This window comes from Falco biarmicus, chromosome 7 (assembly GCF_023638135.1).
Source record: "Falco biarmicus isolate bFalBia1 chromosome 7, bFalBia1.pri, whole genome shotgun sequence".
Classification (NCBI taxonomy): Eukaryota; Metazoa; Chordata; class Aves; order Falconiformes; family Falconidae; genus Falco; species Falco biarmicus.
The window spans coordinates 42,130,173-42,274,351 of record NC_079294.1 but is presented as its reverse complement, the minus strand read 5'-3'; the positions used below and the strand labels follow the sequence as shown (position 1 = coordinate 42,274,351).

Below are 144,179 nucleotides of genomic sequence, written 5' to 3'. Positions count from 1 at the left end.
AGAAATTAATAGCTTTGTGTACCTAAATAGTTTGAGGAATTGTGCCCAGGCATGTGGGCAAGGCTGGGACACTTCTAGACCAGGACTTATCTGACAATGCAAAGCACACACTGGGCATCTAACAGGATTGTCTTAAGAAGGAGGAGGAGGAGCGCGTAACTGTAAGACAAACAAAAATAATAATGTAATCATTATTGTCAGCATTGTGTTTGACACAGCAAATAATTTCTACGTGCAGGTAAGCAGTTTTCATAGGTCTCCCTCACATGCTTAATATTATGCATACATCTTATTTAAAATAAGGACGTGCATCACTGCCATCACGGAGGGCTTCAGCTGACTTGATGAAGCAATGGCATAGATGAGAAAAGGGTGAAGCAAACCCTTCTGTAGCCCAGAGTGAGCCCTGCCTCAGGAGCTGCTACCTGAAAAGCAAGTCCATTAACACTTCTACACCTGGTAAATCTGCCATCTAAAGTGGATAAACATGCCAAAGTATACAGCTTTATCAGAACATCTGCCCCATGTAAAGAAGGAGAGGTGTGAAGGGGAGAAAATAATGTAGGTCAAGTTTAGTAAGAGATTATTTCATTCAATTGTGAACCATCAAGAGCAGGGTATGACAACTCTGAGTACACAGCCTGCGACAAGCACTGCAGGAATCTTGCAGTCTGTGTGCTAGGATGATGTAGTGACAGCTAATGCTTTACCGTATAAAATTATCATTCATTAAGAAAAAGAAACTGCTGGGGGAAATTAATTCCGTGCACTGCTTGTTGAACAGAACTCTAGGAATGGAAATGAGAAAACAAAAGTATCAATCGCTGCACAGATCCCAGCAAATCAGTGGCCTTTATTTTTCATTCTCATATTAGGATCCCTCGAAGCAGGGAACATGAAAGGGGTCTGCCATCTCAGTCAGCTTATTCCCCGAGCAGTGCCAACCAGCAAATAGCCTCACCTACCAGCCAGCTGAGAACTTCCAGTTTCAGTGGACTTGAGTAGAATTGGTTTCTCACTGAATTGCCTTTTGACAACAGATAGCACAGATAACTGGTTTTCATGCTCAAGCACCTTCTTAAGCACAAGCAATTTTTCTGGCTAAGGCAAGCACCAGGAGAAATTCTAAAATGTGTGGGGTTTCCACAACGTCTGATGTTCTAAATGATGGTGGCTTTGGAGAAAGCCCGAGACAATTCCTAGGTTTGACTGAGAAAACTAGTTAAAAGCAAGTATTGCATGCTTGTCTCTGAACAACTGCCAAGGATTTGTTCATCAAGAAGCTGGTTTCTCCTCTTATTTTCCTTTAACAAGTTCTGCTCTGAAACTTATTTGCTGTTATCCCTTTGCTTCTGACAGTATACAATCTGCTTGAGACTTTTTTTACTGGTAGCATGCTGCACCACAGAGAATTAAATACGTTAACGAATTTTTTTTTCTTTTTCTACATGCAGAAACCCATATTAAATGCTGGGGTTTGCCCCTCTTAATGTCCAAATTCTGCACTCTGTTCCCTTATTTACAATGAGCAGATTCACGCATCTCTGCCGCAGGCTCTAAGGATTCAGACTTTTATGAAAGCTCAGGGTTGCAGTTAACTGTGACTTGCCTAAACTTGAGGTCTGGAATTAAGAAAAAAGTGACATGATTTTTGCTGCACCGTTGGCCCTGATGAGATTTTCAGCTGGACAGCAAATCAGCAAAGCCAAGCAATGTGTGCTGAGCAAGTGTGCAGACTGAACAGAGCACTGGAAAATGAATGTTTTCTAATTAGCTACTTTGCCATTGCAAGGGACATCCAAATGGTCAGGAGATTATTTCATTTATATATCTGGCAAGGGACTAATTATCAAACAGAACTCAACTAGCCTGCAAAAAAAAGCAACTGCCTATCCAGGAACAATTAAAAAACCTTTCTGAGCAAGACTGGAATCCCAAATATTCCCTAAAACTGGAAGATGAGCATGGACAAAAAGACTAACTGGAAAGATAGACTTTGAAGTGAATAGAAGTATACATTTAAAATCAAAATAAAAGTATATTTGTATCTTGTTCTCTATGCAGAACAAAGAACTTTACATTTGTCAGAGAAATCATTTCCTCGTGGTGTCCACGCTGTCTGTTGATGTGAGAACCTCTCATAGCTGGGTCTGGCTGCAAAACCTTCCGTGCATGATGTCTCCCTTGTTGTGTGATTACCTCTCCCACAGTTAATGAAACGCAGACAGTGGTACAAGACAATTTGCCTGGTATCCAGGTGAACATGGAAGATACAATCAGATCCTAATTCATCAAAGCAGAGCTCCAGCCCCAGCACTGCCGTGCCAAGTCTGCGCCTGCCCATGGCCCCGCTGATCCTGCACCCACATCCCCCCCTGGGTTGATGTCCTGTCCTTGGCCCGTCATCCCCATCCCCATCGAGGTGCCCACCAGGCTTGGTATGCCCTTTCCCTGGTGGGGGTGGTGGGACGGGTCCTGGCTGCCATATGCCCTGTCCCACCATCCTGGGCAGCCCCCAGCCCTCGCTGTGCCCTGGCAATTGCGGCATTAAGCTGCAAGTCAGTTCAAACAGCCTGAAGTGTTTTGGTCGAGGTCAAGTCTAAGCTGAAGCTAAGCATTTTGTTTATATTCCCCACCAAAAGAAAAAGAAATAAACCTGCAGCCTTAGAGGCACTTTTCTACTGCTTGATGGCAACTTAGTTTTCCTTTGAAGAAAAAAAAATGCTCACAGAAAATCTTCTGACCAAATTCCTTATAACCCAGCTGAGCTCATATAAATAAGGCCTAAACTGAGTTTCCACATGATTTTTTATACTGGTTTGGATTTTTTTAAAGTCCCTGTTCACAACAGTAACTGCATACAGACCTGCCCCAAGCAACTTCTGCCCCATCAATAATTTAAAATTATTTTTTAAGTACTGAAATTCTATCATTTACAATTATGTTCATTTTAGACTTTCTTTACTTGGACAATAAATGTAAAGTGACCTTTGAGAAGCTGGGAATTTGCCCTACCGCGTCTCATTCTTTGACACTGCATTTTCTGCAGAGATCTGCTACAGAGAAGCCATCCTACAATCTCCCAAGTTACACTTCTGCAAAAGTCAGAGCAAATTATAACAAAAACCTTGGCAACTCTTTCATTTATAAATTGCATCTTTGCCAAGTGCTTCCCTGCTGCGTAAAGCAGATTGTCACTTCTCACTTCAGTTCCTTGTGCTTTGTCCCGCAGCTTGATAAGCATTTTTGCAAGTGTTACAAGATGGAAACTTATCCCTTCAGACAGAAGAGACACCTGTTCCATATGCAGAGCAGGATGTGAAATGGAGAACTCTCCACAGAGGGGACTGCCAGACCAAAAGCAGGTGTTGGGTGAAATCTGGGGTTTCAGATACCACAAAAAACCACAAACACTCTTAGACCCTTGCTCAGCCCACAAAAACAGGGATCAGAGGGAGAAGACACTGAGTTACCCAACCTGATGTTTCTTGCTGCTGCCCCTACCATGGCATCCAAAAGTTTTCTGTGTACTAAGAACCAGACAACCAAACTGCTGCATGGTTTATATGGGTCCCTTGTCTCCTTTTCCTTTATCCCTGGCAAAGCTTTCAGTGTCTAAAAAGGGTGCTTGGTAGCAATACCATTCAAGCACAACAGCTTTAAACCAAGGCTTTGCAATTTCTCTGGTGGTTATTGTAGCACTGCCTCTGCTGCTCTTTTCCTGAAGCTGGTTCCACAGGCAAATCCAGGAACGCTTCCATCCCTTGCTCTTCTGTTCCTCTTTGAATCCCGTCTCAGAAAACACTGTTGTCTCTGCACAGTCCCACTGAAACAGAATCATTCCCCAAAGAGGTCTCACCTTGAACATGCCTGCCCTCCATGCATGATCTCGCTTCTCTCCCACTGTCAGTGCCAGGGATTTTTTTTCCCCTGCGGTGGAACAGTGTTCTTTTTAGTTTTCTGCTTTAAATGGGTAAAGGCGGAAGTGTCGCCTTCTAAAGTACCCAGAGAAAAGTCCTGGGATTTGCTTGGTGATGGGGATGAGATTGGAACAAAAGAGTCGCAGAGTTTTGAATTCTGAAAAGTATTGTTCACAAGCTTACAGAAATGTCATGGGAATTAATGGATTTGCACAACAACAGACAAACTAAGAACAGAAATACTTCAGTGCCTGTCTGCAGGGGCTCAGCCCATCCCACTTCTTGCATTCTCCCCATCTCAGCTTCAACCATTGCTCAAGCTTCAGTGCCAGGAAAAAGAGATGTTAATGCCACGCACAGACTGACACTACAAATTCAGGACTGGACCAACATTATTCCAGCTAAAAAGCAGCTCCCATTGGCACTTTCCAAGACAAAGGGATTTCTGAATCAAGGCTAATGAGTGTGTGTTTTAAAAAGAACCTTCTACTTCAGTATCTGAAAGCCCCTGGCACAGTGTGTCCCCAGGACTGGTTTTGGTACTTTGCTAAAATAAAATAAATAAAATCATCCCATATTGCTTCTAGTCCCTAACAAAGGAATCTACTGACTGTCAGGGAGAAAGAAAAGGAATGCCAGAAAATGAAGTGCAATCCAGCACTTCACTAGTAAAAATTACCATAAGCATCTTCAGCCCAGATTAGCAAGACTGAGTATATTGGCTGACGTATAAACTCTATCAGGTAACAGCTCTGTAGCTCCAGCCCAAGGTGCAGCTGCCTACCTGTGCTTGCTTACAGCCGTGCAAAACCGGCTCTTCTTTCCTGGAAAACTGTTGGTCAGCTCCAATAGTCTGTATGCTAATACCATGGAAGGCAAGGAGGTGAGTGGCACACAGAAAAGAAGTTGCTGAGATAATAACAGTAACTCAGGCACACAAAAAATACCGATGTGAGAAGGTATAAAACCTTAAGGACCACACCGGAAGATGCAAATTCAGTGAGAGGGGAGCTGCCATTTGAAAAAGCAGTACATCCCCAGCTGACTGTCAGACTGGTTGACCAGCAGAGAGGGCACCTGTGTGTGTCTCTAGCACGCTGTGGATATCCTGCCTGCAGGGTAAACAGTACCATTTCATGGCACAGACATGACCAGTGACATTTCTGGAGTGCCCAAGAGCAATCCTGATGAGGAAACAAGTCAGGAAGGGGCTACAAGATCCTGATAGGTAGACTGAAACAATTTCTCTAGAGAAGAGAAGTCAAAAGCTTTAGGACAGCAATAAAGAAAAAGATTCTCGTTTCCTGAGCCTGAAGAGCTATTTTCTCCCCTGCAACAAGCCCAAGCTTCACAAAGACCCTCTTTTGCAGAAGCGCAGACCTGCAACAGCACAAAACTTACTGCAGTGGTGTTGTGTCCCATTCAGGGGATGCTGCTTCCCAAAATTAACCCACACAGCTGCTAATGACACAAACCCACAGCACTTGGTACCAGCACAGTACCGAAATGCCTGGCCAGGTCTCACCAGCGCAGCCCTGCCTCCGAGACACAAAGCCTTGGGCTCAAGTGAGCGCACCCATCTGCATTAGTTCCAGAGTGAGCTCTCTTCTTTTTTTCTGAACTCTTTTAAAAATACATTTTTCTGGATTTCATCTAGAAAGTGTTGTCTGGGAGCTTTTTTTTTTTGTATTTGTATGACAACGGTGATCCCAGATTTTGGCAAAGGAAGATTACTGCCTATCGCAGCTGCACAAAGGTTTCAAGTGTGAATGTCTCCATTATTAGGGGTGGTACGAGAAGAAACAGTCCTCGCCACTAAGAAAGTACAGTCCCTTCTGCACTTTCCACTGAAGGATAAAGGTTACTGTCCTCACCTTGATGTACTAATGCATGTTAGAGTTACCCAAGGTAACACAGGAAGACTGTAGCAGAACCAAGAACAAGATTCCACTCTCCATTCAATGTAAGGTAATTTTTTTTCGTTTCTTATAAGGGAGTGTTTAGACACTGGTTGCCAGAAATCAAAGGAATACTCCCAAATTTACAGTTTTATCCTAAATAAATAAACCCTTTGCTCCACTGGAGGCTATCATTTCAGAGCACAATCCCACCCAAATAGAGATGACTTGAGGAAGTACAAGGTAGCAAGGCTGAATCCCACTCCTGAGGAAGAAAAAACCACACATAAATACTTTGTTGATCCCTTACCAGCCCCCAGCATAAAATAAGGGGGTGGGGGTGGCGATAAGGCGGGAGGGGAATAATCTATCTCTGCAATAATCTAACTCTGCCTGAGCCATCCTCAACTGATTTTGTTTCAAGAATTTAAGGACAAGTTGAATAGCAGAGGCTGTACCTCCTATTCCAGTTTTTTTGCTATTCTTAGAACCAAAATTCTTATGCTAATTTAAACCTCCCTTGTTTTAATTTAAATTCTTTATTACTGATTCTACCCACCATGTACTTGAACAGATTATTCCCACACTCTTTGAAGCCACTTACACACTTAACACAATTGAGGACTCTATTCCTTCTGCTTCGGTTTCCTTGGTTTTCAGGAGACCCAATTCTTTCCATCTTCCCAGGAAAAAAGTCCACTTTCTAGGTCCACCACCAGCACCATTCTTCCCACCTGGACCGCGTCTCACTGGTCACATCCCTCTTGAACTGCATTGCCCTCTGGGTGTGTAGGGTTTCCCTGCTTCTTACCTGCTTTCCCTCTCTTGCATTTAGTGTAGCGGAAGGGTCCTCATCTGAGCCTTCAACGTGGAGCCCGTGCTTGCCACTGCGCCCGCTCTGCTGATGTGCCCCACAGGGCATCAGCACCACGTTTTTAATGCCTGCATTTACCATCATGTCAACACACCTCACTAGTCTGACAGGTCCGTTGTGTTCTTTAATGACCTGCACCCGGGCATCTCCAGTGCTGCTGTGACTCCTCTACACATTAACTGAGAGAGTGACAAGCAAAGTTACATGACCCCTTCGGTCCCCATGCCATCTCGGATGGGTGACATCCATAGGGAAGGAGACATGAACATTTCAGACTCCGGATTGCTACTTTAGGTAAAACTGGTTTTAATTGCAAAACGTTGGCATGCTTAGGGGATGCTGCTAACGCTCTCCAACTGTCAGCGCTTTGGCACGGACACGGCCTGGCTTTGGGTGCCAATCTGTCTTTAGACATCACAGCCTGTAAACCTGCAGATGGAGTTTTCCACAAGCAGAAGATGACATGTCAGAAGCTTGACTGGAGGATCTGCTGGCCATGATCCAATAGCAGCGTCTCTCCCTCTCCGTGGGGATGTGGGCTGAGCAAAGAGGCAGCTAAAGCTACCTTCTCTGAGGGTCTGAGCACACACCCCCTCTGCGGGAAAGCTAAGGGCATAGGGGTGTTCATTGCATACCTTTAATGGTAACACAGGCAAGCAGCTACCAAGATTACGCTCTAGCTTCAAGACTCATTCCAGCCCGTTGCTTCACTATACTAGCTAATAAAAACAAGTTCAGTGGGTTTCTGTTTATTTTAGTGGATTTTTTTCAAATAACTTTGTACAATTTTGGCCTTAATGCCTTCTAAACCAGGCGCTTCACTCTGCTCAGATCAGGAGTGACCACGTCAGGTGCTGCAAACTGGGGGCAGTCAGGTAATGGTGTAAGGGTCTCTCCAGTGATAAAACCAACAACATGGGCAAAGATATGGAGTCTGCTCCATAACCCGGACCTCATACCCAGCACTGCTCAAGCTAGGCATTAAACCTGGTATAGAAAGAAGTATGTACAAGAGTTTGGAATAAAGACAGCCTAGAAAAGCCAAGATCTTGAGACCAAGCCTGAAAACTAGTAACGGGACAGTGACAGAGCAGCAGATTTACCTCTTCTCTCCCGGACTGCCTAGTACTGCAGCCAAACTTAGTACAGACCAAGCTGTAAAAGGGATGACTGAGGGATATATCAATGTTCTTCCAGCTTGCAAGAAAATTAGTTTAGAAAATGTTTAAAAGCACTCCTAGAAGAGTGTCTTATCTATTTGACTTTTGAAAATAATTCAGATACTTTTAGACAACTACATTGCAGCTAACAAATAAAACCACTTAACAAGTATCAATACAATAATAGCATTTTGGGACATTCATTTCTATCTATTCTTTCTAGTTACCAAATATACACTCATGTCTAAATACTCAGCAGATAATTTTATGTTTCTGGGTGTGACATTATGAACCATATCCCTCTCAAAGTGGTGGAAATACATTGTAACTCACACATGACATCTGCCTTAAGCCTAAAAAGTAATTTAAACTGGAGTATTTTATCAGGGGATTATTAATTTTGGAACCTAAAATAATGAGCATTAACCTGAGTGAATATCTAGAAAATATTACGAATGAGCAGGAGGGGAGAAAGCTTACTTGATGACTCAGAACAAATTTTAAAATATCATGTAAGGGGGTATAATGAGTACAGTAACAAAAAAAAGAAATAGTCTGTTCTTGAAAAATTGAGTCTGAGGTAAAAGTCTACCAAAGGTGACAGCAGCACTCTCCTCCCATCACCGCAACAGGCCTTGTGCCAAGTCACCACAAGCAAGAAACAAAAGCATCTATTTTCCTTCGTCCCGAGTTTGTTATGATCTGAACAGGAGATTGCCACAATGCAAAAGTTTTAAGGATGCATAAGCACTGAGTTTCAGAGCTCGAGTCAATAAAAATGATTTCTTAAGCTAGAAGACTTCACTTCCAGCTGTAAAAGACATTTGACTCAGTTGTGCCTCACTGCAGCAAACACTACACAGGGATACACAAATAGGAGCACTGCCTGTAGGGTGCCAAATATTTCTTCCACTCCATTCAGCAGTGACGATGCCAAGCTGGGGGTTTCCCATGTGCAGCTCTCCAGTGCAGGCAGGATGTTGGCTAGATGAAGAGAGGCTGGAGGAGACCAGAAGATGCAGATATCTAGAAAATATGACCTCTGAAGAAACACAGAGGAAGTCTAGCTTAGAAAAGAGAAACCTAAGACCATACAGAATCATGTTCACATATATAAACGCAGCTAAAAAGAAAGAAGAAACACACTTTCCTCCACATCCAGGGTGGGGAGGGCAAGGAGTAGTATGTTTAAACTATAATAGATGACAATTCAGGCTGGCATAGCTTTAACATTTCTTACACCCAGCAAAGCAGCTGGTGGGAGGGGAAGGGGGTGTTGGGGTCCCCCTGAAGAAAGAGTTTAAGCATGGTCAAGCAACTGGTACATCAGGAATGAAAAAAACCAGAATTGATTCTATCTTGGGGGAGAAGGGTGCCCTAGCTAGCTGTTTGCTAATCATTGGGAGAGGAGGACTTTGAGCAGCCATTTCCTATGATTAGCAAATGGGCCGAATTCAGTTCCAACACCATGTCATTTGGCAGCATGAAAGGACCTAAAAGAGGACCTGGGAGCAGAAATCAAACATGCAGCTTGGCAGGTGGTAATAGGTAGCAACCGTTTCCCAGTCTGTAGAGAATGTATGAAGTACACCGTCAGGGGGTGATTGTCTCTCTCACTTATGCAAATATGTCTAATTAGAAACGTTTAACTTTTCCATCTTACAGTGGGAATAGCCCACCCAGGGCTCAGAGCATAGACACCATCTGACAAGCTTTTAACGGGAACCCAGCAAGGCCTCAGTTCTTTGGAAGCATGATTACTAAACTGAATTTCTAAACTATATTCCTTGTCCTTTATGAAAAAATAATGAAGTTTTTGCTCTGTATTTATAGTACTTCATGAATTTGGGATGAGTACTCGCAAATATTTTAAGAGCCAGCTGAAAAATAGTAAATAAATGCATAAAGACTTGGACTTAAACTTTTGACGCAATGGCTTCTCCTCCTTTGACTCTAATTAGCAAGGGGCAACTCACATGCCAAGCGTGGAAATGTGTGGTCTTTTACATGACATCAATTAACTTTTCAGGGACTCAAAGGGAGCTCCTGCTCAGCTTTTTGCCTGCCTTGATATTCACTGACTTGTAAAGAATTATGGCCTAGGCTGGTCATCCCATCTGACCTTCTGCTTAATGCATCTGGCACTAGGAACCCCAAAACACAGAGGCAGTGGGGAGCACTAGTGCTTACAGATCACAAGGGCCATAAGCAAGGGCATAAACTCAAGAGATTTCAGGTTTGTTCAGCCAAGTGAGAACTGTGGTGGGAGCACTCATGAAACCAGCTCACAGCTCCTGGGCTCACATTTAAAACAACCCAAACTCCATCAACAACCTGCACACAACTCTACAGCATTGATTAGGATCATTTTGTCTAAAAAAAAAGTGCAGGATGAGACTAAGTCCATTGAAGGACGACAAGGCCAGTCAGGGGGATGAGAGATTAAATAGACCAGGTGATTTAAGCCTGGAAGAGAGGTAAGTGGACGAGGAAGGAAAATTTATATTGGATCTACAGAAATTTCAATATTACCGCTCCTTTGTGCCAACCTGTGAGTAATTGTTCCCCATCTTTTCTAGCCTGATAGCGGTTACCAAACGCAAGATCTTTAGGCAGCCACTCACACAAATTCATGGAAGGAAATTTCAGTCTCTTGGAGACATATGTTACCTCCTACCTGGAACCTCTGGTGGAAACCTGTTGTGCGGTGCATGTGTAGGGTGTAGGCTTCATTGTCTGCCTGTGGGACACAGAGATGGTACCACTCTGTGCTGTATTTATCAGGAACCGCCAAATACAGTCATAGAGAAAGCCAAGTCAGCTCAGGCCTCTGGCAAAGAAAACTTTGTTTTAATTCCTCCAGTACTTACACATTTCTTTCACTCCTATCAGAAAGGTATGGGGGAAGATGTGTCTTCACCTGACCCGAAAGCACTGATCTTAGTTTCTTGCTTTCTAGAATCCACATCATGATTTTGGCCCAAACATTCAAGAAGAGAAATATATTTCTATACAGTTCCTGGAGCTTTCCTTTGGGAATAAGACAATGAAGGAAGCAAAATGTTTGCTTTGGTTCCCACCTCCCTCCTCCCACACCTCTCCTGGGAAGCAAAATTGCTGTGTATTGTGCGTAAACCTAATGGCTGGAGAGGATAAAGCCTCAGCAGAATTTGCTTTCATTCATGTGCTGCAGAGCAGTAAGCCACTCAGAGCTCATAAGGGACATGTTTTGTGCTCACTAGTGCTCCAGTGTCACCACCTCGGAGATCAGTTCAGCATGAGTCAGCCAGAAAGACAACACTGGCAGGCAGGAGTGGGGGTCATGGCAATTTTCCCCCATACAGAGCTGCAGTGACAGGGAGATGCACTGAGAAAGGAGTTCTCACCATTGTCCAGTCCTTCCTCAGTAGCATCGACTTGAATCCCTCCAGGGAAGGAGGACAGCAGCCCTGAAATACATAGTGTATGAGCCTGATTGGGACAATCCCAGTCCAAATCCTACCCAGATCTCCATGGTACGAAGAACATCACCCACAGGACATCTTTGTATAAACACTTCGAGGAACGGAATTCAGAGCTCCAGCTGCAGTGTGTAAGACACTGGTTTAGACTCCAAACAGCCCATCTCCGGCAGGAGCAGGCACAGGCAGCGCTTGCTGTGCACTGTTCTCCTGAGTGCCTCCTTCATTGGCACAGAAACATCAGCAGGTGGTTTGATTATTATAAACAAGATCTGTTTGCAAGATCAGCAGCGATGCCAACCTTCCACACAGCCTTGTTTCATTTAAGAAAAAATATTGGTTTGATTTTGTTTTATGACAGGTTTTTCCCTGTAAGTCATGTATTTACAGCATGAGCAACAGCAAAGCTTTCTTAAAGTAGGAAGAAGAGAAGCAACTGAAGCATGAGGCTGTGGACTGGAGACAGTGTTGATATGATGTTCTCTTGAACACAATTATGGAGTGGTACCTCTTTTTTTTTTTCCTTTTTTTTTTTTTAGAAAACAAAGCTTAAGGAAATTTATTTTTTGAAAATAATACCCAACCACTTTCATGACAGAAGCAATAAGTGAATGAAGATAAAACATGCACAAACGTTTTTCTCATGCACTCTTGAGTATGTCAGAGCTCCTGGAGGAAATGGCTATTGAACCAGTGACCTTGCTCCAGAAACACCCAAAGTCATTTGCATTATGGCAGTGTGATAATTAAAACTGAGATGAGGTCGGGCTCTTCAAAGCTACCTGTTATGCAAGGCCAACCGCTCAAACCCTTTTGTAGATCAGCTGCCGTAGCTGAGGGGAGGAGGAACGAGCTGCTGCACTGAGCCTTTCTTCAAAGCAGTTAGCAGGAAGCACTGCCTACATGCCTGGGACATCACTGCCTGCCCTCACCCACTGAGCAGTAAAACCCAAGATGGAGAATTTTCCCTTTCAGTACAGCACAAAGTAAATTCAGCCAGGTTAAGTGACAAACAAGTTTGGACAAGAAGTATTCTGCATCCAGCATTGTATTCACAGCTGGCATCCCAAAGGAGAAAAACATAAGTCTGCTACATGACTAGAAGAGATTAGTACTATCCACAGGATCAACTAACAAACATTGCTGGTGTTTCACCAGCCTTGCTAGCTCCTTTCCAACCTGTGGGCATGTTAACAGCTCTGATTTCAAATTGCTGGTGGTGACAGGAAGGACAAGCAACAGAGCTTTTCCTTGGCAAGAAAGGTTGGGTTGGTAAAGCTCTTACTCTCCTCTTTGCCATGGTTGGATGCTTTTATTGGTAGTTTTCAACCGTTCATTAATATTTTAACTAAAAGCTGTACAGCAACCTTTCCTTAGCGTGCAAGCAGGCATTTGACAGTTAGCAAAGTAACAGGTGAATGTGCAAGATGGGCTGAGCACCAAGTGTTGCAGAGAGCTGGCTGGCAGTGCCCTCTACTTCCCTGGCAAGTGCAAGCAACCTGAGCAGCCTTGGGAGGAGTCTATGGCCAGGTCAAGTGCCTTTTCATGGCTTACACACCTAAGAAGACTCTTGCCTCTCCACGTCGACCCAAGAGCAGTCTGTAATTAGCAGGTCATGAATTTAGGGATCTATCATACAGCCTCAGGTCCTGAGAGTCTTGGCAGAAAACACCTGAAGGCTGGACACAAGGGCTCTACTTCGGGCTCAATATGCAGTGTAAGCACACACACCCTCACTAGCTTGTCTAGTCCTGACTCATTCCTGAAAACTGAGAAGTTTAGATAATATGTGTGTGTTTGAAGACTGTTGTAGAAGAGATTCTTCCTCAAACACTGTGCCACCCAGTCTGGTACTTCTGCCACAGCAAAGTCCCATTACCTTAGAAAAGCAGTCAAGGCAAAAAAAGCCAAGCAAAGCCAAGCCAAGCAAAGCAAATGGAGCTGGCAGTGCTGCTGACAGAGTCAGGTGAATCCCAGCACTGTCAGCGCAATGCTGTGCTGCCATCCTTGCTTCAAAAGCAAGCGATAAGCTTGCACTAATTTTTTACACTCTTCATTTTCCTTCCCCCTCCTCGCCTGGCATGATTTGTTAACTAGGATCATGCCCAGAAGGAAAGGGAATTAATGAGGTTTCAGCTTTTCAGGAGTCCTTTTTTGAGACAGTCTAAATTGCAAAGCTCAGCAGATGCCCTCCATCCTACCCACCTCTCCCCTTGCCCTGATGACCCAGCTTAAGAAAGCAGAGCTGCATGCCTTTGGCCATTACGCTGTTAAGAGCCTGGGAATAACACTATAAATATCCAGTATTCAAACACTATAGTGAAGCTCCCAGAGAATTAACTACCTTGATTGAAGAATGGGCTCATTAAAGTAACAAAGTGACAGCTCTGAGCAAGCTCCTTTTGCAGTTTCTAAATGTGTCTGCTCTGATGGGATTAAAGATGGGTTCCCGACTGGGGGGAAAGAATGGCCTTAATGTCAGGTCTGCCTCTGGCTACACCATTAAGCAATAAGACATGACAGGCAGTACACTTCCAGGGGATTTTTTGCATACTTAGGTATGCAGTGAGGTATAATGGTCAGAGAAAAACAATCTTAGCCCCCAGGAGCTGTGCTCATTGCACCGGTAGGTACTATACACACCTCCCAGCCAGCCAAATCCTATGTATTTCCAATGCAATAATACTAGCAACCAATCAGAGAGCACCATTTTTTGCATCTCAAGTCATTTTGGGTGAAATTCATCCCTGCTGTCTAAATCAGGCTTTAGATTAAATACACACAAGTCCCTGTATCTATTAAAAAGGATTTGTGAGCAATCATTGGTTTAGAACTGCTAATAGCAGGCCAAATCCTGGAGAATTCCCTGAGTAAGTGCTGTGCCAAAATATTCACGGATGGACATAGAAAGGCAGCACTAATCCCCCAGGTTTGTGACACGTCTCTGAATGCAACGGCAGCAAACCAAGCTGTATCCCCTTGTGGATGACTCTTTAAAAGGTCCAAAAGAGGGGTACGTACATTGACAGGTGACTCTACATCACCTACTGCCACCTTGACATAGCTTTGCTCTCAGCTAACACCTCTTCTGTGCAACAGTCCCACCCATTCAGTGAAGCAAATAAAGTGGTACTAGAGCTGCTCACCTTCTGCTACCGAATACATGGGGGGAAAATACTATTTGTGACCATGCAGGAGGTACAAGGGTCCTGCCTAGTCACTCCTGGGGACAGTAAGCAACCCCTACAGCCAGGGGAGACTTACACCTGGCACAGCCATGATTGCCAAATAGAGTAAGACAGATCCTGATGTTTGGCTTAAGAGTCATAAACCCATCTTAAAAAGAGTATGGCAGTCTTGCACCTCCCAGATCCCAAATGATGGTGGAGGAATTAACATAGCAGAGTCCATCTATTACTGCTGCCAATGTGCCAGTCCTTCTCCATATGCTGGGTCCTGTAGCTCTCCTTGCCTCTGGCCTCAGAATTGCTGAAGCCACTACATTTGCCTGAATTTACCTATATCCTGTTGCTTACTTAAATAATTTTTTCAGAGCAGAAATTCTTTATCAAGCTCTCAAGCCAGACACCCGAAAATGAAGATGCTGAAAGTACCTTCAGGATGCTTTCCAAAAGCATACGCTCTTTCTTTCGGATTGCTATGAATGCAAAATACAGGCTACATATTTCATATCTTCACAAACCAAAAAGCCAGTCTGCTCTATATGAAGTTTGGCTGTGTGATTTAGACACACTATACAGACAATTTAGGAAAGAGAAACTACACGAAAAGACAGTCAATGTGGAAATTATTCCTTGGCTCACAAAAGGCTAATCATATCAAACACCGCACGCTGAAAGTGGCAGGTGCTCACAACTGCTAATGTAATTTGGCCATAGCAAATGTTCTGCATCAAGCAAGTATCCGTACTTCAAATTGTCAGGGTTTATACCATCCCAGCAAAGCCATCAGCTATATAGGGTTTCTCTTATGAGTCAAGGAATTTGTCCAAGTTGCTTTAATGAATAAATGTGAATGAGCTTAGGGCTGGCCAGCAATTGGCAGCTTTAGACTCACTTAATACAGCGAGAGGCCACCTGCATTATCTGGGGACTTAGGGCTCCATTCCTGAGAGAAGCTTAGCCAGAACACACAGATGATGTTTCCCTAGGGTGTCTGAAATCTGTAACCAAAGCGTTTCCAATCAATAAGTTATCACATAAAAGGGGAAAGGAAAACAAATATGACACATTAACCTCTTTTTTGGATGGAGCGAGAAAAGGACCTCAGACCGTTACCATCATCCCTCACTGCTCTGCTTAAAAAGGAAAAGTTTCACTCCCATGTTTTTGTCAAGAGGTTTCTGTTTCTAGCCTCTTACCTGGAAAGGGCATTTCCAGCCACGCAGCTGATGAACTCCAATTACACCCTAGGAAGTCACCTCCCCTATCCCTCCTGTGTGTTTTTATCAATTATCAAGGCTAGTGTTCCATCTCCCAGCCTAACCCTCCCCTGCGGTGCAGCCACAGCATCACATTAAAGCATGAAAATTTAAACACATCATGTTTTGCAGTATTTACAAATCAATGAAAGTAATGCAACCAAATAGCAGTTGTCTAGGGCTGAGAAAAGCTGCTGAGCAAGGATGCTTTCCACCAGTAAATGTGTTCCCATATTTATTTACAGAAATGTGGGAGAATTCATTAGTTATAGAACAAATCATATTTTAAGACAGGTGAGATTGACACAAGTGTACTATACCCAGTATCTCCCCCCAAAACAGTACGTGCTCCCACCTTTTCGTAGGAAACACAGACACTGGAACTTTTCAGGCTAGAGAATCCCCATGAAGACACCTAGTGGCTAACTCTGCTGCAGAGGGTCCCACCCAGGCTGTGCTATGCAAACCTCTGCCAAGTGGAAGGTGGCCTGGTAAAGAGCCAGGAGCTGGCCCTGCAGAGGAATCTGCTCCTGCACTGCCAGCCTCTGAAAACTTTGACAGTCCCTTCTTGACTGCATATTTCCTACTCGCCTATTCCCAGAGAGAGTACAGCCTGGCAAGGGACCCACCTTGCTGAATTCATCTGTCCAACTTTTTCAAGCATACGCAATGCTGGATTATTTTGCAGCTTTCACTTGTGGATTTTTAAAAAGCTATTTAAATTCTGTGCCACAAAAACTGCTTTTTTTTGCTGCAATGTTCCTAGAAAACAGAAGGGCCACATTGCAAGAATATTCCCTTTTATTTACAGGTAGTTTTGTGTTACAGGTTCCTTTGGCAAGAAATACCCGTAAGATGCTGGGACAGACTGCCTGCCACCAAATGGAAAGGGGATTTCCTCGGTAGCCATCACAACCCATCCCACCATCATCCCTTCTGTACATATGTGCCCTTTAGGAGCCAGGTAACGGAGAGAACCTGACTCGTCCTACAGGCAAACTACTTTCCTGCAAGCTGCCTTACTTCTCTGGATGTCAGTTCGCCATTAGATAGGATGAAATACTCTTTGGGAAGGAGATATTGATGAAGAAAGCCACATAAGAAGCTAGGTAAGTGTGTATTTACCAATAGCGTATGATTATTCTAAGATGAGAACCATCTTGTCAGAGGAGCTTCAACAATATAAAGCTGAGAAATGTTCAGAGCTTCCCAGTCACAGAAATCAAGGGGGTTCATACCATTTGAAATGGATATTTTTAACAAGAACATTTCTAAATGCAGGATATATAGACAGGGCAGATGATGGGAACTCAGGAAACCCCCTTAACTTCAACTGACTTTAGCTTCCTTCCTAGAGTTACTAAGGCTACTCTTTTTCCTTCTTGACTCCTACATCCTTTCTCCCCCTGTCTCGTATCATCCCCCCACCCGGTCTTTCCAGCCCTGAGGGCTCTTCAGAACCATCTGGAGCGCCTAACATGTCTATACAGCACATAGCACAGTGAGCCCTGTTCTTCACTCACCCATAGATGTTACTGGAAGGAAAAAAAAAAATATATAGCATCCTTGATAGCATACAAGTTATTCCTGGAAGACTCAAAGATTTTTCCATCGATCTAGGACTGTTTTCTTTTTAAAGGTTTCAGAAATGTTCTTCTGCCAGCTTTTCCCCAGCCCAGTCATAACTGATTAAATGAGACTGCAAATTTACTTTAATCACTGTTCCTTCCCCTCATCTCCTCCTCTTTATGGGGTTTCAGGAGAATCATAAATTTGCTTTATTCCTGTTTAAAGGCTTAATGCTCTTCTCTCCTTTCCTGACATCGGAAATCCAGGTAAGCAGAGTCAGCCTTCTGCAAACCATTTGAGATGGACACAACTCTCTTGGGTCATCTTGAGTCTGTAAAGCACAGCGCAGGCACATTATCTCCATAGGATAAGAAATGTTCGGTGTATGTCCTTGGCGTGTTGACCTGAATAGATGCCAAGCTCTGCCCTCTGGCTACAACTTTACAAAAATACTACCTGGTTTAACACGGAGATGCCTCGAAGGCCCTGTGATACAGAAACCTTCCCCTCCCCTCAAACAAAAATCAGTCCTGCAACATGGTGTACACAGGCAATAGGTCTGTAGGGAGTCCCATAACGGCGCAAGGAAAACAGTATCTTCCAAGAGGAAACATTGCTCTAAGAATATCCAGTAGTGAATAAGGCAGGAATTCTGAAAGTCTGATAAACTGTGGTCATTGTTGCCTATCTCCATGCTCCTGAAGACTTTCTGCCAAAATGCAATCTAGTTGTTGAATGTGATGTGAGTGGACATCCCAGCACACAGATGCTTGTGACTGTCACTACCATTACATCAGGGAGCCATCAGACCCCAAATCAGGCTGGAAATTTCAGAAGATGGGGCTATTTTGAGGCTTGCAATGTGTCTGGGCTGTGCTAGAAGGCAGCTTTCTCCCTTTGCTCCTGTGTGTGCTGTGGGACCTCCACAGGAAGGTCTCGTTCCATCTTTGGATTTCCTGTGCTCAAGAAAATTCAGGCTTTCTGCAGCTGGAGCTGGGCTGGAGCTCAGCTGGCTCCAGCCAAGCCTGGTAGTCAGAAACCACATAAAGAAGAGTTTTGGACAGTGCTACTGGGCTTGAAAACACACACACAGAGCAAAATTCTGGTGCTCACAAGAGTTTGTAATATGGAGAACCGGACTACATAAATATGTATATATTTATATATATACTATATATATATAGTGTGTATATACATAATACACTATGTATACTATATATATAGTGTGTATATATATATACACTATAGGTATATATATAGTGTGTATATATATAAAAAACTGGACTATATAAATATGCAATGTAGAAAACTAGACTATATAAAAAGTCCAGCGAATCTGGACTTGAAAACACTTGTGGTTAATTAAACATGGAGACATACTCCTGAGCCACATACTGAGGTGGAGAGACATTTCTGTTGGGTGTCATTCCTTCTTTCACACCAATTTTTTTCCACAATATTGGTTGTGAAAGGAAAAAAATCATCTATTTTTTCTCAGTTTACAATTAATTCTTCAATTTCTTTGCAAGGCAGCAAGTGAACAACTCTTTCTATGAGGAGCTAAAATGCTTGCAGATATCTATAAGTACAAAGGATGCATCATGTAAATATATAGGGGAGAAGTACTATTTCTCATCAGTGGGTTAATAGCAGGCAATCCATCTGAAGGTTAGAACACAATATTTGGAAGGAGTTATTGCTTTTACACTTTTTTACAGTCTGACATGAAAATCTGAAACTTCCCCTGCATGTGACTCAAATATGAATAAATCTCATAACAAAACATAACAGAAGAAAACAAAAAATTCCTAGCTTATATAGAAGCACCTGCGCTGTGGCTAAACTATATTCTGATTTTTAGCTCATTTGTTTATTCCTCCAGACAGCTACAGACTGTGTTCTAGAGGACCTTAACTTTGTTGAGGACCGATTGATTTTGCTGACTTTTTAATCATGCATCAGGGAGACTTTAAATAAATTAGGCAGGCCAATAATGGAAAAACAGAAGATAGAAGCAGCATCTACAAACTGCTGTGGGTATATACAAAAAGCTGTATTCCCTGCCCCTGGGGCACGTAATTTATCTGCAAATCTATGAGTTCTACTGCTTAAATAAGTTTGCCAGAAACTCTCACAACTTTATCTGCATGGACGTTCCTGTGGCAACTGAACCAAGAGTGACATGAGCGGATTGTTTTGTCAGTCATCATAACAAAGGTCCACAAACTGAACTTACCTGGGAAGAAGAGTAAGAAAATATTTCTTTCTCACCTTAAGAGTCATGCCTTATCATTCAGGTCTAAAAGTCCTTTGCTGGAATACACTAAAAACAATTCTGGCACCTGAGCTTTGTGTGCTTCCCTTTTCAAGCATGTGTAAGAGGTCTCTTCATCTTAAAGATCAGAGTGGCCTCTTTGCTCAGAGCTGGTATCTGAGTACAGAAGTCCCATTGGAGCTCAATGTGTCTAGGATTCAAAATGCCAAGCCAGAGAGAAAGGCCTAGAAGAGCTGTATTTCACTGTCCTATGCCATGCTAAAGCTGGGGTGGCAAAGAACAGACAATCTTCTCAAGAGATGCTGACCAGGAATTTGGAAATCTCAAGTAATGCATGTCCAACAAGACTGTGTTGGAATAGATTTAAGCAATCTGACATCCTCCCCAGTCTTTACTCTTCAGGATATATTGCTTGTAATTGGTGCAGATTCCTCCTTTCAGCAATTTCTCAACCAAGCCATGCAAATAGAGATATTAACTCCCACCATGTTGTGGGAGCACAGCACAGCACACCCTTGGGCCATAAAAGCTTCACAAGAACAGCCCCTAGCAGATGGTATAAACTCAGTGAACTGTGGGTGGGAAAAGGAAACCCCAAGAGATGCAGGGACAGCAGAGACACTGCAAAGCAGATGTTATTTCTGTGTCCTCACAATCCGTTTCCATATGGCTCTAGACTTTTCTCCCCATCTATTTGGGACCTGATCATCTTTAATGAATCACACTTATCACAGACAGGGGTGAGGAAGGGAGGAATACACAGCACTTCCTAATCTTGCAGAAAGATCACCCGAGACACCAATCCCTAATATGTGGGATGTGAGATGTTAGCTCCAGATCAGGATGTAGATGCACCAGCGTGATTGTATTAGCAGTGGCAAAAAAAATGTCCTAGCAGACTTCTGTTGCCTTCAGGTCTCAGTCGTTTCCTTGCTCAGCTCCAAGCTCTGCAACGTAGTACTGGCTGTCTGAGTTCTCCTGGGGTCTGCACACTGTGCTGCACCAAGGACTGAGACACCTCAAGTAATGGTCATAAAGTACATACTGAGTACATGGCCATAAAGTAGGATCACAGCCATGGAAGAAAAAAGTTTTCAGTGCCCAGGAAACAAACAGCTGGACTACATCAAACAACCTAGCCACATTTAATAGATGTTCGCTGCCCCTTTTCTCGAAGCTGCCTTCCCATAGCTCCATGCACATGGGAACAAAAAGCCCCAGGACATGAGATATTCGGGTCACCTGCTGGACAGCAGAGTTGGGCTGGCTCCAGTGCCTTCTGGGGCTACACAGCTCTGCCCATCTGGGCAACCTGCACAGCCAAACACATACCTGGTGGTCACACAACATACCTGGCCAGATGTGAGAAGGCAGGGGGCAATCTAATAGAAAACAATACAGCGCTCAGGCTCAAGAAAAAGAGTCCCTTTCTCATGTAGAAATGCCTGTGGTTTGGTTAACAGACCAGCTTGGTGAGCCATGTTTTTAAGGTGGTTTTCACTGTAATCAAATGCTTGAGTGTCCCACACCACCAATAACCCCATCCAAAGTGAAACCTGGATAAATGACCAAAAAAAGTGCTGACATTAAAAATGATACGCTGCAGTGAGTCATTCAGCAACCTTGCTGCAATGTTTAGTAGACAGAGAATGGCTGTCCTATCTGGAAAGTGACTCACAACATGAAAGAACATAATACAGTAGGGATCCATCACAGAAGTGAATAAGCAGCAGCAGTTTTGTCCAGAGGCTGAGTAACATGCACAGCTACACATTCATATGATCCATGCTCCTGCTTCTTTACACTTAGTTAAATAAGTGCTACTGAGCCTAAGCTGATTGTATCATGCAGTGTCTTATCCGAAGGGTGGAGATCAAACAGCATCAGAGGGAGAGGTTTTCAGATGCTCCACATAACTTTACTATTGCCAAATCCCTATTGCAATAGTTGTCTGACTCCAGATAACCCTTTAGAAGATCATGGGAAAGGAATTATACAAATTGTACCTGAATAGGGACTTGGATCTACTGGAAAAGCCAATAAAATTTAATTTTAAACCAAGGTAGTAGTTCATACCATCTTCTCTAGAGATAAAGCCTATCCTTTCTCCTACCCCTGGATGCGCAATCCTATCCCTATCCTGAAGTTTATCATTCCCTCAGTTGTGTTGAAATGTGGTTGCAATGTTCACTGTGCAGAAACTTTTTCAGTTCAGGGATCCAGTTAGAGCCCAGCTTCCATCCCTCCCCACCCCAGCTCTGCTGGCAGAGTGACTGTGTGACTGACAGCAGGGCTGAGTCAGTTTGCCACCATAGAAAATCACCGTACTCTGCTGAGAAAGGACTCTGCTTCTACCTGTTTCAAAGTGGATGGGAGATATGCAGTCAAAACTGAAATTACAATAAATAAAACTGTTTGTGGCCATTAGCAGGCACGGCAGGTGAAGCATAGTCAAGACAACACTGATGGACACCCTGCAAAGCAAAGGAACCCATTGCATCCCCACAAGCCATGCTCCTGGCTGCCTTGTCATCCGCTCTGTGGACAGCCTCCTGCCAGCCCCCACATTCCCCATGGGCAAGTAGCAGCAGGCAGAGGCAGGACACAAGAGCAGAAGGTATGTTTCATCATCAGTCTCATGTTTTCCTCACATGCACGAGTCCTTCGGGAACCAGTCTGGCCTCCCACAGCACCCAACCGACCTCCTAGAGACAAGTCCTGGCGATGGCAGAAACTTCTTTCAGGTAAGGCGCAAATCCTTACATTTTTAACAGAGAAGCTGGTTCTGATATGTAATAGCCTGATGAACTTGCCTTGCAGTAGTGCGAGGGGCATACATGGACTTGACAAGTCAGCCTGCTTCTCCCAATACCTGCTCACAGCATCTGAGCAAGGGTCAAGGACCTTTCTCTCTCTTTCACTGCAAATCGCAGCCCACAGATTTACGCAAAGGGCAAAGCAAATGGATTGCTTGGAGCCAATGTTGGGAGAGTGTGGGCCAGGAAATCTGCTGAGAGGGCAAGCACGGGTGAAATAGGGCGGCTACCCCATTACAGGGAGGATGCCAAAAGCAGACAAGCTTACAGGGGATGCACAAAAGGCTTGGGGCTTCTTCTTCTTCCCCCTGGAGCACAGTTCTGAGTCTCCCTGTCTCTCCCATCCAAAAGCGTTGGAAAGTATGAGGGGACAGCTGAGAAGGTAGGGCTCATCTCCTTCCAGCCTTTGCCCAGAGTGAGTGACAACCTGCCCCTGCCAGCCCTCACTGTAACTCCAGTGCTGAGCAGCAACATGAGCTCCAGAGCAGGATAATCAAGGTAAGCAGGGAAGGCGGCAGAGATTTCTCACTTAAAAAGAGAAAGCTGTCACACACCCTCCCACACTGCAGTTTTCTCAGCCGTCTTGAAAGCTGATGGCAGCTGGCGGCTACCTGGGAAGAGCTGGGTCTGCACATCATCAGGTAGGAATTCACTAGGCAGATGGAATGTCCATGCCACCAAGGCACCCTCCAGCTGTGTGAAGCCATGAAGTCATCCTTTTTCCCTCTTTGTGAAAAACAGAAAGACTTTAAGGAACACACAGCATAACTGGAAAGGAGAGAGGTGTCCGGGTAGATGGGCACTGCCTTGACTAGATACAAGTTCCTTTCATGGTGCTTATATTTTACAAGTGTTCAATGGCTCCATGTGACACAGGAAGACTCATCCAGAGAAGAGATAAGGAATCAGTGTAACATTACCCGATCTCTTTGCTGTCTTCTTAAAGGAAAACTCAACATTTCATACCACAGGCAAGCAACATCAAAAAAAAAGAAATGCATAAACCAGAGGACAGTTCTTTAGCCCTGAGAGTTTGACTCATCAACCTTTGTAGCTTTCTTCCCTCCTTTTAAGACATGCAAATACAGATAAAAATACTCTGGTGGTGCTTATAAAACCTTTACAATGCTGTGTCTGGGGTGATCACATTATTCATAGGTTAGCAAGCCTTACATGAATAGTGCAGCTCATTCAGTTGATTTCTTATTCAACTTTTATACTGCAGTACATAATGGCACAGCGTGTCATAAACCCTCTAGAATACTATATTTTAATGTCTTCCCCAAATATTTCTAACTTAGCATTACAACAGTTGCTTACAACTCCAGAGACAAATTCTTCAGAATGCATGAATGTTAACGGACACAACTCAGAAACAGCCTCAAGATAACCTAAGCAGGAAGAAAAAGCCTTTTTCACACTTAAGGATTTGGTATTCACTCAGAGTTTCCAAGGACAATGATGTGCTTTGCCCTTCAACAGAACACAAGGTCCAGATCCATCTGCAGAGATGGTATAAACCAAACGGGCTGACGTTGCAGTGCGATGCTCTGGGGGAGACACCTCGAGGTCTCTTTCCCACTCACCCCTCCTCATTCAGTAAATCCATTCTGGTGTGAAGAGGCAAGATAAGCGCTTACTAAGCTTTTTTGCCAACACTAGAGGCAAGAGAGAGTCTGTAAATCCCACCGTTTTGTTATTAATGCAGAAGAATTTTCACATACAGCAGTATATTACCTTGGAAGTTAGCCCAAGCACTTCAATTCCACGTCAATGCCTTCAACCTGTTAATTAGAGAGGAAAAACCCTAACTACTCTCTTTTGCCCAGACAGGCTCTCGTTTTGATAGATTCCTGAGCTAACTTTAGAGAGTTGCACAAAAGACTGTTCTAAGTGAGGCTTCCTATCTATCTCACGGGCAGTCCCCAGTGCCTGCTCCAGAAAACACCTCAGACAAAGATTCTGGCAAAAGGCTGAATTCCAAAAGAGCTGCCACGACCCAGTTTTACTTCAACTTTCAAGAAATCCCAATGTGTGCATTATTTCTACATTTTTACTGAAGTTGGAGAAATCCATCACTTCCTTTCCATCCCAAGCTTAGAGACCAAGGCAGTTTGGGGTTACAGCCTCACCCTACAGGGTGCTAGGGTATAACCTCCCCAGCAAGCGACGAGCTGAGTTCAAAAGGCATTGGCTTTAAGACAGCTTTTCCTTCTGCTGAGTGCAGAAGAAATCACACCTGTAATGCTACAAATTCTCCTGGGCCTTTTCTTTTCAAACCCAGATTACATTCACCCTTTGGAAAAAATCAAGTTATCGTCTAACTTTTCTGAATGTAATGGAATCAAGACCTGGAGATTTTCAGCAGACCATGCCTGAAAAACACTCGTGTCAGATTAGGATCTTCAGAGTTAAACCATTCCAATCATGTTTTGTCAGTTCTTACGTGATAGAAACATGTCAGCTCTTCTCCATCACAAAACACAAGAGCACTATTCAGTCAATTATTTCAGGATAATAACAGAAAGCAGATCATGCTCAGACAGGAACAGTTGCATTGTATTCAATTTTTGTTGGCAAAATCAACACTCTAGAGTTATGAAGCACCCCCTTGCATTTTTTTTAACTAGAAACAAGATTCTTTTGGGTGCTGTATGCCACTGCTCTGAGTAACAACAATCCCAAAAGAAGTCAAAGGGAGTATAATACTTGTGAAACAGAAGCCAGACCCATAATGCTTTGGTTATGTTAATTCTGCCTTCAAAAGATCATTAAGCTACAAGGAAGAACACAGGGTACTCAGGCATAATGCTGTAGCTTGAAAATTTCATCTCTTATTTAACACAGGCAACATAATGACCAAAATGCAGTGCCACATTACAAAAAAAAAAAAAAAAAAAGTTCCAAAAAAACCTTTCCAGAAAATGTTAGTGACCTCAGCACAAGCATTGGTATTATATTATATGTATATATATGCATATATATATATATACAATTTATAGCAAAAGCTTTCATTAAATAATTTTTGCTTAGCCAGTCCCCAAATATCCCGTTTTCATCCATATCGATAAAACACCCAATTAAGTCCTTATACCTCAGATGTCATAATAAAATTTTGTAATTGCTTTTCCATTTTTAAAGAATTAAATAGAGAAAAGAAGCACCAAAGTCTGAATGTATTTTAGCAGTTAAGCACATACTAAAGGAAGATCAAATACAAAAAGGACCAGGAGTTTGTGCATTTCAAAAATAACCCGGCTGTTTACAAGCCCTCAATGATTACCTTGGCTGCAGATTTCAAAGGAATTGGGGGGTTGTCACCATGTTTTGAATTGTTGCTCTGCCCATGCTCATGAGTTACAAGGAGATCTCTGAATCAGCTAAGAAAGAAAGTAAATGTGGGTTTCAGCTCTCTGCAAATCTAACTGCTGAATGTTTTCAGCTGATTGCATTACCCCCTGGCCTAAGCTGACTAATTGCTTTGACTCAATTGAACAGTAATTGGATTGTTCCCTATAGCTGTGGATCAATGCTACAACATTGTGCTACCGATAATACAGTAAAAGCCTATTAAATTCATGGCCTTGTTGTGGAGAACAGTACCTTTAAAACAGATATTTGCTTCTATTATGAATATTAATGTTAGTTTTCTTCTCTACTTAAATCATTATAAGGGCATTAAAAATATTTAGCAAGCTGCAGCAGAGTGAAAGAGCAGAAACTGGGCAATAGTTTCCTCCCAGGCAACAATTTCAGATGACACTTTTCTAAGTTTTGTCTACTGGAGAGTCTCAAAAGCATATTTTAGATCCTTTGCCTGGAAAACTTGTACTTAAGGAATTGCATCGCAAAATTTTTTCCAGTTTCTTAAGGCAAGTGTCAAAATTACAAAAGACAGAATAGGTCCCCACAGCTTTAACTCCAGCTCTCTCTTTGCTGGATACCAAGAAAACAGGGGCTTCCCTGAGCACTGCAGCATGCGGCCGCATCTGGAGGCTAAACTATGTTCCAGACAGACATTGCTGGTGGAGAGCTTTCTGTGATGAAGGAGGAGATACTGGCCTTCATCAGGGTGTGATGGGCAGGAGTAGAACCTGCTCACAACGGGGTGCAGCACCCACTGAGAAGATGAGCTGTAGCTCAAGTTAAAGAGCCGCAACTCTGGGTGACACTTCCCAGAAGAGAAATCACTCATGGCCTTTCCATCCTTAACCTGCAGGCTGCTTCTCCTTGGCAAGATGCAAAAGTGCTCAAAAATGGGACTGAAGCACATGTTCAGCTTGCAGATGTGCTTGGTCCTGAGAAGGCAGCAGTAATTCTGGCAAAAGAGTTCTCAGATACAGATGACTTGAACCAGGAAGGGGTACAGATATCTGTAAGACCATAGGTGGCCTGCTGTAGCCTTTGTCGTGAAGTTTTGTGTAAGTGAGCCTCAAAAAGGGCTCTAATTTTTTATCATTTTCAGGAGTCATCTCAAGGCAAACGTGTCTGGGTTCATTTCATGATTGAGTAGAGTTTACCTCTGTAATAAATGGGAACTTCAAACCCTCCTGCACCACCTGAGATGAAAACTCCTTTCTGAGCTTCTCTTGACTCCTGTTAGCTTGCTGTGGCAGCTCTGTGCACAGGTAATGGGAAACCAGGATTTATCCCTCCGGGCACTGCCACCCGCTGCACAGGACAGCAACACAAAGCACGGTGAACATGCTTTGTTCCCAGCTCACTCAGGGTGGTCAGGTTTGCATTTCCCAATGCCAGTAAGACGTGGTCTGAGCAGGCACATCTGGAGCTGGCAGTGAACTATATAATGAAACTTTGGCATAGCTTGTTTAAACCTTACACCTGCTCCAAGAGTAGGGACTGAAGGTCTCTAAAATCCCTGCCTGAGGTGATTAATTAGATGATTATTTGTTCAAACATAGAGCTTAATCCCAAACCTGCCGAGACCTGTGGGAGTTTACTGACAAATGACCTGCAAGTTGCTACCCAGAGACTCCCCAAAGATTAATTATGTGCCAGATCTGCTGAGATTATAGGCCTGATTTACAACACCGCTTGGTATTAAGCTTGTCCAACTCTTTCTATTATTCAGTTTAAGTGTTTGTGCTGAAGTGTTCATATAGTTGCTTCAGGGAGCATTTTTGGAGAACATTTAAAGCCAAAGAGGTTAGTGGCTTCCAAGGGAAGAAAAAGAAAAAAAGAAAAAAAAAAAATAAGAGAAAGATATTGGCTTCGTCTTTGGTGTCAGAGCTGGGAGAGAGGAAGGGATTTTTAAGCTTGTGTTTTAAAAACTCTAGCACACGCATGCTGTGGGATGTCAGCAAGCAGAAAGGGGCTAGCATTCACCAACAGCCTGTTCTTTCCTTCACCACATGAAGATTTATATTCATGATTTTTGGTATTTCAACTTCTAAAATACCCAAGGACTCTGTTCTCGGTTCCCATGGAAGGTGAGCCTTTCCCTGCCATTTCAACCCAGCATCCCTGTGGGGAGTTGCAGGTCTGGACGGGAGCAGTGACCCTTTCATTGCTAACATGTCCTCCTGGGCCTTGGTGTGCTGGAGGAAGAGGAAACACCTCGTCCTCTTTCAAATGCAGAAGTGGCAAGAGTGGGAAAAAGCGAGGGATTAATTTGCAAAAAAAGGACAGTTTACAGACAGGGATATAAACTAGTTAGGAAATAGGAAGACAAATCAAGAGGCAGAGGAGATGAGGAATGAACTAGAGAGAGAGGTTAGAGATCCAGTGGCGATATAAGGAACTTATACTTGTCATCTTTAGAGCAAGAACCCAGAAATCCAAATATCTCCCACCATTTTACTGTTTGGTATTACACATGCATGTGTAAAACAGCTTCAATATTTGCCTTGTAGTACCTTGTTCCGATCTCTCTCTTCAGAAGTCGTCTTATTTTGTTAGCTGCTGTCCTCTTCCACCTGCAGAAGAATAGTGAGGATCTTCAACAGAAGACAGATGGTTCACGCTTGCATCCTTGACCCACATCAGTACTGTCCTTCTGCCTGCATGGTGTGGCAGGAAAGGAGTTAAAGTTGCCTGGGAAGGCCAGGTAACCCATCAGGTCAATGCCACCCAGTGTCACACAGACCTGGAAGGAATGAATGTAGGAAGATGACCTGGAGTAGTGAGCCTCCTCTACACAAGTTGGCTTCTGGGTGCATAAACCACTGCAAAAGCCTTCATTAGAGACTCTGAGGGAGTTTTACCTCCTGACTAGCCTTCATTAGGTCAATACACCAGGAACAGGATCAAAGCATCTGCTGGTTTGTAACAGATACGTGGGCATGGCAGAATGGGTCCATGGCCCAGGGCTTTCTGCTTCAGGCTGTGCTTACAAAATACTTGCAGAGGGAGAACAGGCCAAGCTGTTACAGTGGTCCATTAGGCTGAAACTTGTAAGCCGGTGTTGCCATGAGACTATTTGGAAAGGTAAGATAGCATCTCTAGAACAGAGCCTGTTTCACTGATAACGTGGATTACAGACTGCGTTGCAGTCATCTATCACGTAGAAGTTATGAGTCTGCAGTAGGGAGCAGTCTGAAAAGCCAGACATATGCGTCAGGGATTTCCCCAATAATAGGGTTACTCATCAAAACAGCACAAAGGAGCTGAGGTGAATATCTTCTCCCAGACAGGAAGAAAGAAAAAGTGACAAAGAGGCAGTGAGCACGCCTAGGTGCAAAACTGTGGATCCATCACAGCCTCTCCTCCCAGGTTCTGGAAATCTGGATTTCATGAGGCCTCCGCTTGTACTCTAACCACAGCTCCCACCTCTGAAGAGCTAAGGGAGGTGGGGGGAGGACATCCAGGAGACAGACCAGTATTTTATTCCCAAACAGGTCATCATCTAGCTACAGTGCAAGGCAGAGATAATGGTCTTCCTACAGAAGACTACTTGGGCTGTGAACAGGATTCCTTCAGCTTGGTACAACATTCAGGCCGGTTGTACTGAGTTTACATTCTGTCACCAGCCTCAGAAGCCACAAGCCAAAGTACTGATATTAACAAATAGATGTTAGAGCTGTGGTTATTCCTGCAGCCCATGTTGGACAGAGCAGGCAAGTATCAGGGCCCTACATCCCTCTGATTCAGCCTACATTGGTCACAAACTCCTTTGGTGAGGAAAGAATGTTTTCCAGAAATCCACTGCAGCATCGCTCATGTGTTTTACATTTTCAGCCCTCCTCTTTTGCCCCTTGCCCAGGGCAGGTCGCAGGACTGGGCAGACTGTCCCCACCCTGCACCGGGGTCCCGCTCAGGCATCAAGGCAGCAAATTAGAAATCGGACGGGGTGGGAAACGGGCTTTACTGGATTGTCTTGCTGATAATCTCCCTGACTTCAAAGCTCACATCTGTCTCGTGAGGTGGGGGACAGTTTCTAACTTTAGTTGACCCAAATTACTTCCAGCCTTCCTCTGCAGCACACAGCAACACTGACTCTTTGTATCCTGCCTTTGATCATTGCATCTCTGAAATAAACTGGCCTGTGTGCCTCTGCAAAGAGAGCTTTACAGGCAAAGGCATTTTAGATGAAGCCCGTTAGTGATTCAGCTGCCCTCAACACGATTATTATCTGATTTGGAGTGGCAGCAGGGGGGGCCTGAGCACAAACAGGCTTTATCTGCAAGGTGCTAAGTTTTTGTGTACGCTATCACATCTAAGAGCAGTTCCTTACCTAAGAGGAAGAGTCGCGCTCTGGTTCTCCATAGGGTGGTCCTGTAGGTAGCAGAAACAAGCTTTCCCAAAGTCTTTGTTAAGACAAAAATGATGCAAAGACCTGTAGGCTGCCTCAGCCCCTGACTAACCTTTAAATTCATCAGGGATGGGAGACGGGGCCATTCTTCCTCTTTATCCTAAAACCTTTCCCATCCCTCCTTGTCTGATCCCCTCAATAAAGATACACACCCTGTAAGTGCCAAATTAACATAAAATTACATATTAAAAAGATATTTAGAATTACAGGATTTATGTCAGGGTTTTAATGACTCATATTTTTTTCTCAAATTAATTCCTAGTGTATACTGCAGTTGTATTCCTGCTGAGCGGCGTGACTATAGCTCTTGTCCGTTAATACTGGGGTGATTTTTGGTCATCATCTATACTTACAACTCTGCTGACTTGGCTGCAATGGCAGGAAAATAACTGGAAAATTCTCAGTGAGATTTGGGTCTCTCACTTCTGTTATTTCAAAGAAAAATGAAACTCAAGCAAAAAAATACAGCATCCCAGGAAAAGGTAAGGCCATTTTTAAACACTACAAATTAGCAGAATATAGCAAAACTCAGGCTTTTGCCTATGCATAGATATGACCCTTCTAAAAATCCAGAAAGGAGAGGGGCTTTTTTGTTTAAAAAAGATTAAAAACCACTTAAACAGCAGGATATTATGTACCTGCTATTAAACTCCATCTGGCACTAACCCTGCAGGCAAGTAACAAGCCAAGATAACGGTTTGAGGGGGTTTTTTGGGCGTGGGGGGAGAAGACTGAGACTGATTTTAGCAGGAGCTGTAGAAGTAGAATGTTTGAACTGTTTCTGCACATCATTTCATTATGCACTTGCAGTTTTTAAAACTATTTTAAAACAGAGTGGTAAATGTGCTAAATAGGTCACTCCCTGTGTCCAGCACAGAGATAAGAAGCTGTTTATAACTCTGACTGCAGAACTTTGGCTTTTGAGCTCAACTGGTAACTGCTTACATGGCAGGTCCCCAGTGCTTGCCCAGAAGGCAAGTGTTACAGTCAGAGAAAATAAATAAATCTGACTGCTCTCGTGTTTAGCCTTGCTCCAGCGCACCAATACTTCTATATATGGCAGCCCTGGAGCTCTGGCACACAGACACCACAGAGCACACAATGAGCTGGAGCAGCAGCCCAAAAAAGTGAAAGCATTAGACAAGGAGGCAAACTGGATGGTTTTGCAAGAATAAGCTGCGAGGAAGTAGATGACATTTCTGCTGAAGAGGGCTTGGGTCCTGCAGCTGCTTGCAGAAGTGACACACGGTGACACTGTTTGTTTGAATCAAAAAGCAAAAGCAACAGGAGAGGTCTGCAGGAGGAAGACACCCAAGAGATGCCAGAAGCTATTGATCCCGTGCTGCCTAGGCTGGGACAAAACTGAAGACAAGAGCTATGTAACACATAGTTTGGGTGTGCATTTCCACCAAGGACAGTATCTGGGCCTATGCATGTGACGGAGGAACTGGCAGAGTGTGTAAATGTGTTAAATAGGTCACTCTCTGCGTCCAGCATAGAGATAAGGGGCTGTTAATAGCTCCAGCTGCAGAACCTTGGAGCCCAGAGCCACATTTCAGCAGTGTTTACTATCCTGCGTAAGTGCTTTTACATCCTATTGGGACCGTTCCTACCTCTAAGTTGTACTAAAGCCTCAAGAACACTGTAAGACCTGTAAAGAGAGGATTATAAAACAACATCTCTGCTTTCTTTTCCCTTGTGCCTCCGCAGGCACTATTTAAAAGCGGAGCTCTAAGCCCAGGTCTGGCCATGACGTATCTATGTCTCCTAAGGCTTTGCAAACCTCTAAGACTTCAGCATAGTTGGTACCATCTTATAGTAGACCAGTAGTGCGTTAGCCCACCTGCGGACTACACTGCACCTTGTTTGCCATTCAGGAAGTAATTCTTCATGAAGACGCATTGCAGGAGGAGTTTAAACACCTCTCTGACAGCACAGAATTCGGCTAAACCACGGCCGACCTCCTTTGTGGGCCAGTTGCACCCGGAGGAAGGAAGGAGCCTGGGAACCTGTGTTGCACCAAAGCTCTGAAAGTGATGTGGTGCCTGGTCCAGAAACATCTTGTTTTATGGATAAATGCTGCTAGAGATGTGGGAGTCATCAGGGAGCACGGGCAGAAACACTTCAGAGACAGAAACCGAAAAGTTCCAGCTGATGGTTGAAAGAAGCTTGTGAGGCATATTCTGGAGAAGCAGGAGACAAAAGGATACGGTGACTAAGGAACAAGGAATTAGATCAATAAATCCTCTCATCACAAGCAGCCCTGCCCTGCATAAAAATATTACCCAAAACCCAGAAGTAAGGCCTGTGGGTGGTGAATGCTGTTCTGGGTCTTCACATTTCTGCTCTTCCCCTGCCCTTTTGTTCTTGCTTTTGGGCACAGCAAGAGAAGTGTGGAAACAAATCAAGAATCAGTCGTACGCAGGAGGAGCAAAATCTCAGACAGCAGCGAAGGGGAAGCAGAACATATGTTTACTGTCATCTTCCTCCCCACACTGAAAAAGCCATCTTACTTCCAGGGGGGAGAAATATCCTTCTGCAAGTCTCTCAGAAGAGAGGAGAGCACCTCATCAGCCGGGTGCTGGCTCAGCTCTCAGCAGTGGCTCATTTTCCTTCATCTGCCACCCTCCCCAGCACGCTGCTGGAGCCTGTGATTAATTCAGCTCTTTACTGGAGTTTAATGCTGTTCCACAGTCACTTTGCAGAACCCGTCTCTCTCCCGTGGCAGAAAGCATCGCGTGTTGCATGCACATCAGTGGGTTGTTGTTTCAGATGGATGGCCCGTACTCCTGCCACTCACAGAAATGTCCCTTCCACGGTCCCCACTCTGCCGCTGGGCAGGGGATGGCTCAGTCCCCGTCACGCAGGAGGGCCAACAGCCCACCAGAGAGATGGGGCTGGCCCGGGCTGGTGCAGGGCCGAGGGGCAGCAGTGCCCTGAGCCGCCTCAACCAGGTGAACCGGGCATGGCTGGAGAATACAAACCAGCCTGCACACTGCTGCCTGCGGGGAGAGAGGGAACAAAAGGATGAATAAAGCGGAAAAGCAACAAATTTTGCTTCTGACTCTCTCATTTAAGCACAAAGATGGCTATATAGCCTCTCTATGCCACAATGAAGCCTTATCAATAACCCTCAAATTAGCGCACAGAGGTGACTTCTACCCAAATGCAGTTTGTGCATCTAGGCTGTTTGCATACCCAGCTTACTGGGAGACCATAGGGTTGTTCGTGTCTGGAACTGGAGCCAACTGGAATTCGTTACAGGCTGTAGGACAAGAAGGATTAAAACTGGACCATGCACAAACTACGAGCAAGTGACAAATTGCAGTTCTAGGGCTCCTGTGTATAACACAGCACTAGACACACATCCCAAAGCAGGGAGCACTTTTATGCACTTAATTCCTTCACCAAAAATATAATAAACAGACCCTGTAGGTTTCTACCACTTGATTCTCTGTTTTGTTTCATTTTTTCCCCAAAAAGTTCACTTGGCTCCGAGCCTAAGTTATCTGTGGAATTTATTACCTCAGTGGTTCCTCTGGTCTGACAGCAGCACTGAGAAATAGAAGTGTAGAGCCATAACATGTTTGAAAAATAGGCAAGTATTAAATCAATTCAAAAATAAATCAAACGTGTAATATTGCATATTAAGAGGAGGTTCACTCTGCTCACTGTCACACACCAGTCACTTTGAAGAAGAATTTTCTCCCATGAATGAAAGGAGCCAATCTTTCCCAGATGTAGTCCATCTATGTTTTCTCCTGTCTGCTCCAAAGAGGATGAAGGTTTAGCTTTTCAGATGAGTAGTTTTTACTTTGTGTCCTGGATATTGTTGGCTCCTGGACAGTTCCATTCAGCAGCTCCGCAGCACTGCCAGTCATGTCTGTGTGAGATCAAAGCAGAAAGTGCCTGGAGCATTTGGCATCATTAGGACGAAACAAACTTTCACACCTGGAAATTTACCCAGTGACGGTTTCAGCTGGGATATGAGTAACCAGGTTATCTGGTCATCCTTTCACTGCTACAGGAAGATTTCATGGCCCAACTTTCTGACAAAGTTGGGTTTTTTCTACAGACTGAGATTGGACAGGTAGTTAAAAGATTCTCAGAGACAGCAATAATATAAAATTAAAAGAAAATGAAAACATTGAGCTGGCAAATCAATGAGAATGCATGAGAAAGAAAGAAAGATAATATTTAAGAAGTTGTAAGAGACTTTCTGTTTTGCAAAAAAAACCATTCATGACCACGTGCTAAGTGTGACATGTCACAGCCAACACATTTGCTTGTTATAAATGTTTGATTTCAGTTGCGCACCAGGAAGATGCAAGGTACTCTCATTAGAAGGACTGTCGCTAGGAATCAAAGTTTGCTAATTAACATAACTCCCCCAAAGAGACAAGGAGTTCGTAGTGTACAGTGATATTTATCCATTTCTTTCTGAAGTGGTCTCTTTCATCTCACAATTTCTATGATTTCTATGGTCTCCAAAAAGAAAACTCTGTTGTACGGATCCTTTCCGAGAGGTGAAGCATGCCTGACTTCCTACTACTAAATCTGCAACCATGCACAATTCTTTTCCCCTCAAAAAGCAACCCCAGTGGCCAGACCCACAGCTCTACCCTTGGCTTCGTTTGTAGTCTTCATATTTCTGGGTTTTGTTATTCAGTCCTTGACCGCTCCTTAATTTGGACCTTGAAAAACAAGTTGGAAGCCACAGATGGTTTGATGGCTTTTCTCTCCCACACAAGGAAAGTTTCAGAGTTTATCTTCTTTATTATTTTTTTTCTAGTGGAAGGCAGGGAAGCTACAAGAAAAAAAGCAATGTTGTCTGTTATGTTCTTGATATAGTTATTATAAATCTTGGAGCTTTATTCTTACTATGTTTGATAAAAGATAAACAGGAATATAAACCAGTAACTAATGGGCATGAAAAAGAAACTACTGGTAATGAGAGGGTACGTGATATGCTTCCTTGCATTCTTAGATGCTGTCAAGAGCATAACTAGACATACACCATACGCGTATGTGGTTTCTATGCCACCATAATTCTTTCTGCACTGGGTAATAGTTTGGTTTTGCTTCCTCCTTGCATTTCTCCTTCATCCCCAGGAATGAATCAGCCAGTAGCAAAGCTGTCTGCACAAACTCACCCATGGGACAAGTCACCATTAAACTGGTTTCTGGTCTTTACTTGTTCTTGCATTCCGCACCAGCAGCCCCAGCCCTCATCCCACCACACACACTTCAAGCCTGCACTGCATCAGTGGAAGTTTGCTTCAAAAAAAGGAGCCAACATACCTCAATGGCTGCTTGAAGTCATCAGAGTTTTACACACAGAGGTTTTCAATGTGGGGATTTTCTAATGCAGGCGTGTTCTGGACAGCATTAGTGTAATGCAGGGCATTCCAGGGGGAGTGGATTCAACTCCTGCAGCAGGGATCAGGAAAGATTTTAAGTGTATGTGTGAAGGCAGATTGTCTCCTCATCAGTCATAGCACTATAAATATTAATCTAACGTTGATTTAACAGCCATTTCTCCTGTTCTTGTTCTGCAGTAGCAGCTTCTATCATTGACAACAGAAGCGTTCAGTTTCTGAAGTTCTTATTACAGGGACAGAGCAGGATTTCCCAGGCTCAGGATTTCCCGATTAACACTGCTCCCTAACACCTTGGCTGTCTCGGAGAGCCCTGCTCTGGCTGCAGCAGCCGAGGCACTCGGGACTTGCACGATGCGCTGAGCTCCAGTGCTCTCAGGACACAAGGGGGTGGATTACAGACAACAGCTTGAGCAACACTCAGAGGGACAATGCAGGCCATTTCTGTTGCCTGTTTTCTTTCCCGAGTTGTTGACATTTTTAAATTATTTTTCCTTTTTCTTTTAATATATGCAGTATTTTTTTATAGCCTTGGGGTAGGGGGGAAACAAGATTATCTTACCAGTGGAGAACTTCATGGTGGAGTTCAAGATACTGTTTTCCCAGCATGGGAAAAACAATGAGAAATTGTTATTATCCCCAGTCGGGAAGCAATATAACCTTTGTTTAATACCTTCTGCCCTACAGCTATCACACTGGCACTTGCAGCAGACAGACCAAGCGTTAGGCTTTCCCGAGTTCAAAGCTGAATTTGCCGACTCCCTGGCCCCTGCCAGCAGGCGCGTCTGTCTTCATCTGCTTTCTCCAGTGTGACCTGAAATTAATGAGGACAGTTAATATTCTGGTCTTGACAAAGGGATCCGCACCCCAGCCAACACATCTGTCTCCCGATATTGTAGGGTGATACATCCAGAATCAATTTTACATCTTAGTGTCCAAAGCACTGAAACAAATATAAAAAGGCAAGAGTCGAGAAACTGGATGAAAAAGACTTCACTCTGTATTGGCCAAGAAATCCTTAATGCTTCATGTCATGCTTTAGAAAATCGCTTTAGCCTAAGAATCACTTAGTGATTACAGTCCCATTTCAGCTCCAGATACCCAAGCGAAGCTCTGATGGAAGGTTTAGAAAAGGCCTTTTAGCCACAGACAGGGAGATCAATCTGCTTAGTCTCAAAAGGGAGAGTGGGAGGCAACTTGATTACACTGTCTTCACATGGGGAAGATAACGGGCACTTAAAAGGGATTCCTAATCTAGGAGACAGGCTTAACAAAACGCTCACGGATAGAAGCTGAGTCCAGACCAGTTCCAATTAGAAACGAGACACTTAAAAAAATGAATATTTTTTTTAAAAAAAAAACACTTATTTAAGTGGTTCTGGTCACTGGGACAGTCTACTTGGAAAGGATAGAGTCTCCACACCAAGACTGGATGATTTCTGGGAGGTGTCCTGCAGTCATAGAATTGTTTAGGTTGGAAAAGTCTAGAGCCCAAGAGGGAAACCCAGCTGGAATCTACCAAAAGCTCACCTACCAGCTCCTTCTGAGCTTAGCTAAGCCCCCAAAACAGATCCATAAAAAAGATGAAATAGCCCTTCCCAGCGATGACAGTGCAGGGCAATTTCCTGGGCTTTAGCAGAACTTGTGCCTTGAACCACCCTATTAAAACTGTCCTTGAAATGAAGAGGCCACCCAAAACAGCCAGTCCAGTGCCTGTTTCACTGTGTTAATACCTTATCCCAGCTGGGTCCTGCCTGCTGTCACCCTTTTACACGTACACTTGAACTGCAACAGAAGCTGCCCAGCGTAGAAAAGCAATGCGTTTACAGACATCTATAGTATGGCCTTCCATAATACCGTCCTGCACCCACCATTCCATAGGCAGGAAAAGCAAAAGGAAGTTGACTGGAAGCATGCACAATGGATAGACTTATATTTTGCTCCATCTATGCACGTTCCTTCCCGCTGTGTTAAACAGAGAGCACTGCTGGCCTTCCCCATACCAGCGTCCATCATTACTCAGTATGACAGGGAGATGCTACCACCAGCGCAGAAAAGCTCTAGAAGATCCAGAAGTGGCTCAGCAGGAACTGACAGGGCCATGTAGCTGTTTCTGCTGGCACGTTTGTACGCAGCTTCCGCATACTGAAAAGAAAATAGTACCACGAGTTCCCAGAAAAATGAAGTGTCTCACTCCAAAAATACAAATGCCAAGAGGTCACGAGATATATAATACAGCTGGTTCCTTTTCAGCAAGGGTTTCAAAGGAAACAGTTTGCTCACTGACCAGCATCAGTGATTCTGAAGCATAATGCTCTTTGATTTATTTATCAAAGCTGCATTTTCAAAGGAGTTTAAAGTAAGCATGGTCATTTGGGAGGGGAAGGAGAGAGACACAGAGAGGTGCAGCACAAAAAGCTCTCATCTAGAATGGCTTTTTCAAAAATTAGTAATTCCATGAAAGCTTTCTTTAAGAAGTCCCAAAAGCTTCTGTTGAAACAGTTGCACACTCCCTACCCAACCCCTAGCAAGGAGCACCACACACACAGGTGCAGAGGGCTTTGTAGGCACATGCAACCCCCCGCGAGCAATGCAGAAGACTTTATCCGTGGCACACTTGCTTGTGGTTTTAACCTGGCAGCCCTTCCTCACTTGCTTCTCTGTCTTTTCAGGAGAAAGCACATATTAAGGTTGGGGGGGGGGGGGGGGGGGGGGAGGGATGTGCAACACTTTAAATACCATACTGTAGCCTGGAAAAGGCAAAAGCACCATTTTCCATCCCAGGTAGTTTCTAACTGCTACATGAGCTGGCAAACACATTTCCACAGAAGTTTGTGGAGGAGATCAACACGCTACACCAGCCACCAGAAGCAGCGAGTAGGGCGGACCTGCCTGCTCTGCCCATGCTGGCTGGGCTACACCAGCCACCAGAAGCAGCGAGTAGGGCGGACCTGCCTGCTCTGCCCATGCTGGCTGGCGCTTGGTCCTTACACTGGAGACCCATTCCTCTTCCCAGCTGCAGTGAACCTGTCCAGCATAGCTGCAGTGGCTAAAATTAGCACGGGATAGTCTACTGTGTTCTGAACAATTTGCTGCCCTCTGTAGAGCAAGCAGAGCTTTATTCAATCCATGGCAGGAACATTACTGCTTTTAACTGAATCCTTCCACTGACCCTTAGAAGTGTGGGCCCAAGACGGCACAAGAAAAGCATAGTGATGACAGGTCCAACTGGGCAAGCAACAAAGCCACCCTGCCGAGTGCGTGTCATCGCTGGGGAAGCCATCCCAAGGAGCTCCCACTGCCGAGGAAGCTCTCTCCACGAGCCAGCCATGAACCTTCACAGGGACCACCCTGCAGTTACGAAGGGGACAAACGGGGCTTGGGGCAATACCTGGCTTGCTGCTCATGTTTCTAGCAGCTTTGTCGTGCCTGTAATCTACAGGGGTTCAGAATAAATCTGCAAAGTCTGTGTGAAGCTGAAAAAACCCCAGCACAGCAGCCTGAGCGGAGACATGCACACACACATCCCTCCCTCCGCCCCCCACCCCCACCCCCCCCCCCCCCACCCCCCCCCCCGAGAGGCACAAGTCTTTAACATACTTTATCGCATCAGCAGATAAGACATTTCCTTCGTCAAGGTGGAGCTGCTCAGCAGCTGTGTTTCTCTCCGGTGAGTTAACCAGAAAAGGGGAGATCAAGCCCATCAGCTGGCTCTGCAGAAACCTGCTGAGCCCACGGGGCCAGGGAGGGCTGAGGTTTGGAGCCCAGAGGGGCTGAGCCACAGGGTACCACCGTCCAGCTCAGGCACAGCGTCTTCAGGAGACCATGGGCCTCTTCGCCTCTGATGGCACCTGGCCCCAGTACTTCATTTATGAAAGAGTGAACACAGCTCAAAACAAACTCCTATTTTCACAGCCCCACTATCCTGAAGCAATTTCCCCTCTTCCCTCCCAGCCCACCGCCTTTATTGAAACTAACCACAAAGCCTCCAACAGGGAAAAAAGCACTTCCACTGCAAACTGATGAAGTTTACAGCCAGGTTTGTCCCCAAAGGAAACAGTTTCTGCTTTTCAGCCTTCCTCAATTACGCTGGTACAACACATTCCTCAAGGTGACAGGTGCTCTGGGTTTAACATAACCCAACTAAAGTCTGCAGGTAGATGTAGCCCTCCAGTGGTAAAAATAAAGACACACAGCTATGCATTTTTTCCTGTGTGTGCATAGTTGACAAAATTATTGAAATGGGCAATGATTGCTGCTGCTTCTCTCTCTTGATGGCATTTGGCGGTGCCAATGCACAGAAGACATTAAACCCATCCCCAGCTCCAAGTGGGTCCATGGGCTCCGTCTCACGAGGACTGTGGCTCAGGGGCTGAGGACAGGCACGAGTAAGCAAAAAGCTGAGCCACGTGAAGCTTTCAGAGGAGCAAGGCTTCTCTGTCTGCAGCCACATCTGCCCTGGCACAGTGTCCTTCTCTTCAAACCACATGTGGGATGTGCCGTAGCCTGGCAATCAGGGCACACTCCCATCCTAATTCTGGCCCAATCCTGCCTGCCATACAGGCAATGCCCAAACCACCAGGCACAGGTCAGACACTGCCTTTGGGCTACTTCATGCTCCCTAGACCCCTAGACAACTTTTCTAGTTTTTTCACTGCCATTTCACCACAATCGCAGTCAGCCTCCCATCACCTCTGCATTGAAACGAGCCAATATCAACGTTCAGACAACAGACCCAGGAGATCTTGGTCATCCAGGGGCATTTCCCTCACTGTGTGTACTAACTCTTACCTGCTGCTACTTCAGGTCCTTCAAGAAGGGAAAGGGGGGTGTGGGGGCAGGACACAAGCCCAGGAAAGACAACTTCATACCTTGTGGCTCTGGCCCTGCTGTTTCACTTGACGTGAGCACCTGGGCAGAGCCTGGGTCACACTCCCATCCACCCTCTTGCCACCAGGACAAGAAGCGGTTCTCTTGTGAGCAAGTCAGAGCAGCTCCTTGCATTTTGTTCTACTCACATCAGACCTCTGCAGAGCTCAGCAACAAGCACATACCATACTGCTCCTTAAGAGAGCAGAGAAGAAAGTTTACACCAAACTAGCAAGATTTCATAGAATCACAGAATCATTTAGGTTGGAAAAGATCTCTGAGATGATCAAGTCCAACCACTAACCCAGGACTGCTAAGTCCATCACTAAACCACGTCCCTAAGTACCACATATACGTGTTTTGGACACTGTCTGGGTCCAAATGTTAAGGAAAAACTCAAAAATAGGTACAGAGGGAGTCTTGGCTTGGGGCTGCCTGGTCGTGGGAAACGGGGTCCTTCAGCCCCAACGCAGCCAGCACCCATCACTGCACCCACACCTGAGCTCACGTCCACAGCTCTCCCAGACTAGTTTTACACATAGCTTTATTACGGCAATTTTCCAGCGATTCTTCAATATAGCAGTGCCATCTTCAGGTAAAAAGCCTGCCCTGCCTCTGCTGGGCATAGGGAACTGCCAGGGAGCGAGGACCAGGCGTGCTGCAGGGCAGAATAGTCCCCAGGGGTATCAGCATTCGGCTTACTGCTGCCCCGTGTTAGCTCCAGCTTTCCCCCACTTCCCAGGTGATCCCCAGCCCTGAGAATTGCAACTGCCAGATCCATCCGAGCTTTTTCAGCCTTGTGACAAGGCTCCCTCCCAGCTCTCACAGCATTGATTTGTCATCCAAAGTGCAACCAGAGCAGGCACCAGCCCATCAGCACCTCCTAGATACTGGTCCATTGGCACCAGTCACTACTTCATTCAGTCCCGTGTCCCAAGACACAAATTACCCGGTAAAACAATTACATGTGAAGAGTACCTGCTTGATAGCAAGTGTAAGGCTCCGGGGAGCTGAAACCTTCCACGTCTTCCAGCCCAGATTTTCTCCTGATTCAGGTACTCCCAAAAAAAGCCTTCCCATTCTGCAGCCCACATGTCTAAGCAGCAACCAGAGATGGGCTCCAGCTCTCATCCATCACAGGCAGGTCTTCACTTCAGCTATCTGCATATGGACCTTTGCCCCCAAAGGGTACAGAGATGCCCACTGGCCTTAAACACAACATTTTGCAGAAAAATCACTCTTTACACTGATGCTGTGAGGAAGGGGCCCATCTCATTGGGTTCACCAGCATGATTCCGTGATGTAAAGGCTGCAGATGGGCAGGGCCATCACCCTCTAGACCTGACCTGGCCATGCGGGGCTTGGATTGATACGTGCTGCCACAATACAGGACATTTAAGTCTTTATGCCACTGTCACAGTGGGCACATTTGTACAGTCCCACCCTTACTTACCAAATTCCGAGGTTTCCCTGGGTGACACCACCTCAAGGTGCAAACCCTGTCTGCACTGCAGAGCTTTGGGAGAGACGCTGTCTGCCTGGGGCACAGCACAACCAGCCTTTGGGACTGCTCCCTGGGTGTGGAACCAGACACCAGCTGTGTATGGGGACATGCTGGAAAATTCCTGTGGCTCCTCCCAGCATCCCAGCAAGGGCTGTGGGCTCACTGGATGCCTGGACTGTGCTGCAAGCCCTGGGCATTCCTCTTGGAAGGCACCATAGGGGATGGCGTAGAGGGATGGCCCCAGCACAGCTGAAGTGCCTGCGTGGTCCTGAGCCTCAGAGGATAATGTGGGAGAGCAATATTTGCGCTCCACTACGAACAGGAGATTCTGGTACCTTACAGGGAGAAAGACCTTTACCTTCCCAACCATCCTTCCTCTTCTCCGACAGCAGATGTTACACACAACCCTTCTTGCTGCAAATTGACAACAATTTCCACTAAGCAGTTTGTTTCAGGAAAAGCCACCTTCCACTGGTAAAAGCTACAATTTGGCACCATTCAGCCCAGCTGGGGATAATTTACCAGCAGTGGCACATCAGCTTGCAGGCAGCAAGGCAGCGTAGACTGTCCTGCTGTGCTAGGAAAGCTGGGAGGTTGCAACACTCTGCAGTTCAGCCAGGAGCTCAAAGCATCACCTAGTTTGGCAAACAGCTCTGCTTAGCTTAGGGCCTGAATTAATTAAGCCCTGAAATGCACGGAGTGTGGGATGCAATGGTGAATTACAGCTTTCAGCTGGATTCCCTGGGTCCTTCCTGCACCAGCTGCTCCAGGAGTCTGGGCTGGCAGTGCCGAGGTAGGGCAGCCCAGCAGCTGCTTTGATTCAAGCTGACTGCAAATGGCCATAAACAGCAAAAAAGGAAATTCAGCTGAGAGCAAAGCAAGCCCAGGGTGGTCTGGCCACAGTGCTTTTACCCCCTCCTTCCTCAGCAGAGGGATTGGCACAGGGGACCCCACCTCCAGTCTGCAGCAGAATTTGCATTGTGGCAGGATGATTCCCATGGCTTTGAAAATATCCATAGTGGGAAAGTATTTACATGGGTTGGACAACATAGTGCGGCTGTGCTGGGATGTGGGAAGCTGCTACACTGCCTTTTATTTCCACACTAAAGCAGTTGTCTCTACAATTGGACCAAGGCCAAGGCTCAGCATCTCCTACCAGTGTGACGTATCCTCAGAGGTAGCAGCTCCCACACAGGATCCAGGAGGAATTTTGGCCATCTGAATACATCTTTCTGTGCCAGGGATATGGCACCCCAGAGACCCTTGGTCATTCACACATAATGTAGGGAGAAAACAGGCCAGACCTGCAAACATGCAGCCTACCTCTTTTAAGAAGCTCATTCTTCAGGTCACGCACGTACCCATACCAAGGTCAAGGTATTGCTTTTTGGTTAAAACAGGGGTGGTCCAGAGACAAGTAAAGGGCTGTGTCTGATAAAGAACATCTCAAGATTTGGGTGGTGGCTGTTTAATCCTGGCAACACCACATTCAGATGAGGTATGGAAGGGACTGGGGATAGGCAGTTTCAGAGCTGGCCGCAGGTTGACAACGTGCAGCTCTTCTCTCCCAATGCAACACCATTCAAGGAGGTGACTGATTTACTGCTGTGCCTACAGCAGCTGGGTGCAATGCTCGGTCTTTAAAAACCCTGGGCCCGCAGCACCCCCATGGTACCCCAGCCCTGGCTGGAGGAGGGTGCTGAGGCACCTGGCCCTGGAAGATGTTCCCCTGTGGCTGCTTCAAAAGGCTCCTGCCTGCAGGCGGGAGTTCATCCTTTTGCAGATAATTCCCCTTTCAATAGCCCATAAACATTTTCAAGGTTTCATTTCAGCTTCTTCAGGGAAAAGAATCCTAAGGAAAAGCCCTGAGGATGAGGGAGAGGGTGATCTCTCCGTTATAATTAGGATTTTTAGTAAAAATTCCTATTTTCCTGAATTGCTCCAATAGCTACCTTTTTTTACCTGTGACACTTCTGCAGTATCTGGAAGGAGTCCTGCAGACCATAATTAGAAAAATGGTTCCTCGCAGATTTTTAAATAAATTAAATGAACAAGGAAAAGGAGAAGGGTCTTGCAAGCCCGTAGACAAGTTGGGATGCAAACGATGGGATCAGGGCAGGACACGTGAATGCCAGGGTTTGCACGGCATCAGGGGAGTTGCCCCAGCTGTACACATCAGCTATGTGAGATGGGTCCAGGTTCAACCCCAGGATCCAGGTCCCTCAAATAATTTGTGTTTTATACATTTTTCAGGGGATTGATGGTATTAGAAACCTTTCTTCAGTAACATTATGTGTTAGCTTGCAAACCAAACTGCATGTATTCAATGATGGTCCACCTGGTTCAATAGAAATAGATCTTTATTAATAACATGCACATCATACATATATTTAAAATACATATACATTTTTTTACTATTCACTTTAGAAAACAATTTCATAAAAACCTTTAATCAGGTCCCAAGTAATTTTAAACATTAAAAAGACGTTTTTTTATTATAGAACCAGTAGGTATTACTCCAATTAAGTGGTGTATAATCACCATGTATTTAACATAATGCAGGCTCATGCATTTCAACAGAAATAGGTGTTCCCTTTTCTGCTTTATTAATCATGTCAAATATATGATGATATACTTGACAACACCTGCCACAGTTGTCATATGCAATTGTGATTCCCTGCTGAGAGCGCGCTGTACAGATGGCATTTAAAAGCTGGAGACAACTTTTTTACAACTTTCTGAGTTCCCGTGAGGGGTGCCTGGCATTGCAGGTAACCCAGAACCCAGCTACGACAGAAACCAGAAAAACCGAATTTCATGAACGGCGAAGAGGAAAGCAATCTAAAAAAGAAGAGAAAGGGGAATTGCCGTATCCCCTCTGTGTTCATGGGAAACTGAGGTCAGGATGGTGTTTCCCAAGGTCCTGCCGAGTACTGAACCAGATCTGTATAGAGTGCACAGAGTTACCAGCTATAGACAGTTTGCGGATTTACAGAACATATACAAAGGCTCGTATGAGGATGGGACTTTAAGGCACGATAGTCCATATACTCAACACATTCATTGAAAACAAAAGTTCCATTTACAGTGCAATATAAATGTATTCAAGAACTCAAGCGGCAGCTCAATAATCACTTTCACCGATAATTAGGCAACGGAGGAGTACGTACATCTGTGGTGCGCAGCAGCCCCAGCCCTGCACGCACTCGTACACATGCTGAGCATCAAGTACACAAGGAGCCTCTCTGGCTTCAGTGAGAGGGTCTGTGCAAAGAAACTCAGCAGAGAACCGAAGCGTTTGCAGGATCAGGGCCCTACAGCGTCGGGGTGCCTGCACCAGGTCACACGGGCAGCGATGCTGCCCTGTGGAGCCGGGCTGCCTCCCAGCGTGTGCACCCCCCTGCCACAGCTCCACCAGCTCCAGGAGACCCCACACCCCTGCCCCCTGCCATGCCTCCCACGGAGCCACCGCCGCCCCTCCTGCAGCTGGGATCAGGCCCAGCATTTACAGCCAGCGAGGGAAAAGCGGCACAGAGAAAATGTAACTCACTGAAACACTAATTACAGTCAAGTGTGCTGCTATTCCCAGACGAAAATGAATTGTCCTAAGCCAGCCATTTTCAAAATGATCAGCTATCGTTACCAAGTCTGTCCTTTGTCACCTAGCTCGTCTATATTCTCCTCTGATGAATCTACTATCTCCAAGGCAACTGAGTCAAAGGGAAGGAAGGACTTGCTTTACATCCAGTGCAAACATAGCCCATACGTGGGAGTTCCTAATGCAGTCGTAATAGAATATATATATATATCTCACTGAAAAAGTTGACCACCTACAGACAGATTCACACATCAGAAGCCAGAAGAGCTGAATTGTAGCTACAAACCCAAAGAAGAAAAATCAGTGTATGTAGCTGCGTTAAAAGGCTGGTACCCAGTAACTTGGTAACCAAATGTTAAAATCAGTATATAATTCAAAAAGTGTCAAATTAAATATTTCAGGAGTAACTTGCAATGTTATTGCACCTTTGTACTTCTCAATCACCCCATAAATTGTGGTTTCTAAGCACTAAAGTAGAATATTTCAGACCCACATTTCAACAGCACAAATCGCTGTGCAAAGCGGAAGGCAGTAAAAACTTGAGTAGACTTTAAATATTTAGAATGCGGACCTTTGATTCAATTTCATATCAAAAAGTCAGCCATAAAAAAGCAATGTGTTTTCTAGAAAGAAATTGTCCATTTTAACAGCCCTAGAGTAAGTAAAAGTAAAAAAATCAGCCAATGTTGCTCAAGAAAACAACACATGAGAAAAACATGAGTAAAATATCTTCCTCTTTCAGGAGTTTTGTTATCTGATTCAGATTTTTGTCTGTTATACCCACTCAGTTATCGCAACACCTTATCAGAGAAGCTTTCAATGGGTAAGAAAGTATCTGCCTTTTCTAGCAGGCAGAGAAGTTATTCTTCAAAGTTGAATCTGACAGGGACAACGGGGTTTTTTCAGGTGATGTTAAAGGCTTTAATCCTACTGAGATTTTTTACTCTATTGAAACATTATTAATTTTATGTAAAAAGTTTTGTTTATCCAGGCAAGAACCACCCTATGAATATATAAAGTAGATCAGTGAAAGGAAAAAAAAAGCATTTTAGCATTTTGTGTAGCTGCTAAACGATATGATTCAGGCAAAAATGGACACAAATTAAAAATATGCGTAAATCAGATCAGAGTGGAAAATTAGATCATTTGAAAAATCAGAAGACAGGAATACTTTTCCTTTACCACTTAGCAGCCTTCTAATGTCCCTACCCCAGCCCCTAAGTCTGCACGGGGCGCACAAAGTGCCGGCAGAGGCCGGAGAGCTCTTTGGGGGACAACGGCACGGCTCACAGGAGCCGTCACAGCAGCAGCCCACACGGGCGATGGGTTTCGCTGCTGGCTTTTGCTGGTGATATTAGGGCTGTTCCACACACTGATAACTAGCCTGGCCTTTCTCAGCTGGCCCCTGTTGAGATCGGCAGCGCCACTTTTAGCTGGAGATCTCGCAAACTATCCCCAGTGTGGGCTTAATTGTTCACGGCGTTTGGGGCTGGGGCAAGCTGGGGCAGCAGGAGCACAACCGCACATAGCCAGGCAGCTCTGACACCACATTACACTGACCAAGGGTTTAAAGACACCCTTTTGTAAGAGACAAGTAAATATGCCTTGTCTCAAAATAAAAACAAAAACCTGAACACATGCATCTTGACTAACAGCACCTCCCAAACAGCACTGCCCTGTTTTTCCAGCCTTCCCACAATATCTGTGCTGTTTATGTTCTCCAGTTTGCAGGTTATCTTTGTTTTGAATTAGACTGTTGCTTTTTTTTTTTTTTCCCCCATTTAAAAAAATATCTGGATTTCTTTGTTTCCTTCTGTCTCCTAATCCTGTACTGGCTTCTAACTACTGACTCCAGAGTCAACTTTGCTCTTCACACCTCCTGCCTTTGCCTTTCTGTCTTTTCTCCTGCACTAACAACGTGCCTGAGAGCTGCAATGATATGTACGACACACACAACTAGGATGCTCTAAGCAGGGTTACAGGAGGGATCCTACGTGAAGCACGTCCTGGCAAGCAATGGTATTTGTTCGTATAATGCTTCAGAAATAGCATCAGCCACATGTGCATGAGCAAAGCCTTTCAAAATAAAAAATTAGGCCTTTGGATATATATCTGCCTACAGCTGAGTGTGCGCTATTATTTATTTTGCTTTAAAGCTTTAAAGTGGTGATAGCCAGCAAGGCAAAGCCAATTTCTTCACTGTTAAGCCAACAGACCTGTAGGACTTCAACAGGCTTTGGATCATCTTGTATATTTGTTCAGCAGTTCTGGGATGCAAGTCACCTGCAGGTGAACTGCAGGTGTATCGGTAACAGCTAGTTTACAGGCTCGTTAGTCACATTTCCCCAGGTTATAGTGCAATCTTTGCTTTTGACCCCATTGCTGGAGCATCATCTTTTCCCTTATATTACTCTTTGGTATTTTCATGACATAGCTTTGGCAGCTATAAAACTTTCCACCTGTAGTCATCGATTTGCTGAACATCTCTCATGTCATAGCTTGTGAAATATATATTTACATATTGTAAGGTTAATTCCCAGATTGAAATTAGGTATTTCACTTAACCTGAAACACTATTACTAATGCTGAGCAGTTTCATCAGGAGAACCTCTGAGGTTTTACTAGCATCTGTCAGATACATTCATTCTCTATCTATGAGAGCTATCATTGTTTTTCTGTCTTTTATATTCCACATAAAAAGAAATTACTGTCTATTCCCTAGCACCAACGTGAACCTCTGGCCAAACAGCAAATTAGCATGCAAAGAAGTATCAGGGAAACAGCTAGGGAAAGAATCAAATGAAGTTAAGGAAACACTGATGACAGGCTGAAGAAACAATCTTTCTTGTGACTCATTCTGGATTGTATTAAAATAGCAAAGTAGATACCAGCTAAGAGATAATATAAGTAAAAGGTGAATGCAATTATTTAAAAAAAAAAAAACAAACCCTTGCAAATCTCAGTATAGAGTGTCTTGTAAGTAGCAAGCAAGTTAAGTCTCTGAAAATCCTAAGCAAAAGGCTGTTTCCTTTGGCACTGGCTCCTCCATGGTCAAAGCATTTCTCAAAGAAACTTTCTACCTATACCTCTACAGTAAATAACTTGCATTTTACTACTCACTTTCAGACTACTCCACCGCTTTGGGGGCTCCCCTTCCACCGGGGATGGCCTAATTGAACTGCAAAGTGATTTTGAATGTCTATCTACACACAGATAATTTAAATGCAGCTTTGTTTCTATCAAACGCATTGCACACAGTCTCTGCAGATAAGGACCTCCGTATTGCACCAGCTCTGTGTGTACGTCAAGGTACTTCATAACCGGGGGGTTAACAGCGGGGACTGCAGAACATCAGTCAAAGTACCTTCCACTTAGCTCTGAACACATCCGCCTTTGATCACAGGTACATCTGCAATTAGTGCCTCATCTTAACATCTCAATAAGCAGTTCAAGCATTCAGAAACAAACATCAGTGGGTCTAACAGCTACTTTAATTCATTTTATAAATAAGCAATTGAGAATTTTGCTCCAAGTGGCTGCTCGTGTAGCCCATTCCGTAAACGGCGTTCTCTGCAGAGTAAGGCACGATGCGATACGAATGCAGCTCTTCATAATAGAGCGACTGGGAACAGCACTCCTGCACCATAAACTTCAGCCGTTTTCGTGCGTCAGAGTAAGCAGTCCTATAACACGGAGCCTCCTTAAAGTATTCATAGCTCTCCCTCTCTGTCTCTAGGTGAATCTTCCTCAACAGATTGTTAATTAATACAGACCTACGGAGATAGGCTTCAGGGTCATCCAGGAATCGGAGTTTCTGGAGAGAAAGTTTTAGAATACAAGTCCGGTCCTCGGGTAGTATCAGGTGCTGGGGAGTAAAGAGCAAGTAAATGGGTCTTTAGCACGGTGGAATGAAACCAGGGGAGGATGGGGTCTGGAATGAGAGAGCTACTCACTTTTGGACAATACTCATGGTAATCTTGATGTAAATGTTCTTCTTCTGCATATTTTCTCTTAAAGTAGGCTACTTTCGACGTCGTTAATGTCTTTGGTAGGCCCCGATCAGATCAGCTCTGCACAAAAGAAGAAGAAAAAATGGCTCAGTGGCTTGTGGTGCCGCAGTGGCTGTAACATCACGGTCCAGGGTGCGGGGGGAAGGAGGGGTGCAGCGGTGGGATGCAGCTGGGGTGACACCCAGCCTCGACCTGCAGCCCTCATCCCACTGGCAAATTTACAAAGAGGCTGGCAGATACAAAGGCATTCTTGAGCTGCCACCGTGAGGCTTGCCAGCCCACCAAGCCCCGCTGCGGAGTGCCAGCCACAACACGGGGCACACTGGCGCTGCCAGCAGGACCCCCAGTGCCAGCCCCGCGGGGTACCCCGGCAGCACAGCCAGCAGAGCGGGGCGAGCAGCCCCAGCCGGGGAGGTAGCCATGCACCGCGGGAGGGACAGGGATGGGGCCACCAGGCCTCAGAACAGGGGTCCCTGCCCCACACTTGGTGGGGGTGGGACAAGGGATGGGGTTTAATTTCCACACAGGGCTCTGTGGCCTCCCTGGCAAGCCAATGCGGAGCGTATTCACTAGGTGGTAGTGTCGTCCCAGAGAAGCAGGAGAACCCCGGCTCGGTGGGAGGGGGATGCAGCTGGCTCGTTCTCTGGGTTGCTTCATTTTTTTAGGGCACAGAGGATGGAGGATCAGCCTTTGGACTGAGAGGAGGGACCACGTCCTGTGACAGGAGCCCGGCGGAGGGCTGCCCCCCCGAGCAGAGCTCCCCCACAGCCCCAGCCGGACCTGGCTGGCTGCTCCAGGCTGGCTCATCTCCATGGAAAGGTGACGTGGTGCTAATTCAGCATCTTAATGAGATCCACAACTTCAGTGGTGTTCAGTCTGGTGAACACTGGGTCCCTGTGAAAGCCAGCACTGGGATTTGCTTTTCTATACACCAGACAACACCAGGAGGCGTCTGCATCATTTGCGAGTAGCATCATCACCTCCCAAACCCTCTCTTTTGTAAGAAATGTCTGGGTTTTGCTTTTAAATGCACTATATCAAAAAAAAAAAAAAAAAAAAAAAAAAACAAAAAACCAAAAAAACCCCAAACACCAACTTACTATCTTACTATGCTGGCATTTAAAGGCAGCTCAGGGGAAGAAAGTGTACAGAGCCATTTTTCAGAATAACCCAAAGTGAGGTCCTATGGGATAGGTTCTCTTCCCCAAATCAAGACCTCCTTATGGGGGTATTGAAAACTTAGGTTTTCTGAGGAAAAAAGGGGCTTGGTTCTGGACTGCTGCTTTGCCACAGTAGAAAAGCCCCAAGGTATTGCACAGCGCAAACACAGGTGTCACGTCACTGGAAGGATCCTGCTGTGCGGCACGGGGGGCTCTTTGAGCCGTAGGTGCAGGTGGGAGTGAAAAGATACCCACACAGCTATTTCAGGGACTGGTGGCATCTCTCCTTCACTGTCATGAAGGAGTAATGAGCTCTCCCTTCCTTCCTCTACATCAAAAACCCACAAGAAGGGGCTGAAGAAGAAATCCCTTCACTTGTGTTTTCTCCCTGAATTTCAAATCTGTGGGTATAGAGATTTCCCATAAAGGATGTTACAAATCTGGGCAGAAAACTCCTGACTGGTGGATTAACACCTCACTTGGAACCAAGACCCCCAGCCTTGCTCTGGGATCCAGTGCGACACGGTCTGCACAGAACAGCAGCATCTCCCCAGGAGAGGGACCATCCCTTTTGCTGTGGAACAACGCTACATTTTAGTCAACCTGGACCACTGCACACACCAGAGATGCTCCCTGCACTTACCTCAGCTCTCAAGGGCAAGAGTACAGCAGCAGCTTTGCTGCTCTGCTAGCACAGAGCTGCTGCAACCACTGGTTTAAATTCATAGGCAGCAACCTTTGCCACTTGCAGGTTTTACTCTAGTGGTCTAATTACACCGGAGCCCAGACAACCTGGACATTTAATTGCTCTGATATTAGGTTATTCTAGGTGAAAAGCCCACTGCTGTGTTATCTGAGCACAATCACAAGTGTATTTATACTCCCAGCACCGTGGGATGGGAAAACGTTACAGTTTTCCTCGCACTACTCTGAGGAAGGCAAAGGTACAGAAAGATGAAGAGACATTCCTGCGGCCACCCAGGCTGTCAGGGCTGGGAAAGGAGACAAACCCAGCGTACAGGTTGATGAGCTAACCATGGGCCCATCCTTCCCCTTCAAACGAAGCCTCTAAATGCTAAAACTTGCTCCCTAGTGGTTTCCAGGCTGGAAGCACAGACCTAGCACTGCCCATGTGCAGCACAAGCAGAAAATCAGCCCGAGTGCAGGGGCAAGACAGACAACCACAGCGTGCAGAGCGTGCCAGCTCAGTCCTTCAGCTCTGCCGGCTCCATGCAAACCTCTCTCTTTGCTGCTCCTGGCCACAGGAATTCCTCACCCTACTCCAGCAATGGAAGGTGACTGTGGGACATTCATTGTCCTCTGAGCACGGGTGGTCCTGGAGGCACCAGCAAAGAGCAGGGAGCCAGGACAAGGCAAAGAGCCACTGCAGCACTGGCCCCCCGACCCTGAGGAGGAGGGAGGGCTGTGGTTTAGCACATGCCGTGGGCTGGGGGCTGATGCTGGCTGGCAGAATCAAGCAGAAAGAATTGTGTTTTGCAGAGGGACACACATGACCATCCTGGCAGTGGATTCATCGAGCATCCAACTGTCACCCCCTTTCTGGGGTTATGTTCAACACCAGCCTGGGATATACCCCTTGGGTGTAAAGTTGTTGGCTGTATTTAAATGCCTAAAGTCCTTACACCAGACAAAGCAGCAAACTTGTAACAACCCCCCGCCAACCTGATTTAATTGCAAGAAAGGGAAACAACGAGCAGATGAACACCAAAAGCACCTCTGGGGTGTAAGGTTGGTTTTAAACATGTTCCCACTTGTAAGTGAAAGGCTACACTCTAAGAGCAAAGGAGCCACAAGCTGTGCGACACCATGCCAGCTGTTAGCAAATTCCAGCAATTCCGAATCTGCAGGGCTCGGGGCACCCAGCAGCTCCCACGGGTTGTCATGGGTGGTTCAACTTCTACCTTCTCTCTCTGGGAGGGAAGGGGTGCTGCCTGCACACCTGCAGCAACAGGGTGAGAAAGCGAATTAAAGGCAAACCCCATCACAGTGCTGCTCCATAGAAGCTCAAGGTCTGCTCTCATGCTCGGTGTAGCTGCCATCCCACCACCACCCCTCTCATTGACACCGTCATCTTTTTGTGGCTGCTGCTGCTGCTGTCCACACACCGGTCTGCAGGTGCAGAGGAAAGAAAGCATGACCTGTGCCCTCGCACTGCACCCCTGACAGCAGCTAAAGCCTACAAAGGGTACCTCTCCCTGCAGGAAGCCTGCAAGGACCAAGCCTTTCCCCAACACTTCTCTTGAAAGTCAGAGCAGACTGGCTCTGTGCGTGCCTACGAGCTGCTTGGCTGAGGCTGCAGGCATCCAAGGCTGTAGTAATGCCGCAGTGAATCAGACCCTTAGTGTTTTGTTTAAATATAAACATATTGAATCAGTGCTTTTTGTGTGGAAGGCTATTCTCGCGAGCCAAGTGTTTTGACAGTTACAGCAAGGTGGTATGAGTCACTGCCTCTGCCTCAGTCAAGCTCAGAGACAGATACATCTTAATCACATTACATTTTTTTTTCAGCGCTACACCACAAGTCAAGGCACAGGGCCAAATTTCCCCATAGGGACTAACCAGCGTAGTGCTGAGTCCTGAGCGTGAGGTTTGTCCTTCCAGCCTGGATGAACCTCAGAAAAGCGCATTCAGCATCCCACCAGCGTTCAGCTGCAAGCCCTCTGTGAGTCACCAAAGACTCGGTAAAATTTGCAACAGCAAGTAGCACTGCCAGAGCTCAGGAGCCACAGGGCAGGCGCTGCCTGCTCACGCTGGCCAGTGTTTACACCCCACCGGTACATGCCTGCTCTGAATGCACGGCACATCGGAGCACCGCGGCTGTAGCTGCCATTAACGCTAATGGAAGTTTGAAACATAAATCTCACACGCAGCCATGAGGGAATAGATGCCTCTGTCTCAAGCCTGGATCTCTCAAACACAGCTTTGCAAGGGCTTTAATTGTACTTTCAAAGGAGCAAAATGTGCCTGTTCCTATTTATTTCTCCAGGAATAATTACAGTGCTCTATGGCGTCGTACCTACAGAGTTATTAGGCATGTTTGGACAGAGGGTTATCTTATCTAGATTGGATTGGAAATAGATTTATAACATGGCAACTTCACAGTTGAAATGCAAATTACAAGAAATTATCTTCATCTGGCTCCTGTACTCACACATCACCCCAGCGACAGGAGCCCCTCTTTGGCATGAATTAGTGCTGGGTGATTTCCACAGGGCTGCAAGCTAGCCCAGGCAGGAGGCAAGATGGGGTTTAACAAGTGATTGAACAGCCAGGAAAAACAGACACAGACCTTGTGCTTTTCAATCTCAGGCAACAGAGAGGGATCTGCAAGCCCTGCATCTGAACAGCAGCTCTGCCCCAGAGCTTGCACTTGAGACCTTGGGAGTGTTCCCACACCTGCCTGTGCCTCCACCTCTCCTACCTTTCCTTGGGAAGAAAATTCATCCCTGCCTGCTCGGTGCTGCAGTGAAAGGGGTTGTACGAGCCAGTACTATTGGCTTGTTGATGCAGACGTCTGCAGGGGGTAAGCAAAGAGACTCGCTGGCCGAGCAGACCTGCCGACGATGCTGCGCGCCGAAGGTGGTGACTCAAATGTGCCCGTGCCCTGCAGTTCCCTATCACAGAGTAAGGGAGGATAATCAATATGCAAGCGAAAGCTGGCTGAGACAGAAACCATCTCTGAGCATCTCTTGCATGCACAAATAGAAAACCTGAGGCTTCTGAGCACACAGAAATTGACATTTATTATCAGCAGGAGACATGACTTTGGCATGGCAGGACGTATCATCATGTTCTTGTGACTGCTGTCAAACTGCAGTGATAAATTCCACCACCCCCTCTAACCTTAGCAGCACTTGCAATTAGGGGGTGCTCAGCTGAAACCTTCCTCTGATTACATATGCTATACAGCTGCATTTCCCTTCTTCCGCAGCAGAAAAAGCAGCTGGTCCCACTGTGAGATTCCCAGTTGATAATGTAAAGCTACCAGACCACAGGCACATGAACATGTGGATCGAAAACACATGCCAGCCCCAGGATTTCACACAGGCTGCCAATTGATTGCAGTCCTTCCAGAATATCAAGTCTTGTTCCTTGCTCAGGCAGAGAAAGCCCCCTTTAATTGACCTGCAAAAAGGTGGGGACCCACAGACGTGCTGTTGTCTGCTGGCTGGAGCTGCTGGCTTTTCACTTTAAAACTGCTTTTCTTTTAGTTTTCTAACTGCTTTGTAGACCTCCCTAACTGCAGATTCTCCCCGAGCACACGTGTGTGCAAGGCACGAGCATCTGAATAGCTCTCATGAGTGCATGAAGACACGAGACTTAATGACTGACTGACTATTCCTGTCTGGCTCCTTGTAGTCCCACTGCTCTTATCAGTAGAATAAAATCACGTTCGCAGCTTCACCCCCTTTCAACACTAATCCAAGTGATTTCCCTCACTCTGAAGGCAAACCCGACCAGCTGAAGCCTGCAAACTTCTTAGTTACCTGAGGATGCGGAGTCAATCTGCAAAGGGTCTGTCTGGGATAATCTCAGCGGTTCGGGTAAGATTTCCTCCTTGCACGGGCTCAGCGAGCATTTCTGGCAGCACAGCACTGTTGAACAGTTACCTGCCGTGGCGGACCAAGGAGAAACACACATAGTTCAGGTGGCAAAGTCAGGACATACACGGCAAGTAGCTGGACCGCAAGAGAAGAAAGTGCTATTTCAGCAGCCCCACGGGGCTTAATAACAGGAAAAATAAAGAGTTCTGATGTCACATCCAATTCTCTAACTTTGACCTTGCTTCCTGGACTCCCTTTCAAGCATCAGGAAAGTAAAAGAAAACATTAAGAAAAACCATTTCAGTCTCTCAGTGGCATAGCTCTAATCCTGTTGGAGAAAATGCTGCAAAAATGTAGCTTGCTCCTCTAAATATCTGGAAGTTTCCTAAGCTAGAACATAACTGCCCTGAACAGCACCTCTTAAAAAGACACATTATTTTCTCCATTAATTCTTGTCAGCCTCAGAGGAAAGCTATTAAAACCACACCATTATTTTGAGTAGTAGCATTAATTTCCTATCATCCACACACACACCCCCACACACACTGCCTGCAGAGTAATACAGGTCTGGGGAAAGGCAGATTACCATTTATATTAAACAGCATTATTGCAGCATGCATATTTCGGTGTTTGCCTTCCATAGGGTACAGTTTCTAGGCTGCAAGTAGATGCAGCAGCAGCCAGCTGATGCCTTGCTTTCTGGAGGGAGTATCTGGCACACCGTAGTAAGAATATTTCCCACTCGGGGGAGAAAAACAATCACAGATATGCATGCGTATACCCAGTCTACACTTCTACACGTGTGTGCAGAGACACACTATTTTTTTTTTTTTGTACAAGAATGAAAATAAACAGGTCTAAATCCTGCAAGAGAGAAAGAAAGAGAGCATGTATGTGTGCGTATTCCTGTCTCGCAGCTATAAGACAACTATATTTAGATAGTTGTCTCATCCCAGAGGATGATACTTCATTGACAGGCAACGAAAGAGTAGCTTCGGTTACTTTTCAGAGTTCAGCTTTGACCGTAAAAAGATGTCTCTGATTAAAACGACCTTTTGTAGAGCATGCTGGAGCCCGGCAGAGCAGCAGGCACCCCTGCCCACAGCCCCCAGCGCCGCAGGACGAGCGGTGAGCCTCCCGCTCAGCTCTTTGCCCTCTCCCGCGATGCAGCAAAGCCAACAGCTCACAAACACAAGCAAAACTTACTCTACGCCAACAGCCAACTGCCAAAGCCGTTGGGGCAGATCCCACCAGCCAAGCCCCACGCCAGCTCGCTGCCACCGACGACCCCCCGGCTCGCTGTCCCCTGCCACCAGCAGCTCAGGGCACTCACCCCGCCAGCCCCCGCTCCGGAGGGAGGGCTGCTCCCCGTCCTGTCCTCGCTGCCGGAGCCGCCGGCTGCTCCTGGAGGAGGTGGTGGCGGTGGAGGCGGTGGTGGCGGCGGTGGTGGCAGCTCCTGCGGGTCCCTGCAGCCACTGAGGAGCGCATCACCTCCCGGCCGCAGCCCGCGGAGGTGGGTGCCCAGATGTTCCCGGCGCGGATTGGTCCAGCGGGAGCAGATGTTGCCCGGTTGCTAGGAGCGTTGCTAGGAGCGTTGCTGGGAGACGGTGACGCTCTCTCCATCACTGGCGCGACTCGAGGACGCGGGAAGGGAGGGAGGAAGGGAGGGAGGGCGGGGGAGGTCCCGCCGCCGGGATGCTCCGCGGCGGGCCGGGGTGCGCGGAAGATGGAGCAGGTGCCGCGGTCAGGGCTGGGAGGCGGTGAGGGGCTGCCTGGGGCGCCGTAGCAGGGGATGGGGATGGGAAACACCAGGACTGGGGCGGGGGGGAGCCCTGCTCCGAGCCTCGGGGCGGCGGCGCCGTGGCAGGTGGGGGTGGGATCACACCTCCCATCGGGGCAAGCCGCAGGAGTGCCGGCTGCCCGCTGCAGCACGGGGAGAGGGCGAGAGCTCTGCCCGCTTCAGGGCTGGACTGGGAGAAACATAACCCAGTGCCTGGAAAGGCTGGAGGGAGTGGTGAGTCCAGTTTGGGACTGCTGGCAGTGACAGCTGAGAGCCAAGCTCTTCTGCCCTCCCTCCAGGTCACAGTCTTCTTCCTTCCCAACTTGTGTTGCTCCCTCCTCCCTCCATGCCCACCACCACATCTGGGCACACTGTTTTCTCCCTGAGCCTTTGGGATACTCCCTCACATGCCCTGGGCCCCACCGTGGCACATACTTCCATGACCCCAAAGATGCACCACAGCATTCCCAAATCCCATGGGCAGGAATTGGGATTGCTACAGGAATAGAAGCCACACAGCAAAACAACCCAAACCTCCTCTTTTCCCAAACAAAACAGCAGGTCACTGTGGGGTGGGGCAGCTCCTGCATCCCAGACAGACAGAGAGGATTTTGCTGCTGAGCACCCCCCTTATGGCAGTAGGTGGGGTATCATACCCAGCCTACCCTCATAGCCATGGGTCCAGCCAGCAAGGCTCAGGAAAAGTGTAAAAGGAGTAAAAATCTTACCTGTGTGAGGCAGCGTGCACAAAGAGGGGAAATCCTTGTCCCAAAGATCCTAACTTTCTAGGCAGATACCGGCAGATAGAAGAGTATTTATATATATATATATATATATATATACATATATATATCTCTCCAGCTATGTGTAGGGGTCTTCACTGGAAGGTGTGCCACTCACAGGCTTGGGAAAAGGGGTTGTACAAGATGAGCTTTTCTGGAAAGCCAGACTGGTGCCAATGGCTGTGCTGAAGTTACTGGCACAATGCTGGCTTAGATCAGCCCCAACACCCAGCCCGGGCTTTGCTCAGCACCTTTCTCCAGAAGAAAATCTCCTTAGACAGTAAATTTTCTTCTGTGCCTCCCAGCTATGTCTATGTCCACAGAACTACCCTGGATGACACCGCTGCTCCTGAGAGTCTTATGCTCATCCCATAGCCACCCCCATGTAAGCATCATTCGCTCCAGCCTATGCTCCGTCCTACTACTGGAGGTAACTCAAAGGCTCAGCCAGTGCCAAAACCAAGGCAAGGTGCTATGGGAACACACTCATCTTGGCAGCATCTGAAGCTCCTGGGCAATCCCCTCTTCTGTGATTTGAAAAGTGGGTGTCCCATACATAGACATATCTGTACATGTCACTGCTGGTAGGACACATGGAGCTCCCCTTCCTCTGGTTGCTCCAGGGTCTCTGTGAAGGTTCTGCAGAGGAGCATGCACCAGACTTAGTCCTCCTCCTTCTTACGTGGTGGAAATGGAGGCACACTTCATTTGGCATTCACCTGATCAATATCTCATCCAAATTTTTAACAAATTGAGTTCTGGCAGGCCTGAGTCCCAGCTAACACACGTCAAAACAGCAGCTTCAAACCAGTTACTCCATTGACTTTGAGTATCTGGTTGTATTTGGTGCTCAGTATGCACTGACATGCACGTGCACACACAGCTCCTCTGGTCTTTGCAGTTTGAGAAAAGATCAGTCATGGCCCTATAGGTATTTCAAGTTATCTCTGAAGCTCTGCTTCTTTTATTGAGAAGTCAAATGAACTCAAACTAATTTCAAATTTGAATTTTCTAGGACAATAGAAAGGCACTGGAATTTAATTGATTTTGATTACCTGCCTTATTATTATGCTGCCAGTAGTGATAGTTCAGGTTGGTGTAATTTTAAATTTACTGTGAGATGAATCTGACGTTTCTTTACCACTGAATAGAGGACTTGAGTGATTCTTCAGCTTTTCATGAAGATGTCATAATTAATTCAGTAATATCACTTCTGTAAGCAGAGATAGAAAAGGAAGACACAGAGGCACCTACTCTGCGTCTAAGAGCTGAATGAACGGCAGGTTTACTTACTCCAGTCTTCCTGAAATTGATTGTATTTTTTTTTTTTTTAACATTCAATACAACTTCTGCTGCAAAGACAAATCTTATCCTCTCCTGTGACCACACAAGCAGGACTTACTAGCTGGTAATAATTTGCAGCCAAAAGGTCAGCTAATCTTGCCCCAGATGGCTCCAAAAAACATTTCCATTCCATGGATCAGCCTGGAGCAAATTCTTCTGCAATACAAGTTTAGCTGCTTTTCTTTGTGCCCTTTCTGAGGGGGATGAGAGCACAGGGAAATAGGTCCCCTGCCAGTATAAACCAGCATTGCTATGCTGGCTGCAAGGGATCTCCATCAAGATGAGCAGCAGATGCTCGATCCCCTCCCACCCCAGCCCATCCCCTTCCTCTTGCCATGGGAGCACAAGAGATCACCTCCCCTCCTCGTCTGAAGAGCAGCTTTCCCCCTCTGCCAGTGATGCCTGGTCGGGAATCGCTGCCCAGCTGAGGTGCACCGTGTTTTAATGCAATGGAAATTAAACAGAACCGTGACCTGGGACCAAAGTCTCTATTGACAGTGATATTATTGGAAAAGATAAGACTATAAATGTGTACTGCACAAGAGAAAACCTGGACAGGCAGACAATAGATGAGTAGCTTTTTTTTATTCTTTTTTTTTAGGCTTTTGAAAGCAAGATTGCTTAGCATAGTCAGTACTAGAATAAATATATGATTTTGAATGGTTTAGAGCAATTGGGAATATAACCCCCCAGAACATTAGCATTTACTTTAACTGCCTCACAGAATTAGAAAAAAAGTTTCTTCATTTCAAAGCAGTTACACCTCCTCAAGCCAGCTGTTAAAGAAAAATTAATTAAATTAATGTGCCCTTTTGAATTTAAGCACCAAACATTCAAAAGATGTGTATAGAAAAGCACCAGTCCTCTCGGGCAGCATATACCTACACACGTGCTATATTTCGAAATACAGCAGGAAGAAGGTACTTTCCAAAAATGAAATGTACCTGAAAAGTTTGGCATTTGTACCTGGAACACCGAGCAGTTTCAGTTGTGAGGCGTTACATCCTGGACCATTTTTTATCCCTGGCCTGGCCCATTCAGCTGCCTTCAACAGATAAAGACCCTCATGGGCTGTCGCAGCCATTGGCTTGTCACAGCACATGGAGCTGAGCAGCTCGAGTTTCTGGACGCTGTTCATGCCTCCCAGCGGCTGGCCAGCCTCAGGGGGACCGGCTGACTTGGGAGGTGAATCCTGCCTGCATCTAAAATGTAGCCTTTGCACTTCATCCTAAAAGATCAGGTCTTTCTCTTTCCATTTTTCATGCACTAGAAATTTATGTTTCTGCTTTATCTTCCAATTCACTGTACAAAAAAAAATATTGTTGGTATTTTAAAATGAATTTTTACATTTTTACATTTTATATTTTAGAAACCTTAAAAAAACTTCAGAAGCAAGTTGGGGAAGAGCAGAACGAATAAAGCCCATTTTCCTATACTTTATATATATATACCTATATACACATTTGTGCTCTTTATCTCCTACATCCTCCCCACCACCATTAACCAAATTCCACCACATCCCCTTGGACACCTCCAGCTCAACCAGAGACAGCAGAAGAAGCAGCACACACTCCAGCTGGTCCGGAGCTGCACGCCATCGTGATGGACCAGCTATCTGACCCTTGGCCATCACATCGACTTCTTTCTGCTTCTCTGTAAATGATCCTCTGGCAGGTGATAAAATTTGTCAAAGTATAATTGTCTATGAGACAGTTACCCTTCTTTCAAGTGTGATTGAAATTGGCCAACCTGTTCAAAAATGTTTATGGTAGAAGAGAGCCTGGCGAGGAGACAGATGGCAGACAGCTCAGCTTCTTTGGCCTCAACTGAGCTGACTGAGAAGTGGGAATGAATGCTTTCACCCTCTCTTGAAAAACGATATCACTCTTTCGTTGAAATTCAAAACTTAGTTTCCCGACATTAAAAATGTGACTTTTCCAACCGGTCAAAATAAGGATGAAATCAGGGATGTCTTGGCAAAACAACACTTGGTGCTTAGCCAAGGAATTAAGCCAACCCAAGCAAGGAATTAAAATGCAGCTGGAGGAAGAACAGGATAATCAGAACAATAAAACAAAACACAGCCAGGATCCTGACGAGACCTACACATGCTCATGCCGAACAGCGGGCATCCCAGCAAGAGCAGCAAATGGATTGCTAAGCCCGCTGCTGTATTTGCACAGCGGTGTTGTACACCAAGCACATAGAAAGCCTGAGTGTTCTACCACCAGTTTTATGGGTGGCCTCATTCAGGACAGGCTGCCCATACCTTGGCACCAAGACATACAGCCCATTCCCCGCTCTCCCCATGTTTAAGGCCAGCCGTTTTACTGTAGCGTGTACGAAGCTCGCACGGGGACACAGGCAGATCTGCCCGGAGGAACAAAAGCCACTCAGGTTAGCCCTGTGCTGGCGATCGGCCTGAGAACACCCACCCACTGCGACAATACCGCCTGCTCTCGTCACCACACAGCGGCTGAGGACATTCCCACAAGGACATCGTGAAGCTGCAGGAGCAGCGAAGCAGGTGTGGTGTCCCCAGCAGCGCCCACGTCCTTTTGAGTAGTTGCCAGCACCCCTCAGCGCTGGTTTTATGGGAGAAATAGGGTGGAGTTGGTGGGGGAATTGAAGCCAGTTGATGGGCAAGGTGAACTTTAAGTATTTTCCAGAAGATTGCACAGGATGAAACATGAAACAGCGCCAGGCAAGCGCTGCCCTGGTACCTCCTTAGGCCTTGCCACCACCTTGGCAGCAGTGTCCACCTGAGCTCCCAGACCCCAGCGCAACTTGCAGATGGTGGCTGGCTCTGCAGATGCCCCCTGTGCCTACAGGAGCTGCCAGGGGTCTTCTGCAGCCCCGAGCAACCCCCCGCCCTACTCTGCAGCCAGACCTGCCGCTGAGTCTCAAAACATATAGAACATTGCAGCACCTTCCCACACACCCCCCTCTCAGCTGAGCCTGGCCATCCCACCAGCGTTAGTCCTCAGCAGAACACCTATTTCATCACCAGTCTGCACCAAGGAGGTTGAGTTTTGCCAAACTCCCTGGTGTCTCTCTGAGCCTCCCAGCTTATCCCATTTCCCCACCGTCTTTCCGAGGAAGGACTCTGGGCTGGGTTTTCCATGTACCCAGACGCGGCAAGTACCGGTTGCTGTTGCTGAGGCTTCCAGGGACTGAAGCTACCAACTGTCTCCAGAAAAAGAAACTCTATTTCTGGGCTGGTCCTGGAAAGCCAGCCCTGTGGATGCCAGCAGGGATTCAGAAATCATCATTTCTCACGTCTCCCTCAAAGACGGTACTGCTATTCTGAGAGGAACAAACTACCCCCGGTTCAAAATTACCAATTTGGAATTTTTTTAGCTTGTCTTTCTCCATCTTAATGTAGGCATGGATTACAGCTGCGACCTGGCAGGAGTACACCACACACACAAATACATCACGACCAAAGGCACATGTGAGCAAAAGTAGCCACCAGATAAAGACATAGCCCTCACCACTGCGGTGACGTGACGTGCCTGGCCACCCAATTTCAGCTCTTCAGCCCCACACAAGCTCCTACCCCTGTTTCCAAAGCAAGACACAGCCACCCTGCGGCCACCCCAACCGCTACAGAGGCATCCTTCAGCATCCCATACACGTGGCCAGGATATCAACAAAGGAGACACGCTGGTGGCATTGACTGCCACGTGCCCTGGGGCAGGTGCCAACACATCCATTGGCGTACAGGACAAACAGTGGCTGGGGGACCACCACAGGGCAGGCACAAGGGGATGCTCCCCATGCTCCTGCCAGGGGCTGGATGAGAGACGGGGGAACAGCAGATGTCTAACACATCACCAGCACTTCTCCTCGCCCACGCAGAGCTGGCTGAAGGGTGGTATACAGAGGGAGGCAGAGACATGGCAGGGCATGGGAACCTCTTCAGTCTCCCAAAGCCCCCACAGAAGCCTCCACCTGCTGCCTCAGGGCCCCTTTGTTTGCGCAGAGGGACAGAGGGACCAAGACAGGGGTGGGGGTGAGGGTGGCAATATTTCCCATTCCTCCCAGTTATGCATTATGCACCGGACACCTGCATCTTTGTTCTGAACAAAACACGTCCACCTCTCCTAGTTGCATATTCACTCGGTTCTGCCACAATACAAACAAAAAGGAAGATACACCGGTTTTGCATGTCTTCATGAGCCATCTGCTTCTATTTTATTGATAAAAACCTGTAACAACAACGTTCAGCATAACAAAACAAGACTGTTTCTAAGGTTTGGATGGTTGTATGTGTGTGTGGGCAATTTCAGCCCAGAATTCTGTAGAAGCTGGGTTTAATGCTTTTTTTCCAGTCAGATATCATCTAGACATTAGTATTCCTAACGCAGCATATAATTAGTGAGAGGCAATATATTGTATGATCATGCACGTTAGCACTTAAGTAGAATAAAAATGTTTCATTGTCAAGTACATGAAAAGCTAAGAATAAACCCGTACCACTCTTCCTGTTGAATATCCAAACATCTTTTCATCGTATTTTTCATCTTTTTCATCACAGTTTTGCACTTCAGACATCTCTTTCAGTCACACACAGAGCAAGTGAAATGATGCTCATACCATTCCAGTGGCCTCACCAGTCAATACCAGCCATTTATTAACTAGATTGAAGGTATAATTTTCAGTGCAAATCTTTGAACTTTACAAAAGTGAAAAGGAGATATGAATTTGTTTCCTATAACCTCCACAGTATGAACAATTCTTCTTGTATAGATGTATTTATCATAAAAATAATTCAGCAATAAATTCAAGCTCTAGAAGCCCTGCTTTTGCACCGACAGAAGTTAGGGACCTGGCATTCTTATTAATTTTTCTGCATTGTTATTAAAGTGATCAACTGTTAGATAAATGTTGTGCTTGTACACCTCAGGCTGGGAGAGTGGAGATCTCTAACACTTTTGACGCCCCCTCAGCCACAGGGCTGAGTTACTCGGAACACCAACCGGCTCACTACCTGCCCACAGTCCTGGCTGAGAATACGGCAGCAATGAAGGGGGAAACCTTAGAGGCAAATTATTCTGCTAAATGCCAGGAGGGAGATGCAGTACGTGGTCTTACAATGCTGTCCCACTGCAATGTGCCCTGGCAGCAATGCCTGTCCACCTGCAAAGCTGGGGGAGGGGAAAGCCTACCAGGTCACGGCATGCGCAAAGGAGAGAGGAGATGGACACACACCTCAGCCACTGCATCGCCAGTGTCCAGCTGTGGCTGCAACAGTGAGACAACAAAAACCTGTACCTGCCAGAAATGGTATATTGTTCCAATATTGAAAGAAGCCAATACGTACGAAAAATAACATTATATATGGTATATTTAAATCAACAGCCAAATATACATTGAGATGTGCTTCATGCAAATGCCTTGGGGCACTCTACCATAAAAAACATTTTTATATATACACATATAAATGCCACACAGTATTTAAATGCTAAGTCTACCAAATGATTACTTCATTTACTCTTCTTGACAAACAAAATGCTACTAGGAAAAAGTCACTGAAGTTACAGTGGAGGATACAGCCCAGCGAGGCAAAACCCACAGCAATACCAGCAGAGGACTACGGGAGAGATGTGGTACCAATTTAATTGGAAAAATTGTGCTTGAGGTGCCACGTAGTGACAGCAAGAAAGTGGAGGATAGGTTTTATCCTGAGCACCATGAACATAAGATATTGCTACCAGGCACAGACCTGCCTTGCAGCAGACCTCTACAGATATTAATGAGAGGATGGAAGATGTGATGGTGGAGACAGCGTGAAGGAAAAGCACCTGGAAAGTGTTAACAAGACACAACCGGGATGAGGAAAGCTGGCAAAATTCTATGATTTTTCTCAGCTGCTAATGAAGACAGACATTTGCAATGTTCTCTTAAGTCAGAGAGATGAAGAGAGAGTGAAGTATTTGGCACAATAAAATGCCTTCCCTGGAGGTCAAGGCTAATTAACGGTTGTGGGACTCAGGAAAGAATTTAGCTTTTGTCTGTATCCTGAATCCTTCCCATTCTTCACCCATGACCAAGATCAGCTTTTTGTCTCGTTACTCAACGAGATCGGCCCATGCTGGGTATGACGTTACAGGGGCCAGACACCTCCAGAGTGGTATCTATTCCATGGTCACCCGCTACAGCTGGGAGGAAACGCAGGCGCCAGGGATAATGCCCTCACTTCCTTGTGCCTGCAGCTGGTCAAGGAGCTGTGATTTCTGTTAAACCACTTCTGTTAAGTAAAATTCAATAATTTTCTCTCTGATTTTCTAGAAAGATGAGCCACTAATAGGTCTGAGTGGAGCTTCACAGCTCCCACCTGCCTTTTGGGTCTCCAACTTTTTCCAACCTCAGCTGCCTAATGCTCACTGGATGCAACATGGGGATGGTACAGTTTTCTGTTGTGCAAGATCCTACAAACTACCACACCCTACCTGCACTGCTGCCATGCAGCAGATTTCCTTCTGCTTCATCAGTGGTACCTCATGGGATTCAGGTTCTTATGTCCCTGTGATGGGCAGTACCCAAATCTCATGCAGGTTCCCAAATCAGGATCAAAAAAGTCTCAGTGTTGGACTTCCATCTGCCTTTGACAAGCGCTGCTTTTTTCCTGCTCTCGTATGAAGACCTGTCGAGTGACAGAGCTTTGCTCAGGCTGTTCAGCTCTGCAGTAAGATCGCAAAATTCATCCTCCCATGACAAATTCAGGAGCAGAGGGGGGGAAAAAAGTCTCACCTTCAGTCTTCTATTTTGGGGGAGCAGCACAGGGAGAGCCCAGCCTGCAGCTCCCCTCTTACACCTTCGTTTGTACAGATGGCTTGTGTGGAGAAGAGACGGATTGTAACGCTAGAAGAGATGAATGGTATCTACCAAGTTCTTTATCCAGGCTACAGTATTGACCTATATCTGCTTCATAAAGGTGAAAAAACATGGATAGCTGTGTGGGTTGAGCGGGAACATCTTCCTGCTGCCAGCTGGCAAACAGCTTGGGGATTACAGCATGAGGATTAATAGCCTTTGTCATTTGTAAGTGCAGATGCTAACCTTACTCATATGACAGACTGATCTTCTTTGGATTCTGTGCCTGTTTGCTGTTCCAGAAAGATGACCTTGGGCTGCTGTGAGAGACAAAATATTTACACATTCATTTCTTAAGGCCTACAGCGTAGGCTGCAGGAAGACACAAGCTCACTCTGCACTGGGGATAAAAAAAAAAGGGGGGGATGGTGTGGTGTGTGGAAGCTGTATGCCTTCAGCAGATCTGGAGCTAAGGAATCATGCAGAGAAACTGGGTTTCAGCTCAGGCTTGATGCCACTGCAGCCTGACTGCGCTGCTTTCTGGAGCACAGAGTGAGCAAACTCCCAGCTCTATGGCAGCACAAGCGCAGCAAGAGCCTTCCCTCCCCACCACCTTCCTGCCCACTGCTTGGGCTTCTCATTTCTTGCATGACAACTCGTTAAATCTGCACCAGATTCCAAATAAACACCCAAACCAGCTATGCTGATTTATCCTGTATGTCTTTCCAAGCTTTAGGATCTGTCAGTTTCTGTCTGCTTTTATCACAAAAGCAGATCAGCTGGGAGCCAGCATCACTGCCTGAGGTATGAGAATGTATCTGCTGGGGTAGTGCACGCTGAAGGGAAAAACCTGCCTCATTCAAAGCATGAGCTCTTCTGCAAACCCTGGCTGCCTTTTTTCCCCCCCTCAAACCATAGTTGCAAACATCACACTTAGTACATTTTAAATGGAAAGTCGATGCTCCTGCATACTAATTCCTTCAGACTCTGTTGTCCTTTTACAGAATGATACCTACAAAAAAAAAAAAAAAAAAAAAAAGAAGAAAGCACACACGGAAGAGGTTGTTTCTTCTGCCATTAACTCGGTCCACATTGAGGGGAATGGGTGTCACTACTTTGTAACTATAAAAGTATCACAGCCCAACCAACAAGCTTCAAACTCCGTAAGTAAGAGAGCAGGGAGGCAAGGTCTTGATCATGAGCATCATAACTTTAAGATAACCCCCCCAGGAGTCAGCTCCCCTTGAGCCCCGGGATAATGCAATAGGGAGGCCATACTCTTTGCTCAGCCTTTCCGTCCACCTTTCGTGCTGAAGGGCAGAAGGCAGCTGAGAGGCAGAGAGATGAAGTGCTTTGATCATACAGATTAAAGATGATGATAAATATGGGAGTGCAAAAAAAGCTCTGCAGGCACGCTAGCTCCAAGGTCATCGCCAGCTTCAGCTGAAGGAGAAAATTAACTGCCAGCAGAGGAAACGCCTGTCCTCTGCCAAGCTGCCACCTTAGGCTTTATGCTGGAGAAATGATCAATAGCAGCTGGCGGCCTTTGGTTCTGTGCGTCCAAAAACATCTAAAGACATTCATGACTGAAGATCAGTCGACTATGTAAAGCACCAAATAACTTCTCAGGATCTGCAGCTGCTAAAAATATATCTAAGTATTGTCCATGCGCCCCAGGAGCTGCACAACCCATGTCACTCCGCAAGGGAAACGCAGACAAGCCAGAGTGCCAGGAGCAAGCGGGCCACAGCAGGATCCAGGTAATTAAAGACGCTGGTAAAATGGAAACCCAAACACATCAAATGACATAGCAGACCATCCAGATAAAGCCTTTACAAACGGACACTTCAGTAACCTATAGCTGTAGCTCAGTGGGCTAGAAGAGGTACTCATTGCTGTGGGCAACGGTCGAAAGTCACCATTATTACAGGGAATATAAACAGGGTGAGATCATTCTGTTCTGTTGTCGATACACACTAAAACCCCAAAAAATAAATTAACAGCAGAAAGCCTCGCAGGACAGGGGCGTGCTGGCTGGAGACAGACCAAGGAAGGAACAGACTGCAATGAGCTGAACGATGCTTTTCGAGATATGTATCCAGAGCAGTTGCCCACAGTATTCTGGGCTTATGCCAGTGCAGTTAGTTGCTTCCCACACAATGGTTTTGTGGGTTTTCAGGCTTCCCACCCCCCCCCACCCCCCAAGAGAAGAAAATGCAAATAAGCTATAAGGGTATTCCAGATAGTGGTGTCAAAAGGGGATGAATTATTTTAGAAAATGAGCTCACTGGGAAACTCCATAATCTGGACTTGCAAGCACTCCAGCATTTCCAGGAGCAGGTCAGCCGTTCCTTTCCTGCTTGCTGAACTCCCCATGGGCCTCCCACAGCTCTTTTCCCCACTTGGAGCCCCACAGAAGCAGAGATCAGGCATCAGCATTGGCACCCACGTGGATGGAGGCCAAGGGAACACAGGGACTTGAGACTACTGACCATCGCCAACTGCAAGCCATGTGCAAGTCAGGATTCTCAAGGAATGGAAATCTTGCTGGAAATTCAGCCTTGTCAGCCACAATCAAAGGAAACAAGGGGTTAAAGCAGTGACTGAAAGGGCAGCGGTATTTACAAGAGAAAGACCATAAGCACAAGCGCAGCCTGTATCAATATTAGCAATGACTAATTCAATCTGTCAATGGGAAAAACTACGGGAGCTCTGGAACATGGGGAAGCTGCCACAAAGCCTTCATTTCATAGGCAGCCAATACTTAAAAGTAAAATAAACCACAAAAGCAACAAAAATCCCAAAATACAGCTAGCAAGCATGAGCACCCCCAGCACGGTGTTTGTCCCAAGATTCCTAAATCTCTCCATTGCTTCAGTAGGAACTTAATGAACCCCACAAACACATTGATCAAGGCATAGATGCACCAGCAGGTTTAGCAGCAGCTCCAAAACCCCAGTGCTCCCCTTGGCTCATCCCTTTCCCCTTCCCTCCAATTTTTTTCTGGTAAAATATAAGGCCAAAACACTGTTGCAAGGATGCAGCAACCTGCTTCCATCGGAGAGCAAAGTTCTAACATGTGCTCAGATATTAACTTACTCTGAGCTATCTTCTCTTGCTTTCCTCTGACTCCCAACACTCTACACTGAAATTATATATTAAAATTCAATTCCCTTAATGCAGTATCTTCAGAAAAGATCTTGATGTGAAAATGGCAAGAAGTCCAAAACTAGATTGCTTTATTGTTTTCTCAAATTATCTTTTCCAAGATATTTTTTTTTAATCACACTGTTACAAAACTGGTTTATCTCCAGTTCACTGCTGAAACATATTATTAATCTACATTTTTCCCTTAGCTAATGGTGAAGCACAAGAAACACTTGGCAGGTTCAAGAAGTTACAAAGAGAATCACGGTAAGTTTATTACACGTACACATCCCAGATAATAAAATTACTTATAAACACTTGTATATACATCTTACGCAGTTCAGGAAAAAAGATGCAGAGACTGGAAACCAACTGAAATCAGCAAATGCACCTTTTGAGTTGGGCTGCTTCCCCTGCTTTTTTTCCCCCAGAAGAAAAGTACGTGATAAAAACCCACTCCTATTCTGCTGTTTATCACTCATGCTCATTTTCTCTTGCATTGGTAATACAGCAGCATGAACAGTGCCGTCAAAAACATACTTGTTTGCTGAGCTGTATTTGGGTTAGATCCTGCTTTATGGTACGAAGCCCCAGCAGTGCAAAGCAGATTTTAATCTAGGCAGTGGAGGACAACCCTCCTGCATAGGATACCCACCAGTCTCACCAGAAAAATGACGCTCAGACAGGTAAGTGATAAGAATATATAAAAACATCGGCTGTGGAATAACTCGTATCGCCTGTATCAGAAGTCCTTCTACATGCAGATTATTCTGTCTGCCTCAGGAGGACAGACAAAGCCTGTGTGTATGACACCAACTGATAACCTGTATCACACCACTGCCCACAGGGTCTGGTTAGCCTGGCTGTGATGCAAACCAGCACCAAGGCTCAAATTTGGTCAAACAGCCAGTGCCACAATCTGCACTAGTTAGATTTGCAGAGCACCGTTGAAGGGAAGGAGACAGCTGTGGTGCAGTAGGAGGCAGAATTTGGTGCCAGGGCTCAGTAAATGACAAAAACAAAACATGAAGTGATTCAGTACAGACAAACCTTTTCAGCAAAATATTTCCTGTTCCTTGCTATCATCAGCAGGAGCAGAGAAATGCCAGTCCTCTCCTAGAGAGTGCAGAGAATGGGAGATTGGGCAGCTGACAGTATTTGAAGATCTCAGCACCTTACTGCCTACATACCATCATTACATTGGAGGACAAACATCCTCTGCTGTCACACGGAGCACCTCAACAGCTAACAACTGCTAAACTTTCAATAGCCAAGTAGCAGACTAAGACATGGCCCCTTATCCATCATCTCCATGACTTTAACTCACAGAGACAGGAAAAAAGATTAAAGTGGAAGATGACAACACAGTCTGAAAAGTACCTACATAAAAGTGTCATCACCTCATCCAGCAAGCCTGCTCCTTGCACTGTTTTCAGTTAGAGTCAGGAAGCATAATACTTTTCTCTGGTGTTAGTTCAGCAGAGCCAGCAGACCCTCCAGGGGGTCCTCTGGATCCTGTTCCTTGCCTGCAGGAGAGCTCACCTCAACGATGAGGTGACATGGCCTGACATCCTCTACTGCTCAGCGTGCCAAGAACAGTCCCCTTGCAGATCCCGAGGAGATATTACAAGATAGCACACTTGAAGAAGAGCCCTCAGCAAACTGAATTGTGCTTAACTGCATCACAGAGAAAGCATGGTCTAAAGCCTTCCCGTGTGATGCTCACAGAAATGCTTTTCTGAATAAACCTCACTTTTAAAAAACAACGTACCACGTAAGTAACACATGGGCAAAACAGTGATGCAGAAAAGAGTGATTCAGGCACAAAGGTGGATGTGCAGCTTGTTCTGGTCTTTTTTGGTATTTGTGATGACAGAAGCCATGAACTTCAAGTAAGCATCTAAACATGCATTGTATAATTGCAATATAAAACTGACGCTAGTTCTCTCTCGTGCAAACCTATGGCAATGCAGGCTAACAAGTGCACAAGATGCCTAATTAAAAATACTGGTAGTGTTTAGTCCTAATATCAGTTGCTAGTACAGGAGAACAGTAGTAACGTCTAGGCACTTAAAAGTTGACAGAGAATTCAAGAGTGCTTTCCCATGCTGCCTGAAAAATATATCATCCAGTCTACAGTGGTATAAAATGCTTATTTCTAGGACTTAGAAACATGGTAACAAAAAAAGGGAGAGAATGTGATCTGCCTGCAGGTCAGCCTTTCTGTGAGCTATCTGCGTGTCAAGAGTATTTGCAAACTTCATTAATATAAATAAGGGCAGAAACAGAAGAGAGAGTTTAGCCCAGAAGAAAACAACATCGAAGTCAGTCTGTGACGATTAAGCCTATGACAAAAATATTAAGACAATGACCAAGGAAAGAATTTTGTAGGTATTCCCATTGCTTCTTCCCAGGGTTAATTATTTGGATGTAGAAAATGCAGGACAACCTGGAAAGACAAGAACTAAACTTGCTTCCTAGGCGTTGCCACCCCTTTAATACTCATGACTGCTGACATGGAAAACTCAGGTTAAAGTGTATGTGACCTGTCGGAGCACAGTGATTGCCATGGGATAGCTCTTCTCTGCTGACTGAGAGCAAGGGAAGACAGCCCATAGTCCCAGGACCCGCAGGCTGCCCTGGTAACCACTAGGACTCCAGTAGTGTGTGCCACCTGCAGACCTGTGTCCCCTTCGATTCCTTCATTTCCTGCCAATGACTTTGCTCTTCCTCCCCGCTGCTGTTCTGACCCATAGAAATCCAACCGATCATCTCTTTGCGCTTCATGCTGCGCCTGTTGTACACTGAGATCATTAGGGTGACATCAGAGAGCTGGAAGAGGGCGACCTGGAAGATGAAAGTTTCCTTGTAGACAGGGTTGGGCTGCCCTCGACGGATGGAAGTCTTGCAGCGAGACATCTCCTGACCCACAGAGTTGCGCAGGCAGAGCTTTCCGTAGGTGTCTAGGACAAGAAAGAGGAAACCAATATGTTTGGAACAGGTGACAGACTATATGAAAGCCCCAAGCAGTCAAAGAACACCCAAAAAACCCTGCAAGTAGAGCAGCCTGTCTGCAGTGAATAACAAATGAGAGCTGGACTGCTCTCCTTAGCAAAATCCATGGAATGAGAAGCAGCAGGTGAAAGCACCTTATATTCAGCTGGGGAGAAAAACAAATAACTGATGTGTGTTTCAGCCCTGCTCTCTTGGAAAGAGCAGAAAATCTGGTCCCCAAGCCTAGCAGACTTGTCTAAGATTAACCAAAACTATTAACATCTCTACATCAAATGGTGCATCTCCACCTTCTCTTCTCCCTTACAATCAAGTGCCGTTGGGGCTGTCTTGCCGGGGCTTCCCTTGGCTGCACTTGCCTTCCCACTTCTATGACCTATTACTTGAAATAGCAAGCAAAAAGGGTCCTGAAAAAAGAGGGAAAGGAAACTTGCATACACAGTGAAATTATTTGATCTCACATCATAGTTTCAAGGCTTCTTCCAAATTCTCACTTACATTTTTGGTGGACTCAAGGTCAATTTTATTCACTATTTCAGTCAACACAAGGAGTAAAAACGCTTAATAGATACAGGGAAGGGATGGTCCAAGTCAGTGTTCCCATAAATTCACCCTTAAAACTTTTGTTGCCTCCTGTATTGATTAGTTCACCTCTGTTACGCGGTCACTAATACCACGGTCTCAAGCAGAGCTCTGTGGTCCCAAAGCTCCACAGACCCAGCTCCGTGTAAGTTTTCACTTCACTCTGCACGTGATGGTAACAGAGCACTTGGCTAGAAAAGTCCCCTTCTAGCCCCTTCGTAGTCTGTGCCTGGGTTTCTGCAAGTGAGTATTATTTTAGAGCGTGCTGAAGATAGAAAATAAATAACAAGCCTCCGTCTCTTGTCTACAGCATTTCTATCCTCTTCTGTTCCCATTTGATGTGCTATTTTACGCACTTATCTACTGAGCAACACAAGGTGTGAAATTACACTTCAGGTGTGAAAACACTTCTGTGTCTCCAAAGCAAGGCTTTCCGCTCCTCTCAAACTGTTCCTCTGAAAAAGCTGTCAGGAGACTGACAATTGAGGAGCAAATTGTAAGCCCACACAGCTGTACAGCTATCGAGCTTCTGCCGGGAAAGTTCAGTCTAATCATTAACTGGGGGTGCCAGCTTGCCTCCCCGCCTAACACTGGAGATGAAGTAGATCTTGCCAACAAAGACCTCCTTGCTAGACAGAAAAGCAGACTTGATGCATGGAATAGCTTCCTGATTGTATCTGGGAAGCAAAGAACTGCTATATCAAGAGGTGGCCTAATTCCCACGGTAGCATTCAATATTGGTGGTGCTGAGGGACCGAAACCTGTAACAACTTCAGACCCCTCGCAAACACAAAGCGCAAGAGAGGACTCTCTCTTCCAGCTCAATTCAATGTGAAACCATGCAAGATAACCACCAGACACAATCTCTTGCAGTACTTGCAGAGGCGTCACTTTGCTTCCACTGACAAAGCATAACCTGCACTGACGCATTCCTCACGTGGAAGTCCTGGATGCTGGTCTGAGCCTGCAGGGAACTCCCTGGAAATAAAGATAAGTGGGGGGTGGGTAGGGGGTTTATGGATTTTCTTAATGTATTCACCCTTTTTTTGGAGAAGGGGATTTCAAAATAGTGAAAAACCTCCACCAGGGTGATTCTTAAATACAAACAAGCAGCCAATTAGTATGATTCCCTGTTTGAACTTTAAAATTTTTCTTACTTTCAAATTGAAATCTTATATTTTCTACAGAATTTCAGTGCATTTCCCAAACCAATCCCATTGACAGGCAGAAAGCTGAAGTGGCTTGCTTCTGCTGACACACAAGAGAGGTGAGTGCTGAGACCTACGAATTCAGGGAGGTGGGACCCTCTATTTGCTCCTGGCCCAACACCTCCATTTCTCTCCACATATGTCCTCGCTGCCATATCGCTTTCCCCACTACCCTCTGAGAACTGCTTTGCTGAGGGTGAGGGCATTTGATTGGGATCAGAGTCGGGGCTGGGAAGAGTCGGCAAGGGCAGAGCTGGGGCACAGAGCAGCACTGGAAAGGTCCTGCCCCTGGAACCCTTGGCAGCTCTCGGGAGGGTTTCCCTGGCTGTGCTGGAGCAGGGGCTGGGCAGAGCGGAGAAACGGTATGCAGCCAAGGACTGCTACCAACACCCTCACTGCTATCCCACCTGAGCATGGCAATGTGCAACATAACTAACAGCAGATGAAGTACTTTTTTAGCTTATCTTCCCATGCTACTTGAGGGAAAGGTCACCCACTCAGGCTGTAGTACGTCTTTTTCAGAGAAGACAGGGAGAGGACTGAGGTCTAGATTTTCCTCTCATTAAACTTCCCTATCACCCTCCTTCTGAGTGCCACCAGCTCAGAAGAGATTCATCACACCTAACTGCAGGCACATTCATCTGAGCAGTCCCCAAAGGAGTCAACCAATTTATAATCAATACCACCGAAGGAGCATAAGGCATAATTCAGCAGCGACCTAGTAGACGGTGCTACCATTACAGATGATAAAGGTTTTAACACTAAACCAAGTGCCACAGCTGAAACACCTCACAGGATGCTGTTTCAGGATGTCCCAGTTAATTTTCCAGGCAATGAATGGATGAGTTTCTTGCAGTCATAAACTCTAGGATGTCACATCCCTGAGGCCTCAGTTTTTGCAAGTGAGGAGTAAGGCAGCTGGCTTTAAAGAAAACCGAGCGTCGCACGACCAATGACTCAAATCCAACAGAGACCAAAGTCAGAAAATTAGGCTTTTTCTTTAATATACAACAGGTCTGCAACATAATTCTGCTGCAAGGCCCTGTCTATACAGTACCTATGTCAGTGGGGATTTTGCACGTATCATCTGCATCAGGCAAGAACATGCAAGTCTGGAAGAAGACTATGCTCAGGGCAGAACTAATACCAGGAGCCCTATTCACCCCCTTGTAAACACAGGCACAAAACCAGTGCAAGTGGCAACTAAATCAGGCTGCTAATCCTTCTCAAATTTATTCCACTGGGTGTATTTTACCAGCCAAAAGAATCGAGCTTGCCTGAACAGAAATAAAAGAGTAGGTGTGGATTCAAAATTTGCTTTGCAGAGCTGGTACGTATGAGGCTGAGCTGTTATTCTGCTTCACTAACTACATTTTAAGATCGTGGTTTGCCCTTATTGCATTGTGCTCCTTGCAGCATCTTTTTAGGTGTTTCATCAGGTAACACTCCCTAGTTCTCCTTGTGGTCCACTCTGGTCCTCTGAGATGGAAAGCTCTCCCCTCCAGCTGGCTTTGCCAAAGAAAATCCATCCCCAGAAACACAGTGAAATTAGTAGAACTACAGCAAGGATGAACTTGAAAATTTACTGAAGAATATATGTGTGAGAGCATCTATTTATTCTGAAGGCAACATTTTCCATCTAATTACACGCTCAGATCCAGTAATGGCCTCATTACTGTGGTATCTCAGCACTTCATGCTCTTCAGTGTATTTACTTTCATGCCACCTCTGTCAAGCACAAAGGGAGAAGAGAGATTAAGGCTTACACTCCTTAAAATGCCTAAGTGCTCACCTTCTATTTAGGCACCTATCTCACTGACATAAAGAAGAGCGAGCCCTCTTAAGATCTGGGAGGGTCTGAGACTGCAGCTTGCCCACGATTACACAAAAGTCTGTGAAGAAGCAAGAACTGTCTAATTTTGCCGAGACCAATTTTAGCATGCATCCACCAGGCTCTCCTTTCCATATGGGCTTTGGAACAGAAGTTCTTGCTACAGATCATTTTTACTCTAAACTCATCTTTCATCTCTGGTACGAGTGGATTGAACAATGTTCTCGTATACATAAAATATCAACACCTCTGCATTTAATACCAGAGTGAAAAGCACTAAATCAAGGAATGCTGCAAGAAGCCAGACACATTTTGGGCTGGCGCTGCATAATCTTACTCCAGAGGTTTGGCTAAACCTCTCCTCGCACGGACTGATCTGCCCCCATCAGCACTGCCCCAACCATAAAACACCTCTCGAGAGCTCATCTGCAAAGGCAATCAGTTTATCTGCAATTCTTCTAATGACCCATTTCTGTCATCATCCTTCTAAGGGAACTAACTGATAATGACAACTCAGGGGAATAATCAGCTATAATTTATACGTTCCCATTTTTGGAGCAGGGACCATAGCGTGCATTCTACTTTCATTTACCCTAAGCTCCACCACTACTAATAAAGCTGACCCATGGACAAAACCACTGCAAATACAAAAGCGTCTAACCCCCTGCTTAAATTTATGTTTAGAAAGGAAACAACCAAAGACTCCTGACCCCTCAGGTCTGCGGACTGCAGGGTACAGCAGCGCACCGTACGGACCTTCCCACCCTCGCTCCAGGCAAGCTAGCTCATTTCCAAAAGCAGTATAACCATGTCAGCATGCTGCAATCCAGACTAATAACAGCTGCAGTACAATAAAGCCTTGGGCGTAGAGCTTAATTTCACCCAGCTGGCATGCCCACGCTCCTAGCCTACATAATAAATGCAGCATCGCTTGGCAATGCAGCCCCAGAGCTCAGCTCTGCGCTGCTCCGTACAGCACGGCTCAACGCCAGGTCTCGGTGGGAGACCCAGGCGGCCAGGGCTCCGTTAGTCACGGCTTCACCTCCCCACCGGACCAGCAGCGAGGCAGGAATACTGTGAACCTGGCTCACTGCAGCCGGATCGGGAAAAGAGCAGGGAGTAGAATTAGACCCAGGCTTTTGTTCCCAGCCCCACACTGTGGAAGTCTGGTGTAGACCAGAGGCAGCTTGTGGACTACTCTAGAAATCCTACAAGGGCTGAGAGCTGCCTGCTACGTTGCCGAGATGCCAGCTTTTCCTCCCCTTGTTCCATTCAAAGGCTTGTTCCACCAAACCTTGGCTACTCAGGTCCCCTCTCCCACGGCTGGCAGCCACCACGCAAGGGAGAGGCTGGGATATGGCAAACCTTGACAACACGTGCGTTGAGAACAGACCAGCAGCGCCTTTAATTTAAAACGCAGCAGAAAGGAGCGCACTGCTCCCAGGAAGCAGAGTTTGGCCTGAGAGAAGGGAACTGCCAGCATCAGTGACCCGTTTCATGCAAGGAGGTGGGCTGGGGAGGGGTAGGAAACAAGGGCTCCCGAGCAGCAGCGCCCGGGTCTCTCAGGAAGGAAAGCTGCTTCCTGAGACCCCCTGAGCTCAGGTCCTTGGTGATCCCTCCTCTGCTGCCACAAGACCCCATGCACACTCTATTTGACAGTGCTAGCCCTCACCTGGGATGCATGGTGGGCTGCAGAGCCAGCTTACCGCCCCCCCTGCGTTCTCTAGCCCACAGAGGTGCAGCTTTACTCAGGGCTTACCCAGCCAAAGCAGCACGCAGACACCTCTCCAGATGCACGAGGTGACTCTCCTCTAATCAGGGCGTTTCAACATTGGGCATCATTGCTGCTGCCTCAGAGAGGGGGTGGGATCTTTAACCAAGAGCATAGCAGAAAGCATGAACGTACACTTTCTCAGTAACAGCAGCAGCATGATGTAAGGCTGCTTAAGCCTGGCTTTTCTCACCTCCAGCAGTGGTGCCCAGGGGCATGGCTTTATGATACAGCCTGTCATCGGATCTCCTGCAAACCGCTCTGTAGAATTGCTGCAGATTTGCACTAAACATTCAGCTGCAACTGAAGCTTGAATTAGGAGAGTTCTACTCTGGAAGTAAGCTTTGCCTTTTGTTTGTTTTGGGAGAGGATTTTTTTTTCTTGTTCACAGCTATGGGAATGGAAGAGCCATCACCATACATTCCACTTCAGATGTACTCCTTTGATTCAGAAATACCTTCATTTTTACACCCAGCAAGTATAACATGGATTATAGCTTTTATAGACCTTTTAGAAATACAGAGCTATTGAAAACATTACTGAATAACGGCATGCTATCACTGGATGTCTAATTATCATGGAACGTCCCCCACCAAAATCTCACAATTTCTCTTTGAAAGTCCACTATTCTGTGACCTGCTTTTCCGAGCTTAATTAATCCCGGGTCTCAACATGGTGGAAATAGCTGCACCAAGCCAGTCCATCCACCCAATAGTACCCAATACCACGTGCCTTAGTAAGTCAATAAAAATATGGTGAATATGGCATATGCTGATTCTCCCCCAAATACTTTCCCAGTCTTCAGCTATTTGTGACTTAAGAACTTCCTCTGTCAGAGTTAACCTCTTCATAGTTAACGGTCCTCAGTGGATCTTTCTTTGTGAACTTGTCCTGTGCTGTACCAAACTCAAGTGGACTTCTAGCATCCATGACATTCTGTAGTGAGGAATTTGAGAGCATAAGCGAAGAGCTGTCTCCTCTTCAAGACCCACTACCTCCTACCTTCGTTTTGTGGCTTTGTATCAGGAAAGAAAACAAATAACTGCTGCCAATTCACTTTCTCAATGATACTTATGATTTCAGAGGCGTCCGTGAAATCTCCCATCTCCCTTTGTGGTAGCATCGTAGGAGGTGCAGTCTATTCAGCTGCAGCTCACTGGAAGCTGTTCCCATGCCCCTGATGGTCTCTGACACTCCTCATCACATCCTTCCAGTTCTGCCGTATTCTATATGAATAGCAGGAGCCAGAACTGTACATGGTATTCATTACACCAGTGACATAGTTACAGTCAAACACCAATTTTTCATTTTGTCCTCCGTATATTTCTAACCTTTAACTTGTTTTTTCCCACTACTACTGTGATCCTTGAGTGGACGTTTTCCTGGAGCTATTTACTATAAGCCTAATATTTCACTCACGAGTGGCTCTGAGCCCATCCAGATACTAAGCTTGAATTCCATCCCTGCCCCCATGTAGTACCTTACATTCATCCACCCTTCATCTTCCACCTCACTGCCCAGCTGCTCATTACTAAGACATCCTTCTGGGCTCCTTGCATCTGGCGTCATTTTTACCACCCTGAACAAAACTTTCTCAAACAAAACTGACCTTTACTGTAAGTTTATTCAAGCTATATTCAAGGATGGGCAATGAAAATCTGTGGGAGTGGTGGTCCTGTACAAGCCTACTGTGACCAATTGGCAAGTAGCAAGCAGCAAGTAGCTGCCCAGCACCTCTACTGCTCTGTTAACCAAGCTCTCTGGACGTCTGAATCCACCCCAGCTCACCCTAGTACAGATCACCCTTCTGCTACGGATGAGATGAAAGCATGAATTACAAAGCTTTAGGAACTCAAGCAAATTCCCTGTTCAGAGCAAGATGCGCAGGTTAGAAGTTAAGTTCCTTATTCAGCTCCCTGGTTGATTGGGAGAAATTCACCTGTGCCTTAGTCTTCCAGGAATGAAACAGGATAACAACTTTCCTTCCCTCACAAGCTGATAAAATAAAAGCCACTAATGGCTTTCAAGCACTCTGATACCAGAGCAAAAAATACCGTGCAAGGATCCTAATTCCTCTATGGGAGCATCTTCTGCACTTACTGGCATTGTTATCTGTGGCTCATATGTTTGTTTTCAGACAAGTCTTCACTCCAAGAATTTCTCCTGTTCCCAACAGAAATCCTGATAGCTTGTTCTCTCCCCCCTGTCTTTTCCAGCATTAATGCTATTGTATTTGTTTAATGGGGTTAATATGCTGCTTGTATAATAACAATCACGTACGGATGTAATTATTATGTGTGATTAATTCTGCAGCTGCTGAAAAGCTTGGAGGACTTTTCTTAGGCGAGGGAATATCTTTACAATAGTCCTTCTCAAATTGCATTACACAGACGTACAACCCCCCCAAAAAAAGGCAGAAGGGGAAAAAAACAAGGGCTGGATTATTGAAAAGAGAACTGCACCCAGCAGAGTAGCTGGTGAAGGTTAAGCATCATGTGGGCAGAGACCATGTCTCTGTTGCATGTTTATATGCCAACTGGCACAAATGATTCCTGCCATCACTACAATCCCAAGGCACTACTACCATGCACATGGTATGTAACTGGTTATAAATTCTTAAAGAGGTGTCTGCCAGTGGTGTAGGCTTCTCTTGTTACTTTTTCTATAATAAACATCCTTTAAACAAACACACTGTGTTTTGTTCTAAGAAAATACAATACCACAGACCAAAATACGAACACCCACAAAACACTAACACAGGTTAATGATTTTTACAAGAAGCAAAAAGACTGAGGTGCACTGCACACAAGCCATTAGCACTCTAATACTGAGGGTGTCTACATCTGACAAAACTGTAGATGCTTTTCTGCCTGAGGCTTTTTGGCACACACTGATAAATTACAGCCCAATGCTGCAGCCATACTTTTGAGTGCTCTTAAGTGCTCCGAGTGATAATGGACCTATTTGCGTGATCAGGGATTGCAGACACAGGCCTGTAACTCGGCATGCTCCCCAGGACAATACCTGAACACTTATCCTTGACCAAACTGTTCTTAAATCCCACAAATGTGACCTCAAGAGAAGACACTGCCTGTGAGATTTAAGTCTCTGTAAGCTGTCCAGATGTTTTCTAACCCAGTTATTACCCATGTAAGAACCCACGACTTTAATATTTACCTCACTCAGTTTAAAGGTTTACGCGAAGCAGATGATGTGCCCAGGAAAAACCGAGACATGCGCATTCTTCCTTTCCCTCTCCAGAAAACCATCTGGTTTAGCGTCTGCAGCCTTTAATGCCTAAAATCACCAATGTCCCAGTCCAGTTCCTTATTCTGCACACAGTGAAATCTCTGTGCAAGGATGCCAAGGAGGGAGCACGCACGCTGTAGGAGATGCTGAGCTCACCTGGGCAGGACTGCAGGTAGCAGAGAAGAGGGTCAAAGTGGGCAAAAAGCACAGCTGGAGACCTTGCTGTTGTGTAAGACTCTCCTGTCATTCCCCATAACCGCAGCTGTCAGCAGCAGGTGATGCTAAAGCCACTGGGCTGCAACAGGACCACATATGGGTACTGTATAGGTTCTGTGCATGCAGGGCCAGGAATGCAGATGGATTCTGCCCATTGACTTCTCTCCGTCTCACCACAAATGGCTGTCCTGAATAGCAGATTTGGCTTGGTATTTAAGTGCCCTGAAGTGCTATTATATCTGAAATCCCCATGATACTTTAAAGAAATAAATCACTCCCTCTGAGCTTCAAACAACAGAACTGAAGATAGGACATATTTGAGAAAACACAAGGGCTATTTGCTCACACTCCAGAAAGGGAGCTAGCAGTTTTAGTTTTCACCTAGTGAAAGACTTATCGAGCATCTCATTCAGCCACCAGCATGTTTCAGACAGTAACGATCGGACCTCACAGCACTCTTCTGCAGTGTCTGCAGGAGCTATCAGTGAAATGCTACTCCAGCACCTGAGACAAGTGCTGGTTTTCTTCCTTCTTTTCAACTTCTTTCAGTTTCTGCTTCACTGGGTTTTCCTTTTCTCACCACACGACTGGGAACTGTAGGTGCAGAACAACAATGCAGAATGCAGAAGCAACAATGTGACTGGGAACAAAAGGAGCAGATTGTGATAGGTTCAGAATTTGCCTGTAATCGTTTATGAATTCCCATGTTTCAACTAAAAACTGATCTAACATTGAGAGATACTGGTCTGACAGTGCTAAAATTGATCCAGATACAAAAAGGATGTGAAGAAACAGCTCAAGATCACCTGAATAGCAAAGATGGAAGAACTGCTGTGCAACAATTTCAGGACTATTAGCTTGGGTAGCTGACAGAAGACTTTGGCCACTTCATCAGACTGACTAAACTAGGTCTATCTGAAGCCCTGCAAACACAGAAATGGAAAAAATCAGGCAGAATTTAAAATGAAAGGTCCCTCAAGGAATGCTTCTTTGTCCCATATCCTGCTCCTGTTCTTATCAAACACACACAAAATACTTCTCAGGTTTAAAGATGCTTCCAACCAAGCTACTGCACTCCTGTGCACTCACCAGCTAAAAAGCTGAATGGGACATTCAATCATTGCAGCTAAAATATCTCACGCTGAAAGTTCACCCGTGCACACATGGCTAACCTGCCAAACCCCATCCCACCAGAGGCCCAGGACAGACACAGCTCCCCAGCACTCACAGACAGAGTTAGAGGGTTGCTCAGCTTACTGCAACCCACAGAGCTATACAACATGCACCCAGAAGGACATTTGTTAGAAGGATACCAAAACCATCAGTAATTTGGTCATGATATTGCAGGTAGTAAGCAGGAAGGCAATTATTTGAGTTCTGTGCAGTGAAAACATTTCATTTATAGGAAAAAAGCGGGCATTACACATGCCTGACCCAGCCAGGTGCAAGACAACTTGTGCAGGGCCTGATTTAAGAACAGAAGTGTTGCATAATCCACATCTTCAGGCAGGTAAGAGAAAAAACTCCAATACAAGCAGATACATGAAAACAGGCCAGCAAAAACTGCAGCAATTAACTTGGACCTATATTGGCACTACTTCAATTTCATTTCTGAGAATAAAACTTCAGGATGTACCTATATCGCAGTATAAACACAGGTGAGCTTGCTTGCTAGTGCCTGTGGTAAGACTCTTGTCTTAGTCTACCTTTGCTTTAAATTACTAAAAAGGTCCCAGCTTGAAACCTTTTAATAAAACATATACATGCAAACAGGAACATATAACTCACATGGAGACCTATGTTGCCACAGCTAATACAAGACTAGCTAGGGCTACACAGACTGGGGCCATGTGTTTTACTGTTGCATAGACCTGCCCTTAATTCTCGAGGGACTGACTGATGACATGGATTATTTCTGTAATTTGTTCAAGTATAGTTTAGGGGAAACTTAAGTTTTCACCTCCATATGCTGAAATATTACATAAATATTTTGCTAGCTCTGGGCCAAAGAGCACAGCATTTTGCAAAAGCAATCTTAGCATTTTGCAAGCCAGAGATACTATGTCAAACCCAGTGAAGGCAAGGAACTGTCAAAGGTTATTACCTCTGACAGGCAGAGAACCACATCACAAAAAGCAAACACAAACAACCAAAAAAATGTTATTTCACGTTGCCATTAGCTGCTGGTTTCAGACAGGAGGCGAAAGGACAACATGAGCTGAATACTGCACTGCCACTCAACCCCTGACCGAGGCACGCTGGCAGCAAAGCAGATACACCACACACTGTGGCTGCATGACCCCATCTATACCATGGACATTAGCACCACTATCCTTCTCAAGGGCTAACTACAGCTCAGACACCAACAAAACCCACTGTAAGGCAATTTCAATTTTTTTCCTTTAGGTACTGGGAAAAGGGAGCTCAACTGCTGTGACCCAGAAGAATAACTTTCAAATCTTCTTTCTGCAGCAGATTTTCTTGTGCAGCAGTGGAGAATTCACAGCAGCAGGATCCCCTAAAAGGGCCCAAAGCACCAGGTCACCTAGTGCTCAACAGCACAGCAAGGGGACTAAACTAAGTATAGCCCTGGGAAACACTTAATGGTGCTACGCAGGACCTCTCTAGATCACGTGGTAACATATAATCACTTGAAAAGCACTTCTTTCATTTTACGGATCTGCTAAGAATTACTCTGTGCTTTGGGTACAATAGCACTTTTTCCATAATCAAATGTTGTAAAGGTATATGCAATAAAAGAGACATGCAGGTGTTACTGTCCCATCGGCTGTGTCTTCATACGATTGCCTCCAATTACACTGTAAAATTTACCAGCACACGTATTTGAAATGATGCTTTTAATTTTCAATCAGATACTCTGCAAGGAAACCCAGCTCAAAAATGACATAATTGAATATCTTGAGGAAGAAAATAAAAAGCAAATTTTGACTCAATAGTGTTATTTAACAGCAGTGAAGTACTTACCAGGTGGCCTATTAATTGCGAGGTTTCGGAAATGACTGCCTTTGATCATCTCCACTGACAGCCGCCCCGTAGTGGCATTGTATGACAATCCCACAAGCAGCTCTGGCAACCCTCCATGCGACAGGGACTGTGTTGAAGAAGCGCTATCACTGTGAGAGATTGCTGACAGACTAAGCTGAGAGTCTGCACTCTGCAGGGAAAGAGCACTGAAAGTCTCATCAGGACATTCACCACCACCCTCCCTTAATTCAGATCTCGTAGCCTTGTTTAGTAAGATCTCTCTTAACAAATGACAATGACTAAGAATGAATTACAATGGGGCACCAGAAGAATCAGAGCATCACTTTTACAAGAACACATCTCTGAACTTTCTCTATAAAGATGAGGAACTCTGCGTAATGTGTTACCACCAGTGTAAATCAAAGACTCTGAGATAAGTACAGATACTACTACATCAAATGCACAGTACATCTCCTTGACAATGATTTGGATGGAAGATATTTTGCAGTTGGGGGGTGTGTGTGTGTGTGTGTGTCATGTACTCTGCATTTTCTTACTTTCTTTCCTTGCTACCATGATGCTCTCTCTACCCCCTCCTCACCCAGAGTATGATGTTTTATTCATTTTGTGTGCACAAGCTCTCACTGAGCTTTTTGTAGACAATGAATCTTGACAGAGCTCATCTACACAAATTGATTGGCATAGCCAGAGCTGTATACAACTGTGATGCGCATGGAAGATTATGAAAGCAGCACAGCCAGTTCCTCCTCACATGACCCACCTCTTCACTTCCATCTGTCATGAAAAGGAACATTACCAAGCATTTCTGGTAACATGGAAACTGCACTACACAGAGATCCACAAGCTCGTAGCTAGTGCCAAATGAGGTAGCTCTTGCACTGGCAGTAGTACAGGTCCACCAACATAATGGTGCACGAGAACTACTGTCCCTGTTGAAATGAAGGCGTAATTAGCCTTGGTGGTCCCAGGCCCAACTTACTGTTTCTGCATGGCACAGCATTTCATGACTTGTGTAGACGTAGTACATCTACATGACTTTATGTAAGTTTGCTAGCTGAGCCACTGTTTATAAGGCATGGCTTTGTGTCAGGAAGACATGCCCCAGGCTTCCCCTAACTGGTAACTTTTTAAGTGACCACCAGTTGCATCCTAACAGCTCTGCATGAAAGATATGAGGTACAGCTGGTCCCCATTCACCAGATGAACAATTTTATGAACTCCATAGTTATTTCACCAAACTTACACTCAAGTTACTCCTTGGCTCCAAGACCAATGTCACCTTCACTTCCCCTTCCCGGCCGATGTTGCTCAGGTAAAACAACTGCTCTCCCATCATCTTCTCTCCAAACATCTTGTGTACTGCGTAGAGGCGGAAACGAATGGCATGGCTGCTTAACTCCTCTGGCTCCAGCTTACTGAAGGTAATTTTATCCTTGAACACGGGGATGGGTCCTCTCTGAACACTTGTCTTACCCCTCTGTTTCTTGCTAGGCATCAGGACTGTGTGCACTTGCCAGGTGTTCACACCACTGCGGTCTTTGTCCGGGATATCCCTGGCCTCCAGGACAGTAACTAGTAGCTTTTGACTTGAGGCTTTATAGTTGAAGATGACATCTAGGTCACCACATTTACAGATGGGCTCATGAGCACCGTGATGAGCTGGTGCACTGTTCACTTCATTATGTTCCTGTAAAGAGAAGGAAGGAGGAAAACCTGCATTGGAGTACAAAATTGCCTCTATGATCTCACCTCTATTTAAAAAAAAAAAATTGTTCTCCTCACTTGTGCTTGCAAGTGTAGGCAGTTGCTCTGCAAAATAAGGATCCCAGTGTTTCTTGAAAGGCCAACGATAGTTAATTGCCTCATTTTGTGTAAAATTCCCCATATAATCTACTAAACAACAGCACTTGCTGAAACATTTCCAACAAAAAGTATCATCAATATTTAAATGTTTTGCAGGAGACTGGTAATTTGGCAAAAATTTCATGTAGGAAAAACTAAACAAAGGCTTTTTTAAAATTTCATTCATGTCAGTTTTGAGGTATTAATAAAACATTTTGGTTTCATTTGGTTAAAAAGAACAATTTAACCTATTACTTTGAATATACACCAAATTTTTTTCAAAATGGACTTTTTTACTTTACTGAAATCAAACAATTCAGTCAAAACCTGCTAACTTTTTGGATATTTTGTTCTGCTGGAAGTTAAAAAACATTAAGCACTACGTTCAGTTTGATGGGAGGGGAAATCATGTCAGAATTTCTTGCAGAATGAAAATTGCATTTCCAAATACTACTCTATAATTCAATACTTTTCCTACAGCTAAAGCAATGATAATCAAGAAAAACAGTCTGATTAAATGCATATTGATTCTTTATTCTCTTTTTAAATCTCCCAAGAGCGGCATCGGTTCCTTCTGTTCAGTTTGGATACTAATACATTCAGAATAAAAATTCAAAATAAACAACCAAAACAGGGGCAGACCCATTCACACACAATCTTTTATGCACTTTTAAAACAAAAATCATCTTGATAAAACAAGATAAAACAACATGGAAGCTCACCTTACCTTTTGATGAGTGGGCGTGTGCATTTCTGTTCAAAAGTGCTTTTTTATCTTTAAGCTAGAATATGCTTCGTGTGATAAAGGGGTTGCTATAGTGATCAATGATTTGTATTTAAACATGAGTATACACTGTACTAGGGAAAGATTTTCAGTTAATAGCCAGAAGGTGAATTAAGGCCTGTCACTAGCAGTCTGAGTCACCCTCCTCCTCAAACATTTATCTTCTTTCGCATTTCAAGTAACACTTCTTTTCAACAGGAATCTTATTGTTTAGAGTATGGATGATGGGCCATGGGACTTCTAATGCAACTCCCTACACAAGTGTCTAGGGTGGTACGTGTCTCAAACAAGACTTCAGACAAATCTCAGAATATATATCTACTTTCTGTCAATCTACTTTTCAAGCGCTCATATTCAGCTGCCATGATGAGCAGAGCTCCAGCTTTTCATATTTTCATAAGTGTTTGAAATTCGTGCACGTGAATACAGAAGTCCATGCGTGCACATGAGCGATGGAGACCCACTGTCATACATCTTGCAGAAGGAATGTCAAAGGGAGAAAAATCACTGCTTGGACAGCACGCAAAATGACTTGGTTGGCCATAAAAATGCCTTTCCGTATGAACAGCAGGCTGCAAAGACAAAAAAGCAAGGCAGGCCAGGTTGCCTGGAGAGAACATGATGTTATGCAAATGCAAAGTGCTGCGGTGTAGCTGTCAAGTTATTCTTGTCTGGCTGATGAAATAATATTTAAGAAGGAATGGGATTGGGCTTGATTCATGTTTCCCTCCACATGTTCATCCCTCCCCACTTTCATCTGTGAATTTGCTGTTGAGAAGAAATCAAGGCACATTTAAGAACTACTGCTACAGTGTGGAGACAACTGTGCTTGTGGCTTAACTTTGCTTTCATTTACATGCCTGAGCTGGAGAAAAACTCCTGTGCATCATCACAAACCCACAAGTATGAAGATCCAAGAGGCACTTTCCTGCCCCAACGGGGCTGAATATCTCATCTTCTGGCAGCGTGTAGGGGCAACTGAAGGTCAGCTATCTGGTTTTTGACCGAAGAGCTAGAGAGGATCTGGATTTCAGGAGATCTCAAATTGTGCCATTATAGCTGTGGCCACATCCACTGCAGAGAAAACTGCATGAACCAGAGGCAGAGAGGGAAAGAGAAATGCCAAACTCCATGGCAATGACCTTTCTGTGGGCAACCAAACTTTCGAGACGTCATGGGCTGGCCCTTTCAGAGAGCACTGTGCTATCTGGGACTCACCCTTGAACAGGTTTTCAGCACACAAAGCTTACGGACGCTCAGTTTTCTTTCTGTTGAAGTCGTTGACAGAACTCCCCTCAGCTTGGGCTATGAGTCTATTGTGAATATACTGGTTATACAGCCACTTAAACCAGAATCCAAGGAAAGTGCAGGTTTTGGGTATTTCTTCTGAATTTCTTTCTTTCCCTCTTTCCAGCACAGTTGTTGAGAGGTCAAGCCAACCACAGCAATTGATTCTGTATGTCTAACCCGGTCATTCAGGACAGCCAATATCCTCTTTACTAGGTAAAATAAGTCCATTTCTGCCAGAGAAACCTGAAAGAGCAGCTAATTATGGACATGGCTTGAAACGGTACTTGTGGTTCCACTGCAGGGGCATAAAATTACCATTTTTGTCTCTAAAGAGAGGTCCTCTGAGTAAAGCATAATAGCGCTTGGACATTTCTGGCATGTCAGAACATTTAGTTCCTGCAATAAAAAGTCTTTCATTAATCCACATAATACCTTTGGATGAGAAGCTGCTTGTAGCAGATAAACGGGGACTTGGGCATATCTACCCCCTGATGCTATAACCATTCTTTGCATTTTTAAAAATGTACGTATCAGGAGCAGAACAAGAGATGTATTCCAAAGAAATACACGAGGACACTGGAGACATTGTGGCACATGTGAAGCACAGCAATGTACCGCAGATGTGGAAAGGAGAAATGAGCCTCGTGGGCAGACAAGCAGCCTGTGTCAGAGGCACACAGCAAAGAGAGGGCAGGACTGCCGCTGCGTGGAGTTCCCATGTCTTGTGTAATATTTTGTGGGGCTGGATTGTGCAGCAAACCAAAATGCTGTTCAAAACACCCCTTAGGGCTGGAGCAGATGCCCTGAGGAGATGCTTTCCATCTCTTTAACTGGCTGCAGGCAGCGTGCTCTGAGGAAAAGAACTTTTCCCTCAAAGCCTTGTTGCTCAGTGTGATGGAGGTATTAATTTCCACAGCTGAAGAACAGTCTCTTAATTCAGGCAGAAGATGTGCTGTTCTTTCAATACATCTGATGCAGGCTGATATTTTTTCAGAAATTTAATCTTGTGGTAAAATAGTAACGAAAACCAACACATTACGGACAGAGATTACGAGAGAAAAGGGGGATGCTAAGTCATCAGGTGTTTACAATACCTTAAAATCTGTAAAGTTTTCTTGAGGTTTCAAAATAAAGGTGCAGAGCCAAGGGAAAGCAGAGGAGCTCCAACCCCAGGCAGTCTCCTTCCCTGGAAGGGTGCCTGGTACCAGTGCGGACTAGACTGATGGTCACTTGGCCAAGTCACGGGCCACCCCCACCAGCTGCCTCCAGCTTTCCAGATGCTTCCCATTGTCTAAGCCATAGAAACCACATGGAAAAAGAGGCACAGTTTGGACTCAGTGACCACACACCATGTCCCCAGACGCCCTGCACATACAGCCAGCAACAAAGCTCTGGGCCACCACAGAGGGCACTTAAATGCTTTCAGGCAGCTAACGGCTCCAATTTCAGTTCAGAGATTGCAGTCAGAAATCACCCAATAAAACAGCTTCTCTGAATGTTAGTAGCAAGAGGTAAAATACCAGAAAAAGGGGAAACACATAGAGAGGGGTGTATGTTCGCGCACACACACACACAGGAGTACCATTATCTTGTGCTGTGCTGATCAATTTTTCACTTCATTTCTCCTCTAACATTTTTTGGCCCCCAACGTCCTTCGAAAGCTTACACTGTGTGTAATGGATGACAATTCGCCATACCTCAGGGCTCCAAGGCGATGAGCTGTCAGTAGCATCATTGACTTCAAATCCCTGGTTGGTGAATGCTGCCTCCATTTCCAAACGTCCTTCCACGCCTTGCTGGCTAACACCATCACCAACGCTGGACTCCAGCCTAGTGCCCCCGCTCTCAGTTGTTCTTGAATCAACAGATACGTGGTCATCTTCACGATAGGATAGGTTGTCTTGGTAGCTCAGTTGGCTTAGTCCATCCAGATCTAACAATTTTCAGCAAGAAAATAATTTCAGAGGGATTAGAATAACTTCCTGATCCTCTGTCTCCACAAATGTGCCTTTCTCTTCTCTTCTTTCTTTTCCCCCCACCCCCCATCTCCAGTATATATGCAAGAGACAGTTTCTACCTCTGAGTACCGAAGCACTGAACTTACAAGTCCCGTATAAATCAGCATTTGATAGAGCGGACACGGCTGTTTCTTACCCCACTCTGACCTGAGAAACTGGCTGCCTTTACTTGAAGAAGTTAAGTACCAAACACAATTACCAACGGAGTGTTTGGGATATTCAAGTGCCTTGGGGCTGTTTTGCAACCCCAAAGCAATTGCTTCCATGAAAGCACAGGTCAGACAAATTACAGAAAAGCACAGCGTAGGTCTGATGAACAGGTATCAGCAATTTCCTTCTGTGCAGGGGGAGGAGGAAGAGGAGGACAGGAGTTAGCGTTATCCTCAAGAGGATGGTGCTGGTGAGGAAAGGAGTTTCACAGAGATAACAGAGTTACCACCACAGCCCTATCACCCATCCCTGAGAGCCTGGGTGTGCATAACCAGACCCACAAGCCAACTAGGAATCTCCAAATCCCATGTCTGGGCTAAATTATCCCAAGGGCAACCGAGGGGAGATGTGTTCCCTAATTTCCTGCCTGCTTTTATTAGTTTTAATTCATCTGATCCTACACACTTACTTCATGGGCTAAAGTAAGGTTCATTAATGAGAATAAAATTATCTTCTCTGGCTCAGACCACAGATTCTTTCTCTGCACCACTGAGGTCTCTACTTTGAACACATGGCACTTTACTTGAAGGCATCAGTGAGAGCTCCCTGGATGGAACAACACAGACAATTACATGTGCAGGGACACAGATGAAAATAACATCATGACTCAGCCTTGAATGTGCTCTGCAAGAACTTTCAGAAGAAAATGAGGGGCCTTTCTCCTCCTAATGCACCTGGATGCCAGGCCTTGCTTTAGAAACACAGAGTGCTAGATTCTGCTTCCATCTCTTTCAAAAAAGCAAGAAGCAGTTACAGTGAAAGAAAACAAGTTGTGCTTCCAGACAGCTGATGACAGTAATGAAAACAGAATTACCTCCTTTGCAAACACAGCTATTTGGCACTTAAAGGTTTCACAGAATGGCTGAGGTTGGAAGGGACCTCTGAAGGTCATCCTGCCCACACACACTGCCCAAGCAAGGCCCCCTGCTTGTTTGGTCCCAAGTAGGTGATTACTATAGAACCATCATTTTTTTCAATTTTGTTCTCCAACTCAAACCTTTAAAAAATGTTAATTACTCTGTTTAATGGAAAACAATTTGTTTGCTTTGGTTTAAATGAACCAATGTTTTCATTCCCCACCTGATACATGAGAGAAGGAACCAATTGACATGAAGAAGGCAGAGGTACCCAACAATGTTTTTTGATTCAGTTTCCAGTGGCAATTGCTCGTCCCACATCTCTTGAGTCCCTGAATCTCAAGGCAGATACTGGAGGAACAAAGTCCCACACACTGCAGGAGAAGATCAGGTTTGAGACCCTCCAAGGGACCCGAACACACACAAGTCCGTAGGGCCTGATGAGATGCATCCCAAGGTCCTGAGGGAACTGGCTGATGTAGTTGCTAAGCCATTCTCCATCACACCTGAAAAGTCACGGCAGCCAGGCAAAGCTCCCAGTGACTGGAAAAAGAGGAACTTCACACCCACTCTTTAAAAGGGCAAAAATGAGGACCCTGGGTACTACCAATCAGTCAGACTCACCTCTGTGCCCAGTAAGATCATGGAACAGATCTTTCTGGAGGATACACCAAGGCGTATGGATGACAGGAAGGTGATTAGACACAGTCAATATGGCTTCACAAAGGGCAAACCCTGTCTGACTAATCTGGTGGCTGCCTGCGAGGCAGGAACCGCATTGGTGGATAAGGGAAGAGCAACAGATGTCATCTCACTTGACTTCTGTAAGCCTCTGACATGGCCCCACACAACATTCTTGTCTCTAAATTGGAGTGATATGAATTTGATGGATGGACTATATCTGATGGATGACTTGGCTGCAAGGCCTCATACAAAGGGTTGCACTCAATGGCTGAATGTCCGAATGGAGATCAGTAACAAGCAGTGTCCCTCAGGGGTCCGTACTGAGACTGGTACTGTTCAATATCCTTATTAACGACATAGACACTGGGAGTGAGTGTACCCTCAGCAAGCCTGCAGATGACATCAAGCTGAGTGGTGGAGTTGACACACTTGAGGGAAGGGATGCCATCCAGAGGGACTCTAACAGGCTCGAGAAGTGGGCTAACGTGTACCTCATGAAGTTCAACAAGGGCAAGTGCAAGGCCCTGCACTAGGTGAGGGCAATCCCTAATCTATCAGTACAAACTGGGGGATGAACTGTTTGAGAGCAGCCCTGCAGAAAAGGACTTGGGGATGCTGGTGGATGAAAAATTGGACAGGAGCCAGTAATTATGTGCTCACAGCCCAGAAGGCCAACCGTATCCTGGGCCGTGTAAAAAGAAGCATGGCCAGCAGGTCAAGGGAGGTGATTCTGCCCCTCTACTCTGCTCTGACGAGACCCCACCTGGAGTACTGCAGCCAGCTCTGGGGGACCCCAGCACAAGAAAGACATGGACATGTTAGAGCATGTTCAAAGGAGGGCCACAAAAACTGTCAGAGGGCTGAAACCCCTTTTCTATGAAGAGAGACTGAGAGAATTTGGGTTGTTCAGCCTGGTGAAGATGTGTGGGCGAGATCTTATTGCCGCTTTTCAATGCTTAAAAGGGGGCATATAAGATGGAGAGAGACTTTTTACCAGGGCCTACAGTGATAGGACAAGGGGCAATCTTTAAAGAGGGCAGATTTAGATTGGATATAAAGAAGAAATTCTTTACTGTGAGGGTCATGAGACACTGGAACAGGTTGTCCAGAGAAACTGAAGATGCCCCATCATTGGAACTGTTCAAAGTCAGGCTGGGTGGGGCTTTGAGCAACCTAATCACAGTGGAGGGTTTGGACTAGATTTTTAAAAGTCCTTTCCAACCCAAGCCATTCTATGGTTCTCTATATATCCCTCTGTCTAGAACAAAAAGCTCAAATCTTTCCAAGTAGAAGAAATTCTGTGTTTGATCTTAGCAGCAAACATGCTGTTTCTGATTCACAGCCACTCAACCAACAAAAGAAACCAAAATCCAACAAGGGTAACAGGGATTATACTCAGGAAACAGTTCCTGGAGGGGTGCAGAAGTCCCTGTCTCTCTCCTTGGCTGCTCTTTCAATTTAACAGCTCAGAGATTAGGAGAATAACTTTACCCCCTTTCTTCAACTATGAATGGTCTCACATTCACACCCCCCCTCCCCCCCGTAAAATACTTCAAGCACCAGCACTTCAACAGAGAAGTCTAAGAGCACCTCACAGCTCTGTAATTATGGTCCTATTCTGAGGTATGGGAGATGGCCCTTCAGGAGGAAAGAGGAATCCAAACTCAGATCTCTCAAATTCCAGGTGAGAGCTCTTCTGACTCACTTCTGGAAATGCAAATCCCACCTCTCCTCCTCCTCATCCTCCCATCTGGCAGACCTAGGTCCTGAAACGAAGAGCCCTCATTGTCTCACCTTCGCCCTGAGCTGAAAACTCTTGAGTAAGGGTAGAAAGTAATTTGATTTTTTACCATTACTCCCAGTCTTCTCTACAAAGTCAAAAACCAGAAAGAAATAAACATAAGAACATAAGAAATAAAATAACAGAAATTCCACAAATTTAGTGAGAACAGGATGGATACAGTCGCTCCTTAAGGCATTTAATTAGCAAGCCAATGTCTAATACACATTTTAAACAGTGGGTCATCCATCAAAGCACACACCACACAGCAGGCTTTCAGAATAAAATGCTACTGTAGTAAGAAATTATCCTCACACAATTGTCTTGTGGTTTTGACTCCTGCTGGGATAATATCTAGATCAATAATAGAGGAATTTTCAAAAACTACATTAAAGCCATAAAAGGCTATTCATAACAGGAGAACTCCAGAAATGTATTAATAGAGCAAGCCATCTCCCTAAGACTCAGGCACAAAATGAATGTGTTAGGAGAGCAAGTGTAGTATTCAGGGAAAGGAAGGGAAAGGAAAAGGTGATTCACTAAAACCATTCAGTGAAACAGTCTGGCTTTTTCTTTAAAGTAGTTTGGTAAGAGATAATCATTTATAAATACCAGTATTAGAAGATCATTACAGGTAATAGCCCAGCTATACAGACTAGAACAACTACACCTCTCCAACTACATCTATTGTAACATTATAGTCACCAAAAAAATGGTGAAAACAGAAGTTGTTCATGTAAAGGGAAAGGTCAGAACAGTAAAACGCCTGTAATTTACCTGAGAGATCTTTAAGGAAGAAAATGTCAACTGTCTTATGAATACCTGACATGAATAAACAGCACAGCATCAGGGATACACACTGAGACAGCATTATCCAACTATCTGAACTTTAATTAGCCAGGAATCCCTGCAGAGAAATAGCAGTTCTAAAATTAAGGGCAGATAGTATTGTACACTAAAAGAGCGTGAGGGTTTTGGTTTTGGTTTTTGGTTTTTTTTTTCAGTTCTGTCCCCCAACCTTTCACTGTTATGTCACATGTATCCACAAGCCAGGAAGGAGGCAAGGGAAATACTGAGGAACAGAAATCACCAATAGATCTGGATAATCTATATTCAAAGTTGGAGAACTGACCATGAAGAAACCGTGAGTTTTGTCAGACAGAAGGATGAGCATCACCTCCAAACAGAACTCTAACAGGCACTCGGCTACGGAATCATCTCTCCAAGGATACAGGGAAAGCTCAACACATAGCATATCCAACACTGAAAATCAGGCTGGAAAGGACTGTGAAGACTCCCCTTACACTGGCAGGTAAACGACCTTGGTTAAGTATCTATCTTCTTTTTCAATGATACACAATCAGTTCTACGAAGTATTACAATGTGCCAAAGAGATGACCTGAGAAGCCTCATCACTTCCTAAAACACACTGTCAGAGTTCAAAGATGGGGCCTAGTAGATCTTGCTAAATTAACATCACATCATTCACTGACCAGCAAGAAACACTGAGATGAAGAGTTTAATGTGTACCTGTTACCTGTGGTGACCATGGCAATGGATGCTCTGTGGACTGCAACGGGTCACCAGGCTTTTACAAGAAAAAGCATGTCTTTTGGTGATTTTTCCAAAATGAAAGAAATTTGATCCCTTCTTCTAGACTGTACACTAACACATGCTGAAAGTTAAGAACCTCTTTAAACATGGTCCGGAGAAGGAAAGGATTTTGGTATGGATCTAGGTACCTTTTGGACTTGAAATCCTCCTAGCTACTAGCAGTGATTTTCAAACTCCTCTTCCTGAAATACAGTAACAGCAGCAGAAATACAAGTTAGTGGGACTGAGGCATATTTCTCCTCATACAGCAGTAATCCTCTTGCCTGGCCCTTGCTATAGTCCCAGTTTCAAATCACCCTGCAGTAGCCTGGCACCACGTGCTCCCTCGTACTGAACCAAACCAGATGCAGGGACACTAAGCACTGCTCCTGCCACCAGTTATTTTGAGATTAGCCATCAAAAACTGCTACAAAACTTCCTAGAAGATCCTCAAAGGAGCAGAATCATTATCTAATTGCAATAAATCTAAACAAAAATGGTTTGTAAATTTTAGGGGTTAAAAAGAAAGAGGATCTTAAATTTCAAGTGACATTATGCAATCAGGCCAAGATTGTTTAATTTACCACATGCTGGGTAATAGCCTGAGAAGACTCCATGTTTCCAGAACTAAAATAGGCTCTTTATTAACAGGGTGATTTGCAGAGAGGCTGTGGGCAGAGCTGGCATTCAAGCCATGCAGCTCCCCAGAGCATCCTCCAAACACTTCCTTCCTGCGGTGTGGCTCCTCTTTCCAAGCCCTATTCAGGTTACTATGAAGATTTTTAACAGGTGAAAAGTTAAAGCTAAATGAGTCCAAAGTGCAGATTGTCATAGCAGTGACAACAGAAACAGAGGGTCAAGGAAAATCTCACGTAAGAAAATGATGTGAGAAGACTTTGCCGTATGTCAAGGCTGAGTGGGAGAGAAGCTATTCAGGGCTCTCTGAGATGCTCAGTTTCTCTGTGTGGCTAAGTTTGCTACAGATTTCTGATTCTGTAAGAAAACTACCAGCCGTATGAGTAAAAGGTCCGCTAAGAGAACACAAGGAGAAGAGAAGTCTCGGGCAGAGACTAAAGAAGGTCTGAGAGTGCCATGATCCCGATCTGGGCTCAGCACTTCCAAAGAACCTTCATCCCTCCCACCCAGCTGAAACAGGGTTTGATACACCCTCGGGGCACAGTGATGGCTTTACACCCCCAAACCTTTCCGTGTTTTGTGATCACTGCAGCACCTAGGGGCCAAAATGGACTCTCATGCACATGGAGTTCTCTGACCAGCAGGGTGTGGGGTTATGTAGGATTTACCCCAACTGCTCAGCTCTTCTCCCAAATAAACACCTTTTATCAGGAGCCATGTGTGTGTGCAACTATTGCCGTACACCCAGTAAAAGCAGCTCTACATGCCTCAGAACCCCCCTCTGGGTTTGAAGGAGGCCTGACATACCCAAAAATTAGTTTATAGGCATTTACTCATAACGAAAGGTCTAATCTTGAGCTTAGTGAGGAACAGGGCTGAGAACCAAACGTCTTAGAGAAAGCAGGTTTTGACATGTGGTTTCATCTAGTTTCTGAACAGCTATTTAAGCAATACCTCTGAAAAGTAAGAGCAACTCTGCACCGTGTTGTGCCAGAAGAGTTCAATGGAGAGCCATATCTTGAAATGATCACTCTAATCAGAGGGCACGTTAAAATCAAGCAATTGTATTTCAAAATTAAAACATTCTATGGAACTAAAAATAAGGGGCACTTTCATGGCTCTAATGAACTTTTTCAGATTTTAGAATGTGTTCGGGCCAATTTTCTAAGTAGCTACATTTTCAAATGCATTGCATCTCTGTTTGTATAAAAGAGTCATTACATTAGTCCACAGAAGATCATAGAATTCTTCCCTTCTGTGCCATAAATGTTTAGTTTCTGTCATTGCCTGACATTTGGCGTATGTGCTGGCAAACGATATAGCATAATTCATTTGCTGTTCACCTTGTGTTTGCAAAGCTGTTACAAAAGAAGACATTCAACTTCTGCTAAAAGGCTTGCTAAAGAAATTACTTACATGGCACAGATCAAAAATAATTAGAAAAAAGTCCTGCAGTCTTTACTCTGGCAAAACTGGCAATTAAACCCACGAAAATCCCTGTGGATTATGAGCCAGAATTCAAGAGCCATATATAGTTAATGAGCTGCAGGTAACCAATACAGAAACCAAGTTTAGTAAGACAGAAAGCAAGATTCAGGACTTGCTCTCCACAACAAAAGAACCTTTCCCTGTTGAAGCTACAGATCTTAGACTCCAACTTCTTTCATCTTACTCCACGCAAACAGTATCGTGTCATCCGGGTACCTCTGTACTGTCCCCCTCATGGCTGGAGAGCAAAGGGCTGTATCTGGGTCTATGTTCCACACATGCTGGTGTTGCTTTTTCAGATACTTCCGATTGAAAACTTTGTGACCACAACAGAGATCTCAAACTGCTTAATCACCTCACTGTCGCTGCCTGAAGAGACTGTCTGTCCTTCATCCTCCCAGAAACTGTTTACTAGGAGAAAAACACAACTTGGGCTTTAGACAGCCTGCTGCCCTTGGCCAAGAAGCCACATGACACAGCATGCTTCTAGCAATCTGATGGACCTTCTGGCGAGAAAAGGGGGACCAAGAGTCTAGGGAGGACTGGGGAACAAACTCAAGAATTATCTGCTTCTTCAAACCTCTGGGAAGCTTGTGAATGTCATATTCTATCAGCAACACTTACATACCACTAGACTTCGCCCAGCTCTGCACATTACCCTTTTTTTAAAGAAAATGAAGATATTTAACAGAGCAGAACACAAAGGAAGACACAAAACACATAGAGAACCACTTGTAAAATCATTAGCATGTGCAAAACCAAAGTAGTAAGCAAAGGGACTGAAAAGTTTTTCATGCTTCCATTCCCCTGCAGCTCCTGCTAAGGTGGAGAGGGAACTTCTTTTGTGCAGAAAAAGCAACTCAGATGTAACCTGCTCTGGGTAATACCATGAACACATAAATGTGGCACGTGGCTAACAGGCACTGCTGACTCCATCTGCCAGTAGCAGAGAAACTCGGGAGACCAATGCAAATTGTAACCTTTAAAAGTGAAGATAGGCATTTGAGCACGTTCCTGTGAGTGCCCTTCCCCTCCTGCTACCAACACATGCTTCGAATATGAGATGACTGCACCCTCATTAGTGTGAAAATATCCGCCAGATGGGGAAAGGAGGGTTCAATACATACTATATATACTTGGCCTTGCTTTGTCAGGATGAAAACGCAGAGGCATTTTGCTGATCTCCCTGCCATCAGCACCAACGAAGCACAACAGCAGGATGTTTTGACCCACCTGCGTGCACAGAGAAGGGAGCAGTGGGCAGGACAGGCAGGCAGTGTGTACGTGCACGTTTGTGTACACACGTGTGAACAAGCCGGCTGTCAAGTGTGGTCGGTCTGCTGCTTGTTCTTGAGCATGAAGTATACGATATGGTTGCCAAGACTCACTTTGATAATCACCACGGCAAACCCGAGCAGCTGAACAAATGGGTATCGCAGGCAAACGGGTGGAGGGCAGCTTGCTCAGTGACACTGCCTGGTTTGGGAGGGAAAGCACCTTTTTCCACCTCAAATCTCATGCCAACCACACAGCTGCAAGTAGGGAAACTGGATCCTGCTTTTATACACTGTGTTAGGTCTATTAAAAATCTGCAGTATAAACGTAACGACAACTGCTGTCACTGCTCCATAAATTTACCTGCTGCTGCACAGAAGACAGCACTCAAATCCTCAGGCAGAGAGGGCAGAGCAAGGAAGCTAGCAGGGCCAAAGCAAACTGCTCCCACCAGCAGCCCAGCAGAAGCTGGCTTCTTCCACACTGACATGCCACTAGAGTTGACCCTCTGGTCTGATTTGCCACAGTTTGACAAAAAGCCTGCTGTTCCTTCTAGAAAACTGCTCTCAATTGGGAGGAAAAAGTTAGGTGTTCCTATTCTGATAAAAATGAAAATAGTTGTAGATATTAGCTTGTAAATTGTCACTGGCCATGTCTCACTAAAAATATTTTTATGTAAGCCATTAAACCCAAGTTTCTTTGAAATTTTTTAAAATAAAAACTATTTCAAGCTGTAACAATCCTATGGCCTAAATGTGCCTTGTTCTATTCAAATAATCAAAGTACGTAAAACTAAACATTCCTTTTCAGTCAACTGCTGCATGAGCCTGCAGCTCCTGCAACCTGTACAAATTTAATTTAAATGTTCGGCAAATGTGGATAAGTTCTATTTATACGTGTAAATCTTTTGGATTTTTAGGATAAATAAAAATTACTCTGGTTTAAACAGTAGTCCACTTTTCACTCGAACAGCTTGCCAAAAATCCTGAGTAAAATATCATCTTCAGTAATAAAGCCACATCTTCTAAACCACTGTAACATTAACCCATGGGCACAAAGCTGTATACTTAAATAAATGTGCATTAATGCAGTGTACAATTCTGGGTGTCACGAGACATTTTGTAAAGGATATGTGGATGCAGCACTCCTGGACCACTTACACCAGGGAGTGTAAGGGCACTCCCTGGGTGACCTGCATGCAACTCCCTGCAAAACAGAGCAGAGCCCTTTTTCTAAGGCAGAAGGGAAACGGTGAAGGGGTGGAGGGGAGGACTTTGGCCCAGTTTGATATATTATTGGCCACGTGACTTTGACTTCAAACTCTACCAATCCCCAAAGCATGACTGCATCACTTATTATGACACTGGATGCTATTTCTTACTAGCATTTGGAAGCATACAGACTAATTAAACAGTGGCACTGGGGAATCTGTAGCAAACGCTTGATATGTCTGCTGCTGCTTCTCTGCCTGAGCAGCAGACAGCTCCGTGTCAACTTAATATCTCTGTATTAATAAAACTAACTTTACTCAGGGGAGAGAAAAATGTTCACCATTCAAATATACAAGTGTCCTGATTAGGAAAGGACAAGGGGGAAACATTTTCTGTATCACCATGGAAACTTAAATAAAGGACCCATAATTACAATCTAAATTCTGGAATGATAATGAATACATCTTGAGATCTGCAGATGTTGCATAGCATATACATATTTCTAGCAGCTTCAACTCAATTACTTCTATGCAGCATCTGTTTTACAAATCAGCTTCCCACCACTCATAAAGAGGCATGATGCAGGATTTTTTTTTTTAATTTTTTTAAATTTTTTTCCCCAGAGGAGACAGTGGGGGAGGAAGGAGGGTAACCTCTTTTTCTGGCAAGGTATTTCAAACTACCACTATTTATTCAGAAATTTCAAACACCCAATCAGTTACAAAGTTAGCTTACAGGCATCCAAATACACTAAGCTAAAATGCATGAAATAAATAATTCAAGAATTCTCTGCAGTGTTACTGAGTATAAGAATAACTTATCACTTGCTCAAAGCCTATCCAAGAAAAAAAAAAGCAACAACAGAATAAAATAGGTAGTGTAGGTGTAAAATATAGATGTACTGTATGCATCCTGTCTGCCTGCATGTTAAAAAACCCAACAACAAACAACAATCATTCTGGCCAAACAATGAAAAGTTTGAGAATGTAAAATGTCTGCTTTCCTATATATTTAATGCTGCCCTTGTCTGTCCACTTTCTTCTTAAAGATTTTGATTCTGCTTTACAGAAGTCAGTGAGAGTTTCAGTGGGAGCATCCCCAAGCCCTGAAGGAAGCAGAAGTACTACATAAAAAAAATTTATTTGATCATACAACCAAAGACAATATCAGTGCATCTATGCATAATGCATACACTCGCAGGACCCCAGGAGCGCTCTGTGCCACGTTCCTTGCTATTACAGAAGCAGTCACACAGGCCTGGCATTAAAATTTTCATGATCACGATGACATAGAGAAAGAGTGATCTGCAACAGCTCCTAACTCAGCAAAACCCTGAATTGCACACAGAAAGGAAAGGTTGCTGCAAACAAGGGATTTGTTAAACCTTCTTGGAAAAGAGAAGGAACATTTTGTAAAGGGAACATGCAGCAACACACGAGGAGTCGCTACTACCAATTCCTGTGCAACTACAGCTCTGATTTGCACTGTCTTCGTCTTGCTCTTGCTGTCAACCATTTGACCTGGGAGTTCAAAAAGAAGTACAGAGTAACACAACTACCTGATTTATGGGCTTGACTAAGGAGGAGAGCATCTCATAGCTTCATTTATGTGCAAAACGATCTGGGGATACAACCTGATCACAAAAGAGTCTTCTGTTATAAAACAGAAACATAATCCACAACATCCACCTAGACCTCAAATGAATTTAAAACTGATGGAGAATGTGCTGTGATACAGTAAATCCATGCTTCTACACATGCCATTATGGATGAAGAGGTTGTGCACGGTGACAGTGCACCACTGACTAACACTGACTGCTCATTTGTTAACGAACAGAAGGCAGCCTTCAGCTGGGCTTTCTCCTCACACCCAGACCTATGTCGTTTTGTCCCCTTCTGGTAGGTATACTGACCCAGGAGCCATTGGGTGCCCAGTTAAAGGTAAGGTCCCCACGTCTTTTCTGAGTGTCAAGTGACAGTGTCCTGCTTTCACAACACATCGATCTCTACCTCTACATCTGTCCTCACCCCATGACCAAACCCACACAGAAGCTCTCGGAGGTGAACACATTTGGCTGTTTGTAATGCAGGCAGAAAGAATCACAACTCGGCAGCTTTCATACCAGGCAACATTTCCAACAAAAAGAAAAAAAAAAAAGCAAACAAAAAAACCCACAACCAGAGTAATCAGAAACAAAACATTATTTGGCTCTGACCATCAAGCACCTCTATAGCTGCACAATACAGCAGTCAGAGCAATAAACTCCAATCCTGCACACTGCTGTGCAAAGAAATAGAGAACTGCCCACAGAAAACAGCATGAAAATCAACATATTTTCCTGTTGCTTTTTTCCTACTCCCAAATTTGGATTTTAAAAATAGGAACATGAGATTCAGCTTCAGACTGACTCTCACGTTGCTGCCTAAGGTTCTTCCACAGCTAAAGGAAATGGCAGCCAAGAAGCAGAAGCACAATCATCCCTGATTTTCCCAATCACCTACTTTACATTTTACGTGTGGAGTAAGCATGAGTCAGGCTTCATTTATGCTACTGGGTTTTATTAGCACAGGCCCAGGATTTGCAGAGAAGAAGAAGAAAAAAAAAAAAAAAAAGAGAGATTACACACTGTAGGAGACACTGCTAAGCCAGGAAAGCCCCTGGTGTGGATGCAGTTACATCCATGAGTCAGCCTACACCCCTCTGCCAGCCCCAGTTAGGTTGTTTGAAGAAAACACGCAGCTGCAGAGGCAGAAAAGCAGCTTCTGTCAGCAGATGCTGCACCTACGCTGGGGACACTGCAGGGCGCAGGTGTAGCTGTGTACGCTCTGGGCTGTCGGGCTGTAAATGCTCATGGACTCGGAAACTAAATAAACTGCTGGATCCCAACAGTCGACAAGTTAGAAAACACCGTCCTGTCCTTCTAACAAAAAAAATAACTTTCACTTTATAAGCGTTATTTTTGTGACAGTTTTCCTGGTAGCTTTTGTACCACAATGGGTTGGTTTTCTCCAGGTTCCCCATCAGTCACCTCTCCTACTTGTTTGCTTGGCTTGGATATGCACTTCTCCTTCCAATGCAAGGAGGTCACGTTGTAAACTCTCTCCACTACATTTAAGGAAATTCATCTGAATTGGCACGAAAATGGCACCCAGCAGAAATCAAACTGGCCAAGGAAATGCTCAGGAAAGCCAGAACACTGACTCTTGTTTCTCTTGAAACTGGTTTCACCACACCACGCTCACAACCTGCAAGACCCAGCATACGCACACCAATTACGTACCATTCACAGCACCCAAGGCTGTAACCATTCACTTCACACCCACAAGTCTTTGTTTGCTGATTAACAGGGTGGAAATCAACTCCCTCGGAAAGATGTGTGTTTGAGGTGGCTACGCATAACAACTGCATTGCAACAAGGCAGATATTTATTTTCCCACTGATTTTTCTAATTGAAACTTTCTGTTTGCTACCAGAGGGCTGATTCACCACAGCCCCCCCCCCCCTTACCTCCGCTGTAACACCACCGTTTCCATGGCACTCCTGGGAAAAATCACAGACTCCAGCAACAGCAGTGGGTGAGGATGTGGTACAACAAGACTCATATGTGTTCAGGACCAAAGCTGTCACCCAAAAGGGACAATCCTGTCCCAGTTCTCTTCCCCTTGATTCAGTTTTAGCCATCATGTGACCTACTTACCTGATTCAAAAGGAACAGGGAAGCAGCCGGTAACTCTCAGCTGAAGCAACAGGCTGGCCCAGGTAACCCACAGTGGCATGCTCATGAGGCCAGGTATGGAAAGTTGCACAACTACGTGGTCGGGGAAGGATGATACATCCCAGCTGCAGTTTTACATCGGCTACTGACAACTGCAAAACTGCACCCTCAGGCCCAAAGGTTTTATAGCTACATTATTTATGACAGTAAGTCTAGACCCCAAAATTGACCCTGTGACACAGAGCTTCAGCAAACCTCAGTGCTCTCATTAATCCGAATTCAGGGCTTTCTCTTCAGCACCACAACTCTCACACTATTTGCTGGAAAATACACCCACACAGATTACGCTGCTATGTATAGACCATATGGGCTTGGATCTCTCAGCCTGAGGAGGGAAATGCTTCCAAGTGTCCAGCTTGTGCGGGTAAGCCCTCACAGCCAGTGCAATGAGTCCCTCCTGGAATGCTTCGCCTCACACGGATACGGAGCTCTCTAATCACCTGCCTGAACATCAGGGAACTTTTTGGTAGGGTGATGAAGCCATGAGAGCATCAGCTATTTTCACAGTCACTAGAGAAATTTTCTACAGATTTTGCTATGGATTGGTTTAAGATTCAAACTAAGTCATTCGTGTTGGTCTACAAATAGATACTGATGAAGCCTCCCTAACTCAATCTGAGGAAACCGCATGAGAATTATGCAAACAGCATGTGCAGAGGTACAGCCCAGCCACACCTTCCTCATTACCTGGAAGACCCACACAGCCCAACAATATCATTCACTGTCTATAAAAGTGCACATTTTTTCCTCCATGACTGTAATTTCCCTCTTTTCTTTCATTCCAGTCTTTTCCCTTGGTTACTATAACTGTTTCAGCCACTCCAAATGATGGCTGCTGCCAAAAGGTCATTACAACAGCCAAAAAAGAACTAAGCACAAGTAAGTCATATCCACACACCTATCTAGCAAGAGGTGAGGACCAACACCAGTTCACCTTTTGGCAGAGCAATCCCACCTCCTATAAGCTTACATTACTGGTTTTTGTGCTGTTAAGCCATGAAAGAGGCTAGGAGGAAACAGGTGGATTATCCACACTTCCCTAAGTCCTTATGGTCATTCCCTTCTGCATTTGCCTGCCATCATGGGTTTGCATAAGTAGCCTTCTACAAAGCCAGCCAAGCTAGCAGCAATAGGGAGGGGAAAAAAAAAAAATAGAAGAAAAAAGAAAAAAAAGTACTACCGTTTGTATCAGCACACAGAAATACTATGTTCCAGCTCTGCACAGAGTGCTGCTAGTACGCCTGCACGTAACCTCCACCACAACACAATGAGATCATTCACACCTGCCTTGCCTGTAGTAGGAGATGGAAGGTGAGGAGGCAGAGTTTCTAGGAGAAAGGCAGCACTTCCCAGATGCTGCCAAGATGCTGTTTATTGGTAAATGAAGCCTCTTGAGTCCTAAACAACCTTCCCAGAGGAAGATAGAGTCGCAACTGCCATATGGGGAGTGGGAAGAGGATGCCACTAAGCTAAAGTGGATCAGAAAATACATGCACAACACGCACACTCACACACACTGTTTGTTCTGTAACTGCACTGAACAGCATTTCTTCGTCTCAAATACATCCTTCTTCATACAGCTTATACAACCTTCTAGATGGCTAGAGCAGATGACAAGTGCTCCTGAACAGAACATCCTTCCTCATGCCCCACAGGGAGCTAAACACAAGGAAGCTCTGCCCACCAGACATGGAACTGGGTGACATCCCAAATTACTGATCTGCTGTGGGCTTAGAAAGACACTGTGTCTAAAATCACCAACTGAGAATGAACAGCAATGTTGACAGGCCCAAGACAGAGTCCACAATGGTAGCACCTTTGAAAATTCAGAACCACTCCTTGGCTTCCTTCCCCCAGCTGTAAAGCCGACATACCACAATCTATCCTCCTTTTGGGACTGTTGTGTACTCTGATCAGCACTTACTTTTGGCATCATAGATGAAGATCCCTTGTAATCTGAAACTTTAGAGAGACAGAACTGCAAAGGAGTACTTTAAATATAAAAAGGAACATGGTACCACTTTCACAAGGACAGAAGTCTGTGCACAAACATTTTCTGAGTGGTTCTCTAATTCCCAGAGACAAAGCATTCAATGCAAACTCACATCTGCGCTTCATTTCAGAAAGCTGTGGGCTCATACTGCATTCTTCAGAGACCAGATGCATATCCTCAGTCACGTTAGAGCTTTCTCCCACTCGAGCAGCCAGGTACATTTTCTGTGAAGTGCTTTTGTCCACTGTCTGTCTTTGCTTTTCTTTACTCAGTCCTAGCGGTGCTATTGATTCAGTGTAGCCTCATTAAACGTCCTGCTTTCAGTACAGGCACTAATTTTTATAGGGCTATGTTATGGCTAGAACACTAGCTGGCTCCATAGCCAGACAGGTGATAAAATCCACGAATACTTAGGATCCTTACATGGAGACTGGCCATCTATCTATTTTAGTCTCTGGTTCAAGCAGAAGTTTTATTTATCACACAAGCAGCATCTTCTTGTTATGGATATAGTCTGCTATATAGGTTTATAGGACCTAATGAAAACTCATTTCTTGCTAGGAATTCCTGGCCGTATGAAGGGTCTTAAACAGAGGTCAGGAGTGCTCCTATAGAGCAGAAAGAATAATTTCCTCTGCTACAGCAATTACTGGCAAAAATCAATGACCACTGTTGAGCTGGAGGCCAAGGTAAGTAAATGCAATAGCGCTTTCCAGTTTTAAAAACTCCCAGAGCCTCAGAGGCGTTCCTCCCCTTACACATGTATTGAGGATAACTATCTAGCCATCTAGACAAGATTCCTATTAGGACCTCAAACTTCCTAGCATTCCAAGGTCAAAAAAAATGTATTTTAGTCCAACTGAAATGCAATCTTTAGCTAGCATTGAGATTGTCTAATTGATGGGAAAAAAATCTCCAAGGACTACATGTAGCTTAAGTGTAGTGCTCACCTATATATTACACTGGTGTTATGAACAGTGTCAGACAGCTCGGGAGACTCTTCAATCACAGAGCTCACTGTGCAAAAATAGTTCAGCTCTGCTGGTGTGTCTGGCCCCATGCCTTTTCAGAGCGGTGTCTGCTGAAACTGCTAACTTAATGGCCACTTTGACTTTTTGTTTGTAAAGCACATGGGCCCTGAGGAAGAAGTGGGCTAAAGCCATTGCATTCATGGCACAATTATTGCTGCTTTTCACCTTTTTCATTATTACTTTTTTTTCCCTCTATAGATTCAGCCTGGAAAGCAGACAGACTGGCCAGCTCTGCCCCGCTGCTTGCAGCACACTACTGCTATAAGTGGCTTATTGCTCCACTGCTTTTTCTCAGTTCTTAAGCCAAATGTGCAATGACGGATTTGGCAGCCATGCTCTTGCCAGCCACCCCCAGTCAGCTGAGCAGCAGCATCTTAGCTGCAAGGGGATGCAAAGGCTCCTCTCTCCCCATTCTGTGATGGGACACTGTTTCTTTGTCAGAACCATTGACGTTAGACTCAGTGAAGGAGGGTCTCAAGGAAGATGCGAGAGCAAGTTCGTATGTATTTGCAAAATTTACAACTACATGACTTGCAAATGGTGGCTGGGATCTGCATGCACGGAAGGGTCTGCCTTCTCATCACTAACCTCTTAAACCAAAACCTAGCATTGCAGTATTTCCTGCTAAAATACCTCCTTCTTTTTAAAGTGTAAATCAAAAGCATCCAAAGTGAAAAACTTTTCCCTGCATTTGCTTGAAAACTTGGCACAACATTACTAGCATCATTTAAGTACAGACCAGGACTCAGCAGCAGCCAAACATGCACCCTGCCGATTAGCATGCCTCACAGTGTCTAACAGACATTTGACTTAAAAATTCAAGAATTTCATTACTCAAACACTTTATTAGATCCCTAAGCCTAAGAATGGTTTTCACTAATGTGTGTGCTGCTTTGGGGCCTGAGAAAAGCTACTCTGGGAGCTAGGAAACATTTACTAGGAGGCAGAAATGTGATCAAAAGCATATTTGATAAAAAGGAGAAGTGAGAAGGGGTAATGATGGGTTTTAACTGCAATGTTATTTTATTCCATCTCAGAAGCATGCTGTAAGTTTAAGGAAGGGGAACAAATATGGGATTTTGTTTTGCATCTTTTTTAAAACAAAATCATTTTCATCTAGGATTGGGTTTTTTTCCCCCCTAAACCCAATGAACTATATATTGGAATGACCTTGTAATGAGTTTCTGAGGCTCTTTAATCACCAGTGGCTGCTAAATGAAGCGTATCTATTTTCTCTGTTACATTACTATTGGCAACCAGGTCTTCAGTAAGTGCCCAGAAATATTTCCATGGCAACAAAAAAGCATTCAGCATTGCTACTGTTTTGTGCCAATTTAGCTTTAAAATATTCCATTGTGAAGAGAAATATGGTACATTAAATGAAATAAAGTCAAGATGCAATGTTCTGAAAAGAATATAAGGATAAACAGGAAACATGTATTTTGCAGAAATGGGGAAAAAATGCCAAATGGAAGGAAAAATGTTCAAAGCTAATATTGATGCTACTGAATGCCTTTGCTGAATGTCAGCAAGTCCATATGCTCGCTTACATTGTCACTTAGGGTTAGGTAACAAAGCTAACAGAAATAAGGATACCTCAAACATCTTCTCTTGATCATTTTAATCCATGACTGAAATTTTAAGTTGCCAGAGTATTACAGTCTCTCTGCATGTCTAGGTTACCATCAGAAGAGTTCACACTCTTGATGTTAGAGAATGAATCTAAAGGAAAAAGAGGAAATAAAGAGTTGAAAAAATAAAATACAAAGAGTATGTGTGTGTTTTGGAAGCGAAGGGTCACTTAGAGCAAAACGAGTTCTTCCACATCAAAGACCTTGTGGAAGACATTTTCAAATCACAGTTCAGCACTTTCTCTCCCATTATACAACTTAGTTCTGAGAAAAAAGGCATCAGCTCCCAGCCCTCCAACCCTCAAATGGCCAGCTTTACGACTATGAAGTCTTGAGACCATTGGGTGGCCCTTTGTGCCATGCATTGCGGAGATAAAAAGATGAAAGACTATTTGAGAGCATTTGGAGTGACATTCCCTCTGGTGCAAAAAGCTATGCAATGCCCCCCTAAAGTGCTTCGTGTGGGAACAGAGCGCTCTAGGCAGCAGCTATGTAGGTGCTGGGGAGCTCTGTAAGGCCAGCCTTCCCATCCACAATGGCTGCAGACAGTTTGCTGAGGAGGAAAGCCACTAAATACTAAGAGACAGTCCAACAGCAACTTGATCAGCACTGGCTCTCAGCTGGGAGAGAGGTTCAGAGCGACCCTCCCCCTTAGCTGCCGTGATGGGTTACTCTGGCATCTGTCTGTCACTCTACGAAAACTCACAGAAAATTCATCTAGGAAAATCCATCTGCTCCATCGCACGTTCCTAAAGGACCCTCTCTCTCAGACGTCTCTGCAGACAATGCAGAGAAACTGCTCTGACAGCGACAGCAGCCCATTCCTGGCCTCCATTTCCCTGAGACCTCACCACCATTTCTCCCATCCACTGTAAGCAAGGATGCAGACCAGAGACAGGACAAAGATGTGGAGGCCACCACTGAAACAATGCATTTGGCACATGGCTGCTCCCCAGCCTATTCTGAGAAACCCCAGGATTTGCCGTGAATCGCTCTAGCAGCCCATCTGCAGGAGACAAGGTTGTGCCCTGAATAGCACTTGTCCAGGAGGATCCGTGGCTGCAGAACTCCCTGGAAGGACACTACGTGCCCTGTTCTGTCTATGCTCACACCAGACACAATCCAAGCACACAGAGTAATTCCAGCCCTAAAGCATTGACTTGCCTATGAACAAACCCTGTGGGCAGGATATCACACAGGCAACATATAGGGGTACCAGAAGGTAGGGGATCTACACAGGTTAGAGGCTCTGGGGTGCTGAACCTGAGAACTGGCAACTGTCCATTGGAATATGAAACAAGCGGGCCCAGTTTGGGAGACAGAACAGCTAGACCAAAAGCTCTTTTTAATTATTTACTCCCTGGCCATAACAGTGTGAGGAATAGTAATAAAGAAAAGAGCTAATTTTACATTCATTAAAGAACACCGTTAAGGTTTATACCCTGTCGGTCTGATATTCCTATTAAATAGAAAACAAACGGGCTGATCTTCCACAGTCTGCACAGAAAAGGCTAAATATGTAAGACTTCCTTAGAAGCCAAGAGTGATGCAAAGCTCTTGGTCATTATAAAACAAACATTTTCAAAAGCATTTACTGCCTGCTTCAAAAAAAAAAAAAAGAGAATTTAGACATTGGAAGACAAATACTGAGGACCCTCAGTGAGTCTCAAGTACATCATCAGCTCCATATTGTAAACCCACTCCCCACTCCCCCCTTTCCTCTCTTATCCTTCTTCCTAGGATGTTGGTAAAGGGTGGCTTTAACCCAGCAAGACCCAAGGATGGTGCCAGCAGGACCGCAGCTTTCCTGCTTCTGGTTGGGATGTACATATCTGTCAGTCCTCTGTGACCCAGGTAACGTCCAGCCACGTCTGCGGCAGCATTGAGTGAGTACGAGTCACATGGCTGAAATTCAGTCCCAAATACAATCACCTGAAAAGCTGTTCATGTCACTTAATGATCAGAAGTCATAGTTAGGCCAATTTAAAAATGAAAATATCAAATCCAGTTCTTCACAAAATCTCCTGCCTGTTATCTTCTTCAGTCTTATTTGAAAAGCCTGTGGGGGTGGTGGGAGGGGTGGAAAGTGATTTGGGAGCCTTTCATCCATAAAATCATGAGATATGGCTGGCTTTTTAGTACAGCATTTCACAACACATGGCACAGTAACATCTTGAGATTCCTGGCACAAAGAAACAAGGTTTGAGATTATATATATCTTTAATAGCAACGATGCAAAGGCAGATGGTTCTCAAAGCGAAGGCTTAAGGCTAAACACTCCCTTTGAAGGGTCCTGCTACCAGAAACAAAACATGGAGGGAGCAAAATACTTTTTGCTACAGCAACAGGGCCTGACTGCCTTCTAATACACAGCATCTCACCCTGGAGTTTTCCACTTGTTTCAATGAGATTAGTCTCACGAACAGGAGAAGAATTGGAAACAAACGAGGAAAGGTTAGATTTTTTTCTTTGGGATTTGGGAAGTTCTATTTTAGCTGTGGGAAACAGAGACAACACAGAACATAATGAGCAGATTAGCAACTAAATCAAATCAAGACCAGAAAAGAGAGGTCTGGGTAATACTGTCAGGGTGCATGCTAGCTGCTTACCTGCAAAACCTGCCTTGCCATTATTACTTGTTAAGGAGCCACCCAAGCTGAGGTTGTGCTTGTGATGTCCCATCCTCACAGAGAGCTCACCTTCTTCTTCAGTGATGGTAGGAAGGCGATCAGGCAGCTGGAGATCTTCACGCATCCAGTAGGATCCATTGGCTGTCAAAGACACGACGCTTTCAACGCACTGCTCTGGTACACTGCTAGTATTTTTAACCCGTTTTTGCCTCTGCGGGCCATCGTCAGAGCCACATGGGAGGTCTTGTGAAGCAAGATCAGGACCACCAACATGACCATCTTCTCTAGGATATAAGTATTCCTCATCCCAGAGGTCCAGGTGTTGTTCATCGTCCGATTCCTCAGAATAATCCTCATAAACCCCTCCATTATTCTCCAAGTCCCGGTTCCTCTCTTCTTCTGTCTTACGACTTGCTCCACTCAAATTCAGCAGTGAAGCCGATATAGAGTCTCCTGCTTGTTGGATAGCTTCATATATTTGAGACATCCAAGACGACAGTGGCTGAAGGAAATTCTGAGCAGCCTCAGAAGCCATGTTTGACACTATGCCAGTATCTGGTGATCAGTTGTTCAGTTTTGCCAGCATGTCACTTACAGTTCAGGGAGCTGCAGAATAAGCACCGTAAGAGATTACTGTAAATTTATTTCCGACAACACCTGTTGACACATCATCTACGTAAGAGGTCTAGAACTGAAAGGAGAAATGGAAAAAGCACTTCTACTCACTGAGAATACCACTAGAAATCCAGAAGTTACGGAAAAATAACAGATTTTCCTGCAGAGATCTGGAAAGCCTTAATTCAATTGCTAAACCTTACATAAAAATTTAAACCTGGAACACTGGAACAGAAGTACCTTTTCTGAAGTGCACACATTCTGGTTACAGCTGTCCACAGACCCGGTAAAAAAAAGTACAAAACAATCTGCAGTCAAAAATCTCAGATAATCTCCTGGCCCCGACTTCAACCACATCCTTAGCCTTAGCATGTCCAGATGGAAAAACTGAAGGGTGGAGAATCTGGGGAGAATTATGTTTTGATTTATTAAAGTGACAGGCCTAAAGTGTGCAGAATCAGCCCATGGCAGACAACTGTCTCAAATGCTTTGCTCCAGAAAGGCTCTGAAGAAACCCTCTCTGCCCACAGAGTAACACAACCCAGAGTCATTTTTCCCTTCAGAGAAATGAGGAAAAAAAACCCAACAACACACCAAAAAAACCCACAACCAACCACACACCAAAAAAACACAAAACCACCCCAACACAGGAGGTGGAATATTATAGGAATGAAATCACTGGGAACAGAAGCAAGTTAACAAAAGCATAACTTGCAGAAAGTTAAGGTGCCTTTTTACCCAATATACATCTTCCCACATTATCACAAGACAGATATTCTTTTAGGAACTCTGAGAAGGAGAAACCTACAAATAAGATGATGGGTTTAGGAAGAAAGGATTAAACAGTTGCAGATTTTAGGCTAAAAGACAACTAAAAAGAAGCTTCAAAAATTATTTCCGGTGTCTTGCTGAATTTAGAGGTGTAGGGACAATCAGATTACGAAAGGGTCAATACAGTATAAGCAGCAAGAAAATAAGCTCAGCAGCAATGTGGATTACCCTGTGAAACAGTCTTCAGAGAAATGTAGTGGGAATCCCAGTGTTTTGATTTTTAAATGGAGCATTGACCAAGGAGAGCCCATCTTGCTTGGTGAGCAGCTTTTTTTTTTTTCCACAGATGAGATTAGTGACTTAAGAGGCCTTTACCTTTTGAAACACCTGTGCCAAATAACTGTTCAGTGATGTTGAATTACACTGCAGACACTTTGAACAAGTTTACCATCAGCTTCAGTAGGTACTAAGAATTACAGTCCTAACAAGGGCAGCAAGTGAATGTAGGTTACTAAAGCCATTTTAAAAGCTGATGGCTGCTACAAACTTTCCAGGCTCAGGGCACATGCTGTTCCAGTATCCACCCGTCACCCGTTGGCCTCTGGCTCAGCCACTGGGACCCTGGTAAGGTTCCCTGCCACAGATTAAATCTTTGGCAAAGAACAGATAATGTCATGGTATAACCTCCCAGGTGAGCTGTTCCCTTCATTGACTCTCCTCTTTCCAACCCTGCCCTTGGTGAAGCCTCTCTGCTTTGTGCAACTTATTTTCTCATAGACCTAAATTGATGACAAACTCCACAGAACACAATTTCAGCATAACGCAGATTTGTTACTGGTAAGTCCCAGCACCAGAGAAGCCACTGGGAGGACAGCTTACTTGTAACAGTGAGATTCTCTCAGGCATGGAAGGAGATAAATTTGGGTGGCAAGTACTAGATGGTGGATATGTTTTTAACCTGTCATTTACTTACAGGCAAGGGCAATTGAATCTGATTTCTGATGAAAGGAGAACTTCCTAACGCTCTGCCTCCACCTCAGCATGACAACAGTAGCCCTTGGATGGATGCAGGCATCCAGGAGTGATAGCTAACCAATGCAGATAAAACATATGGGTGCTAAAATGAAGCACTGATCTGTTCCAAAAGTCAACAGAACATAGACTTGCAATATTTGCGCAGGGATTAATTAGCTCCTCTTGTTATTAGATTTCAGAGCTAACACCCAAATGACCCAACACAGGATCCCACTTCTCCCAGATGCTGTGGCTGATGGCACCGTGGCTCGGGCAAACATTGCAGCACTGCACAAGAGACTCCGCATTAGGGAGGTTAGTATCACAACCATAAAGACAGAAGGAACTTTTCAAAGCAAGATTTGACTTTTGTCAGGGAATTAAAGTAGTGATCTACAGTCAGCTGCAGAGCTTGAATATGGTCACCCAGTCACCTGAAGAGGCAGGTAAGACTTGAAGACACATCTTTCATATCTCAAGTAGTTGCCCTGATCACCTTCCTATAAGTAGGCTGAGGGCAAACATGATGTGTACACACACATATACACACCCACGATTCTACCCAAGACCAGGAAATTTGTCTGGATTAAAGGCAGAGAACCCCAACAAATGGTTTTATTTCCATTTACAGACAACGGATAGACACTGAAGTATATTTCACCCAAAAAATCTGAACTGCATTGCATTAAAACCTGCAACACGCTTGTACAACCTCCAAACCAGTGCCTACATCATCCCTACAGGCAAAAGCAATGCAATTTCCAGGGTGCCTGACTCTGTTTAGCCTTTGTTTGGCTCTTCCTCTCGTTCTCTCCCTCTTACTGAAAACCCCACAGTCAATGATATGCTGAACAACTGGAGTTCAACTGAATTATAAATCACTTATTTTTGGTCTTGCAGCAGATGGATAAAACATGTAACAAGCTGCAGACAAGTTTAGGTGGGCAACGTTTTTACAAACTCAACAGAGGATCAAAGGGGGCTGAGCTCTGTCACAGGCTTACTGTTTCCCAGGAGCTCTCTCCCTTAATTAGCAGGCACTGCTCTAACGGGGTGTTTATGATGTGTTTCACAACATGGCCTTTTCAACATAATGGATTTTTACTTTTGAATTCTCTAACAATTTTGACTTGCATTAAAAAAAACAACTGAGCATTTAAAATGTGTGGGACAAAAATCCATTTCTTTTTAAAAGCATTCATCAAAAAAGAAAGCAAGAAAAAAAAAAAAAACAGTTTAGCAAATTCACTTCAGGTTCCGTCTTCTAAAACTAGCCACAAGAATTTTCACACTGAATCGCCTGCTTAACTCAAAGTTGGGTTTTGGTTTTTTTCCTCTTGGAAAAAATCAGATAGCTAAAATGATCAATGTTAAGCATTTCACAGAAGCCATCATAACCTTTACTACAATCTATATTCCCTTGTCTTGATAGGATCATTATTCCTGAGTAGAGTTCCCATTGAGAGCTGCAATTACTGTATGGCTAAAAAAAGACTATTAGCAGAATTTAAAACACTACCGCAATATAAAGGTTTGTAATATTAGCAAAATGTCTTTCAATCTTCTTGATATGCAGGCTCCAAAAAAAATTGCCATCAGATGTGTGTTTCTTACAACTATTTCCCTTATTCGAGCTGTTGCAGCGCATAGGCACAATCCTCCTTTTCTTCAGTCACCTTTTGTTGGCCCTTGCAAGTTTTCTACCAAACTCCTCCCTTGTTTTCAACCCGTTGTCTACAAGCCTCCCAACATGTGTTTCAGCATATAGTAACTGAACAATTTTCAAGTGAACGTTTTTTTCCTGGAACGCTAGATCAGGAGGAAATCCACAGCCTCACCTCTCTGCCTGGGAAGGTACCATCCCATATAGAGACACAAGAAGAAATCAGCTCCCAGCTTCCAAAGATCAGAAGACATCTTTGTCACGTCACCGTTCTAGAAAGATGCACTTTTTGCCACTGCCAAGAAAATTGTACCAAGAAGCTCTTTCAGCATTTTGGGCAAGTTGCTGAATCCATCTGTCCATGACTGGAACTGAGCACCGTGCCGCGTCACGGATTTAGACAGCCACACTACAGGTACCCAGGGGAACAATTCCTGCCTTCCCCATTTCCCAGAAATTTTAATTAAGACACTGATAATCACTGACTTTTATTTCCTGATCTCATACAGACAGCACGCTCACCTCACGCCCACCTGGCATGCCATGGATCATATCCATGGACAGTTGTGTGGACATCTAGGAAAAGCAGTGTTACAGACCCACCGTGAAGCCCTTCTTCAAGCTTAGGAGAAAAGACCTAAACCAAGGTGTGACTTAAGCCAACGCCCAGAACATCACGGACCTGTGGAAAACACAAGGCCGTTTTGCTGTTCATAAAAGGAGGAGGTAAGGAAGGCTTGGAGGCGTAAGATGGTGTAATAATCCTTTTTCAGCTACTGAAAACCATAATGAGCCAGACACTCCTTTCAGACTGGAGCCCAATTAGCACACACATACCATAGCCGAGGGGAGATTAGAAACGTACCCTGCTGAAGGCAGGCAGCAGCAGCCCTGGGCCAAGAAATCCTCTACCCTAGTTCTGGGAACAATCTGGACTTTTTGCTCGTGTAGTGGCCCAAATCAAATTTAACAAGATGCTCAAAGCCCTTCCATCCTCACAGTGAAGGATAACCAAACACTGCTACAACGAAACTGTATTTCCAGTTAAAACTGTCACCAAAATGTGCCAAAACCAGCCTGGCCATTTGAAGCTGTACAGTTGATTGGAGCCTCTTGCAGAAGTGTTACGAGGAAAGTACACAGGCAGTGCCCAAGGTTCACATCAACTGTGAGCGTCACTGCTGATCAAGTTTCCCCAAGGTAAAATAAAACAGAAATACAGAACATTTTGGTACCTCTTTGGCCCACATGCTATAAAAATGCTATTTATGTAGCTGAATTTAATGCAAAGAAAAGAGAAGCCAGGCGCTTTCCAAGTGATTATGTGCTCTGTAATAATACTTTTCAGCTGGTGATTCAGAAACTCCAGGGCATTCAAGGAAGATCTAATAGTTTATGTCAATAAGTTACACACCTCTCATTGGAAACATTCATGGGTTACAAATCAACATGGCAATAAATCCGCTGGTGCAACACATCAGTCCTGCAAGCCGCAAAAGGGTGAAGGGAAAGCAAAGACGAGATCAGACAGACAGCAATGCACCCTGCTGCACGGAGTTTTGCCTCTGCACAGGGAGCCTGCAGACTTATTCCTCACTCCCAAATCATCTCATGTCTTTCCAGGCAGCTCGCTACTAGCGATGCTGTGCCAAATTAGTTGTAAAAATTGATACCCAAAGGAGAGAAGTGGTTTTGATCAGGATATTTCACCCCATGGTGTCTCCTTTCTTCCCACCCCTCCGATGCATGTTCTCCTTTTGTCAAAAACAACAGGAACAATTACTGATCTTCACAGTCTCAGTGGGATGGGGAGAAGAGTAAAGGAATATAAGAAAAAAGGAATTATGCAAATGTGACATTAACTGTTCAAAACTGTGGGGCCTTTTTCTAAAAACCCAGGTCTCTCCACTAAATAGAGTATATGATGATAAATCCAGGCAAAAAAGTGCTGCTGGAAGACCAGCATCCAAATATTATGCTCAGAAGCTCCATCAGCATCAGGGCTGAGGAGATGATGGCAATTTCCTGTGCTGACCACTTCACACCTTTGGTTTTGCTTAGACCCTTCAGACCTCCAGAACTCAGAAGTGTGTTCATTTCACCTAAGTCCACTGCACTTACAAAACAGGGAACCTGTAACTGCACAGATAGCTCTATTGCCACCAAAATATTACCACAAAACTTGAAGGAATTTTCAGGAGGGAGAAAATGGAAACACCGTCCTTGACCATATTTGGCCCAGACATCCAGCAGAGCCAGATTCTGCCTCAGCACTAGTAAAGTCCAGAGTCACTCCACTGGAGCCAGTCACATCCTCCAAATCAAAAAAAGCGCCTTTGAAGAGCCACTTGTCACCGTATGCACAAAAACTAAGTTCTGTGCCAAGCAGTAGTACAAAAAGCAACAATGAATAACTTTAATTGTTTATACTCAAACCGAGGGTTACAAAAAGGGCATAAAAGAAAGTCACAGATCACTGGAGTATTAGAAAAGTGGTGTTAGTAGTGCAAATTGTGCTCTTTCAAGGCACAGGAATGAGAAACATCTGTAATTACTGGATTAGAGGAATGAAAGAAGAAACCTGCAGTCAGAAATTACAGTGCATTCTGTTATTGAGCTGCCGTCATTCTTTGGTTTGCATGAAGACAGAGGAGCCAAAAGGAAATTGCAAGTTCAAAAAGCTGGAGAAACACCAATTTACACCACCACTTGAACCCACCTACCTGTGCTGGCAAGCTGTTGCCCAGAGCAGACCCTATACACAGAGTCTCAATCCTGCCTGTAATCACGCTACCCAGTCTGCAGCGACCGTAACACGCCAGGGTCAATCAGAGCAATTACTTGCATGGAAAGGAGAAGTGGGAGAGCGTGTCTAGCTGTTTAACACAATGAAGATATTTTAGAAACATTTTGAGGAGTCACCCAGTTACTGTTACTCTTTCTTCCCCCACCCACACTCCATCCTTACAGAGCCTATGGAAGCTGCTCCCTATGGACCACCATAGAGCTATGCAGACAGTGCTGCTTGGGAACCACAGCCCTGAGTGGCAAATGCAGTGGATGATTCCTGGTTATCCATCCTTGTGTGTGCACATGGCTAAGTCCGTAGCTCCCATCTCCATCCACTCCTGCTAAGTCAACCACCAGTCCAGCCAGACACGCTGGGAGGCTGAGGGGGGTCACTGGGCAAGCCAGACCTAGTTTCAAATTTTTTAAAAGAATTCAGAGCCACGGATCTGAGCAGAGAGTTGTCCCTACCAACTTAGGAACTGCTCCCATGGCTACTTCTACCCTTCATTTAATCCAGCCTTGTTACAAACCAGGCTCTCATGTCTAGGGCAGGCATCAGTGGCAACAGGCACACTCTCCCCTGTCCAGCCACTCTTCCCATGAGCCCCTATAGAAGCAACTGAGAGAAAAAGCAATACAGAAGAGCAGCTTCATTTGAACACGGAGATGCTTGCCTTTCAAGAGCTCCTCTCCCTCCTGCTGCTGGCTGGACAAGGAACCTAACATCTGGCTGAGCTACGTACCTCAACTAGGTGACACAAATGACGCCAGACTCATTTTCAATCTGCACCTTGCCAAGGACAAGGGAGCTACTGGATACTCAGCATCAGGGTTACAAAGACCAACCACAAAGTAAGGTCGACATCTAGATAGTGCTGCTAACATTCCTGCCTTTGTTGGGTGTTATAGGTGTTGATACTTTCCTTAAAGCCTCAGCTACAGGAGAGGAGTGGTTTATATAAGAACTGCGTCTCCATTTATTTAAGTGTGCTGCTAGCCCCAGAGGCTAGAGCAGTGGCTGTGCAGAACAGCTTGAGAACATGAACTGAAAGTGCTCTCAAGGCTAAGACAGAAGGGAAAAGTGTGGGGGGGAAAAGTTTGTTCAAACCTCATGATGTTTAAGTTGATTTCACATATCAGGAGTACATCCTTAACATCACGACAAGTGTTCAAGGCAAGACATATCTGGAATACTTTTGTATAAAGCACAGTCAGGAAACTACAATTTCTTTCCTGGTCTCAGGACACATCATTATTAAAAGATTACAGTATAGAACAAAGAGGGCCCTTTTCTTCATCAAGTCACAGCACTGAAGTACACTGTTAGATACAGCTCTTCACACAAGGGTTTACCCAGCACTGTCACATGTTTCTGTGAAGTTCATTTCACTGAATCCCAGCATGGTCGGGGTTGGAAGGGACCTCTGGAGGTCACCCAGCCCAACCCCCTGCTAAAGCAGGGTCACCTACAGCAGGCTGCACAGAGCCGTGTCCAGTTGGGTTTTGAATGTCTCCAGAGGAGACCCCACAGCCTCTCTGGGCAGCCTGTGCCAGTGCTCAGTCACCCTCAAGGTAAAGAAGTTCTTCCTCATACTCAGGTGGAACTTCTTGCTGTTTGTTCTTGTTGCAGTTTGTGCCCATTGCCCCTTGTCCTGCCTCTGGGCACCACTGAAAAGAGCCCAGCCCCGTCCTCTTGGCACCAGCCCTTCAGGTTTTTGTAGGTATTTGTATTTCACCCATGAATTTCTGAAGCAAAGGGCTCAGCAATACTATAAACACCATCAGAATACATAAGAACACATTACCACCTCTTGGTCCTGAAATTCACACTACAGGAAGGGACATCAAACCATCACAGCATCAAAAGATCTCACACAAGACCCCACAGACATCTGTCAGGCCTCTGTTCAAGGGAAGATCCTCCTTCCCTGTGTGCGGGGATGCTCCAAGGGGAAATTTCATCCCCACACATACTCCCCTACCACCTGAAAGACCACCAATGCTGTGAGGAACCATTCCAGCTGGCTCCATTAAGGCCAAAGGTGTAGTGTTTAATTTTTCCCTCACTAAGGTATTCTGCACATGACCTACATCAAAAGCATACATCACTCTGGTCAACTCACAACTGCTTCATGCCGCCACCACTTCCTTCCGCACATGCCTGGGCATAGCCAAGCAAGCTTGATACGCCTGAAGTTAACTCTGTGCTACCCTCCTATTAGTTACATGTTTACTGGCTTCTCTGTCAAGCTTCGCAGCCTACTCTGGGCTCTCCTTTGCAGTGCCAAGTCCATCCTAAATACAGGCTGGCTGCGTCCAAATGAGCTCCAGCCCCTGCAGTGAATGGGCTCTGGCAGCTGAGCAAGAGGCAATCAGGGCAGCACATCCTTGCTCAAGAGATGGGCTCATCACTAAGGTCAATGAATCAGTCAAGAATAGGATCCACAAAAGCCTCAAGTATCAGAAACGTTATTCATTGTATCCTAGTAATTAAGAGGCTTTGTCCTGGTGTCTCCTGAAAGGTTTTCAATTAATTCTTCATTTTCACAAAGATCTTTCCCTTATCTTGTTGCTTTCATAAGGACACAAACTGTGCAATTAAAATCAAATTAGGAACAAATCAGCCAGATGTATCCTACAGCCATGATGGTGGAAACATCTATTTCATTCTGTCACTTGCCTTGTTCCAAGGTCAGGCTTTATACAGAAAAGCAAAAACAACAACAAAAAAGACTTTGACACTTTACAGCACATTTTCTGAATGTCAGCCTGTGCACCTGCAAAGTGCAAAGTTGACAGATTTGCTTATGTTATGTTTCTATACTAACTCTCCTTTTTATCAGTAGAGAACTCAAAACTCAACTAGATGAGAGAAGCATCTCATACACAGAACCCATACACACCTCCTCAGCTACAGCCTTCATTTACCTATGTTGTTGCAAACTGGGGTTTATCCTATTGCAGATGTTATAGTCATACCAGAGGGATCAAAATGCAAAATGCCTTCTCTCCTATTTAGACAGTTAAAAAAGCCGATAGTCATAGCAGACAGGTATGTTCTAACCACTTCTAATTCCAGATGTGGAGATGCAAAATGATTCCCACAGTTTGAAAGCTTAGAACTGGGAAGAACAATCATTAGTGGGCTACATGTTAAAGAACAGCAGAGTCTTTAGAGTCAGGATCTCCTTGTCACAAACACAGCTCACCAGAAGTTGAGAAGAGGAAGAGTGAATGTTAACCAGTAAGTTACACGTCAGAAACACTCCCGTCCCGCTCCTTTCTACCCAGTAAAGTCAGATTCCAAATCTGAAGCAAACTCTTGCTTGTCAACACTCCTCTTGGGAGAACTCCCTCACCAGGCAACTGCCATGCTAGGAACAGCCTTTCCTGGCTTCCCAGCCCAGGCTCAGGGTCCTGGTTTTTACATTCGCCATATGACACACTGTGTTATACCAGGGTTTAATCTATTCTCTCACACTGCTGTCCTTTAAAAGCATTAGCATTTCCTACACACATATTCCATATTGGCCTTACAAGTATCAAAATGCTGTGGTGAAATTTAAACTAAATATAGAGATGATATTTTTAAATAGCTCTTCGCTCCAGCTCACCAAGCTGATTTTGTTTGAATGGAAAAAGCAGGTTCCAACTTTAAGTTTCCATTGTAATTAATGATTACAACATATTCCTCTGCCGTATCAGATTTAGCACCTCATTAATGTGTGTGGTATTTTGCTTGTATGGCACAGCTGTAGTTAAAGTTGAATTAGTGTTTCCATTATAAACCCATGTTTTCAAAGGTTTATTACTCAGACACATAAGATTTAGTCTGAAATGAAAATTGCCATCGAGTGTGTCAGCTGGGAAGCAATTTTTTGTCCTTCAAAATTTGGAAGGAAAAAATTACAAAAAAGCAAGCCACCCTTATTAATAATTCACATTTTAAAAACCATTGCAAATACATGTTTACATGATGGCCTGTGACAGCTCCATAGAATGTCAACGCCCACACACTCCTGGGAGATGTGTCAACTTAAAAACCAAAATAAAAGCCACATTTTTACACCACTTGATGGGAGGCAAAGAGAAGGGAAGAAAGACTTAAAAATAATGTCAACCAAGGAAACTTATTAAAAAAAACAACATAGCCTTTGTTTGAAAACATTAAAGTTAGGACTTTCAATGGATGGGAATAATTTCAAGTATTTGTACTTCAAACTTTTTGGTGCCTGTCCCTGGCTCGTTAATGCATTTAGTTAGAAGCAGTCAGTCCCAATGACTTCCTATCACATGTGGCATCTAAGCCTTCAACTGTCCATAAATCCTGGACTCTTAAGGTATGACTAGATCATGCCTTTTGCAACAGACATGCTGAATTCTGCGTACAAGGCAAAATGTACAACAAAAAGACCGCCAGGGGCTCCATGCTTTGCAATTGTGCCCTTCTATAATTAGCTTTAAAACTGAACCACTGAGAAGCAGACCTTTTAATTGGGAGGCTTCCGAGACCTCTTCTTGGCTGATTATTTCAATGATTATACACTTACGAAAAGCAAATTTTCAAACAAATGTATGATGAAATTAGCAACTTCTCAGTTACCACCATTACCAGAATGGATGTTTTTTTGATGGCCGAGAAACATTAAAATCTTATTTTTATACCACAGTAAAATTCCCAGTTATTTAGACTCCAGGACCCATGGGTTTACCCAAGACATGTTTCCAGACAAGGACAAATGCATGAAAGAGCGTGTAATAGCTGCTACAAGAAAACCAGGACAGGCATATCCTTTGTGAGTAGAAAGGCAGTGTCATTATTCAGAATTGTTCACAATTTGCTCTTCACTGGATTAACAAAACACTCCCACAACAGACAGAGTGGGGAGCATGTTTTTTCTCCAGTGTTGCCTTCCCTTTTTCAACAGATTACTACAGACAACAAAGATAATGGGAGCATGGTAGCAACTGCGTATCCGTTTGGTCAGGTTTTGGAGGTTACTATAGTCTATCCAGAACCCTGCTGTTTCCACACAAATAACCCCAGACTCAGCAAATGGGTCTATCTCTGTCCTCCCAGCAGTCAAAGCCTTCAAGAAGAATCTCTACATTAAGGGTGGTATAATATTGTGATACTTACCAAGGTCCTCATGAACTCTGGACTTTTCTTTGTAGTGTTTTCTTCTTCCTTGTCGTTCCAGGTATGGAAGTCCACCTCTCTTTTCAAAGCAGACCTTCTTGTTGATGAAGCGGAAGAGGACTGCAGGAAGAATAGTGAAGACTCCAGCTGCAGACAAAATACCCAGCAGCCTCAGGAATAACTAGGAACAGAAAGTCAGAAAGAAAATATCAGCCCAAGTAGGAAAAACTGCCTAGAGGAAGATGTGGTTTAACCACATCTGTATCCATGGCTCTGTTTCCCCATCCTCTCCCCAGAAGAAATAGCAATGAAATTCAGCAGAACCTGGACTTGTGTTAAATGGGTACAACATCCATGCTGGGCCAGTCTACTGAGGACATTGACAACAAGGTGTATTACACACCAAGCTCATTTCCAATTAAGGTCTTTGTTTCTGCCACATGTTGAACTCCAACACAGGAAAGAATCTGATTTTAATAAACTCTCGTATCAATGCAGCATTCTACCAGCTTGAAGAGAGACACTCTCAATCCATACTGCAACAAGGATCCAGCCAAGAAAGGGCAGTTGGTTATAAACCATTTCCGCACAGCTTGCGGTAAATTCTCAGGGGAGGCTGCGGAGAGGATTAGGTGAGGGCACAGATGGCCCCAACACCTCCTTTGCAATGTGTGTATTCTCTCTACAGCATCAGATTACACCATAATGGTACCAACTCCATTACGCTTACTAAGAACCAGGTTAATGTACAGCCTATGATCCTCATTCAACTGTTACTTTACCCTGAAGTAAGAAGCGTATTACTGTACTACAGAATTACCCTTCTTTGCTGCAAAAGACCAGCCTCAGGTAATTACCAGCTCAGGTAATTCAGTCCAGCTTCCTTGCTGTCAGGTTTGGCCACATGTAATGAGCACAGTGGTTTTGTACCAGCTGATGACTAGTACTATATGTCAGCATCCAGATGTCAAACTGCAGAGAAACTGCCTTATTTCAATTTATCTCATTCTGCCGGTACCACTGGGTCTGCAACAAACCACAGGCGCCAGCAAAAAGCTTTTAAAGCCATTTCACCTCTCTCACACATATCAAAATGCCAAAACAAGGGACAAACACTACATACATCATCTGATGTGGACAGCAAGGGCACACACGTCAAAAACTGTAAGTGCTATCTGCAGAAAAAAAAAAAATTAAAAAATTGTCTTGTTATTCTGGTAATTACTTCACCAGGAAGGGGTGAAGTTCAGTTGTTCAATTCAAGTCAAAGACCCCATAAAAATGAAACATCAGCAGCATCAGTGGCACACCAGGGATGACTGTGATTGCAAAGCTGCAGCTCACAGATGAGATGAGTAGGAGGCAAGGATGTAAACAGAGCCAGCCCTGCCTGTGAAACATCCTACTGGGAGTTTATAAGACTTGACTCAGCAAAAGACTTAGACTAGAAGAGCTACAATATCTCCAGTTACAATTTTAATAGTGCACAGTTAGGACTATGATCTAGGGGATTAAAATAACTTAAATTAATACAAGCCAATGTGCCTCAAATGGAAACAAAAATCACCAATGCACAGCAGGAGACCTGTGCAAAACAGACAGAAACGAACCCAGAGGAATATGGGTTACACAAACTACGGAGGTGGCTCTGACCCTGCTCACTCCAGCCTAAGGAAGGAACAGAAATAGGCACTGCATTACAGCAGCATAAACGACAAGACCAAGTCTACATTTCCATTGCTCTTTTCTGCATGGGTACAATCATTTCTCTGGCAATTCTGTGTCCCCCTTGTGCCACCCCAGCACCGAGTAGGGGCCATGAAGATGAAGGTCTCCCTGCCAGCGCTGAAATTTGGTGCCAAAGCTTCCCTGGATAATTTGGCAGGCACACACCAGACCCATCTTCCCCTCACACCTCCACCCACTGAACAAGGCTGGGACATTAATGTGGCTGAATGATACGTCTATTCTGGCTATTTTCAGCTGCTGAAGTCACCATGAAGTGGCAGCTGGAGCCAAGTATAAACCAAAGGAGCTGAATTTAAATCAAAGTAGCCATAACCCCAGAATATACATGGCTGGGTTCCATCACTGACAACTGCTTTTCTTGAGCATGGCATAGGCAGGAAGGATTTATACCTTACATATAAAACACTTGGGATCACCACATCACAGCACACAAGAGTGTGTGCACACATGCATGCACATGTGTGTCCACAAGCTCATGCACATGTGTGTGTGTGCAAAGTTGGAGCAAGTAGGTAGCAAACTGACAATCCTATTTTGAATGCTCTATGTGAGTGATTTCATAGCAGAGAGCGTGATGTAGATGGGTGGCAGAGACACCACTGTTACTATTTATGAAGTTACGAAGCCCTTCTATAAAATCTCAGCTCTGAGCCCAAGGAAATTCCAGGGTTTCCCCTTCTCAGACAGGGCATAAGCAAGCCACCGGTATTTTTAAATGTAAATTGTCCAACACATGCTCTGCTATGCTACACAAACCCCAGCTGCAGAAATGCTCAAAGTGCTCCTTTCTCCAACAGACCTGCACGGTACCTTGCAAAATCCCAGAGCAAAAAGTAGACCCTTAACTAGACCAGGCATCACAAAAAGTTTGGAGACAAATTATCAGCTGCTATCCACTTGCTCTAAACGATCTCAGACTGGCACAACAGCATTGTTGCTCGTCTAGTCTTGTTTCCTGGTCAGATGCAGAGGAACAAGAAAGTAGTAGTGCAGTGGTGTAATACTGGGGACAACTCTTCAGGCTTCCCCTACTCCTTGGGGCAGAGATGTAAAAGGCTCCTCCTGTCAGAGCTCACAAGAAGTCCAGCAGCAACATCTAGGAGGAAGCTTTCAACTAACTGAACACTAATAACTGTGTCCACACAGAGGCATCGGTAAGAAGGGACTGCAGAGACCCCTCCCCATACATCCTGAACAGCAAAGACTATCAGCCAGCCACCAACAAGGACTGAGATCCTTGCACCACACCTCCCTTCACTGCAGGCACCAAGCAAAGAGGAAAGGGCCCCCAGAAGGACGACCACAGCACTGGCAGGAACAGATACCTCCTGCACAGATGGTTCCTGCAGCAAACCACAGAGTCCCTCTCCTAAAGATGGTCTGCCCAACTGCAACAAGGTGGATGAGACTTCTGCAGCACAAGCTTGTGCATCCTGTCCCACAGCTTTAAGCAGACATCTCCTCTTCTCCCCTCCACATTATCCATGCCAGACAGAGGTCTGTGCCAGTCTCTCTGAGGGAAGGCTGTGATTTTGCACCTGATCACTGTCTCACATACCTGGGCAGAAATGTTACAGTCTGTGCACCTGGCTCCACCTAGAAGCTCAATATCCCTCTGCGATGGGAGACATGCTAGCTCTCTGTTCCTCCATCATCACAAGGAAAACATGCTGCACCTGGTCCTGACCAAGTGGCCCAGCTCTCCTCTCAACTCTCAGCTGAAGGGCTTCTTCAGACTTGAAACTCTAGGCTAAGACTACCTCTCAGAAATTATTGTAAAACTGATTTGGAGTAGAGCTCTGTTCTGGCTTGTTGTGCAGTGTCTGGGCCTGGGAGGGTATTGAGGAAGGGCAGCAAAAATGCATACATGTCACTTGTGTTACAGCATTGCTGAACTGTGTCAGAGCTTCTCACACAGGTAAAACATCCAGCCCTACAGCAGTAGATGACAAATTGTACCTGAGGGCAAGGAGACATAGGGAGGCATTCAACTGTTGCTTCAAGCCCTGGGTACCCAAGTTGAGGGAAGAAGCTAGCCACCACGTGCTCTAGGACACAAACAGTCCATTCAGTCAGGTCTCTCTCCCACTCACACATTTTTAAGATAAGAAATTAATGCCATAGATGCCTTTGTGTATCAACCCAGTGGGTCCACAAATTCTGTTGCCCCAGGTGAGACCACAAGCCAAGAAACTGTGCTGGCACTCCTGGCCAGTTGAGGGCATGCATAACTGCACACCCTCCTTTGCATACACTGCTTAAGAACAAACAAAGAGGTGCAGTGTGAAGGGCCCCATTCTAGGAAAGAGGAGATCAAAGATGGAAGTGAGATCAACAGAGGACTTCTGACAGAAGACACAAGAGCACAAGACATTACAATGCTGTTCCTGCTCCAATCTCTCACTCAAAGCTACCTCCACATTACAAGATGATTTCAGAGGAGAATCTGCCTGGAAGAACAGGAGAGAAGTATTGGCCACTCCACTACACACATTGAATCCAGCTGGGTATTTGGCTTGTAGCACATTTTACAGCAATTCTGAGTTTGCAGACTTGGCCCCTCCAGACAGACCAGGACCAGGAGAATGAATGCAAGAAGTGCCACAATAGAGTCACTTGGAGAGTCTGCAACTATGAAAACCTTAATCCATTCAGTTTTGCAAGGGTTAAACTTTGCAAAAAATCCTATTCCAGACAATAGCTCTTTAATTCCATTTGATACCAAGCTTCCTGCAAAAGGAATGTTTACTGGTACTTTTTAATTACAAAAAAACCCATAAATTGTCTGTTTTACTGTCTGTGCTAATTACATTTCATTATATATTTGGAGTAGGCTATGATTTTCCTGCTGGTTCCCATGACATTTTTCATTATCAACCACTAATTGTCTAGCGTGCACACTGCATTGTGAACCAAGTAGGCTGATGCGTGGGCAGAAGATCTAGCGAAAGCTGCAAGGCAGTAGAAGTGCACGTTATTATTATTACTATTATGATGCATTAGAAAGTTTCCACCTACTTGCATACCTACATATCCTCATCCCTATCAGCAGTTTCACAGTGCAACAAGGCACAGGAGTCCATCTATAAGAAGCCCCATGCCTAGCAAGGCTCACAAACTACCAAAGGAGAGTTGTGTGGGGTAAAACAGTAACAGTAGCCCCACTGCAAGGACAAGTTCCCTGCTGCATGCAATGGAAACACCAAGAAGGTTTCTCAGTCACCACTTGGTGCCCAAAGCACGTGGGTATCAGGATCTTGTCACTTGGCCCACTCACAAGCCAAGGCCAAGATTATGAAGGAAAATAGCGCCATATGTGGATTCCTAAAGGAACACTATAACCAATGGGACCTTTCTGAGAAAGCAAGACAGAAAAAAGGTAAAGAGTTTTCATGAGCCACAGCTAAGACAGTTTCCATTACAGCAAAACCTCTAACAAATCTGTATCTATGCAAGCTTAGGAAGTGCCACAAAGGGTAAAGCCACTCACTGCATGCAGCATCTCACGAATTCAGACCAAGGGAAGCCGTAGGCGCCAATTCTTCCTAGAGCAAACTGCTAGAAACAGGAGCGCGTGACCACTGCTCCCCAGATCATCGTTATCAGCCTCGGACAGGTGGCAATTCTATTCATGTGCACCACACACACAATACACAAACACTTCAGAAATAAATGTGTGCTTTCACAGGACTGCAGCTCTCTCCTGATGTCTATTTCAAAGGAGACAAAGCCCGACCCTTCCTAACAGCACTGTGAGCGAACAGTTGTATAACTCCTCCTCTTCTCCTCAAGGTGATCCACAAATACATTATCAGAAAGGCAATCAGACCACATTCAGCACTGTAGCAGAAGGGTGAAATTCCCACCCAAGGCAGGACTTGCCCTGCATCAAGGCTCAGTTCACACACTTCATTTTTATGTGTTGATCTACAGATAGCAAGAATGAGGAAGTTCTCCAGTCCTTTTATACGAGGAATATGAAGGACTAAAAAGCACTTTTGATCTGACTATACTTCTATTAACTTTGACTGCGAAATTTGACTATCAAAGAGTGGAAGAATGGTCCCATTCATAGCTGCTGCTCAGGTATTTGCAGGTCACCTTTAAAGATTTAAGCTGCCCTTATGGCCTATGACATAGGCATGCAATTTCAAAGGTCTCAGAGACAGTAAAGCAACTTCATCTCCTTTCTTATACAACCCACATAACCACAGTACCCAAATACCTTGCAGGCTTCAATGCGTTTATCCCCGCAGCAACTCTGCAAAGCAGGGAAATGCTAACAAAACTGCTCCACAGAAGGGGAGCCAAGCCACAAACACAACCCCAAACGGCGGAAGTTAGACCCAAAAGAACAATCAAGAAAAGTCCCATCCACCTATGCAGGCAGTTCAGTGTCTAGAAATACCTCACGTTTCGCCCCAAGGCTGAGGCTCCCAAACAGAACTTCCATAGCACCTTCCTAGAGTTAACACCACAGCAACAGCCGTGGGCCTCCAGGCATCTCCTCCATCACCCTGAGTCACCTGAAAGCCACAGGACTGGCATTTCTTCCACCAAAGCCTGATTCTTTTTATGGACACAATGCAGGAGAGGTGCCTGACACCTCCTGGCAATGCTGAGTTCAAGGAACGCCGAGTTCATCCGGCACAACAGGAGACATGGAAGAGGTGGCATTAAGCACGGGCACTCACCAAAGAAATGGAAAGCCTGAGATAAAGTCTCCCTTAAACCCCCAACTTCTTTTCCCAGCACCATGTGTCCCAGGTACATGACTAGAGGAGGGCACCCTCTATCCTTCCAGCTGGGCTCACTGTGCAGCCTGTTCGGGGGCCAGCAGTAGGGCCAGCACTGGCACACCTCTTTTTTATAACCTGCTCACCGAGGTTCAGAAAGGGCAGCCCCAGACTTGGGTTCTCAAGACTGAGTCTGGACTTCACTGAGAACCTGCTATAGATAAATGACCAAGGCACAAACACTGGGAGGGCAAACCTGAGAGCATCCAGCAGCTCTCCTGTGAGAGCCGTAAAGCCAGCAACAAGGTGGCCCAAGTTCCAGAAGGCTCTCCCTGAGGCCAGATCTTCCACCTTACAAAGGCTGCTGTATATCTTGCTACATACAACCCGGTGGCAGCACTGTCTTCCCAGCAGCAGCAATCCTACCCTTGCCTTGAGCAGCACTCCTGACTATGTTTGCAACCAAACAGGTATACGGTTCTGTGAAATATTCTGCCTTCAACAAAAGGCATTTTCCAGTTACAAAAGATGAAGTATTTGTTTTGCTGAATGTGTTTCAAACAGCTGTGAAGCACTAGTTCAAGTCCACAGCAAGTACACAGTGTTTTCAAATGATGGTGCCTGACGTTCTGCATCCAGAAGAGTCCTGGCCCTCACACCATCCCTGTCTGTAAGCACACACACAAATACGGATGGAACATGGGAACAGAAGTGTGTCCTAACAGACAGGAGGCCATGCACACTAACAGAGGTGACTCAAGTAACAACCTAGGCCTCTGAAGGGTGATTCAGAGACTAATTGTCAATCTTAGTAATAATCTTAGAAAAGGCTCCAATTCATCACGGTATTTAAAATTCACCGAAGTTAACAGGACCAGGGTGACTGAGAATGTGAGCAGTGCAGCATTTGAACTGCCAGCCACGAACTAAAAGCTGGTCCCCTCCATGTCAGGGCTGAAGAGGTTTGACAGGGACAGCACAAGGAACCTTGTGGGACCCATCCACACCTTGGTTCTCCTCTACCACCACCAGTCTCTGCCAGGATTGTTCTCAGAGTTTGGTCAGCAGTTGAGATAAAGTGAAAAAACTGCAAACCTTCACAGCTGTTTGCCTCAGTCTTTCTCCATCCCAGTGAAGAAAAAACTGGGTATAAAATTACTTTCCTAGTCCACAATCTGTGATTCCATTACACTCAAGCCTTTGCTCTGTGATTTATTCTCTGCCTCAATATTCACCCTAATCTCCAAGTTATGCTCAGATTCTGTTTTGCATGCTGGAACTATTTGGCATTGTAAAAACAGCCATCACACAAAGCAGTGGGGGACTAACTTAGTGGGCAAAGCTTTCACCTAAATTGTAGGAAAGCAAGAAAAAGGCTGTAGTGATAAGTAACTACACTACCTGGCTTAGATAAAATGGGAGAAAGAAGCTAGCCCCTAAAAGCCAGTCTCCTGCTGCTTAGGGCTCTCACATTAGACGCAAGACCTGTACTCAAATGCAAGTCTGAATCAAGCAGGACAGACTTGAATTTGCTCCTTCCACATGTCCTTTGACTGTCTGACCTCCAGAAAACCTACTGCAGTGGCAAGGGACAGCTGGTTTCTCTCACCATCACCATGCTCTGCTCAGAGAGGAATTCCATCCTGAATAAGGACACAACTTGGAACTACAAAAGTCTTTTTCAAGATGAGGCATTCCTTAGAAAAAGTTACAATTTAAACAGAATTTCGTTGTCCGACAAAAGCACATTTTCTCAGAAGATTCTCAGCCCACTCTTACTGTAGTAGGTTTGTCTTTGATCATGTCCCAGGCTTGTTTTCAGTCATAGTACAACACAGAGTTCATAATCGGATACATTTTGTCATAGCTGACACCACCACTGCCTTACTGGTAGAAAGAGAAGACTAGGGCTGTCAGTCTGCCACTTTTCTTGAACACTGAAGTCACGCTTTTTTTTTTCTGCTTTTTCTTGAAGACAACTTCTTTGTTGCTATGGTATCACTAATGCAGTATTTTGAGACAGAGAAAGAAGATAACTGTGCATCATCACAGTGACACATCTATCAACTGCCATCCTCTCAAAAAGCGTAAATAAGTAAGGATGCCAATATAGACCTTAAAGGCTCCTCCATCCTTGTTAATTTTTCCCCTCTCATATACACATGTCTACAAAGGTCATGCCTTGTTTTTTTGACAGGGAAGGCCACAATTTGTCTCTCAGCAAGCAGTGTCTAGGTTTATTTTTTAATTCCTTCTCTTCTCCCCATGCTACATAACACCAGCTGAGACACACACTCCAACTCACAAGAGAACAGAAGCACCTGCATGTTCAGAAAATACCAGCCTGGCTCCCCATGTTAAACCATGCGGTGCCTGCTTCATAATTCTTGCTTGTTAGTTCAGGAAGAAACCATTGTACAAGGTGTTGTGGTTTAACCCCAGCTGGCAACTAAGTACCAGGCAGCTCCCACGCCAGCCCTAGCAGGATGGGAAGAAGAATCAGGAAAAAGGTAAAACTCACAGGTTGAGATGAGAACAATTTAATAATTGAAATAAAATAAAATAGAATAATAATAATAACAACAACAACAACTGTAATGAAAAGGAGAGAGGAGGAGAGAGGAATAAAACCCAAAGGGGAAAAAAACCAAAACAAAGAAGTGATGCACAATACAGTTGCTCACCCCCTTCTGACCGATGCCCAGCCAGTCCCCGCACAGCCATCTGCAGGCCCCAGCCAACTCCCCCCAGTTTATATTCCGAGCGTGATGGTTCTGTGGTATGGAATATCCCTTTGGCCAGTTCGGGCCAGCTGTCCTGGCTCTGCTCCCTCCCAGCTTCTCGTGCACCTCCTCACTAGCAGAGGATGGGAAACTTGAAAAGTCCTTGATTTAGAGTAAGCATTACTTAGCAACAACTAAAACATCAGTGTGTTATGAACATTATTCTCATACTAAATTCAAACCACAGCATTTTACCAGCTACTAGGAAGAAAATTAACTCTATCCCAGCCGAAACCAGGACACAAGGTATCTACTGCTGAGCACAACCCACATTTATCTCAACAGTAAGGGAAACAAAAAAGGCACTTTCAAGGTATCTCCCATATAGCAACTTCAACTCACTAGGTGTGGTGGGGTTAGCCTTGTAGCATGTCTTCCCTATCACTGCCAGAATTACTTTAAGGAAACCTTTATCAACTTAGCAAAGCAAGGCCTTGCACTCAGCACAATAGCATTTCCCTCCTTGACCGTGCGTATGAGAACACTGCATCAGGTCCCTTCCAGAATTTCAGAGACAGATCTGCACAGTGCTGGTGCAACCCTGTTACCTCAGGAAGACCAGGAAACAGTCACGGTGACACATGCCCATGTGCCCACACGCTTCCTGACTTTAAGTCCAGATCAACAAACAGGTAACAACAGCACTATGACTTCCAACACACCACCACTGCTGCAGTGATGTTCACAGTGGTGACATGATAAGCATTTCATCTCCCAGGGGGTGCAAAAGGAGGAACAATGTAATGAAATGAAAACTTACATAAGCTGAATTTATCGAGGCTTCTGCAACAAAGGAAAGAGCAGAGAGCAAGTAAAGTGGTGACAGAAGGTCAAACTGGAAGGTTCTCTGGTACGGGTCAAGCATTCAACAGTGAGCACAGAGTCCTCTAGCAAACAAACCCAACCATTTTACATTTGGGAGAGAGGGAAAAGGGGAGGAGAGGGAGGAGAAAGTAGGATCTCTGTTGCTGCTTCTCTTAGGTGCCGGGGGATAACAAATAATAAGTTGTCTCCACTCAGAACTGAAGTGCTCTCACCTCTTCAAAGAGGAATCTAATTGGGATCTTTATGCTGTCATGTACTTATTTTTCTCATCCACAAAACCTTGTTCTTGGTTCCACCCATTTGACCCAAGGCAGAATGACTCACCACAGCAAAAGGCCAGACAGCAAGGTTTTTTTCTTTCCCAAAGACCTAAATAAACCCTACTCCATCAACTGACCAAGGACGATGCAGCAGTAAACCTCTCGCTGAAGGCTGTGCGTTGCCTTGGCAACCTGTCTGATCTCCATTGCTCCAGGGACTGGAAATGTGCTGCCAACAGGAGATTTCAGCTAATCAAACCAAACCTCTTAATACTTAGACAATTTCCCATCTGCAGAGAGCAGGCCACATGCCTGCAGAAAGCCCGGCACCCTCCGAACACAGCCCTGGCTCCTCCTTGACCTGTTATTTGTTGGCTCCTTAGGCCACGGACACCTCCTGACAGCTACCGGAGGAGATGAGGCAGCGGCAGGAGGCCACAGCGTGCTCGCTCTGCACGGCAGCTCCGTGCCTGTGCTCAGCACCAGCCTGGCAGAGGAGACCGGCTGCCCACCAAGGGCTGCCCTCAGGGGCAGGACCCTCACAGCGCCCACGCCGCAGCCCCTGGCCTTCAAAAGAAAAATACATTTTCCAATATTCATAATATACACTCCCTACAGGCCCCGTGCTGTATGTTTTGAGCCTTTGCAATCCACGCTGTCCCTTTTTCAGCTCCCATTAAACACATCCAGGTAACAGCAGCAGCAAACTGCTGACCAAAAAGAAGAAGTGGGACAACCCTGTATCTCTCAGCCTTCCTAGACGGGGGCCTGCTGTCAAGCTGCACTGCAGAACACCTGCTTTATTCCAAAGCTTCTAATTGGCAATGCTAAAAGGGCAGCTTTGGTGGCCAATTTTGCCTTGAAAGCACAATCAGTAATATTTTTTTTTCCAAAGTAGAAATAAGACCAACCTTCCTACAGCTCCACTAAAGGTTTCCAGCCCCTGAATTTAAGCCCAGCCACAGAGACAGACGATCACTCTGCCATTTAGCACAACCAGGGGGCCACAAAGAGAGGCATGAACAGCAGGTGGGAGAGGAATTTTCCACAGTCACGCTTCTGCTGAGACAAGAAATTCTGTTTGGTGGTGATGAAATTCATGTCCGTCAAAAGCCACCAACTACCACCTAACAACCCTCAGCACTACATCACCTAAGACAGCCCTGACTAGGGCCTTTCCATGCAACTGCCAAAGGGAATAGGGGCATTTGAAGAGCTGACTCAACCCTGGCATTCAGGCTCTCCTTTCCCTCCTGGGTCATTCTTTACTGCATCTCAGAGGACACTAACCCACCACTCTCTGAACCCAAAAGCCACAGGCCCTACGCTGAATTTGATTCCACACATGCAGTTTGCTGCCAGATTAACTCACGGTATTGCCACTAGTGGTGCAGGGGACCCTGAGATGTTTTTTGTCCTGGCTTGGAGAACATCTGCGCAGGAGAGGGTGCCCCACCACACAGCTCCCCAGGACCTGGGCTAGCTATGGAGCTCAGGCTCCAGCTCTTGAGGAACGGGTGGAGGAATTGTTGGCATTTAAAAGGGAGCCCTGAAGCGGAAGAAGGCTGCTTACAAAGCAGGGTGTGGTTTCAAGGAAAGAGCACATTGTGTGGAAGATTTCTAGGCCTCTGGTATCGACCAAGTGACCTACGCCCTGGGAAAATATGTTCTAACAATAACAAAAGCCACTAAAACAAATGCTTGGGGGAAAAAAATGCCAGTGGTTTCTAGAGTCATGTATTTAATGGAGTTAAGAGCTTAGCAAGTACTGCCACCTTCTAGCATGTCACCATGAACATTACTCTATCCATGTTAGTATTAACTAACCAGTTAACTTATTACTAGGGCTGCATGGAAAAGGGCATGAACTGAAGTCGTCACTCAGCTAACCAAGTGTTCTGTGATAAGGGAAAGGCAATGAAATCCCACAGGCATAAGGAAGAGGGAACCACAGCTGGTTGTAACGGCCAGAACAGCTGGCTCCCTATATGTTGTTCCCCACCTTATTCTTTCCTATATCATACCTTCTTCCTACTCCAGGCACTCAGCCTTGCTTAGTCTCAGTTCAGACAAACTGAACCAAAGATGGATTCTGGATTTATGCCCAAAACATCTGTCTCTACAGGGCATGGAGAATCAAAAACAGAGCTCTCACTGATCTAATGGGGAGCAGGAATGATCTCAGAGAAAACAAATGTCAATGATGCAAGACACTCTCCATAATTTCTTTGTAAAAGCAACGTGCAGGCAGGATCCCAGCACTACAAAACCTGAGAAGGGCCCCCTCCTGATGAAAACAACCACAATGCTGTCCCTGAGGATTCATTTGTGTTAACAAGTTTCAAAGCATCTGCGTGGAGTTTCTTTCAAGCAAAAGCTGTGACGTCAGACCATTCTCAGGGATAAATGGAGAGCCATGCCACTTCAGAGTCAGAAGAGTGAGAAGGGGGGAGGCAGATAGAGGCTACTGTTAGCCAAAACAGACACAATGGAGACAGACTAAAATAGATTCCATGTATTTCAAGGGCTTCTGCAGTTCTGATGCTCCAGTCCATCCCAGAGGAGCAAATATCCACACACACATTCTGCAAAACATTTGACATAAAGGACAAAGAATAAGAAGTGCAGCATGTTCCTTGGATGTTTTCAAATACCCTAAGCCAAGCTATGGAGTCTACTTACTACTTTATTTGGATTCCTTCAACTGTTTTCTTCCACAGCCATCACGCTACATTTAGGCCCCTTTTTTAACATACCTCAGTCACAAATACCTGCAATTATCCATGGCTTCCTTTGCACAGTGATCAGCTGTGCCTTTTGCTTAACAGGAATGCGAATACTCTGCACTTGTGTTAGTCATCTAGAATTATGGCCTTAGTACTGCTTTACAGTAAAATCTGAAGTGACAGCAGGAAACGGCACGCTGTCAAAGCAGAAGGCAGAAGAAAAGGCTAAATCCTGTTTCATTACATGCAATTTCCAAGACCTTTGTACATCAAGAAAACCAAAGACACATGTAAGTAACAAGTGTTGGTAACACAGTTGTTTTTCAAACTGTAATTGCTGCCAAAGTAACAAACTAGGAAAGTTGTCCGCTCACCAAGAAATAGCCACAAATCATTCAAAACATGAGACTTACCTAATCACACTTACATAAAGCAGCAAAACAAGTCAAACCAGCAATGAAATTTCCCAAGAACACTTTTCTCACAAATAAAACATTTCAAAGCTTTCTTCTTGGGACAGGTTGCTAAATCCTCAGGATCTGTGGTGTTCATATCAGCTGGGCAAAGCTGAAGAGAGGCACAATCCTGAGTTTCAGAAACAGCAGCAGTGCTCAAGCTCTTTTCTCTGCACGTGCTTGTGGATTTAATGTCCCAAGGAAGAAGGAAGCCTGCTGGTTGGTAAACATGTGACAGCCACCAAAGGAATGCTAGCCAGAGAAACAAGATAAAGCAGCTTGTACCACCTCCAAAGGGGTTTGTTTAAAAACTACTGCCTCAGCTGTAGCTTTCCTACTACTCTCATCTTATGAGTGCTAGGTCTTTACTCAAACAATTATCCTGCTAACAAATTTACCTAAAAAAATTTGCCATTCATTTATCATGAAATTTTAAGTGATATTTCTCCCCTGTGTAGAGATGCAATTTATTACTCAGCTTAAACTGACACTCTGATCATAAATACTTGGGATCTATTTTAGAAACGTACCTTTTCAATCCTGGATTCCCGCAGATTTGCGGTGAAAAAGTTAAGGAAGGATCACAGTAAGCATTTAGTCTAAAACAAAGTGTTTCCTCTCCAGGGAGCAGCCCATGCCTGGCACTTGCCAGGCCTCAGCCAGCCATTGCTTCCCTGAAGGGCTCTGCCCGGGCCCTGCTCCATCACCGTGGGCTCCCAGGCTGGAAACGCAAAGCTGCACCAGCAGCTCTGTGCTTGCTGATGGGGCCACTATGCACAGAGGTGCTCTCAGACGCACCAGCACCCACCCTAACACATACCAGGTCATATACCTGCTACACACCCCAAAACAGTTAGAGGCTTCATCCTGGGGACTGTCTCTTGTAAAGTCACACTTCATAGCAAAAAAAAAAAAAAGGGGGGGGTAAGGTATAGAATGGACTTCAACTCCTGGGTGGTTTTTTTTTTATTTTCCTTTTTTTAACCTTAATGTATATTTTAAGGAAGGTTTTGTGATACTTACTGTGAGATCACATCCTGTTTTCCCTATCCACACAACTGCTGCTTTGAACGTGCATTTTGGATGTAGATTTCACTCCCAGTAGAAGGATTGTTTTTTCCCTGGCATTCAGGGCAAATCCATCCCACTGCTTCTGCCTTCAAAAGGTGTCTCTACAGTGAAACTGGAGCTCTTCCCAGCAACGTATTAATTGGTGTAAGATTTTGTTTCCAGCTTCTAGAATATTTGGTGCTCCTCAAAAGCAGCATGGAAAGGCTGTAAAATAAGATCACACATCTGAACCCAGCTACTCACAATGCTCAAAACAGGGAGTGGGGGAAGGTGGACAGAAAAACAGGAGGGACTACACTCACCACTCAGCAGGGGCTTGCATACTCATAACTAAAGGGCTTCTGGCCCCATTGCCTGCAGCAATTTGTAAGTTGGCTCTAATCAGCCATCAGCAGTACCTTGCCTCTCTAAGGTAAACTACTCCCTGAGGCAATTTTCTGCAGGTGTTCCTAATGCAACTCTCCCCCCCCCCCCCCAAAAAAAAAAAGGCATTCTGATGATCTTGTTTATAAAAGCTGCTGCCTGGCAGATCCCAGAAGAGTAGTCCAGACTGGCATCTTCAAAATAAAAGCTACTCAGAAAGAGCTCAAGAGCAGGAAAGAAGTCCTTATTAAAGCAGACATCAAGCCCCTTGACTTGTGAGTCTTGCTGCACCAGATTCCCGGGTAGATCAGGCAACTGCAGAGGGTGTCTGGGTCCCTGGGCTGCGAGATGGCTGCAGGCAAAAGGCGCAGGGTGGGCACAGGGACATGCTGGGAATATGTGCCCTTCAGCAGGGCTCTTTCCAGACTTGCAGCCTCTCCCCTGTCTCCGTGATGCCAACATCAGGCATGGCTGAGCAATCGCGCTGATCAGCCATACGAGGTCCCAGAGCAGGATGCTGCGGCCATGGCACAGTGCTAAAAATATGCAAGGGTGCAGCAGAGCAACAAGGGACAGACAAAGTCTAGTTAGGTCAGAGTAGTCACTGAAGCCAACTGATTGAGCAAGTTTAATCCATTGCTCAGGAGACTTCCCTCGTCTGCTAAGCCTGCTAATTTAGAAGCAAGCACCAATCCCTTGAAGATTTAAGGAGATGGGCTACCAGGAAGGGGCCAGGGCAGTTTAGCATGCAGATCTGTAGGTGCCCCATTCCCTGTAAGTACATTTAGCCCCAAAGCTGCATGATTGAAAATAAATGTCTGAGTAGCAGCTCCAGAAAGGAGGCAGTGAAATGATTTGCCAAAGATGAAGGTCTCAGGTTCAACACAGCTTACCTAGCACCATCCTCCATCCATGCCACTGCCCCAAGTTACCCCTGCACCAAAGAAATTGCTTACTCCAAACTTCTCACCATTGATTATTCTGTTATTCCCTTACTTATTACCCCTAACATATTTTCTGTGGTAATATGATGTTTACTCACCTTTATTCAAATTTCTCTGGAATTCATCAGGACTATCATATTTATGAAAGAAAACAGGAGACTATTTAAGACTTCCACTCTGACTTCCTCACCCTCAGCTGCTTTCCTTGCTCTCCCATGTTAAGTTCTTACTCTAAACTTTACTCTTGATTCCATCATTTACAAAGTTTCAATGGGAAAAGTAATCCTGAAATAATGTCACAATAACATTAGGAGAATAAACTCTTGCCCTTGTCAACTTGACACTGCCTTTTTTCTGTGGGTTTTATGACTTTTTTTTTTCCCCAGAACCATTGTGCTAAAAGAGCTAGAGCACAATTGGCAGAAATTGAGATACAATTTTCAGATGTAGTCAGTTTTTATTATTATTTTCCAGCCATCAGCTAAACTGCGGAAATATTCCCTTTATGTCCCGCTAAATGTCAAGATGATATTTTTAAAACCCGGACAATGTATTTCACATAAACCTTTACACCATTATTTTAAAGATCAAACATCCTTTCACCTGGGAGCCACAGCATGGCTGGTTCCCCCAGCAACGCGATGTGCTTCCAGCTCGGCCAAGCAGCAAGATCCCTTTCAGGCATCCACTGCTGAAGCGGCGCCCAGCTGGCCACGCTCTTCTTCAAAGCTCCGCTGAAAGCCTTTTGCCAAGGCGCCTCTGACAGAACCCCTCATAAATTGATTTCTAATTCTTCTTTTTCAAGGTGCACCAGGCTCACAGCTCTCAGGGAGGGGGAGAGGGTATTTCATCCCCGCTTTTTCATTGATCTGAATTTGCCTTTTTAAATTTAAAGTCACACAAAGTCCTCACTGCCTTCACACGCCACGCTCTTCCTCCTGAGGCAGGCAGCCGCTCACTGCGCTGAGCCAAACTGAGCAGAGTATCTTTCAACCCCCACCCCACCACCCTGATGTGGATAATAAAGCACGTCACGCTGTAACAAACCTGGAGTAAAAACTAGGCCAGCATGTGCCCAATAGTCACCTCGCAACCAGGAAATGTCATCTCTCCCTGTAATTAATTAACGAGGCTCACGATGGGCAAAGCCACCCCACAGGGTGACACCTGCACTGACCCAGACCCATTATCAAGTGGTGAGGGAAGGGGATAGAGGAGGCTTTGCAACTCCTGGGAGGAGGAGGGGGGAGGCCAGGGGGTATCCCAAGGCTCCCGAGAGCTGCACTCCTACCGCTGGTGGCCCTGACAGCCCCTCATCCATCTCCAGGCCCCACATCCCTGCACACCTCACTGGAGAGCAAAGGATTCATGGGGACCCTGACAGCATCAACACCCAGAGCCCAGGTGAGAGAGAGATCAACCCCAGCACAGCCCAGTTATGCCAGGAAGAAGAGGCTTTACACTGGCATGGCTGATTTCATTCCTTCAGAGGGCAGTAGCCATGGGACCATGGGATACCTGCCACAACACTCCACCAGTATTTAACATGCACCACTCATTTTAGTTCCTTTGCAAAATAATTATCACTACACACAGCATTTACTAGAGGTAAACTTGGCTGAACAAATACATCCATGTGCAGAAAGAGCAGGATAACAATAAAACTGCACAGAAGCAGCACTACATTAAGCCTTCCTCAACATTCCCTAGGTCTGGTAGTAAAACCAAATACAACTTCCACTTCTTGGGCCCAAAGTAAACTTGCTCTTCCCCCTCTGCCCCAAGTCTTATTAAAAATAAACAGAAGACAAAAGAGAGAACTGCATACAACAATGTCAGGCCTCTGAGTCAAGAGACCCAAAACTGGAAAACAGTATATAAAGAACTTCAGGTCAGTGCACTTCTCACTCCTCTTACCAAAGCATGAATATATGAGTAAAACATCTCTGGCACATCTCATTGACCTCATTCAGCGTCTGCCCAGTACTCCACTCCTCTGGGCTAACACAGTACAGCAGCAGACTACGCTGGCAGGAGGATGTCTGTGCTAGGTAAGCATGAAGTCAGAAATATTTACACAACACATTCCTGCCTAAGCATACAGCAGGTGAATATGACTAACAGGTAGAGGTGACAAGGTGCCGAACTCAAGAGGAGGAAGCTGTCTTAGCAGAAGTAGTGTTTCCATTAAACACATGCCTGGAGTCCGCGGCATTTCCTCACAAAATTTTCTATGAAGTGGCACAGACCAAATGCACAGCCTTGTTTACCTGAAACCACACTTGAATACTAACTGAAATGAGACTGTAAGCAAACAAAAATGTTAGCTTCATCTGTAGTCCAAAATATGAAGAAAATCCTTCTGCCCACTAAACCTGTAGCAGAGAAATCTGACCTGGTTTGCCAAAGTATGCGAAGAGAGAAATTGTGCCTATTTAGATTATTAAGCAAGCAGTAATTTGATCAGTTTACCTGTAGCTATTCCAGAATGTGCTGCCTGACGGCTGGGCTTGCTACAATCCTGTGTACCTGCACACTTTACAGATGGGTTTTCAGATCCAGCCATGACTTCTATCCCAAGCTTGGCCTCTGGGGCTCTCTTATTCCAGTGAAAAAGTTTCCCACTGATTTAATAGTATCTGAAGTGGGTATGAGTGGTCCAGTTCACAGAAATCTGCAGAAGTTTCAGAGGAACCCACGGTCTCTGGTGTCTGTTGCAACCCAGATTTCTTCTACCGTGACAGTCAATGTGGGAGGAAGGAAAGCCTGGAGCCGTGTCAGTCCAGTGGGATTCCCAGCAAAGACAAACTGGCAGGCAAAAAACCCTAGAAACAAAGCAAGCAGACAGGCCAACTCAAACGCCACAAGAGATGGATTTCCAAAGAAAAATCTATGTATGCAAGGGTGGTTCAAGTCTATTTGGAGACCTTAAAATCAATGGCAAGGATTTTATTTTTCTAATTAAAGGTGGGTGGGCGTTTTGTTTTGTTTTTTAAATAATATTCCAGCATTGAAATACAACCAAATTGTCGCCAGAAATACAACCAAAACTATCACAATTGCAGATGAGATGAAGGGAGACAGGAATTCCCTGGAAAAACTGCATGTTTTGATCAGAAATCAAGAAACAGGTGATTGGTGTTCTTCACCTTGTAACTAAGTCCACATACCACTTTGGAAACATCAAACTAAACAGAGAGCTTGTGGGTTACATGAGTCTAGCCTGCAAGCAGAAGTATGAAGAAGCGCAGATCTAAACCTCCAAAAATGCAAGCAGAGTGCCACAGGCAACAACTCTGTCCAGGGAAGGAGCCAAACCAAGAACATAAATACCAAGTCAGCACATAGATTAAACCAATGTAGCTGGACAGATGAGACAAACAGACCTGAAATACAGGCAGTAGCAACCACTCTACCATGGAAAGTGGTATGAGAAGCAAAGAGTAGAATACACACCCTAACAGCTATCTTGACAGAGATGAGCAAGACAGAATCAAATACTCCAGGAAGAAGAAGAAAAAAAAAAAAGAAAAAAATAAAATCCACAAATAGCAACACATGCACTGATTGAGAGCACTGCCAAATAAGAGGAAGATGCCTCCAGAGTGGCTTTAGCTAATTCAAACACTTGCCACATACAAACACTACAATCTAACCCCAGTGACACTGATAAGCACCAGCACCAGACTGAAGGAAAAGGACCGGCCGCTCTTGGTACACAATAAAACCACTTGGAGATGCATGAGCAAATGCAGGTGGCCAATAAGGAGCCCCAAACACCAGGAATGTTATCACAAAACCTTCACAGCACTTGATATGCACAAGCACTGTCATCTGTCCATGCTCAGCATATGTGAGTGACAGCCAGGGATCTGCCTGGAACACACCACCACAAGCAGGGGAAAGGAGGATGCCAGGGCCATGCTGCCAACCCAGCCCAGCTCCAGCGATGCTCCAAAACAAAGATTTGTCTGCATGTAGATAGGAAGGGGGGGAAATGAATACTTCAACAACAGATATCAAACCAATGATCCTCAAAAACTTTCAGTAACTCTGAAGAGAAACTCAAATGCACTGGGGAATGTCCATGCCCCAGAACATGCAGGGAATCCACACTGCAAACAGATCAACTATGCTTCCAGACTCTGTGCAACTCCACTTGAATGCAACATAGTTATCTACCAGTAACAAAAATAAAATCAAACAGTGAAGAGACAGACACCAGACTAACAGTGCAAGTAAAATGTACAGAAGGGATTCACCATCAGTGAAGACATAGTTGCAAGGGTAGTCCAGCCTGGGATTTGGCTGGAGGCCAAAACCAGAGAGTGCTTTCAGTGACAGCAACATGCTTTAGGTCATAGAAGTGACAAAAAGGACACAAAAGTCATTAAGAGAAAGCCAAGTGAAGCAAGCAGCTTCTACAATACAGGCACCAAGGACCACAAACAACATAGCAGAGATGAGTGTGTCTGGGGTCCACTTGTCAATCAGTTGCAGGAAGCAATGGAAAAAGTCAGTGGAGGCTCTCTAGGGTTCAGGTGAGAAGATAAACAAAAAGACAGTTGTGGTATATTAAGAAACAGCCTACACAATTGCCCATGGCAAGTTAGTTTATTTAATTAAGTGTATTAATGCTGGTAAATCAGAGATTTGAACATTTGTTACCAGTAAGGGTATAGATGTGATTTTATGGAGTGCTATAGCAAAACTCAGGATCCACAAAACAAGCAAAGTATATACAGTTACCCCCTTCCTGCAGAAAAACGGAGTCAGCAGGGGGCTCAGAACACCATCCAGGAGCTTGTACGTAGGCCTGGCTGGGGGAAAAAAAAATAAAAATAAAAAAAAATAACCCTCATGTCATCCTTGACAAGGATATCAGCAGCAGCTTCCTCCCCTCAGGACAGTCCCCCAGCCCCCAATGGGATCCCTTTGCTGCACTTTGCTTCAGCCCTGGCACAGACCACACTAGCATAAATGAGTTTGGCGGTGCAGGAAGACTAAGTGTTTGTACACATTTATTCTGCTTTGTTTAATTTTATCTTATTTCACAGCGCATCTTCAATTTAAAACTCCTAATAGATGGCAGTTAACATCACTGAATGGTCATTAACTACTGCAGCTTGGTAAATGAGAAGCTTAGCTCAGAAGTCAAATCCTAGATTTCAGCAGTGTCAAATGTTAATTTTGGGAGTTATCCAGATGAAAATTAAGACCGTTGAATAAAACTACTTTTAAACCCTAAAGAATAAGTTTAGACCCTATTGCTCAGCCAGCTAGTTTTCAAGGTATTTAATTTCAGGGAGAGATGACAGATTTCAGCTAAATTTCAATAGTGCGGTAAAACTACTGAGTGTAATTAGTTAAAGCATCTACAGAGCTTAGTTTTTAAATTCCCACTTAAGGTAGCTAAGTAAAGTAACTTATATTATGTTCCAGAGTTTATAATAATTGAAGTTTACAGTAAATCCACAGAATTCAATAGAATTAACTGGCTATAAAACTCAGAGCATAAAACTGGTTTGTG

General features: G+C 44.9%; 1 protein-coding gene and 1 long non-coding RNA gene across 3 annotated transcripts; both read right to left on the bottom strand.

Annotated features, from left to right (window-relative positions):
• Positions 1 to 44,278: 44,278 nt before the first annotated feature.
• Positions 44,279 to 56,713, bottom strand: LOC130152685 (uncharacterized). The gene is made up of 4 exons (XR_008823078.1): positions 56,603 to 56,713; positions 55,213 to 55,335; positions 49,488 to 49,604; positions 44,279 to 49,399 (listed from the first exon to the last, which is right to left on the bottom strand). It is a non-coding gene; the product is annotated as an uncharacterized LOC130152685 (long non-coding RNA).
• Positions 56,714 to 63,364: 6,651 nt separating this feature from the next.
• SYT16 (synaptotagmin 16) lies at positions 63,365 to 141,452 on the bottom strand. 2 transcript variants are annotated; one of them, XM_056347707.1, is made up of 8 exons: positions 141,122 to 141,452; positions 137,295 to 137,546; positions 122,738 to 122,918; positions 110,724 to 111,350; positions 89,630 to 89,865; positions 85,260 to 85,703; positions 83,996 to 84,185; positions 63,365 to 72,104 (listed from the first exon to the last, which is right to left on the bottom strand). In XM_056347707.1, exons 4-8 carry the CDS (start codon positions 111,277 to 111,279, stop codon positions 71,791 to 71,793), a joined length of 1,740 nt encoding a protein of 579 aa, XP_056203682.1. In that variant the 5' UTR covers positions 111,280 to 111,350; positions 122,738 to 122,918; positions 137,295 to 137,546; positions 141,122 to 141,452; the 3' UTR covers positions 63,365 to 71,790. The 2 variants fall into 2 exon arrangements, with proteins under 2 accessions (XP_056203682.1, XP_056203683.1); XM_056347708.1 differs by lacking the exons at positions 122,738 to 122,918; positions 137,295 to 137,546; positions 141,122 to 141,452 and adding an exon at positions 111,600 to 111,643.
• Between the last annotated feature and the right edge of the window lie 2,727 nt (positions 141,453 to 144,179).

Excerpts from the sequence above, each read along its gene's own strand:
- SYT16 (XM_056347707.1), bottom strand. The coding sequence starts at position 111,279 with ATGGCTTCTGAGGCTGCTCAGAATTTCCTTCAGCCACTGTCGTCTTGG. Across the intron at positions 89,866-110,723 it reads TGGCAAGGCAGGTTTTGCAG|ATCTGGATGGACTAAGCCAA; the intron begins GTAAGCAGCTAG and ends GAAAATTGTTAG. Across the intron at positions 85,704-89,629 it reads CATCGCCTTGGAGCCCTGAG|GAACATAATGAAGTGAACAG; the intron begins GTATGGCGAATT and ends TTCTCTTTACAG.